Raw genomic sequence first — 119,003 nt, forward strand, 5'->3', positions numbered from 1 at the left:
ACTGAGAGAAGTAGAGAGGAGACTCCTGCAATTTTCTTTCTGATATCATGATCAGAAGGCACAGGGTAGCTGGTACAGTTCAGAGGCAAACCCAGTCCACACCTGAAGCAGCTGGAAGGATGAGCATCACACTCCTGATGGAGCTATTGTCCTCTTCCATCTGTGTTTCTGGATGCCATGTCCTGGTTTTCAGCATCTTCTATGCCATTTATTTGAGTTTAGTTAAACGTGAAGGAACGTCTCTGACCTTGGGCAGGTTTGTTTGAAACCTGGTTTGCTCTTATCCGACCAGGACTACGGAAGGGTGAATATACTGTGCACACAATCCTGTTGTTTTCCTGTGTGTGAAGAGGGGGAGGTTGAATAAAATGAATTCCGATGCAGACACGAAGTTCCAGTTGGTCAAAGTTCAGTGCAACTTCTCGGAAGAGGTGCCAAAGTTAAGAAATTGAAATCTGGATGCGATCCAACTTCAGTTGGAGCAGGAGAGGAATGGGTTTAACAGCATCCCTTTGGCCCCATCATCTCTTACCTCCTCACCCGTGTCAAGGAGAAAGCAGAGGAGTGTGAACGTGCACGGCAGGCTGACGGCAGCTAGGTGTTCCCGCCTGCCCACTTTACACCCGAGCACAACCCAAGGGTAGAAAAGGTTTTCATGCCCATTTCCAGTGCTGCTTCTAGGGTCTCTTGCCCTTTAGCCTCGCGTACCTTAATAGGAGCTGCAAATTACGTTTGCAGGTGGCTTAGCAGGTCACACAGCGAATGTGTTTGACCTTCCCGCTGGTTTGCTTTCCAGTCTTACCAAACAGACTCCAGGGAACAACCTGAACCCTCTCAAAGGAACTTGAAGATGTTTTTGCAAGGAGAGCCTTAAGCAACACTAGGCACTTCAAACCCACCTGCGCTGAGCTACGTGGGTCTTAAGGGCTGGGGTGAGGCGGGCACACGGAGAAGGAGAGTTTATTTTACACCATGGAAGAAGGGTGAAAACCGACCGGGAAGCGAGGCGCCCGGGGCGTGAAGGCGGAACGGCGCCCGGCAGCCAAGAGGGAGGCGCCGGGCCCGAGCACTGCCCGGAGAGGGGTGGGGAGAGCCGGGGGAGGGCGGGCGAGGTGCCGCCGGCCCTGAGGCAGCCCGGCCCGCGCGATGCGCGCTGAGGGCAGTGCCGGGCGCGGCGCCGCCGAGGAGCCTGTCCCCTGCCCTTCTCCTTCTCCTTCTCCCTCAGGGGCTGCTCCGCCCTCCTCCTCCTCCTCCTCCTCCTGCTGCTGCTCCCGGGGGCAGCCCCAGGTGGTGGCCGCGCCGGCGGCACCATGTGAGGCGGCGGGGCTGCCGCCGCGCCTCCCGCTGCCATGAGGGGAGGGGACGCGGGGCTGCGCCCACGCCGCCCACAGGTACGGCCCGGCCGGCAGCGGCTGCTCCTGCGGCTGCTGCTGCGCCTCCTCCTCAGCGGCGCCCTCCTCAGCGGCGCCGGGGTGGCGGCGCTCGGAGACTTCGCAGGTAACGGGGAGGGACCGCGGCGTGAGGGAGGGAGGGAGGGAGGGAGGGAGAGGCGGGAAGGCGGGGCGGGAGCGCCCAACGGTCGCCCACCGCCGGCTAACGGTCGCCCACCGCCGGTTAACGGCCCCCGACCCCCCGCTAACGGTCCCCGACCCCCCTGCTAACGGTCCCCTGAGGGGGATAAAAGGGGGCTAAGGGGTCCCCGAGGGCTCTGGCGGGAGGGTGCTCGCTGTGTGCTGTGCCCTCGCCCTTAATGAGCAGAGCAGAACTTTCCCAAAGCCAGCCGGAACAAAGTTAGTATGGGATTAATAACCCAAATGTGCTGTTACACGTGTTAACAGAGTTCACGTTCCTACAGTTCACAAGGCCGGTGATGGTCCTGCAGAAACTAGATCTATTTTCTCAGCAGTAGGAAAACACAGCCTGTGACTTTCTTACTGTGTCAAGCTACGTAAGCCTGAGCATTCCTAAGGAAGCAATCACCAAATGTAAAAACCAGAGTTACGTGCTGAGATAAACTGCGTTCTCCTCTTGGATTCCTTTCAGAAATAAAAGCCTTTTAGGTCGTTTAAATGCTTGCTTTATTTTATTTTTGCCTACCTGCTGGGTTTTAGATGTTAGTTTTGGACTTGCATGTAGTTCTCAAAACAAAAGTTCAGATTTTCCCTTCCAGATAGGCACCGAGTTAAAAAATATCCCTCTAGTTTATCTAAGAAAGTTCCTCTCACAAAAGTCCATTCACATTTAAAATGAAGTTATTCAGATAAGGTTATCCAAGATAGATTTCAGAAGTACAGCTGTATTCAGTATTTCATCGTGCGCTGGACTTTCCCAATAAGCAGAATGACCAAAGATAATTCTCCAACTCAGCCTAGACATCAGCATTAAAAATGTCATGCAGACAATTCGGTAAATAAAATGTAGAAAAGATTAGATTCCAAAACGCTTGCCAATCCCGACTGGGGACGCTTCCAGGCCTGAACAAACGCCGCTCACATTTGCTTTTTACTTTTAACAGAGATGTAATCCGGAATGACAGAAAACACAGAAACGGTGCTGGATACTTTTTTTAAAAAAAGGCATCCAGAACACAGGAGGAAGTTTTTAGCTACTTCAAAAGCAGGGAACCGCAGCAGGTGCTGCAGGCCGGGAGCTGTCAGATGTAAGATGACACCCTGCGATGCCATCCCGAGCCTGCTTAATACCTGGTAAAGGATTGCAACGAGCTCTGCAACGGCAGCTTCGGGCCAAGCCTCTGAAGTTGCTGAATTTCCTTATTTGTTCCACCCCCCTGCAGCAGGAACAGCGACTTGATTTTCATAAGCTCTGCTGAACGTGCGTGGAAACAAATCTGCCCCGTTTAAAGGGGCAGCACCTCCCTGGGGATTGTCCTGAGGGGTGGCAAGAGGGACCTAGCACCCCTGTTTTTTACCGACATCCTACACTTTCACAGTGCTGGGAGGGGGCAGCTCCAACCCCCCTGCTTTACCCTTTCTGAAGGTGAAGCTCCCAGGTGGCAGCCCGCACGTTTCCATGTCGTGTGGTGGCAAAAGCAGCAGAGATCAGGACCGTGAATGTGTTCGGCACCCTTTGATCTCTTACGGGGAAGTTAGGAGCGCACAGAGAACTGGAGGGAAAGCCACTTAAACTTTTCCTTCTCTTCACAGATTGCAGGCTTTTATACTCAGATTATCAGGTGCATACTTTCTTGGGTCATTGCCTTTTCTGCTCTGTGTGTTTCCAGCATCAGATCTCTACCTCTACAGCCCAAGCTCTGTTTCTTTCTCCTTCTCTTTCTCTTCCCCTCACTCTTTCTCCTCATTCTCTCACTCTGGCAGCTTTCTGCAATCCTTCCTAGCCTGCTGTCAGATTGCAGCAACCGTACAACAATCCTTGTTGTTCTCTTCATGTATGCATTAAATTACGCTGGCAATTCTAACCTGCCTGGAGTCCTTCTGTTAATCACAAGACCTACCTGCTGCTGGTAACAGCCCGAATGAGATGACCCCTCTTTGGATTTGTCTGGTATTTTGGAAAGCAAGAGCAGGGAGTAGTGTATGTGGATAGTGAAGGGTTATTATCAGGTTGTGTTTGGTTTTTTTTTTTCAGTATGTGACTTGTATTTATTTCCCCATTTAGTAAACTGTCAACATTTTTTATGGATCACTTCACAGAACAGAAGCAGTGAAACTTTTACAGTATTTGTCCCTCCCTTTTCATAAGAGGCAGGCTGGGAGTAGAATCTCTTCACTTGGCTGTTGCAGGTCAGTTGCCCTGATGGTCTTGTTGTTGCACTTGCTCTCCTAGGACACAGAGCTGCAGGTTCTTGTATGTTTCTCAGTCTGGCTTTTAACTATGGGAAGGTGTTGTGTTGTGTTTTGTTTTGTTTTCTTGGCAACATTTCTCCACTGTGTGGTAATGTTTTATGAATTGGGATGTGAATTGGTATTTCCTAGGGAGAAAAATGTTCTGAAACAGGACTCCAGCAGCAGAGTTCTCCATCTAACCGTGTGAGGAGGACTCTGTCAGTAAGCAAAGTTAGTTTCTCCTTGGTAACAGGAGGTATCTGAGGTAAAGCAATGTTGATAGACACGGAACTTAAAGATCCACGTAATCCATTCTTCTCCAGCAACTTGGTGGCAGCACAGGACGTATGGATATTGTATTGGTTGTTGAAAGTGAAGGTTTGCCCTCAGGTCTGCAGTTCTCTAAATGATTAATTTTTTAAAGCATGTATGCCAAGGTTTGTTACTGGTAGCTGAAGGTTTGGAGTGGGAGGAAGAGGCAGGGGGGTCAGAGAGATGGAGAAATCCCAATTCTTTCCTCATGCATACTGGTTTGAGCTGCAAAATTTTCTGCCTCTTATGACTCCTCTTCAAAGGACATCTAAAATCTTTTTTTCACCAAAATATTTAGTCATGTGGAAAAAAAAGGTGAACAGCTGTTTTACCTCCTTGCTTTCTCCTCTGCCTCCTCTCTCCCAGCGACCTTGGGCACAGGCCTTCTTGCTTGAACGGCCCTCCTTCACTCGGTTCGTCCCTCAGTCTCTCCTTCTGTACCTCAGTCCCAGCCAGGTTTTCTGGGCAGCTCTCAAGAAACGTGTCTGTAACCAAAGATCAGAAATGAAGTAACCGTGTGATTGCAGGGCTGGGCTGAAGAATGACTTTTGGGAGGTGAACAGAAAAAGTGGCGCGCTGTTTAGGTGGAACCTTTTAACCTCTGTGCACACGTGTCAACTTTTCTTTCATTTTCCAGAAAGTTCAGACAGAGCTAGGCATTACTTTAACTTCATGGGCTTGATCTTCTGACCCAATAATAGGGAACAAATGGATCTAATGAAAAAGCAAACCAGTTCACCCAAGAAATATAATCTGGTCTTGTGGCCTTTCTCCATTAAAAGTTTCCATTAAGTTCCGTGGCATTTACCCATCCCAGATTCCCCCAGGCAAAAGGAAAGCAAACAAATGCTTCGAGCAAATGCTGTGTGTGTAATAACGTGGCAGGATCAATCAAGACCAACCGCAATGATGCAGAGAGGTTCTTTGTTGGCTTTGTGCTGGTCAGATAAAGTCCTGTACAAATTTTCTGGAGCCAGTTCTGTTGACTCATTGTGGCAAGTGGAGCTTGTCTTTCCACCAGGATATTTGATGAGGTGCTAAAAGGAGTGATGTCGATGATGCATCTTCTTGATACTGGCTTGCAAATGCCAAACACAAATTTTGGTTGCTTTGCTTAAAGGGAACATTTCGTTTTAGAAACACGTTTCATTTCAGTAACGTGGGAGTTAAATCTTTAAGTCTGGTTTAAGGTTTCTCAGTGTGTAGTGGATTTGGATCTGTGAAACAGGTCTGTGTCAGAAATGAGAACCAAGGTTTTGTTCTAGGCTCATCTCTGCAGTTCTAGATGCTTTCCCGAGGAAGTGTAGCTTATGAAATCCTATTTTATATGTGGCCTAGTGTTTAGTTTTTGTTGAATTTTGTTGAATTTTTGTTGAATTTTGTTGAAAAATGTAGTTTTGATCATCCTTGTTGAAGCTTTGGCCCTATTAAATTCCTACACATTATGTGAGCGTAAGCAGCTGGGCCCTGCTGGCTTCCCCAAGAAAGGATGCTGCTCCAGAAGCTCTCTGAAAGCAAGTTAAAGCTTAGCTTGATGCTCTCCACCTCCCTCGCCACCGCTCCCAACAGACTTTGGGAAATCCAGGTATGAGACACAAACCTATAGGAAACCTGACTTCCTGAGCTCCACCGCTCAGGGATGGACATGTTGGAGTCTGTCTTTCAGATTCTTTCAGCTCTGGGGCAGGAGCTGTCTTCATTCATCACCGTGCAGACTGCTGGCACTTGACACATCATGTGTTATTTCTATTCAAAATAAACAGCAGGGTTTAGCTCCTCCTGCCTTCCTATTCTATCCGCTACCGATACCCTTCTCAGCAAGGCAGAGCTTCCAGGCACTCTCGGCTTTATTAGAGAAAGTGGTTACAGACCTATTCCAGACAAATGCTCTTATTTTGTTGGAAGTGTCCCCAGACAGAGCAGTCACTGTCTGACCACTCACCAGAAGTCTGCTGTCTTCCAGCTATAATCTGCAACTAAAACTGAAATATTTTGGTATATAACCAAACACAGAGAAAATAGTGTCTTAAAGGGAGCTGAAGAGCAGAAGGAAGTGTGGTTGTGCCTTATTTGTTCGGCATTGGTGAGTCATTTCATCTGAATTTTCTATGCATTTTAAGAGTTTTGTTTCAAAGGTCTATTGTGTGGCTTCTGGCAACAAATTAAATACCAGTGCTGTTTGGGTCTTAATTTAGAATTAATTTAAAAACATCACTCATAATATAAGACCTGACTGAAAGCCTATGGAGGTCACTGGAAGGATTCCCAAGAATTTCACTGGGCTTTGGATGAGGGTCGTAACCCACAAATATCTGTTTATTTTTCCTCATTGTATTTACTCTTGGATGGGAAGGCAAGCATTCATTTTTCAGAATCGTTGTACAGTTTGGGACATTTTTTTTAGGTTAAAACTGGGTTGGGAAAAAAGAAATGTTGCTGTAAAGAAAATCATCAAGCTCTGAGGATAGAGGGTTGTAGGGTTTTGGTTTGGGTTGTGTTTTCATTTCTGTTTTTTGCTTTTCTGGCTTGGACCTGATAAACTATAAGCTCTCCTAACACTGCAGATGCAAGCTGCCAGAGGATGGACTTAGTGATTCAACACGCAATTTCCCTGGGCTCTAATTTATCCTATTCCCTGTAATCTGATTTTTCAAGTGTCACATATCAATGGGAATGCATTAAATGGGAGTTTGACTGACTCAGGGTTCAGTTTGCAAATTGAATTTTCTTTTTATGAGGGGCTGGCAATGAACATACTCCCCCACCTCCCAAGTTTGCATGGAAATTCAAGTTCATAAATTCAAGTTTTCAAAGAAGTATTTTCCCCTAGTCCCTAGGGTACTTTTACTTTTAGTCTTTGGGAAGATCATAACTTTTCTGTCTCGTGGGCATGGTGATTGACTCATTCTGTCTCCACAATGAAGTTGCAACCTGCTGAGCCTTTCTCTTGTTACTTCTTGTTCATGGCACTAGAAGAAGCTACTCCATCTCCAATGAAAAGGAGTTTTTTTTTGTTGGTGGAGTTGGTGATTTTTTGTTTTCTTTCTTTCCTTCTGTCTTTCTTTCTGTCTTTCTGCAGAAAAGAACCTCACAGTCTTCCTTAGAAGTCTTTTATCTCTTGTCAGTATCACTGGATAGGAGGGAGAAAATCTTCCTTTTCTGCTGTGATATTTCCATATTAAAGTCACAAGACAAGTATCTGTCCCTCTGGAATAGCTGGGAGAAGTATAGTTGACTGTAGCATGCGGTTTAATACAGCCCCAAATCTTCAGAGAATGATAACAGTTTACCCCTTCCTAGCACCTACGTTGCTTGTTAAGGAACTCCTGGATGCTTTTACCCAGGCCTGCCAAGTGTTTTATGCTGCCCTTCCTATCAATTTGGTGTACAGCCACAGAAGTGTGTGTGAATGTAAGGAGAGAGAAGGAGGGAAGGAAACTAGGAAAAAAAAGAGCAAGTGAGGGGGAGAAAGGAAATGAGTAGGGATCTCTGATTTCCTCAGAGAGCCATTTGGATATAAAGAAAGTAAGCATCACTCCTCGGTGACAACACAAGGGAATATGAAATTGTCCATCTGAAGGAAACAGAGAACAGCTGTGGGAGGACATGCGAGAGAGAACAGTCAGCTGGCCTGTGAGTGCAAGAGTCATGGGTTTTCCCAGTCTGAAAAAATTTCTTACACGTAACTGCAAGTCCAAGCTGAGTGGCCTGGATGCAAAGATGTTATGGGCTACCTGCAGAAACAATGCCCGTTTGGCATAACCAGAAAAGCTGCAGGAGGTCTGCACTTCCTTCATGATATCTTTATTTGTTTATTTTATTTTCTAAAAAGAGCTCATGGCTTAGACTTTTATGTGTGCTGTTACTCACTGAATAAACCCTGTTCACATAGTTGAGTTTAAACTCAATGAGTTCTTAGGCGGAATTGCCTTCTTGTTACCTGAATCCCTTCTTTGGCCTAAGTGAAATCAAACCCTTGCTTAATTTGACCCTCAGATTTAGCAGACAGAGGGAGTTATGATCAATAAGATGGTTACGACCCATGAGTTCCGATTACGGGGGAGAAAATATAAACAAAATCATTTCCTTAGTAAAGCGCACGCATGTTTTTAAAACAGTTCATGGAGAACATGACTGAGCTCTCCATCACTAATGCCTGCTTTGATTGCCACGCTATCCCAAAAGCGTTTTCACTTTTAACTTAAGGATTTTCTTGCTGAAGTCTTAATCCCCCATCTGTCATTAAGGCCAGTGAAAACAAGTTGCCCCATTAGCAGCAGGCTGATTAGCTCTCCAGTATGTGTGCGCCGGCTCTTCAGCAGCCAGTTTGAATTGAAAGTGAGAGCTCTTCCTTTGGCCTGTTAGCTCAGGCTAATTTCATGAAACTTGTGGCAACTTTATTTCTGTGATTCCTCTACCCCCCTAGGTTTGAATCTGGCCACTGAGCTCAACAGCTGTTAAGGGAATGGCAGATGGACAGAGCAAGATCTCCTAAGTTTTATCTCCTTGAGGAATGGTTTATTGAAAACTCACGGGGTCTGATTTTAAGAAAAGTTAGAGCTTTGGAAGCTCTGAACCCAAACTAGACATTTGGAAATTGAAAGCTTTTAAATGGTCACTAGCTTATCACAGGAATGAGACTACCATGAGTTTTTCCAAGCGAGCATCTGCCCCCACATCAAAAAGGTTTCAGTAACATCAAAAATAAAATTATGGAAAAATTATTTTTCTAGCCTGGCAGACCAGTTTCTGATGTCATCACCCACAGTGCAAGCAAAAGGATGAAGATGTTGGGATAGCAGTCACTGGCAAGGAGTGTGAGTGTTGAGAAGAGTGGAAAAAGGCTCACTGAAAAAAACAAGCGAGGGAAATTGAGTCAAACAGTGACTCTGCAAGAAAGCATGTATTAAGCAAGTGTGGATTTTCATGTGTATCTCTTGAGTGAAGCTGGTAAGAACAGTAAGTAGAATAATCAATACTTCTGCCTGAGGATATTTCTAATTGATAAAAGCCTGTAAGACCACACCTTTCCGGGGTGACTCAAGCAGTATGCTTACATGGCACCTGATGTACAAGAAAGAATAAAATGCTGTGGCAAGAAACACAGTGGTTTAATTTTAGAAATAATGTATTTCATGCATAACATTTTGCATTCTGTCGTGACTGCTAGCTCTCAAGTAGAGCTACCACAGAAAGAGCTTGCATACAGCCAAGGTAAGAGACGAAAGGGAATTACAAGAAGCAGATCCCTGCCCTGCCTCTGTGAACAGAGGCAGCCAGGCACTGTCAGATCCGCACACAGAGCAGGGCTCTGAAAGCAGTGATTATGCAGTAACCCTGAACAGCACTGTCTGTGGTGTGGTTAGTTGCCTCTAAAGACCAACAGAGAATGTGGCAGAGGGGAGTGGGCATGAAACTTCGGGGGTTAATTTTCCTTCAACACTTCCTTCGCAAACCAGTGGAGAACATACTGCCGGAGAAATACTGCAGCTGGATCGTAAATACCAATAAATGTCAGACTGATGCTTCTGAGGGGGTTTGTAGTAGAGTTTATCAGCAGTTCTGTTATCGCTGCATGAAATCTCTTCCCTCAAACTCGTTAGTCTTGCTTGTGTATTTTTAATGCCTGTTGGCACAATTCTTCAGAAAGCGGCGGGAGATGATGTAGATGCACTGAATGGATTAGCCTTCTGGGACTCCCACAGCAATGTGTGTGCTATTTCAATCTATTTTGATCTGAAATGGATTTAAATGTCTTTAAAACAAGCTAGCAAATCATTGCGCTAATTAAGCTAGATAGCACTGTGCACAGCAACCAGTATTTCTGACTCTGTGTATAAAGGCCTGATTCTGAGCAGCCTTGTAGGCTGTGTGATACCCAGCTTCAGCCTCCAAAAATATTACAAAGCAAAGCTGCTCTCTTGCCAGAAGGACATTACATCAGTCAACGCTGAGCTTGTATTTAATAAATGCTAAGCAATAAGAATCAGAGCTCAAAATGTTGTTCTTCTTGATGCTTCACGTGGTGAGATTCATGCTGGCACAAGTGGGGAGGGCAGAATAAACACATTTCTACAGCCTAATGCTGAAAAAGGGCCTTAAGGCCTTGTGTGAACGACCCCCACCCTAAGGGATGAATTCCATATAACGTAGTACCCCATGCTGTCTTGTGCCATGCACTGGAGACATAGAGCGTCTCTTGGCTGGCCATTTGCAGGCTTTTTGGTACTCATAGTTCCTTCAACTGAGATTTTTTAAATTTCCATTTTTACAGTGGTCTGAAGTAGGGGAAAAAATCTTTCTGGATTTTCTTACCTTCAGGTTCATGGTAATAACTACCATGATTGTTATTATCCAAAGCAATAATAGCAAGAGCAAATGTTGGGTGTAGAACTACAGCTTTTTAAGAGCTCTGTTTTACACAAAGAGGTATCTATTTACAACGTTAACTCTCCCAGGCCAGTTAATTTTGTCTGTCGTTGTCATTACAGTTTATCAGTTCTCCTTTGCAACCAGAAGTCATCAATAAGGCTTAAAGCTTTGTTCAGCTGCTCAGTCTCAGTGTTTTGTGTGTTTTCCTGGGGCTATGTTTTTTAGTTGAAGTTCTTTGTCAACACAGTTGATGCTGTGACTAATTTGGCTAATTCTGCAAGAAAGGATTACGCTTGGATCGCGCATTGGTATTTTGAGTCTCAGTAAGAAGTTACAATGAATGAGGAGTCTGGGTTAGGCAGACGGTTGAGTGGGATGATACCTTTTGGCCTTCAAATCAATAGGACGTATGATTCAGGCTTAACTTCTGAGCCAGTCTGTAATGTCTTTGAGATGATTTTGTATGCAGAGCACCCCGTACATCGCTTATGAATGTGTCTTGGGTAAATGGGAAAGCTCCTAGCGAGGCTTTCACACAGAGGCACAGAGATGCTATTGGGACACTGCTGCATTGCCAAGTTATTCTAATTTAGCCAAATCTCACAGCCGCTGACATTTTCTCAAAAGTATCATATTGTTTTAAAGAAGTCACATTTATTATTTTTTTGAAAAACAAAACAAAAGAGGAAGTCTGTAGTCTTCCTTGCTGCAGAATGAAGCTTGAAAAAGTGATTCCAATAGCTACCTCCCATCCCCCATGCTACCCAGCGAGCAAAGAGAAAGGACCCAACATTATGCTTAAAACACAATCCTGCTGTTGGGTTTGGATGGTGACACAACTGGGAACTCCTTTCAGCCTCTGAGAGAGCATCATTTTCTCGCCCAGCCCAGTCTTCCAGGTGGGCTCAGGGCAGGCAGGGCCCAGGGTCATGGGAGAGGGCTGGCATCAGGAGAGGAAAAAGGCTGGAGACGTTCAGGGAAGAAACCAGAGGAAGCTGTGATTTGGGTCAGAGCCCCTGCCCAGCGTGGGCTGCCTGGGCTGCACTACTCTTCGCAAAGGGCTAGCTGCTCAACCTGTGTGTATAGCAATAAAAAATGCAGGTTTACACGGTCTGCCATGTGAGACAGGCAGTTCAGATACTAGTACGTCACCACTTCTCTTATCAGAGGGCAGCAGCCAATTTCCATTACTATTTTTGTCTTTTATTGTGTGCAAATACGTAAGGATTTTAGTGTCAGCTTTAAAATGCCACTCAGAAGGCCAGGGAGCACGATGTCTTATTTTCACCAGTCCATCTGACGCTACTTTTACGAGTGAGCCGTATTGCTTGTACAGAACCTGAGCAAGTTTTTTAAGATGGCTTTTTTTTTTTTTTTTTTTTTTTTTTTAAGAATTGAATAGTTGCAATTGTTGGAGAAAGGTGCTTAGGTACCGCATTAGGAATTTGCAGGATCAAAGTAGCAGTTAAGATGCCAGGGAACTCGTCCAAATCACAACATAGCTGATATTCTGTGGGGAATACCGGGCTGTTCTGTATACAGCGCTCTTGGCTCCACGTAACTTAAAACCCGCAGAATTGAAATGATTACAAATATCAGGCTAAATCTTTCAAGGTGTTGAGTGCCCACAGCTCACGTTGGGCTGAGCACTCTTTTACACTGTGGCCCTTTATGCCGTGAAAGTAATGCAAAAAGCACTCAGAGGCAGCAAATGCCACTGGAAGCCCCCTTTCAGCATCAGACCTAAGCAAAGGAGCTTGGGTGCCCATTCTCCCGGCAATAGGCAGCACCTCTCAGGAGCAGGCTGGCAGAGGAGTGGCTCTGGCAGGAAGGCTCAGTGAGTTGTGAGCTCAGTTACACAAAAAATGTAGGGGGCGGATTCTGCTTTTTTCTTTTTTTTATTTTTTTAACCTGTGAGAAGCTGCAGGGATATCTGCAGGGCTTGAGATCTGAGCTGCAAGTACAGGGTATGAAACTCTCTCCATCCTGCAGGCAGTGCCAGCGCTCAGATCGAATTCAATGAGGTGAGGAACTCCCCTACGTCCTCGCTGTGCTGGCAGATGCATCCAGTGACTCCTGTCCCCTCTTGGCCTGTACTTGGGGAATGTCAGACTCGGTAGTGGACTAGGCTTCTCCTTTCCCCAAACTTCACAACTGGTAATGAGCTGAATTTTCCTATCCAGCTGCTGCAGCTGGAAAAAATACCAGAGAACTAGATTATTTTATTTTCAAATCATTTACTTGGAATACTTAGGTTTCTATTCAAAGCATTTTTTAATTGCTCTTCTATTTTGAAGGCTTAAAAAGGGCAACGGGTGTGAAAATGAAATGACATGAACAAACTCCTATTTTCTCTGAGAGAACTAATTTTTTAGGTACAACGTAAATGTATTCTGTTCTATATCATTCTATTTATGATTCAGCCATAAAAAGGGACATTTTTTCCTACTTAATAGTAATAATATTGTCACAACAGTGGAGTTATGCCAGGCTTCTGAGGAGATGATGCTTGTGTTGCCTTTAAGTAGACCAATAACATGTTTGGAAAAGAGGCGAAGATAAGGAAGACATGATTCATGGTTTTGGAAATTAGGAAGATCCTTATGTAATCATTGTCTCAGTTTTAAAACTTGTACAAGTCTTTTTTTATAACAAATAAATCAACAGAAGCCTTTAGTTCTTTTTCAGTACTTCATAGTTTGTTGTTTGGGTGATTCCGTTGTTGGTTGGTTTGGGGTAGGCTTTTTGTTTGTTTGTTTTTTCTTTTTTTTGTTGAATCTGGGTGAACTTGGTGTTACAGAAGTTGGCTATTGATTTTAGACAGAATTATACAGAATTTAGAGAATGTATAAAATAAAGAAACCATTCGACTCTAGTTATTATCTGCATGTTAATGAAAAGTTTGGCTAATAGTGAAAGAGTTAGGTAAAAGATTTGCTTTGATTGTAGTGTATTGGGTTTGGGTCTAATTTCCATGTGTTTATGGCTGAAGGATGGGGAAGGATAATGCTTCATTTGTAGGCTGGTATTTTGTGTCCTGTCCTTTACCCACAAACATTCTCTGCTTAAAGACAGATTTCAATCAAGTGTGACTGAGTGGTAAAAATATCAAAGCTTCAAAGTATAGGTGAGGAAAGTCTTTGAATTAAATTTCCCCTAGCAGTTTCACATCACAATGGCCAATTTGTAATGGTCAAAGCTAGCAGCCTGCATGTTCCCCTGCAAGTTTTCCGTGGGAGAACAGAGAAAAGGGCAGCAGGACATGAATTTTATAAATATTTGTGGTGATAACAGAAATCTTGGCTTAAGAGGCAATACCCGATGAAATACAAATCATAAACCCAGCTTTCATTAGCTGTTTCATTAGCTGCTGATGATACTGCTTATGAGAAGATGCAAACGGATGGTACAGGTGGACAGCTGCATACAGACTCTCCCTCTCCTGTTAACACTGACAGACTCGCTAGTAAATAGAAAATTCTGCATGTGGTACTGTTGGGTCTCTGTCCAGCAGCTCCACATCTCCACATCCAGAAGGTATGGACCACCTTTCCTCTCAGTTGCCCTGACACCTGGTTCAGTAGCCCATGCAGGGTCATTTCCATTGCCACTTGTGCACGACACAGCTGCTGGGGAGCCCAGAAATGTGAAAAAGTTTAAGCCAAGATGTAAGGAAAACCTTAGCTGGCTCGAATGAAGGGTCTAGGCCACAAAACCAAGCCACAGTCCTTCCTCCTTCTGCAAACATGCCCTAAAATTGTTATTAACCACGACGGCCAAGGGCCTGAGCCCATTTCTTGTCTGTGAAGTGGCATCTCCAACACCGTGCAGCTCTGGGTCACCGCCACCCGACCTGCCGTGCCCCAGACCAGAGCGTTACTGGCACTTAAAGGCTGAACCATTCGCAGCCCCGTGTGCTGTGGCAGTGGGCCATAAATTTAACCTTGACTACAATGCCCTTTCCAGAGACTGATCGTGGTATTCTTATTATCTAATGAGTTTGTCATTTCCTGTGCTAGTTGTAACACAGCTGAATATTTTCTAGGTTACCTAACCAAACTTCTGCAAAATCATACCGCCTATGCCTGCGACGGGGAGCATTTGAGTCTGCACTGTCCTCGGCATTCGACAATAAGCATTCAGTCAGCATTTTACGGGCAAGACTACCAAATGTGTGGCACACAGCAGCCTGAAGCCAGGATGACAGAACCCATAAACTGTGTGGCACCCACCTCCCTGCAGGTATCGCATAAAGCTGTGTAGATTTCCTTCTGAGCCTTGCTTTGAAAACCCCGTTCCCAATGTTCCCTAAAATAACCAATTCCCTTCTAATCAAGGACTTGTCATGACTCAGCAGGCCAGCCTTCATCCATCACACAGGCCCTCCTTATTCCCAGCAGAGGATACAATCAGTTCACACATCGGGGTTACAAATGCACTGAATGAGATAAGCATGGAACAAGCCAAACTCCTACCACGAGGCTATCTTCACTGACTGAAAAGGCCCCATGAGTTAAGCAACAGGGCCTAAGCACTTCTGTGGCTGTCTACATTTCCATAAATACATGATTTGTATCAGGAATATCCTATAGCTTGTTTCCCGAGCCCACTTGAGTGTAGGTTAAAATTATTTAGGTTTCATAAATTATTGCTTTCTGCCATGGTGACTTTTTCAACAAGGCTTAGAAGGCCTGGCTTCCACTGCTGTCAAAGGCTTGTTTCATCACAGTGAAAATTACAGTGTTAGGCCCAATTCACTAAATCATTGGAAAATGGGTTGTCAGTGGAATCTAAATATGTTCTGTCAGTGAAGCTGTTGTAAATGCTTCACAGAAGCTTTGATGAAGCTGGCAACATTAGTGCTTGTAGCTGACACATGGCTTTTTGTCAACAGGGAACGTCTGTTTCCCCCACTAGTGAGCTGAAGAGTTTTACAGAGTGGTTTGGCAGTAATATCCTCTCTCTAGAAACAATATTAGGCCACAATTTCTGAGTGTGGCTCATCCATGCTGTATTGCAGCTTCTAAAGACATTCCAGCCATGACCTATAGGCCATGTGAAAGTACAGCCCTCCTCTAAAATCGGTAGACCAGATGCATCCTTGAGGTCATTTTACTGACTATAGTGAAGAGATACCAAGGATTATTTGGGGTCTGTGAGTCTTGAGTGCCTTTGTGAGGTCTCCTTGGGCAGTTTTTTTCCCTTGAGTATAATAAACAGCATGGAGTAACAGTTGTATAAACCATCATCATCATTCAGGCACTGTCACTGATCAAAGACACGAAAGCATTTTGACAAGACCACAAACGTGAGAGATACAAATGCTCTGCATCTCAGGGAGTTCCAGCTCTGTCAAGGAGAAGAGACACATCCTGTAAACTGATTTCTTAGAAAAGAGCACCAGTGATCTCATCCTTCCTCCCCTTCCCTCTGGAAACACATCTGCAGTCTGCATCATCAGGCATGATGCTGCCCTGCAGCCAAGAGGAAGCATAACAGGCATTTTATACAGTGACCTCCTATTAAAAGGATCACTGCAAAGTTTGATCTGTCCTGAGATATTAATAGCCCCGGGCTGTCTCATTACGATTATCATTGTTTGCTTTCGTGGTTGCGTGCTTTTGCACAGCAACATGATAGAAAGTCTGACTGCTCTTTGCATTAAGAGAAAACACAAACAGATGCACAGGAGATGATTCAGCTCAGGTACAAACAGAAGGTGACTCAGTAGGGGACATCCATCTCCCCTTACTGAAGTTGTAACTCTATTTCACTGGCCTGTTCTAGAGCATTCCCAGTTACGGATGAGTTATTTGCATGACTTGCAACTTTTTAAAAGAAGAATTGAGCAACAAAATTGTCCACTGTGCTTTTCCTTCCCTTATAAACTTTTTAGTGTGCACTTAATGCTCAAAAAGTGTTGGATGAAAGTCTCCTTCTACCCAGGGGAACAAAAAGACAAGAGTGTTATGGGATCACTGCATTGTGCTGCCAATGTGTATCATTTCTGCTTGGGAAGGATGGCTTCCAGGGATGACAGGAGAGATTCAGCCACTGCCAACTATCTGAGCCTGGAAACAAGAGTGCAGCTTGTGCTAATCACAGTGGTAAATTTGTGATCTGGCCTCTTGATATGACTCAGACCCCTTCCGATGAGAAACAAGGCAAAAATTTCCATAGATTTTCTGGGAAGTACCTAAAATGATCAGAGAATAATGTATTGCAGTTACACCTGCTAAGAGCTGTGTGACCTAGAGATGATGCCCTCCTTACTGCAATCCGCTGGGATTTTAAACATCAAGAATCATGGGTACAACAACACAGGCTGCACAAAAACAGTCTACAGACAGCCTGCTCTGAGCAAGGCTCTGAAGGTGGATAAGAATTTATTAAGTACACTGCTGAATTTAAACTGTTTTTTTTCAGATGCTTTGATGTGTGACTGGATTAAAGCTGGACAGAGTCATTTGGGGCAATGTCTTCATATTTTGTAACTATCACAATCATTGCTACAGCTCCAAAAGCACTGGTGAGGCAGGAACAATAGTGCAAGCATTAGAAGTACTCTGTCCTTTAGCTGGACTTGGAGGAGGTCCACGTGACCCTCTGTGTGTAATGCTGGTGACCTTCCTATTGTCCTTCGGCTGCTACTCCCAGTAAAGCAGAACAGTAAGAACCACGGTATATTTCTGGGAAAATAAATCTGGTGTAGATATAGCTTTAAAACAGCATTAAAAAAAAAAAAAAAAAAAAAAAAGAGAGAGAGAGAAAAAAAAACAACAGGTACCAACTAATAGGTTTAGGATAGAAAGGCGTATCTGTCCTGTCTTTCCAAATCAATTTTGAAACTGAATCAAGTGGCAAGTCAGGTAAATAGGCAACTAAGCCACTCATTAGACCTCTTTCAAATAAAGGTATTGCAGAGCATGGTCAGGTAAACTTAAGGAGATCGAGATGAAATGGTTAAAAAGGCATCTTTCTGAGTTACCGTACTTCGGTTGGACATCACATTCCCATAAATGCTATCGGGAAGATGTGCCCGAAGTGCTAGAGGCTGAGCATGCACTGAGGGCTCTGAGCAGGGTCCCAGGCACTGCTGAGGCCGTGGTGGCACGCAGTAAGGCCTGGCTGACTGGTGGGGGGCAGAGGGAAAAGCAACAAGCAACAGTGAATCAGTAACATCCTAAATTGCCACAGACATCGCTGCTATGCGTGTGTTACCAAAAACTTGGCCGTGGCTCAAAGCGGAGAGGCGGCCTAAATCCAGTGATCCAGATGTTTTATGTGTTTATGGCCCAAAAGCTGTGAAAGGATGGTTTGTCTGCTGTATAGAACAAAGTACAGCTAAGTGTTGTCGTTGCTTTGTAGCTTCATATCTTGTTTTCAAGACTATCCTTTTTGCCCGTTGTTCTAGAAAGTACTGGATGAATGCCAAAACCTGAGATCCTGCCAACTCCTTGTCAATAGTCGGGTTTTCGGACCTGATCTATGTCCAGGGACCACTAAATTCCTCCTTGTCTCCTTTAAATGCAAACCTAGTAAGTAATCCACACCAGGAAAAGGTGTTTTTGTGTGTTTCATTGTTTGTTTTGCTTAGAATGCCGCTGCACAAGGCTTTGCATAAATCCATGTTAAGTTTTACGTCTCTTAGATTAATAACAAGTTGTTTTTTCTACTTTACTTCAGCCTGCCATTGTGCTTACAACTCCACTGTGCTTGCTGCCAATGTAATGACCAGCATAATTTGTCAGAATCAGTTGTCAGACACCAGACTCGAAAGGAAAAATGTCTTGGAAAATATTTTTAAAGCCATGTCTTATTAGAAATACAGAGCTGAACAGCAAAAACAGATGTTTGGGTTAAGGATCCAAATGATGAAGCTATCGTAACAAGTAGTATTAAAAATGCTTAAAAAGTAGGACCAAAGCTTTCAAAGATCCTCGGTTTACTACCTACTGTTTATAAAATAATGACTGGAGGATACACTTGCATGGTTAATTTTATAGCAGGATTACCTGTGTCCTAAACAGGTAATTGACATTTGTATGGAAAAGGGACAAATCCTGCCTCAAACAGAATGACCTTTGCAAACACAAGAAGAGCATCAGAAAAATTAAGACAGTCACAATGAGGTTTCTTTTTTTTTTTTTTTTTTTCCAATTGTCTTTTCTTGTTGCTATTATGTATGAGAAAAAGCCCCAGCTGCCCAGGGGCTCAGCTTTTCCTGGCAGCTCATCTCCAGTCTGGCTGAAATGGGTCCCAAAGCAAATACTTGAAAGAATCTTAGAGTTCACATTTTTAATATATTACAATTACTGCATTATTCACAGTAGATTTGTATACTGTAGCTGTACCAGTTCTCATTAGAAACCTCCTTTTACTAATTGAAAGTGGACTGGGTTCCTCTTTGCTACTTTTAAAATACTTTTTTCCACTAGAAGTGAGTTAAAATGAATGCCTGATATTCTCTGTGACCCAAATATTACAAAAGCTAGTCCAAAGTGTATTTAACAGCAAGTGCTGCCTTCAGAATTGAAGCAGAGTCCAGGTCCAGTGTAAATTACATGATTTATTGGACGGGAAATTTATGTTTGTAGGTAAGATAACAACATTGTTACACTTGGCTATGGGAAGCATCCTTACTCAGGAAATCATTTGAGCATAATTTAAGCATATGTTACAATCTCCTCACCTTCAGGTGGGCACTTAAGTAATTGCCCAAATCCCTCAGTTTTTCATCTATTTAGGAATGTTGCATTTCCTGCTGTTGCTGAGGTCTCTGTTGTGTTTTTACCCTGTGCCACTCGCAGGTTTGTTCTGTAGCCTCCCCAGCAATCCCAAAGCACGGCTGAACAGAGCTTTAGGCTGTCAGCCCTTGGGTCAGAGCTGCTCTTTTCTTGGCCTGATCCCCACGGGCGTACACTATGGCAGGTGTTTCTGCAGAAGCAACAACCTGCAGCAGGTTTACTATTCTTAAAAAAAAATTCTTTTTTTGACTTCAACTTGTGAGTGACAAAGAGTTCAAATGGAATAAACTGGATTATTACCAAGAGAATTAACCCTTTTTCAAAAGTCTGTTCTGTCCTAAACAAAATAATCTTTCCTTTGCTGAATAGATAGGAGTTTTTCCCTGCCTGGTTCCCCTAGCCCTGACACCCACACTCTGCTCCAGCAACACCTCTCAGTAACAATAAGATTTCCCTTTGCTCCTGCTTAGCTCAGGAACCTCCTTTCCTGTTTTCACATTTCTGAAAGACAGCAAAATGGAGCAGAACCAACCCTTCTCCCCGGCCCCATCTGCACAAAAGGATGGTTGGCCATGACCCTACCCAGGCCAGGAAGACCTGAGCAGTGAAATGCCGCAAGCAGAGAGGTTGCTCAGGCCAACTGGGGACCCCTTTGGCCAGATGGCAGACTCCAGCCAGATCCCAAGGTGGGATCAGCTGCCCTGCCCAAAAGGCCACCTCACTGCTTCCCTACACCATGTGGGGAGAGCCACCAGCCCGCCTGTGCCTCCTGAGAAAGGGAGGGGGATGTTTTTCTCGGGCTCCTGTCCATGTGTCTTTGTCAGCCAAACTTTCAAAGCAGCCCTTGCCAGGTCGGGGAAACCCACTGACCATGGTGGAGAGGTGAAAATGCAGCCGAGGCCTGGCTTGGCACACGCAGGCCGTGCCCAGGGGCTGTGCTGTGGCACCAGGCGATGCCAGCCAGCCAGCCCCGTGACTGGTGAGCGGCCTCAGCACTCCATCAGGCATTGGGATAGGCACAGAAAGTGACGTTGACCTTCAGGGGCACGAAAGGAAGGGATGAGGTTTCTCCTACTGAACAGTAGTGGAAAGCAGGCCAGGAAATCAGGCGGGAATGGGGGTGGCTGTTCCACCGGGAGAGGAGGTTGGCAAAAGTTAGTATTTTCATTCATTGTTAAAAGGAGCTGGAGGCTCTAGATACTCATAAGGGAACAATTTAGTTGGAGGAAGCACTCTGCTTTGCTATTGGCTTTGCCTCTGGGTGTAATCGTGCCGCATATCACTGACAGCACAACTTGCAGAAAAGCTGTTTTCTGTCATGCTGCTATTTGCTACGAGCAGTCCAGCTGAGAAAGTTGCCTCACGCTACCGTATTGTTATTTGCTTCTATTTTAGCTGAATACAAAACCAAATCGGCCTGTGAAAACCAGGAACTGAAGCTCCACTGTCAGGAGTCCAAGTTCCTCATGATCTACTCTGCCATCTACGGCAGGCGGGCACACGAAGAGAGCATCTGCTCGGCCGAGGCGGAGCGCGTCCCCCCGTTCGGTATGTGACCATGCTCTGAACAGACCCTCCAAGAGGCTGCACAGGGAATTGAGGGCACAGGCGGGGAGAAAACTGCAGGCATGAGAGCATTGGCATCTTGGAAGTGCCGGTGATTGAAACGTGAGAGATTATTTCTGGAACTCAAACAAATTGCCTAGCACAAGGGAGAAATGAGTAAGAAATGTAAGCAAAGTAATAACCCTTGATGTAGTTAATCAGTTCTTAATATGATTAACATCAAAAATTATTTCTGTTGGCTCTCTTGAGCTTAAGTGACTGTATTAAACAGCAGCTGCTGGCCTCTCATCTTCCTCCAGCTTCTGATAATGATCAAGCAACCCGAGTGGCCCAACACCTTATCTCACAGCTACCTTCCACTTTGGTTTCTGCTTCCACTGTCTTTACTTTCCCTTAAATGCAGCCAGTCAGGATGAGGTCCACAGATCAGGGACCGTTGCTTTAGATGCTGTTGTTTGACCAGACTCCAAGACTGTAGTAGCATGCTAATAAATCAGATGTGTCTGGGACTTCTCTTTGGCACCAAGTCCAGCAGGCAGGAAATGTCCTGTGTATGTAGCACTGAGCTCTTATCCCCCCAAGCAGGACGAATGCATGCAGGCTGCCTCCTGGGGCTGCTCTCTGCCCAGAATTGTGATGGAGAGCTGGTGAGAGGATGCTGTTGGACAGGCCAGAAAAGTGCAGGACTCGTACATACCACCACAGAGCACTGTGTTACAGTGTCAGAAATGTTCCCTGCTGATGATGATTTGCTAGTACAAGTGCATCCCAAAGAAGAGAATATTAATGATGCTCGATTAGTAATTAATATATAGCCAATATAGCAATGTTGATAGAATTTTAATATCACTTTTGTCACGGTCTATGAACACTGTCAGACTCACACCATTCCCTTTCAAAAATGTGAAAGAACCCAAAACATCACAAGTAGTTTATGGTCTTCATCAGTAACTTGTCATCGACTTCAGTGTGTAGTCTCAGCTGGTGTATGACTGGTGACTCAATTTTTATCATTAAGTATTTATACTTTTATATAAATTTATAGTAGCACATGGTTATGAGGGTGATTGATGTTTGTATGAATGTGTTCAATGGTTGACAGCGAAAGCGTGAAGGTAAATTTGCATGCTGTAGAGAAGGCCAGCACAAGATCTGTGTGTTGTTCACATCCCTTCATACCACACAGGGAAGGACTTACATGACTGACACCAGTCCTGTCTGTGCAGAGCCTGAACTTTACTTACTTCTGAGAAACGTGCTACAAGTGAAATCTATAAGAAGCATTTCTGAACATCAAGAAGAGATCAATAATTAGTCTTAAAAGCCATTTGTCTGCAAGCCAATGTTTCAATTTAGTTTTATAGGTATTAAAAATGTATTGGCTGAAAATTGTATTCTGTTCTTTTACAAGAATTTATTTAAAATCACCAAATCTGTGTTTCATATTAGCTGTCCTGTCTGATCCTTCACTGGGGCTTTAGCTCTAGATATCTGTTCTACAAAGGAAACATTTCAGCAGGTTTCTGAAGGATCCATACATCCTCCATGATGATGGTTTTGACTCAAAGCAGAGAAGAGAGAGCTCAGTTGATGGAGAAAGGCTGCTACCGTACTTATTTCTCGCACTTCATTCACCTCTGGGAATTGCTCACTTGTCTATGGTGTCAGTCCTTACAGTTCACAGATCATACTACTACAAATCCTTTCTATATAAAGTTTCCCCATGTAAGTAGATGAAGAGTTTGCAACAATGACAAATTCTGTGCTGTCACTGCCTGCATATAAGCAACTCCTGGCTGTTGCTGTTCTTGTGCTATGCAAAGAAACCTAAAACAGAGGTAATAGGAGAGAGCATAAAAGCTGAGACAAACACAAGGTAGATCTGTAGAAGGTAGATCTTTATGTGGGTTTCCCATTACTTAATGAAAGTAGCTGGCCTCTTGCTCCATGCTGCCAGTAACCCCTTGCAGTGAGCATAATTTTCAAAAGCACTTATGTGGCTTGGGGAGATAGATTCAGTTATCACAAGGGACTGAGCACTTAGGAGCCAAATCCAATTGACTCCAGTTCTATCCATCTGGAGCTTAAATCTTATTAATGTGGTATCTGAAGCACGATACAGATGTCAGTGGGTGCATAATAAGACTTTTTAAGTGCTTGGATACCCTTCTCTCAGAGAAAGCAATAATAAACTGAGTGTCAGCATGATTTTAATGATTTGAGACAATTTAGAAAACATTTCTACTGCTCTTCATTCCAGAGTCAGAGCCCATGTACCTGTATATGTTTGCACCAAAAGCTAAGTCTGCTTCATCTCACATCCATGTTGTTTCTACACGTTTGTTCATCCTGGGCTAAAGACAGTGCTCAATCCTTTCCATTTCTTTCATGGCATTATAGGGAAGCTGTTTTGTTGTTGTTGTTGTTGTTGTTGTTGTTGTTGTTGTTTTGTTTTGTTTTAGTACTATGCAGAATAGAAGTTGTCTGTAGCTTCTCATGACATGCGTAGGAAATCTCTGCTGAGTTCAGTTTTGCATCAAGGCATACTGGATGTGGTCCTGCTAGGAGGACTGGATATCAAATTAATTAGATACGCACATGCAATATAGCTGGTAAGCAGTTACTGACAAGCAGCAGCTTTGAACTGAGACAGATGTATTCTGAATTATCACTTTTCTTTGAACAATCTATCAAACCAGCTGACAGATTTCCAGAGCTATGCTTCAAAGGCAACACAGGAAGATGTATAATGTCTTTAGCATAAAGGCATTTCTCCATGTAGTAAATAGAGTATATAAATCCATCACTGTTATTGATGACATCTGTGTAGCCTCAGAGCACTTGTGGGATTGTGAGCCTCAGCTCAGCATTCAGCATGACTGCCTCCCCCTGGGACATGTTTTCCGAGCCAGTTCAATAATCTAACTCAGGTGCCATTGCTGGTACAGAGGAGGAAGACGAGCAATGTGGCCGTGGTGCCTCCCCTGCTAGGTAAAGACCTGGCAGAAAGGTTTTCTTCTGGTCTGTTTGGGTTTTGCTTACCCTTGGTGGTGGAACAGCTTTAGCATGAGCCTATGCCAACAGAAAAGCCTACACAGGATGGGATGTGGGAGACAGACACAAGTCCCTGTTCTCCTTCAGACAAAGAGAGCACGTGAAATACTGAGTACAAAAAACTCTCTAATGTGCACTGCAGCCAATACAACGGCACCACTTCAGTCCCAGGACTGATACCTAATTATATGTGTGACTTCCACCTTTTGTTTCCAAATGTCTTCTACTTTTGTTAAAATTGTCCAGAAACAAAAAGCTGCACTTAGAATGACTCATCTTGCTCAATGCAGGTTTGGGGAGGGGAAGATTAATCAAAAAAAGATGGTATTTCCAGGTAAGATCAGTAAAAAATATTTTTCCTGTTTTTTCTCCTTCACCATCAAACCGAAGGAGGACTTTTTTACATATTTTACATGTTCTCCAACTTGGCATCAGGACCATTCATTCCTGTGAGTGGACACAGTTGCCCCCTTCAAAGGACAGCACATAAAGTCTTGTCTCCAAGTATTTTAGGGTATTTTGCCTTCAGGAAAAGTTCCTTCTGCAAAGTAAGCTCTTGCCAAAAGTAGGAGAATTCATTGAAGCTCGGGGGTTTATTTCCATTATAAGATCTCTGGATCTTTGCAGGAAAATCAAGGACTTCAGGCAGTGTCCTGCTTCTGCAGCTGTTCAGTGACTGGCACTGTTAGGACTCCACAGGATTTGGAGAAAGTAACTTCCGCGTTATGCTAAGATTATCAAAAAGCTCACAAGAAAACTGAGATTTGTTTTGGTTACAGTTCTGCTTAGCAGGATCTATTGTGCCCAGCAGGTCTCCAGCAAAGCAGGAGCCTGTAGCAGTCGGTTCCTCTTCTGATATGCTCTCTCTTTTACATTTGTGCTAACATGTGTATGAGGAAAGAGAAAACTTATTGGCCAAAGGAAGCTAAAGAGTTGTGCCAAAACAGGTTGCCATAGAGAATATGAAGAAGGTTCAGGCCAACAAACACTTCCCAAATCATAAATTACTCTTGTTAATACATGAAAGTACTTGAAAGGAGGCTTGGTAGTAGGCAACCTCTAGCTGCAACTTGCAAGCTAGAACACCAAAACGTAATTCCCAGAAATCTTACCTGGATGTGCACTGGCTGGTCAGGTACGTGCTTCCACAAGTGGTAGTGACCAGCAGAGCCCAAGAGTGCCCATCTGCACTGCTGGAAGGTAGGGTCCTTTCCAGCACAACTCTCTTTAACCTGTTTCCATTCCGGGGAGAGTGAAGGGGTGCGTGTGAGTGCGTGTGTGTGTGTGAAGAATTCAGGCACTCCCATCACGGCTGTCACCATGGCATGACTTACCCTGGGGCTGGATTTTGTCTAATCCCCTCTTCCCGCTGAAATGATATTCAGGTAATAAGAAGGGGTGTTAGGAAGGAAAGAGAGACTTCCAAAATCCTGTAGATGCCTTCCAGCCCAGCACGGTATCACAATGTCATTATCACAGAGGGAGAGAGAGAAGTTCTTGTATAACAATGTTTTGTGATATTGTGATATTTTATTTTATTTTTTGTATCAGTGTTTTGGAATTCAATGGGCCTGCATCTGTTACTCACCAACAGTGACTGAAAAGCTTGTGGCTCCTTCCCATACCAGGGGGTGTATGTTCCTCCTAGTGTGAGCCAGTCCCTCGTAAAAGTCTCTTGAGAGCAGCTGTAAGTGAAGTAAGGGTACAAACAACTGAAGTCAGATCTGGAAGCACTTACGCACTGATGGTGTGGGTGGGGTAGATGCAGAGGCACGATTCTGTAGCAACACCAGGGCTCAGGGACGTGGAGAAGCTTCACATCTTCCCTTGCAGCTTCTGCCACTGCTGCCTCATCACTTTGGGTGTGGGAGACAACAGCCAGCCGAACCTTAGGGGTGCAAAGGTGGGGACAAAATTGCTCGATTTTGCTTCCACCACAAAATGTCTTCACCCAGCTCTGTCTGCGTGCAGACATCAGACATGAGAAGATCCTTGTCCGTGTCATCCTTGATAAACTGGGAAAAGCAGGAGGTGTTTTGGCCTCAAAAGAAGCCATTCCTCCCCTTGGCCCCAGCAACAATTGTCAAGACAAAGCTTCCCTAGAAAGAAAGCAGCAGCAGGAGAAGAAGCAATTGTTGGAGTGAAATAAAAAAAGATCAGTCACCAGGTAACTTTCTGCTGAGGTGACTGGGGAAGGTCACATTTTGCTGAGCAGCTGTTTGGAGGTGCTTAAAGCATGCTCAGACACACAGCACTTCATCCACCAATGTTTCCCTTACCAGCAGTTGAGGGGTTTTCTTGCGTATAGGTTCTTCTAGCTTAGATTTTTGAGCTGTTGGGAAAAGTGTGCTTGGCATTCAAGTTCAGAGTACGATAAGGAGGTGAATTGTGCAAACCCAGTGCTGTGAGCGGTTGAGCAGTAGCAGTTTGGTCCCTGCTGCCACCCGAGGAGCAGGGAGCTCCCCTTGTGCCTTCTCCTCAGTATTGGTGCTGGCAGATAGATCCCTCGCCCCGAGCCTAGGCGGGATGGCTGTGGGGTTTTTGCACCAGATGCTCACAGGCTGAATTCCAAACTCCGAGCTACTCGTAAGGAAATCCAAGAGCCTCGCAGCAGGCACAGGAGGTACAGGTGGCAAGGAATGGCCTGTTCTGACAGTAAGTGGTGTTGTTAGCATATCGTGCCGCCTTGTTTGCTGACAGAACGTGGACCTGGGATATAAAGGTATCAGCAACGCTTTTCCTAAGTGTTTTTGCTAGAACCAGCAGTGCAAATGGCCCTTCTCTGATGCGCAGGCAGGACCCTGTACGCCATGCCCTTGCATAAATTACCATGTTATTATGGAAACTTTCTTTAGGAGCTTGCAGCCCTGCTTGCTCCGGAACTCCATGGTTTCCCCTTGTCAGTTCTTATCCCCGGAGCTGATGGTTGGGCTCCACAAAGCACAAGCCGTGCTGATGCAGTAGTGTGAAATCTTTGCTTTCAGTCGATTCTAAAAGCAAGCTCCTTATTCTTTTTGCTGGTAGGCGTAGCCCACAAAACATAAAGCCCTGCAGGCCAGCAGTTTGGGATGAAAGCAGCTGGGCCCTAGCGTCGAAGCGAAAAACTGTGGTGGGGCTCCTCCTTTGGGTGCCCCAGCCCTTCAGCAGCACGTTACTTTGCGTGTAACGTGGATCTGCGTTCGAGACACATCCCTCTTGTGCTCTGGGAGCGGTGACGTGGGAGAAGACAGCCGTCAGTGGTGTTGGGAGCGGGTGTGCCAGGCCGGGGCTGCCAGCGCTTGGCACAAAAGGGCCAGCCCTGGCTACTCCATCACCTGCAGCTCTTGTGTGGCAGGATGCAAAGAAAGGGAGGGGAAGCTCTTACGGCCTGAATGGAGAGAAGCTTTGAGCAACCAGAAGACAAATTGCTGCTCATTAAAGCCTGCGTGATTTATGGCACGTCATTTGCATGCCAAAACTTTCCTAAACAAAGCTAATTAGGGAGCTGAAAGAGCCTTTCCTCTCCAAACAAGGCTTTCTGCTCCAACTGTTAAATAGCTGCAGTCGGATCTGATAGTGTCCTACTGTGCAAAGACCCTCTCCTCGGTGCCCGTATCTCCATGCCACCCATAGAAGCATTTCAAAGGATCCTCCAGCACTGGTGGTAAGAAACAGGCAACTCCAGCGGCAAGGCATGAAGAATTGAGCGTTTTCCCAGCCGTCCATCGCTGCTTTTTCTGCCACTGCTGGTGGATGTCACCAGCCTTCTAGCGTGCTGGGAAAGTGCTTCTCAAGAGGCCGTTTGTTTTAAACAGATGGTACCAATTTAGCAGGGCCCATAAATGTACGCTGAGTTCAAACATCGCTTCGATGTTCAGGAAGAAGACAGAAGACATGTTTATGTTCGCCTCCTGATTTGTGATTTCTTCAGGACCGCTGACTGCTGATTCAGGACTGGCTGCTCACTCATGGACTCAGAATTAATTTATTAATTAAATTAAGTATGGAGTGAATCGCCTCCTCGCTCAGACGCTGCAGTAAGGTGTTTGACCAGAAGGGTCCCTAGCAGGGAGGTAGCAATGGCACAGACAAACCAGACAGAAAGAAACTGAACAATTTTTGACCGCATCACTAAAGGCCAAAATTTTCCTGAACCACAGATAGCTGTTAAATAGTGTTACAGTTGTAAATTGCTGGTTTTGTTGTTGTAGTTATGGTTCTTTCCAGTTAACGTTTGTGCTGTTCTGCAGAAGCAAGCCAGCCTTGGTCTCCATTCACACACCTGTGACACCAGCCAAGCCTTGGAAAGTTCTCCAAAACCCGGCCTGCCAAGATCCTGTGGGCACATGACGGCTGGCTCGTCTGGTGGAGGAGCCAAATCCAACACGAATATAGGTGATAAGGAGCTATTAACTCCCAGAGAAACAAGAGCAAACATCTACCAAAGGCAAAGTGAAACATGTACTCACTGTAGCACTGAATTTGTAGAAAACCATCAGCATAACAGCCGGCTGTGAGTAGCTCGAAGGGCATTATGTAGAAAACACAAGTCAGCTTGCCAGACTGCTGTTGTGCTCCCAATCCATTCAGCAGTTGGACCTGGTGATCCTGAGGCTCTTTTCCAACCTGGATGACTCTGTGATTTATGAATCATCTGATAGTTCCTCCTGATATTCTTCAGTTGTTTTCGTACTTGCCAAAATACGCTACTTAGCTGCCTAAAAATGTCCACCTGGATATATCCTTAGTTAGCTGAGATCTCCAGAGGGACTAGAGCAGCAGACTTATTTAAGCAGAGATATCCATTATTTTAAATCAGCCTTCCCCACCTGCCCAGCAGACTCCTAGGACACCCAGGCCTTAGGTTTTCAGGTCTCCAGAAAGACAAAGCTGCTCTCCCCCAAATCTGTCTTGAAAGCTAACCCCCCGGGCCCTTCACCAAACATACAAATCAGCCCAAGGAAGACTTAGAATAAGAAATACCAGCCATCCGTAGAGGCTGACCAGATGGGTGAGGTAACGCTGACTGGAAGTGGGCAGCTTCAGAAAATTATTGCCTCCCCCAAAACCTGTGCCTTCTGCACACTTTCTGTTTTGAAACAGACACAGGTATTTTTTTGCTTGATGTATTAGGGTTTAGCACATGTGGATACTGAGAATTCAGTCGCATTTAGAGACATGCCTTCTTTTCTTTAAAGCAAGTTTTTAAAAGGTTGCTCCATCCACGGCTCTCCATTGGTAGGGAGAAGCTGGGCAGCGAGGGCCCTCTGCACACACACAACGTGTCATTAGGCACGAGCACCGTGCAGTGGAGGTGCCTTTGAAGTCACTTTAGGCATGTGGACTTGGCTTGTGGTAGCAGCCCGACTGGAACAGCATGGCATTTGGTGCGGCAGGAAAAGTCAGGGGTCTGCCCAGTTAAACATCGAGCCCGGCCTGACCTCTTGGCCGTGGCGGAATGGCTCCCAGCAGCACCGGGCTGAGCAGGTTGTCAGCTACCTTCATACACCGAACATCACTGTTGTGGTGCACAAAAATTGATCTCACCTAGCTGGAATTGAAACTGGGCACCTGGTCAAACCATTGTGATAACCCAGGGAGACAGAGAGAGAGACCTACAAACAGGATTGGATCTCCTTTTATTTGCAAGCTCTTCTTAAGGTGAACCAGGTGGAGAGCTGTTTGTGGGTGCTTGGTTCTTCCAGGCCGTGATGAAGGGAACATAAATGACATCCAGCACAGCACCTCGTTTGTAGGTTGACATGGATCTTGCTGCAACCTTAGGACGCACCTGGAAGCCAGCAGGAGGCAGTTAGCTTGCTGCAAGTTCACATTTTCTTTGCGTGCTGAACTTCCTTGCATTCACAAATCCTGATGCCTAATTCTGAAATCCCATTTAGGCAAACATAGCTGTCCGAAACTGAGAGCAGATTTGTGTGTCTTGTTGTGCCCATAGCAGCTATTACTTCTGATCACACTGCTGGTGTATATTTATGGCATGTATTTTTCTTTCAGATTGTTTGTCTTACACGGCGTTGGAAGTTTTATCGAAAAGGTGTTACGGGAAACAGAGGTGCAAAATTATTGTCACTAGCCAGGATTTTGGAAGTCCGTGCCTACCTGGAGTGACAAAATACCTTAATGTCAGCTATGCATGTGGTAAGAGCACAATGGTTTTAAAGCCTTTATTTTGTTTGCAAAGCAAAGCAATGCCAAACAATGCACACATATGGAGACACAAACACACACACGGGCTTCTGAAATCTACCCTTCCTTAACACAGTAATTTTGTGACATGGCTATACCCAAAATATGTGAACAATCCCATGGGTAGAGCTGCACCCAGTGTAAACTTTGCCGTTAAGTTGTTGTGTTTTTTCTTTTTTTCCCTGTAAAAATGCATTTTATAATAAAATATTAAGTATGTATTATAATATCTCAAGAAATGCTATCAAAATAAGATTCTGTTCTGCAGAATTCACCTGCAATGGAGCTAGGAAAAATAATCTGCTGTTGCCTGCCATGGGTCCAGGTACAGCAGTGCTGTGTACAGAGCCCAGTCCTGAAACCTGAGTCACACGAGCACACCTCCAGCCTCCGGCCTTGCAGAGGGATTTCCTTTCTCATGGGCAAGGTCTCACTAAAATAAAGGTTTGAGGTTATAGTTCCCTTGCAGGACTGAAGCCTACTTCAGCTCAGACGAGAAGGAAGAGTTTTTCATTTTCTTTATTGTAGCCTGATATATTTACATCATGTGGAAGCAGAGTTCCCTATAGTTCTTCTTCTCCAAAGCAAAGGCCATGGGACAGCAAAGTGTAGTACAAATGAAAGCAAGGAAAAAAAAATGACTGCAGGACTTCAGCGCAGTGCCTTGTGTGGGTGTTGCATACTTTTAGGAATGTCTTTCTTTAACTGTGGGCTTGAACAAATATCCTCAGCCTCTGCTGGCTAGTCGTGAGGTGAGTTGTGACCCTCAGCAGTGGCTGTATATCACGCCCCTGCACCAATCAGGGGATGTGCGAAATCTTTTTCACCGAGTTACTGCTCTGCTTCTGGGACATGCTTTTGGGAACAGCAGTGTGGGGCTGATCACTGTGTACCTGAGGATCAGGGGAAACAGAGCCCAGCTGTCTCCTTGCTGGTATGAGGGAATTTCTTTTGTGGTCTCCTGATGTAGCTGTGAGGTGAGGGGCACCACAGGGACTCTCCTTGTGTTGTTGAGGAGAGCTGGGGACCTGCCTTCATGCTAACACATAACGTTGTTGTGCAGTTGTCTTCATGCCGTAGTAACTTTATGAATGAGTTAATGGGATCCTGTTTAATTAAAGATAGTTGTAACAGATTGCACTCTCTCACGCATCCATGTGCTGGAAGAGAAGTGTGTGTTTGTTTGCAGTGAGGTTACGTGTTCTGCTTTGTAGGGAAGTGGTTTTGCAATAGGATAACATGGATACCAAATACCGCTCGTGTGTGCTGCTGGCACACCTCGAAGACTTTTTCTTCTGCCAGATCCTCCTGAGCTGTGCAGTCTAAAGCATTAGGCAGTGGTTTGCAGGTCTAATTGTTCTATAGATCATCTAGGGAAGAGGCTGGCTGTAGTCCAGAGTGACATTTTACAGTTAACTCCTACTGGTAAAAGGAGAGGCTGGTCTCTCACAGTGCCGGTGCCTCAGTGACCTCCCTCAGCATCACCTCGTGACCCCCCCCAGCATCACACTCACCCAGCATCGGCCACGTGGAGGCTCAGAGAAAGAGGCTACAGCGTGGGGATGCTGCAAAGTGTAGGCAGGGGATGCCTGCACCTCATTTTCTGCCTTCCAGGTCAAACTCTACTCCTAGGAGCCAGGCCTGCGAACGCAGCGCGCAGGCTGAAAGAAGGCAAACCGACCCCGTCGGCTGACAAAAATACTCTGCTGCTGGAAAACAGTTACGAGTTACGGCGGTATACAAGCCAAAATAGAAATTAGCTCATTCGGCCCTATCGCTGTTGGCTTTCTGTTGCAAACAGGAGCAAAAAGTCCCAAAAAATTCCCTCATCGGGAAAGGAAACAGATATGACTTGGAGCCCACACACAGAAGAGTGCTGCTCAGAAAGAAGTGCTATTTTTAGTTGTTTTTGCAAATGAAAACTATGCTGAGCCCCAAGCCTCGGTCTCCTCTGTTCCATTTAACTCTCTTTAACACTGTTTATTGGCAAATCTTTGTGTATAGCATAGAGGTGAGCTTCATACTTGAAATTTCTTTCTATTTTTTTTTCTCCTGCAAATCAATCATTCTGCCTTCACACAATACAGGGAGCAGGTGCCAAGACCTGAGTACCTGAAGGGCCCATTCATCCCACACACAGTACATGAGCTCTCAACGTCTGCACGCTGTGCCTTCTTTTAGCAATTTTACTTATTTTAAGAAGTATGTGAAAACTTCTCAAGGGAAAAAAAAATAAATGCCACGAGAAATGGCATACCCAGAGCCCTGCCAGCTCATCCCGAGCACCTTCCACTCTGGGACCACTTTGCAGAGCACTTCACATGAGACTTAAAACAGGCAAAGCCTGAGGTGCCACCAACAGAAACCCAATTAATGTTCGACATAAACACTCCTTTCCTGAGCAGGTGACCGAGCCCTGGCACAGGCTGCCCAGAGAGCTGTGGGGGCTCCTCCTTGGGGGTCTTCAGAAGCCACCTGGGCATGGTCCTGGGCAGCCTGCTGTAGGAGGCCCTGCTTGGGCAGGGGTTGGACCAGGTTGGACCTCCAGAGGTCCCTGCCACTCCCAGCCATGCTGTGATTCTGCAATGGGATTAGTAGTTAACCAGAGATCTGTTTTCCAAAGCTGACAGTGCACCGTTTGCCTTTCTTTCCAGTTCCTAAATTCATCCTCACAGCTGTCAACCCCCTGGTCAACGACAACAAGTCTTCCGTGAAGCTGAACGACGGTGAGCATGGTAATTAAAAAGCTAATAATCGTTTACTCCTCTCCTTTGTCTTTGGCTGCAGTAGGACAGCAGAGGTGGGTGTGAGGGAGGGGACAGGAGGAGCGCTGCTGGGACAGCATCTGCCCTCCTGGCTGGGACAGGATGGGGCCAGCACGGCCACGGCTTGGCTGCCACAGCAATAGAGGGAAGGTTCTGCTGTCCTCTGTATGTTCCTTACACTATTTCTGCTGCCCACTGTATGTTCCTTACACCATTTCCAAGGAACTGTGAAGCTTTGCTTCAGTCAGCCTATGTGTCATGCCAAGCAGGGGCTGAGACATGCTGAACTTTGACTGACAGGGATGTGGATACCCGGCAGTCCATAAACAGTGCACTGCTTTCTAACTTTGACTGAAAGATGGGAAGAGTAAAAGTGCAAGTGCAGTTGGTTCGTGGTGAAGGGTCTTTTAAAAATTACACCAACACCTGCTCCTCCTATATGAAAATAGAATGAACGATGTGGCTAGTTCGTTATGAATGTTGCACATTCACTACCATCACTAACTGCAGTGCCCTGCAGCAACTGGGCTAAAAAGTCCACTGGACAGGTGTGAAACTTAATGAAGTAAATTATTTCAGAAAGCCTAATGGGAACAGGCAAGGGGTTTCACTTGATAGTAGATCCTTTTTTAAAATAATTTTGCTATTTTCTATATACTCAATATTTTCAATACCTTAATTATTTGCTGTTTATATTTGATTTCAATATTTGTTTTATTAAATCGTCAACCATCATGTGGTCTAACGTTCTGCAAGGTTCCTATGGCACAGCGCTGTCCTGCCTGTGTTTTAGTCAGACTCATTGGTACAAATGTCATAAGAAGAATGTCACTTTAGTGGCTTCGTCATCTACAACGTGACTGAGTTTGCTTTACCTCCTCTTGTTGCAGGTATTGACATTGATCCAAAGGAATCCAGGCTTCCAAAGAAAGATGGCACTATTGTTAGCAACTCCTTGGCTACATTTGCATACATTAGAGGTAGGAAAAAGAGACAGATTGGTTCATTATTAGATTGTGGCATTTTGGAAGGAGTAAGGAAGGGGAGGATCACCTCAGAAGGTCGCAGCTGGAAATCCCGTATTTATAGTAACAGTATTGTTGCAATATACTCGCAGTCTTGTGGATGGGACAATCACAGCACAATTGACATTTGTGGAATATTTTCCATCTCGAAGGATCCAAACTCTTTTTGGGACTGCAGCCAAGATTTTTTTTTAATGAACGTTTTCAATGGGGGCTGTTGGTTGTTCAGTATTTTTGAAAACCTGGTCCCCGATCTGGGACCAGCGCTGGAGACATCCATTTTTGGAAATGTTGGTTTACATGCATGGAAGGATCATCGAGGAGCAACAAATAAATAAAAAAATCGTCCCAGCCATCGCCACTATGAGCCGTGGCAGGTTTGTGACTTCGCAACACTAAGGCAAATTGTGCTGAGGCCAGATCTGTGAGCACCAGATCTCTAACACCACAGGAAAAGTCCCATGAATTTTGGAAGTGAGCAAGGGGCTGGCATTAAGAAGCAACTTTAAGGCTTCAGCTAAGGTTTTGGCTCTTCTAGAAAAACAGCAGGAGCCATGCAGCGGTCGAGTTGCTGCCTCCCTTGCTGCTATACTGGGACGTGATCTCAGCCTGTACCGGGAATCACAATGCTCCCTACCAGTCCGGGCTGAAGATGCTGCTGTGGTTCCTCGGAGCAGGGAGTTGCTCTTCCCATGCCCTCTGTTAGTGAGAGTAAGACCCATTTTGGCAGGGCAGCTGGAAAAAAATGGTATGCTTCTGGTAGGTGGTTAAGAATGCTAACAAAGTGGTGGGATAATGTTGTTATTTTGTGATGTTTTCAAGAGTCCAGGATTTTTGCACAGTAATCTGAAGAAGCAGAGACAGCACCATTCAGTTCCCCAGTGCAGGGCGTTTTGGGTGCAGGGCACAGCAAGCTCTCCCCACATCCCCTGCCCACAAACACCCACATAATGCAGGACTCTGGAAATGACAGCTGGCTTTTTTGTAGATAGACTTTGGCAGAGTGTGTGAAGTGTTTAAGCACTGGATTTCTAATTTCAGATCACCCAGAAAGAGCTGCTCTACTGTTTGTGTCCAGCGTTTGTGTGGGATTAATCCTCACGCTCTGTGCCTTGGTGATCCGCGTGTCCTGCTCTAAAGACTTCAAGAAATTGCAAGGAAAGAGAGAGCACCTGGTGCCAGAAAGTGACGGAGCAGACGAGAACAGTGAGAACGAGGAGGAGGACGACTCCTCTGAGTCGGAGCTTCAGGATGAACTGGCAGAACTTTACAGACCTCCTTACTCAGGTTATAACTCAGCAGAAGCAGCGGATCTGGCTGAACGGATCGAGCGCAGGGAACAGATCATGCAGGAAATTTGGATGAACAGTGGTTTGGATATGACACCACCTAGAAATATGAATACATTTTATATTAATGAACAATAAATGGCTTATTTTGGATGACACCCTAGCCTTTTTTTTTTTTTTTTTTTTTGAAAAAGAAATGTACCTTCTGTGAAGGAACATTTGTATCAGTACATATAATTATTTGTAAAGTAAGAAGAAATATATGCAATAAAAACAGAGCTTCAAACCCTTGACTGTCTATAAATCATTCTGTGGAAAAACACTTTTATAAAGTCTCATAGTTTTGGATTATATTATAGATTGCTTTTCACTGTATTTTTGGGCTCAATTGCCATATGCGGGTTATGAAATATTTAAAAAGGAGAACAATATTTGAGAAGCGTAACGTGGAGAAAAGCCTTCTGCTTTAAGACATAGCACTTGTAACCAGTTAGTGTCTTGCAGCCCATAAATTAAATGAGAATGTGTTCAGCTGATGAGAAATGTATTATTAACAGAGGCAGCAGGACAGAGCAAAATTAAACACAGGTGCTTGAAGCTTGAACCTGCAGATTCATTATAACACATGGGGGGTGTGAAAAAACAAGCATACCTCCCCCCAACATCTGTTCAACCACCCGAATGATCTCCCACACCCAACACATTTTCTTCTCAAATAAAATTTTGGTGAACCCAAAACCGTACCACGAAATGCTGCAAGTGTAGTAGGTACATGTGCTTGAATGAACATCCACTGAAATTTTTTTATATTAAGGACCTACTTTGTAAGTGGAGCACTGTGTTAATAGTGCTAATACCACAGCATATTTTATAACCTTGATTTAAGATTATACTCACAGGATTTTTTTAAAGATCACTTGCAAGTCATCCAGACTGAAGAGGTTTGGCTTAGTGCAGTCAGACAGAAAATTAAACCCGAAATTTATCTAAGTTGAAAACATAACCTTCCTGCCTTTAAATAAAATGTCTCCAATATTTTAACTGCACTCCATAGGGAATTTCATGAACAATAGGAGGAAAAATGTCACTTCCTATTGGTAATACTTCATGAGTTCATTGTGCTTTCCCGCTCAGACACTGTGCTTCTGGGTAGCGCGAGGTAGCATGAAACGCTTGGAAAGAAAGAAGGGACAGGGCTCGTCATTTCCTACTGATACCAAGTCACATCTGAGCATGGGAAAACTTAAAAAGGAGGAAGGGACCTACTCGGATGACTAAGGCACAGTTGCGTGCTCAACTGGAAAAAATCTCAACAGTGACTGGCATCCTATTAGCGGAAGGAAGAGGGATTGAAGGGAGACACGAGGAGCTGAGCTCATCTGCGGGGCTGGGACACTTCCCCTCGTGCTTTTGGGGCTGCACAAAAGGCAGCGCTCCCGCAGGGGCTTGGCTCTCCCCCTGACGGGTAGATAGAGAGGTGTTGCCGTCCATGTCTCTGCGCAATGGTCCCAGATAGGTTTGGGTCTGAAAAGAATTGGCTTTTGTCCTATGGGTGGAGGAACCGGGGTTTTACTTCTGGTCGGCCCCGTGAGGAGGTGTGGGACAGCTCCGCCAGGAGGTGACGCCATCCTCCCGACCCATGAGGCAGGTTGGTTGCCGGTTTAGGTTGGTTATTAGGCAAATTTCTTCATTGAAGCAGTTGTGAGGCATTGGGGCAGGCTGCCCAGGGGAGTGGCTGAGTCACCATCCCTGGAGGTCTTCAAAAGACGCGTGGATGTGGTGCTTAGGGACGTGGCCTAGTGGTGGGCTTGGCAGTGCCAGGTTACTGGTTGGTCCCCGCTGTCCCATCCACCTCACCCAGCACATCCTCCCAGTGACGGTGCTGCTCTGGGGGGCCCTGGCTGAAAGCAGGGGCGACCTTTCCTGGTGATGGAGCAGCTCAGCTGGCAGCAGGTGGGTAGAAGCCAGCCTCTCGCTTACAGCCTGGTCCTTCATTTGGGGCAAAGCTGCCAAATGCCTTGCTTTTCCAAGCTCCCCGCTCTCTGACCTCCTTTCACAACCCTGGAGGAAATAGGTTCTTTATATTAAACTAGGATAAGTCACTTCTCCATGCAAGACCACGACTCAGATGCCTAGTGTGGTTAGCTGGCTCCTCTTGAAGTGCCATGGGGCAGCAAGCTGGGGCTGGGGCTGACCCCTGCTCCCCACTGTGGAAATAAGGAAAAGAGCCAGGGAAAAGCCTGCTTCCCAGCATAGAGCCCATCACAGCTGCTGGAGATGTGTGGGGAGGATAAAATGTGCTTAGCAATGTGTGCCTGCTTAGATGTATTCCTGTCGTACTGCATCTTCAAGCCTGGTGACAAAGTCCTGTCATGGGCGAGCACCGGGAGCATCTCGGCGGGGCTGGGGCTGTTGCTCCAGCGCAGCAGGGTGAGATTCACTCAGGGTTCGTTCCCTTGACTAAATTGTTTATGCTCTGAGCCCGGGTTGCTGTTTCATTCTTTCTGTGGAAAACTTTCCAAGTCTAATTGGGGAAAGCTATCAATTAGTGCTTCGTCTCGTTCCCAAATGTTCGCTGCTCACAGCGGTATGGAAGTCAGAGTGAAAACAAACATGAACAAAACTCAGGAACAGGCACCAAATTATTTCAATCTCTCTGAAATGACACCTTCTGCAGAAAAAAAAACATCCAGCATGGAAAACAGAGAACTAATGGGCAACATATTTACCTGACCTGACCATGCAAATTGTATTCTATGGGAAGGCACAGGGTATGCCAATTAAAGACAAGCAGTGCGTATGGTGATCTACGTTGTTGTCGGTGCTGGGTCTGTTTTACTGCAGTGGCATCAGTGGTAAGAAGCAATCGGATTTTGCCAGCTATTAGTGGGATATACAAATGAGAAGGAAAAAATAAAATAAAATAAAATAAAATAAAATAAAATAAAATAAAATAAAATAAAATAAAATTAAAATAAAATAAAATAAAATAAAATAAAATAAAATAAAATAAAATAAAATATAAAATAAAAAACACCACACAGCAGAAATACCACAGCCAGCATCTATTTCATTGCCAGGCTAAGGGCAGACGTATACCTGAATGAGGTACCACAGGTCAGCAGCAACACCCTAGGGAGGGCATTTCACGGCTAGCAAGATAACCTCTCAGCTGCAAAATCCTAGCGAGTGCCCAGAAAAGCAGCCTGGGGATATTACAGGGGAGATTTCGCAGGCTGTGTGGCTGGCTCGGCATGCAAGTAGCTATTAGGCTTCAGCTACAGACGTGGCTGTGGGAATGACGTGCCTTTGAAAGTTATATGAGCCAGCATCAGCACTGAATAACCCAGGCAAGGGATCTCACATCGCTTCTGAAATCATGCTCGTGAGCACCCAGGAGCAATTCCTCAGCGGGATCACCCACACTCCTGGAAGGGGAGCCCTGCCCCAGCCTCACAGAGGTCCCCATCCGTTTCTGCACCCGGCATTTCCCCATGTTAAGGGGCAGCACCCCTAAGGAAGGGGCCCCAAGGATGCGAGGGTGACACCCGGCTGCTCTCTCCCTGTGGGAGCGGGCGGTCAGGAAGGCCTCAGCCGGAGCTCAGGCCTTCGCTATGCAGACAGGTCAATCCGCCGTGAGAGCCTTTGCTAGGCTCAGAGACAGCAGAGCCGCCTGGTTTGGGTTTGTTTTTTTAATTTTTGAGACATCTGGACACAGCAACACGGCCGGGTTTTGGAGCTGGGTCCTGTCCGGAGCTGGGCCCTTCTCCAGGTCTACGGTGGGACCAGGCGGCCTCAGGAGCTCCTCGCAGCCTACCCCAATCTGTGACCCGCTGACCAGCTCCAACCCCAATATTTGGGGTCATGGTGACAGCAATGCCAGGTCTTTTGGTTGTCTGGCTTGTCCACTACTGCTCCTGTCCACCTTAGGCAAAAATTTAAAATGGAATAGCTAAAAATATCCCTCGTCAGGAAAGAGGCAGCATGTCCTTTTCTGAACGAGCCCGCAGGGTGCTGTTGAGGGAGAGGCAGGAAGAAGCAGAGCTCCGAAACTGCGACCAGCCTCTGCACTGTGGAAAATTATGGGCTGGATCCTAAAACTGCACAAATTGCTGCTCTGGCATGAAAAGAAGAGGTGGTGGCATGAGGCAGCACACCATGTGCACAGCCGTGCCCGCAGCCCCGAGTGGCGATGTGAGTCGCAGCTGTGCTGGTTCCTGGAAAAAATCTCCCTGCACAACAGCTTTTAACCACAGCATTATAAATATTTAATCTTGCCTGGCTGCATTACTCAGCCTTTATTAAGAGCCGCTCTCACAGCCATAAACTTTGGAATAAAATAATAATCACTTTTTTTTTTTTTTTTTCATTTTTCTTTCTCTTCCTTAAGGAAGTGCCAAATTTCCTATTTTTGCTATAAACTTCCTCGTTCAGAAGGCAGCCCCGCCACGGCCGCTGCTCGGGACGCGCTCCTGGAGGCACGACGTGGGACGGGCGCCGTCCTTGAGGCTGTGGGCAGGTGGCTTTGGCATGGGGCCTGCTGTCCTGACGGGGCTGTCCCCGTCACCCGGAGCAGTGTGAGGGGGGGCAAGGACAGAGGACGGGTTGTACGGAGGGGGAATATGGAGGGAAAAGTGTCAGATTGGTTTTAAAATGCACTGTGTGCGTGAGGCTCACCCTGCTCTGAGGCTTCCCAGTGCAGCACCCAACCCCCAGCCCCCTGGTGATTTTGGTCCGTGACCCTCCTGCAGTAAAACGAAGCAAGGGAAATGTGCTTGCAGGGGTCCCAGCCACCCACTAGAGGGGTGAGAAATGGGTGACTGCGAGGACCTGCCCTGTCCTCCGAGGCAGAGCGGGCTCTGCAGAGCAGCACCCACACCACGCACAGGGGCTGAGCTCGCGTGGGGAAGCCGTGGAAGAGGAATGCCCCTGCCCTGAAGCAGATAAATGCTTTCACAAACCTGCAAACCTAACTGCAATGCTCACGTCTCATAATTCACAAATTCCTTGGAGCAGACATTTAAATATCTATAGCCCCGTGCTTTGTTCTAGCAGGCTTTCAACTTTTTCTGGTAACTTCATTTGATTTCAGTGGTAATGAACGAGTCCAGCAGCTCTGTGGATGCTACCACGAGCTCTCAGAAGAGCATTGATCCTAGGGACTTTTTTCTCAGCTGAAGCAGGAAGCAGTGCCAACTACAAGAGCCTTGTGCAAGAGCACTAACAAGGGAGAGCAGTCATCAAAAGTATTTAGCATATAATGCAGTTTCTTCCACGTTAATTATTTCCTGTGCCTACTTTTTCCTCTCCTAGGAAGGAAATGACAATATTGTAAGCAGCATAATCAAAGGTCCTGTTCAAATGTCACCCCTCAGAGATCAGATCCTCCATCTAATGGCAGCTGAAAAGGGTCTTTATCACTGAAACAATGACTTGCAACAAGCCTTGGAAATATAACAAAAGTCCTCAGGCTCCTTTGGTACGTGTGCCAGTGGCACGGAGAGCTCTGCCGGGAGGAGGGCGCTGGCAATGTCGGGTGGTTTTGCCATGGACAGCCACTTCCTTGCAGTTGTGGATGTGCACCGGGGTTTAACGAGTGAAACCCAGGGAATTTACTTAACTGTGCTTCTTTCATGTTGCCTCCCCTGCTATTGAACACTTTCCTGGTATCAAGGGCATTGAAATGCCCTTGGTGGCCAACAGCCAGCAGTGACTTCAGTTATTTACAGGCCGGGGAGCGCGCAGAACAAACTCCTCAGAATAACACTAATCTAAGATGAAAGCTCTGCTTGCAAGAGGGATTCGGGTGGGTATTTTCAACTGATTATAACTGATCCAAAACATCTGGGAAGCTTCCTGCCAAGGACACTAATCTCAGCGCAGTTATGATGAAGTAACTAAAAAAAGCTGTTTTCGAAGGAGGAGGAGCAGGAAAGTAAGGAGTGCTGGGGCGCATAAACACCCATAAATAATTGCCACCAGGTACGGTCATGCCGCAAGCCCAGATCCCAGGCAGCGATCTGTCCGTCTTACGGAGATCTCAGCACCCTGCAGCAAGGCCTTGGCACGGCACCGCTGGCTCTGCTCAGCCTGCTCATTAAGCAGCAAAGATCCGATTTTGGGGAAGTGTTGTCAGAAGCAGCTCAAGAAACAAAGTGATCCTGGGAGGAATGAAAGCTGGGAGCCTCCAGACTGTAACTCCACTGGATGCAACGTGTGCCAGGCCACTGACCAATTTGCTGTAAAAAGTTATAAAAAGGGCTACTTTTTATATTTGCAACAACTGCCAGTTATAAATAGCCATTTGATTATTTCAAGCACAAACTGCCCAAACAAAATAATCACTTTCAAGGCAAAACCTGCTTTCCTTGGACAGCATTCATACACCTCTGTGTGAAACCCACGACGGAGAGCATCGCAGGACAGAGGGGAGAAGAGGGAGAGGGTTTGCGTCTGTGTAAGCTCCCTTAGAAGTCGCAGCGGCCCCATCAGCAACCAGCACCTCTAGCGACCAGTAGGAGTGATCAGGAGCTGGAGCTAGGTGCCTAGCAGCTTTTACCATAAATTTCACTGAATGCTGCCAATCCTAGTTATGGATCAAGATTGCTCATTGTACCACTGTGGGTTGCACTGACTACAATATTAATAAATGAAGTACTTTCAGGTTTTCTTCACTCCACCCTTTGATAATAGCAAAGGAGCACATTAGGAAGAAAGCCTTGAGCTGTGTGAGTACTTAAAAGCCCTCAAAGAATTGCCCAGGGCTCTGATTTTCATCAGAGGAAGCGGTAGAAACAGGGATTCTTTTAAAACCTGCTCTATTTCCTTGCCACATGGGAATAAATTCCAAGCAGCTTTAAAATACAAAGATAAAATATTGACAAACTGACTTTTTTCTTGAAAAGATGTTATTGTAAAACCGGTACTCAAGAAAAAACATCAGAAAGTAACTTTCTTAAAATGATCAGTGATTGATGAACAAAAATCAATAGTTTATTAAATGACATTATTTCTGTTTTCTGTATTCAATCTTCCAGCTACAAGTTCAACCAAGCACTTCAATTCAATTTGATCCATGTCTCTTCAACCATACTAATACATAATGAAAATTACGATTGCTTTGCAGTAATGGAAAAACATTTAGCAACGCACCTTCTCTCTGTTGTTCTACAATGAGTCAAAACAAGCAGAGACTGCAGCCAGCAGCGCTGAGATTTGGAAGGCTGGAGAGCCACATGCAGGTATTTTTATTGGACAGCCAGCGACCACAGAATTTATTTCCATCTTGTTGCCCTGGCAGATTTGGCACGGCTGGAAGTTTCTAGTTAACATCTCAAACATTTGTGTTTTCCAGTGTATCTATGACTAAAACCTTGTGACAAGAGGATTAGGGCATGAATAAGACTTACAAAAAATAAAAAAATTACCAGTGAAAAATGTCAAACACAGGTGTAAGTTCAGACAGCAAACATAATCAGACTGTTAGAGCTGCTGAGTCACCCTAGCACCACAATCCCAAAATGTGGCACCTGCATAAAATGTTTCACATAAAAATTTGACATAAGTTATTCGCTGATGAGCAACTGCCTGTTCTTGACACTGAGACAGTTTGTGAACATGATCTAGTTTGGCGGAGGTGGAGAGTGATGTGCAGGGGCAACTCGTTACCTGGACCGTGCTGCAAACTACACTACCGACCGGCTTCTTTCGCTTGCCTTTCTGCACTGCAGACTGGAAAAGAACTGCTTTGGGGTGTGAATGAAGGCATCGTTATAGTTGCTGGCTGTGAGTGACCACAAAAAGTATGAGTTCACCTGCCTTTAAAACACCCAGTTGATCCTCATGCAGAATTTTCTGAGCAGCCTGGCTCTGCACTGCGCAACTACTGACAAGGAGACATACGCACCTCTGTAGAAAAGCATCTCCTCTGAGCACACAGAAGCCTACACACAAAACTTGAGCAATGTTTTCTTAAAGACTTCTTATTCACCTAGGTAATTCTAGAGACTTAATTATCCATTAGTAGCCTAGAATCCTAAATCAAAATCCTCCCTTCAAAACAAACCCAACATTCAAGTCTACTGCATTTTCTTTGTTAGTCCTGAACCCAGAACTGAGACACTCACCAATAAATTTCATTTTTCATTTTAAAATGTTGATGTTATAAATAAAAATACTTCTAAAGTCATAATCTTAAGAGTTATTTCTATGGTAAAGATCTTACCCTATCGAGCTTGTTTTTATTGTATCCAATCCATTTGCACGTGATGCTTATTTCTGTAAACAGATTTCTGTCAGTCTCTGAAAGCATGACAGCTAACAGCTTGTTAAACTGAGCGAGCTCAGAGGAGTGCCTTCCAATGCCAAAGAAAAATAAAAGATGAAAATCTTTCTAGAATGCTTCATTTTCAATGTTACTGGAGTTTATACAAAAAAAAAATATTTTCCTTAAATAATTAAGAGGTCAATTCCTTTAAAAATAAGGTTAAGATCAGGTATGTCAAAATGCAAACAGGCACATAGAGATCACTGAACTTTTACTGGATTAGCCTGGGAAATTTTATTTATTTTTATAAAAAAATAACTTGTACAGACTGTACTAGCTAAAAGAAGTGCAAGAACCAACAATTAAAGACCACTCAAAACAATATCCAATATCCTAGCGCACATTTATTAGATATATTCTCTCTGAAATAGGTTAATATTTCAATACTCAAATTACAAGTTTCTAATAGAACAATCAACATGAACAGGACTGATTCCAATCTTTGCAGACACAAGTGCTGCTACCGTTGTATAGAAATGTAAACATTTACTGAAAACCTAAGGCTGAAAGAGGCATCTGCTATGGAAGAGACAACTTCAGCTTTTCTCAGAAGAATCTAACACACAACGCCCCTCTTAGCAAACAAGTGTATCAACCAAACAGCAGAAGAGGCAAAAAGGTGTTTGTAGAGCTTCATCTCGGCCCCCACTTGATGTCTTTTACGCCGTGAAATTGTCTTTTCAAAGCATGGCTGTCTGCCCACTCAGCGTTTAGAAAAGAGTCGTCATCATCCTCTTCTAGTTTCTGCGAAGAGAAGGGACAGGTGAAGGCAGCAGCAGTGAATTAAACCCGCGCTCGGTGTCTGCTGCAGCGTAGCTCACACAGAGCTAAAAGTCACCGCTACCTTAAGCTCCTCCTGCTTTTTGTAGTAGTACAGCATCATCTGTTTTTGCTCTTCATGACTAATCAGAGGTTCACGCCCTGGAGCTCCTTGTCCTTTCTGAAAGGGAAACCATAAATTTTGTTCACAATGGCATTTGTGATACAAAAAAGAACAGGAGAAACTGCTACGCAAAGATAGCAGAATCTTTCTTCAGACAGCAAGGTATCTCATGTTCGACAAGGTCCTCAGGGCAGGAAAATAAACATTAAGAAACTCCTGCTGCGTTCAGGTGAGACTTATTCTTTCATCCTGGCATCTTAATCATGCTGTCAATTTTATGAACATCAATGGAAGCTAGAAACAAGATTACTGAGTCTGTTTTACTAAAACTTCCGCTCTAAAAAACATTAGAAGCCTCTCAGCTTTCAGGCCATTCCACATGTCTCAGGAGGGGCCCATCCACCCTCAGTTTCCCTGCTAACACAGACTCAAAATGGCTATGGCTTGGTAAAGCAGGGAAGGAAGATAGTTACAAAACACTACAATTAAAATAAATTTTACTTGTTACTACAAATATTTTTTTCCAGGCAACTGTCCTCATGGAAGAAGTGATGCATGCAGCAGAAAATAGCTGATGACAGCTATTGTCAACAACAGCAAACAGAACAGTTTAAAGGGAGATGGCGAACCCCTTCAGGAACAAAAAGGGTCTGGCATGGTTTAAATTAGCTCTCCAACCCAAGAATGCGGGCGTCCAGTGTCAGATAAGAAAACCACCGTACTACTTCGCATTCTCTGAAGAGGTCCAGCAACTAATTAAGCAGTGAGACAACTTTCCCAGGAGCCTGTCCTTCAATGGCTGTTGAGTTGTCGCACCATTTTTCAGCCACCCTGACAGAAAAGAGAAAGCAGTTCTGGGCTTCTAAATGGCAAACGTGTAAGTCACTCGGCTTGGCTTCAACGAGTTCAATTACAGGCACTCGCAGACAGTAAGATCTGCTGTAGCCATTTTACTTTTCAAGGCAGAGAACCGAAATGCAGCACCAGAGTAACTCTGACCTACGGATAAGTAGGATGCTCTGAGGCATCCGACATCCACAAATGCATCCTTTGAATGTGGTGCTACATACACACGAACGGGCTAAGCAAGCTCCAAAAAAGTTCTGAAAGTGCACTGAAAACACAAATGTTCTCCCCTCAAATATGGCCTGAGGTGAACAGAACTGCAGTTAGTTTGTCGCTCTGTCCAGAAAATAATGACCAGGTTTATAAACTGAGGAGCAGCAGAATCTTTGCCTCTTTTTTGCTCACTGCTCCACAGCAGAGCTATGTTCACAAGCCTCATGTGCTTCACCACACCTGACTGAAAAGTCTGATTTCTTTTAAGAAGCTCAACCACGAGCTTTTGGTGAGCTGCAGCTGACAGCACAGCTGGGTGGTGCATGTGCAACAGCTTGATTTTCCTTCTAGCACTCAGCAGGTTCTCATTGAAGACTTCAGGAGAGCTCAAATTTGGGCTCTTTCACAACATGTGTCCGCAGAGAAGACACAAGCCCACATTCCCAAGGCAACCGAGGCAGTTTGAAGACCTGCCATCAAGCAACTGAGGACCCCACAGTCAGAAAGTTACTGAGTTGCAGAAACCTTCTTTGAAAAAAGGCAATAAGGGGTATCCACACCACATATAACTGTGCGTGCTGAATGAGTGGGTCTGTCCAGTGCTCCACACGGAGATGGAACTGAGAGACAGTTTGTTTGCCTTTTTTTGTGTGCGTTTCTGTGGTTTTAAGCTTTTCAGGTTGTGTTTAATCTAGTTTTAAGTAGCTCTTTGGTGTATTCTTATAAAGCAGGTAATAGCAACTACAGTAATTCCTTTGCCTATCAGCTAAATACTAAGAAGTACTTCGGATAAAATAAACTAAAAGCTCAAAATAGATTGAGTACAGCTTTGAGACACTTAAACTGGACCTAATCTAATCCATTTTAGACACCTACTACCAATTCTCTTCCACAAAGAATCAGACTGCCGTAAACAACACATAAAAAACCTTCCCGTGATACTTACTTTCTGTATCTTTACAATGATGGTTGTTTTCTCATTTTTGCCTACATAGTCAGAAAGCAACTTGGTTTCTTTCAACTCTTTTCCTGCCCACCATAATTGTGCTTCAGATTCTTTTATAACTTCAAGTCCGGCCTGTGACAAATAAACAAACAAGGTGAAGTTTGGGGGAGAATTTACTGGGGTTCTGGTTTTAACTTTTTGCCTTTTTTTGTCAAAAACTTTTTTTTTTTTCCCCTGGAAAATCTTTTTGGAATTAAGTGCAATTCAGCTGATTTTACACTATACACCTGTTTCACTTCTCTCTTCATGTTAATGTGCAGCATCTTGGTTTATATTCCATTCAATTTTGACCTAACAGCAACACTTTGGGCATTAAATTCTCAATATTGACCACAAGCTTAAATTGGGTCTCACACTTACCTGAACTCAGCTTTGTAAGTAACATTTCAAAGATACTTCACTCACCTTATTTCTAGTTAAGCTATTGGTGTGCTTTTATGTACACTGTCTGACAAAAATGTTAAACAAAATATTTCATGTACATGAAAACAAGCAGCCTTCACTGATAAAGTGGGAAACACCACAAATTTAGCCCAGACACTACATATAATACAAAAACACTACTGCATACGTGAGTCCCCGCCAAATCTTCTTTATCTTCCAGCTCCATCCTCACTGGGTCATGTGGAGGCAATCCCATTGGGTACACAATCATCACAGCCCCTCGCAGCTGGTCCAGTGCATCTTTCACCATCTCCATAGTAACACACACGTTGGCCTGAACTTGTTTCTGAAATGCAGGCAAGGATCATTCATATTTTACAGTCTGTAGAGAACTGTAAAATATCTACATATCTACATATATATATACATATATATGGAGATTTTACATGTACATATGTGTGTCTGCATGAAGACTTCGTTTAGTAGTCACTTTAAAGGTTCATTGCTGGGATATTTGAGCAAAGCTAACCATCTGCGCAAAAATAAGAGGAGTGCAAATTTTCTCATTTGAGTATTGATTTCCATACGTATCATTAGCACCCTCTCTGCTTACCTTGCTTACAGTGGCAAAAAATGAGAGATCTTGAACATCCACCAACTTGTGCAAGAGGCATTTAGTAACAAACATCTGTGGATATAGGCTTTCTGATAAGAATACATATCACTGCAGAAATTGGATGTGATTCATAAACAAGATTAAAACAGTAGAATTAACGTAGGGCTAGAGAAAGGGTCTAAAAACTGAGGGTTGAGTTAAAAATAGAGCACGTGAGCAAAGGAGTAAAGCTTGGCATGGTTCAGGCAGAGATCTGTAAGATCAAATACCTGAGATCATTCCAAACCCAACTGCAACAGACAGAAGGAAGATCGAACAAACAAAAAGCGAAACAAGATGCATGTGGAAGAGAAAAATTGACACTTTTGCTTAAGGATTTAACTGTTCCAATACTGAAAATAACAAGGTTTATTAAAAAAAAAAGTAAGAGAATGCTGCCTCCTTGTGGCTATTATTAAACCAGTTAACTGGCACGTACAATTGGTTTCTCAGCCTCAGATGATAAACTTTTTCTCCTTTTTTTGCTTTTTAAATATACAAACATATTTATTTTCATCACCATGCAGTGACGAACCTGCCAAAATACTTCACAAACTATCTTTTAACTTAATTCACCAATAAACAATAGTAATTCCTGGAGTAAGAAAGCATTCAGTGCAGTAATTTTGCAATTTCTTATTGTAAATGACGATAAGGTAGATAGTTGAGATAGCTGTAAGTTCCACCCAGGAAGAACTGCAGAGTGGAGACGAGATCTGCAGGTTTTCTTTTTCCTCTCAAGATGTAAAGCCAAATATTAATAGTTTCCTAGACATTTAAAAATAGAGTTGATCAGTTGTAATCCAAGAGTCCAAAGTGTCCACCCAGAGGAAATCTTTAAAGTAAAGCAAAGGCTTTAACTTCTCTCATTTCATCTCATTTAACATGTCTCATTTTGTATGGATTTTGTTATGACTCGAAACAGTTTGGCTGAAATCCTCCCTAAATTCAGGACAGGTTTGCTGCAACTCAGCACACCTGAGGCGCTGTCACACAACACAGTAGCTCCTCTGCTTGCCTCCAACAGATCCATGAAGCTGCTGGTAACGCTGAGCTGCTCACTCCAGGTAACTGATATGACACAGTTATCAGCAGTGGAACCGTCAAGAAGGCCAATTTCAGTGCACAGGCAATGTTAAAAAAATTGTTAACTTTATCTGTATGTTTAACTAGTATAAAGCTGTTTTCAAGTTCCACACCTGCTAATTCCCAGATTATAGAGGTGGGGAAAAGTAAACAGCTTGCAAACATCCACCAAAAAAAAAACCAATCTGATAATAAATATGATTTAATTAGTGTTTCAAAGTCATATGAAAGCTCAGACACTATACAGAGTATCTCAATATTTGGTAAAATGAAGATGAATAACTGAGTCTGTAGTTCCATCAGGGCATACCCTCTGACTTATGTTTACACACACGAACTCATGGAGACCAAGCTTGCCTCCAAGTACTTGTAAAACCAAGGCCTAATCTAAGAGATCAAAACATATTTTTCAATTAATTATATGTAGAGCCAAATGACTACGCTAATGAGCAAAAGGTACTTTATTGCAGAAGCATCACAGAATGAAGTTAATTTTTCACCAGAAAACACGACAGGCATCCGCCTCAAGAATGCATCAATAGCAAATTAAGAGCATGTGGATAAAATTAAATGCAATTTAATCATTCATGTGGTCTAGGCTGCCAGCATTCACTTGGTGTTTAATATCGGATTCCTTAACTTGTTGAACCAGCTTGCCAAAAGCCATTAAGAAAATCATTAACAGAAATGTCCGTTTCTGTTAGATTGTTCACATCACCGCAGGATATTATTCAAAAATCATTACCCCTTACACTGAAAAAGGCCCATATTTAATTAAGCCGTGCAACAACACAGCACCTATTAGGACAGTTCATGCTACTTTGGAAAACTTACCTTAGAGATTAAGGCCTTGGCTTCCTCTATTGTCTTTTTTATTACTTGCTGCATTTTTTCATTTGGAGCTAAAAATAAGAGATGCACACTTAATAATTTGTATTTACCATAAAACCAAACTAAACAAAAGCAAAACAAAAAACACAACCAACCACCACCAACCCAAAACAAGCAAAGGACCTGCCCTAGTTATTCTCTACTGTAAGCAAATGAAACATTGTTAAAGCACAAAGCAAGAGATACATAGGCTACTACATTGTAGTCTATTTACCACTTGCATAGTGCATTGTCACACTTCTTACTAACTCGAGAAACAAACCAGCATGTGTCACGGGAGAGTCAAACTTACATTTGCATTAAGCCAATTGACTGGTACTGAAAACTTCACTTGAGACAAAAATACTGAGTAAAAAGCAACAGCCATAATCTCACGCTCACCACAACCTAAAGCATGACGCTTTCCCTTGCTGTAACTGTTGTGGGCTCTACAGGCAGATGTGCTTTAATCAGGAACACCAGCTTGGAGTTTTCTGACTTTTTTTCTAATTAAAATCTCATCCTAATAGTAAATGCAGTTTTGCAACTACAATGCACATTTCATATCATAGTTACATATTTAAACTGTTATAAAAAACCTTCCTCTCAAAGAAAAACACAGTTAAACCATGCTCGTTTCCAGCTGAGTATTTAAATGCATCATTTAGTTGTATCTAATTTGGCCCACATTTGTGCTCTGTTCAGTATTACCGCTTTGTTGATATTAAAAAGCTGTCTACCCACTAACACATAAATGCCCAACTATGACTACGAGTAAGAGTGGTACTACCCTTCTGCTAAATTTACTTAAAATTTTTTACTATAAGGCCTGACACTGCTCACAACCATGCCAAACTCTGAAGCAAAATGCCTGCCCCAAGGTGTGCAAGAGACTCGACCACTTGTGGGAACACAAGCAGGAGGGAAAACATTTAGGTATATTGTAAGCTCTTACTGAAACTCAGCAAGAGCTTAAGCTTGATTGAATGATGCGTTGCACTAGAAGAATTATTTTCCCCAAAACAACATTTGGAATAAGCTGCTTGTGTATGCCAAGTTAAAGCTAAATTATTCAAAGCTTCCTCTGTAATTGAACTGCCTGCAACCAGCATCTAAAGGGCTGCTGGCCTGGCAGGGGCTGTTGTGGTGTCGGGGTAACAATAAAGCAGCCAGCACGAAGATGGTCACAGCCAGCCCTCGTGCCCCTGGCACTGAGGTGGCAGGGGAGCAGTGCTCGATGCTCGTACCAGGTGCTAAGGCAGGAGCAGAATTTGCAGAAAGAAAAAGAGATGAATGAGTCCAGGAAGCCTGAGTCACAGTGAATACAAGAACTGAGAGACACTAGAAGAACCTGTTAACTCAAAACACCTTAAAACTCTGGAGAGAAACAGTACACAAGTATGCACTTACAAACAGGGAGGATAAATTGAAGCAAAATAGTCACTCTCCATACTAGCAACTGCTTGCTTATTTTTGGAGTTTACTTCCAAGCAGTTACAGTTGCAAAGTTAAATAGCAGGTGTGCCAAAGAGATATAACACCATTTAGGCTTTTAAATCAGCATTACGCTAGGTCCTAACCCAGGATTTATGTATGTAACTGAACATTTAGCTGATTTATTGTGGAAAAAAAGGCTCTTAAATAGCTTCTGACATAACAAATCTACAACTGCCTTTAACATGGTGTGTTTATAGGATGATCACTGTAGTTGGCAAAGAAACATTAGCTGGCTATCAGGCTGGCCTGTTATCGAATGTATACTAAGTATTGACTTGGTTTTCTCTTCTTCCAGGACAGTGAGGTGAAAATGAAGTTCAGAATTATGGTTTTCACGTTCCTCATGATATCACAGATTATTTATGCTTACAGAGAAAGAAGCAAACCTCTTGGCTCTATTTACCATGTCCATTTCTTCGTCCAATTTCATCCTTCTTGAAGACACTCCCGCCACTGGGTACACACTTTTCTGCCCACTCATCCTTTAACTTCAGTTCTTCAATTTGCTCTTCCGTCAGCCCTTGCATGTTAAGTGGCAAGTAAACACCATGCTCTGCCAGCTCCTGCATCTCTTTAAAGCGTTTGGAGAACAAGGTTAGAGACCTGTGTTACTGAGAACACAGCGCTGAGAAACGCCCTTCTGGATTATGCACATGCAGAAAACCTTACTGCTGGGCTTCAGTTTTTAAAGATATACGTATATGAAAATAATAATATATATATATATAAATGCTTTGTATATATATAAATATGTTGTATATATATGTGTTAAATATAGATATATGTTATAGATATGTATATACACACAGTAATTACGTTAAAATTCACACTTTTTCACATGTGCATGAAACAGTGTAACAAATGGAACAAGCCTACATGATACCAGCTGATCTTGAAGGTCTTTTCCACCTTTAATGATTCTGTGATTCTCTACGTGCTGGCCATGAACTTTTCCTTACTTTTAGTCAGCTGTAGCTGACAGCACGTTCCTTTTTCCAAACCCTTTCGGGAAGGCAGCTTCTTTCAGGAGGGGAGCACGTTTTACCGCTGCACAGCAGCGAATCTCTCCACACCTGGGATAAACGGGCAGCCTCTGCCTTTAGTGCTGGATCAGAGCCGTGGGGTCAGCCCGTCTCCCGGTGCGACCCAAGGGACAAACGCAACTCCCTGCGACCATTTCTGCCCGACCGAGGGCAGGCCGAGGTGTTTACCCAAGGGGTAGCCCCTGGTTACTACCGCCGGCTCCTCGCTGCCGCTGCCTCCCCCTCCGCCCTGCCCTGGGGCCCCGCCGCTCCCCTCACGCCGGCCGGGAGGCGGATGGCGGCCGGTACCTGCGCACAGCCGCTGCACCTTCAGCCTCCCGTTGTAGATGCGGGCGACGAGGGGCGCCAGCTCGGCCAGGCGGGCTCCGCAGGCCGCCTCCAGCAGGAACTGGCTCTCGTCGCCGCGCTTCACGTGCAGCCGCACCATGGCGGCGCCTCACGGCCCCTCACAGCCCCTCACGGCTCCGCTCTGGGCATGGCGGCCGCCCTCGGCTGCGTTCGTTATGGCGGGCGGGGCGGGGGGACACAAAATGGCGCCGCCCCCTCAGCCGCGCCTCCCCTCAGCCGCGCCTCCGCCGCCCGCCGCAGGGCAGGGGCTGCTGCTGCGTGAGCGGCTCCGGTACAAAGAGAGAGAAGGGTGAGTTGGTAAGGGCAGGTATGTTTATTTCGTTAATGCAACACCGCCTTCCACAGGGTATATAACGGCATGGTGCACGCCACTGAGTTTCAATACTGCGGTTCTGGAAAGTATACAGCCATAAATACCGTGTGTCACAAGCAAGAGAAAACGGGTACATTTTTACCACAATTTACCACAGGGAACACAGGAGTCATGAGAAGGTGTTGAGCGTTTCTATGCTGAATCCTTAGCCGTCTCTGATCTGCTGCTAGTAATTTGTTTCGTTAATACACGTCACGGTGGTTAGCGATATTTACACACACTCTAGGTTTGGAGCAGTTCTTGTGATCTCCGCAGTACGTTGCTGTCAGCCTCCGTAATCCTGTCTAGTGCAGAGGTGCTGTATACCAGGTAGGTTTTAGTTTTTAATCACTGTAATTAAATATTCAACGAAGAACATATTTATCACGTAACTCCCACTAGGAAAAAGTTTCCCCCCAAAGTTGTTTTGCTAATGTAAGAATATACCAAAACACCGATCACACAGATGTTTATAGCCAACAATGTAAAACAAGGTAATCCACATACTGAAGCACAAAGATTAGAGTACCACTGCTGTTTAAAATGTGCAAGTACTGTTTAATGAGCCGAACAGAAAAAAGCACAATATAAAACTCACGATAGTCACTTCTCTACCCAGCTGCAGCTCATGGCCAACCAGACAGTGTTAAAGGAAGAGTGGATTATTTTATAAATAATGTTTTGATAGCATTTGAGGATTTTAAAAAAGTACTGTCGTTCTGTATTTTACTACTGTAATGCTAGTATGTTGAGTTTCAGTCATTAATTCTGCAGAACCAGTACAGTTTGTTTGCAAGTAAGCCCATGAGTGTAGGCAGGCAGTTGCAGTCCCCCAAGAGATGACAACATCGTGACACGTTCAGCTTGTGGTGAAAGCACACATCTGCACATGGAAGTTATGTCCCAAGACACTGCAAATTGTAGGGAAATCAGTTATTTTGAATTTGCTCATGATAATAAAATACTACATTTTATGTAATTTAATGTGAGCTTTAGAAAACATAAAAGCACAGAGTTGTATTTTTATAGAATAATATGTAAAACTGAAACTTAGCCTTTGCTAGCCTCAAAGCAGCACCACACACAGGATGGTCACCGTCTCTGGGGAACAAAGGGTCACGTATTTAGTATAACTGCAAAAGCGACTAAACGATAACATTCACCTCAGAGAACTGCAGTTCTCTTTTCTTTGAAGGCGACATTTTTGACAAATGCAGCAGTAAGTATAGTAGACAGGAAGGATGGTGGGAGGACAGCCCAAACATGTAAGGTGACTTTTTCCTCTGATGTTTTACAATGACCGCTGATTCTTTCATGCAGGGCCTTCTATAGGACAAGAGAGCCCTTCCAACATGTGAAAGAGGGTGGGACAAGCTAACGGTAATATGTTGTCTGTAACTGGTAAAAGACTGCTTTATATATATCAAGATTCAAGGGGATTTGTTTCCAGAGGTTGAGGGAAACCTTATGTCAATTGTTTCCAATTTGTGTGTGGGGAGAAAAAGTATCTTTAAAATAGTAATGAATAAGTGGATGATATGGAACAATTACTCTGAACTACTGCTAGTCAATATATGTGACAATAATATTTTAACACCTGAAATGTACTGACACAGAAAATCGAAGTCAAGTAGTGAATATATTAATACACAAAGCATTGTTTGTATTTTGAAATTAAACTATTTCTGTTGTGCCTCACATTCAAATATAAGCCTTACAAATCTCCATAGCCTCTGTTATAAATTAAACAACTTCTAAACAATACTTGTCGACATTCAAATCTCAATAAACTTTGGCAGCTCTTTGGTAAATACTTATAAATATCAATTGACAAAACAGTAAAAAGGGAGTCGGAAGGCTACCAGCAGGGAGCCTCTTTTGAAATTCCACAAAGGGAAACAGAAATGAGAGAGCTCCCTAAGCAAAAACTATTTCCCAGGTTGGTATATTTTATTGAGATTAGTAGCTCATCCTTCTTTTTCTGTCTATTCAAATACTATTACATTGGGATTTTCATAAGTTTCAGACATTTTTTTTTGTGCTCTACCATATATACATATTCAAAATTTATACACAAATAATAGTGGCTGCTTATGAGTAAAGTTTCAGTGCATTTGACAATTAATTATTGCACACAGAATAATCTCAAATGCCCAATTATTCTACTGGATAAATCTAGCAACAAATATATCCTCTTATATTTTTGAACACCTATCTTTCTGTAAAATCTTGTGTTGGTGACACCTTAGGTGCCGAAGAAGTGGTGAAAGGATCTGCAGGGGATCTGTTGCTGGTTATTCTTGATGGTATAGGAGGTGCGGGTGGTCTTCTTGCTGGCATTGTATAGAAGCAATCAGTAGAACTTTTATTCCAGTCAGTATCAAAGTTAAAGTCTGAACCAAGAAAAGTATTTTGTTCAGTGCCCAGCAAATCTGGAGATCCAGCTGTCTTCCTGGAACCGATTCGCTTAAAATCTGGAACACTTTTAGATGGCTTTAGCTTTACACTGAAATTCTCCTCCTCATCAAACGTTACCCATCCTTTTGGCTGTACATTTTTTACCATGAGAGAGTTACTTCGCAAGCAAAAACTGTTTTCAGATGCATCAACAGAAAATACAGGCTTGCTCGTATTACGACTGGGGGGATTTAGGGAAGGGAAAGGATTGCAAGCAGCACGTCCTTCCAGTAAATGTGAAGTTAATTCAGATCCTTGGGTTTCTGTTCTAAATGGGTTTCCAGCATTAACAGTTCTTTCAGTGAATGGGTTTGTGCAGTTCAGTCCAGTAACAAATGGATTTGGAGAGCTGCGCGTATGTTCCTGGGATGCGTTAAAGGTTGGAGTAGGAGGCATTGCTGGCATGCAATTTACAGTATTCAAAGTATCATAATTTCTTTGTGTTGCAGAAGGTAACTGCATCAACTCCTTTTGGTTTAAGGTTGGAACAGCTGATGTTCGAACAGATGTCTGCATCTTTGACACAAGCAGCTTAAATGACAGGTCTTCAAAAGGGTCACTGTTCAACTGTGTTTCGAGTTGAGTGCCGTAGGCTCCATTTGTTTTAATCTGGAAAGAAAACAAAGTGCTTAGTAAGTCAGGGGGCTGTCTCCTTTTAAGATCATTACTAACTCCCCATTTCTCAGTTCTATAAGAACAAAACAAGCTCTTGGTCTTAAATGAAAACTGTAACCAAACTGTACTGAAGTTCTTTTACAACAAGTGCATCATGCAAGTTGCTTCTTTTCTGGAAGACAATAACCCTCGGCCCCTTCTCTGAAGTAAAGCTCACTGGCTGTTAAACACAAGTCCCCTCTCGTCCCCCCCTCACCCATGCCATCGGTTCATGCAACTCATAATCCTGGCCAAAAGCACTAAAACACAAAAGGCACAAATGGTATCAGAAAATCTTTGAAGAGCTTGGGCAGATAGGCTATATTCTGAACAAGTGATAACCCAACACAGACGTGAAATGAAAAGCTCTAGGTCTCACTGTCGGAAAGGTTCTAATGCTGATGTTACAAGCAATATTTAAGCATCACAATGAAAGGGAAAATTAGTGTTATTAGTATATGCACATTAGGCACTTCTGTGTAGACATATCTGTAGGCTTCTCTGCTGTTTCTTGATGTGTGAAGCTAAAATCAACAGCTTTGTAGGGAAGAGGAAGGACTTTCTTTTAAAATACATTATTATTTTAGAAAGGCAAGTTATCATCGTTTAGAATAAGACTAAATGGAAAAGCCAGTTTTGTCCATGCAACTTCTTAAAACCAAAATATTCCTGGTTTTATAAATTTCTTCAAACAACAATGTAACTTTTATACTTTGTTACAACTGTCCAGAAAAGGTAGAATGTTATCTACAGTTTGTTCAAGTCATGACACTGACAGAACAAAGTTTGGAGCTCCACCTTATTAAGCGAAAGCAAAGCAATTAAGCTTAAGTTGAAACAGCTTCTGAGAATTCCAATTTCACAAATGACTGTCATTTTAACACATTGTTTTAAAATACCCAAACATTTATACCTTTAGCATGAAAATTGCTAACTAATGTTTTGTTGGAGTAGGAAGCTAGCTAAAATTATCAACTAAAATACAATGTTATAATGGCCTAACCTCAGTCTCGTTGTTTTTATTGCATTTATTGTCCATAGTCTGAAGCATGTCTCCACACATCCACTTACCAAGGAGCTATGCAAAAATAACATACTCTAGAGACTCTCAGGACTAATAAAAATATTGGAAGGTTGTTTGTTTTTTTTTTCCAGTATATCCACTGCAGCATTTTTATTTTATTGTTTAAATTGCATCTTTAATTGGTTGACAGGAGAAACAAAGCACTCTGGCGACATTGCATTTGCTCTGGTGTTTTTTTATCAGAACAATGCACCCTGATACGCCTAAGTCAGGGTTTCTAAAACAGATGAAGCCTAACGTTACCAAACCATACATAGAATAGTTCGCCTTCTAAGTCTACAGTAGTGTAGAAACACTATTAAAACAAAGATATCAAGGATCTGAGGGGAGAAATGTAAATCTTTGAACTATAAAATGAACGTAAATCAAATGCAGCTTGGCACAAGTTGATTACATTCTATGCTTATTAACCAAGTAATCAAAAAGTACAAAATACCAAAAGAAACTATGCATCCCAATTGCTCTTTATTGTAAGCAAAATTTGGTCTGAATAATTCTGGAAACAAGTGCTTTTAAATTGTCCAAAACATGATGACTTTTTAATTTTAACAAACAGCATATTTTACTATGGGTAATAGTTAAGTTCTCTGCTCTTTGACAAATGTAAAATGTGTTTTATTTTGAGAAAAACACCAAGACTGCAATTGTGTCAGGGTTCATTTGCGTTAAAGAGAAATGCTAAGTCCAACACCTACTTGTTTTTTCCAAACAGACTGAGACCAGCAGATTCAGTGGTGACTAAACAACATAAATAAGGTTTCTAATTGTTCCATAAACGATGGTAAAGCAAAATATTTGCTATGGCACTAGTAAATACAGTTAACACTATCAATTTTTATTGCATTATAAAAGGGAAAAGCAAACTATGGTATGACAATCAATCCATTAACATGGGCAGGTGATTTTAATGTGGATGAGACTCTAGATGTATGAAAACAAGATTCATACATCTTTTCTGCTTGAATAGATGGAGACCACATACAAGATTGGTAAATAGATACCTGTTACCCTGACGGTTGCTCCTGCTTGTGAAAGAGAGACATCAAAGGAAAGAAAATTAGGAAGAAAATCCAAGTAACAAGCCAACCTCACATTAAAAATACTTATTTTTTAACAAAGAAAAACATTTTAGGAGATACAAAAATATTTATTACACAACACTATAATAAGTTTTAAATTCCTGTTGTGATTTTGTTGTAAAATTCATAAGCTTTACCTTTAAGAGTCAGAAAAACAGCTCAAGCCAGTTCTGATGTTATTTCTATACTGACATGCATTGTGCATCTGACTTGTGCTTGTTTGTGAAAACTGTTTAGAAGTCTTTGCCTATGGGTGGTCTTATTCTAACTATCCATTATTATGAAAAGCACCAGTCTCCGTTCTGGGAACTGTATTGATATAATCTCACCCATCTATAATAATAGTTTAAGCTGAAAAACTATAAAGACTTTCAATTCTATTAAAAGCCAAACATTCTTTAATTTGCAATAAATAAATTCTATTTATAACAACTACTTTGCTTTTTTAATATGTTGCATGGTAATCTATGAAGTTCCAAATATTCACTCTGTATACAAGCAATTACTTTTATAAAGAGAAACTTCTGTTCTTAACTATCACAGTCAAGCTTTTAGTCAAAGGATGGGATTGGAATCCCACCACCTCTCAAAAGCCTTTGTGATTAAAATAATTTTCTCAGAAAATTTCATATTTACAAATGGTAATCAAGAAATAAAAGAAACATCATTTAACCAAACTCTTAAAAAATGGGAAAAGGAACATTTCAAAAAATAAGCTAGAGACAATAAATTAAACTCAAGGTGGGCCAATGTTAATCAAAGAAATGTGATTGCAGAGAAAATTACAGCTACTTGAACTGGTCTTAAACTATCTGCTTTCACTGTAACAAAACAGTATAGCCACAGCATTAGCCAGCTCAAAGACCTGTTTATAGTGTTTCTGAGCATACTTTTGATTGCTGTGTATACACACAGATAAATGTAATTTTCATAATAATTTTGAAAGAATGGGTTGCTTCCACAAAACCATCAGTGGGAGAACTACATTTAGAAGGTGTGAGGGCTTTCAAAAGCAAAAAAAAATGCAATCCATTTCTATTCAGAAAATTGGTACGTTCTTAAGTACCTTCTGCCTATATATATATTTTCTACTGGCAAAACTTTATACTTTCTAACAAACTCTAAAGTCTTGATATTCTACCTGTATATTCAACAATATTCTCCTCTTTTTTTTGGCTGAAGTTTCCAAAATGGAAAAAAAAAACAGCAGTTAACAAGCAAAGAGAGAACTTTAGAATTCAAAATCAGCAACTCATTGAGGCTGCTTCACTGTTGTACAAAATAGATATTACCTACCAGCTTTTTGAAAGGGGACTTCAGATATAGAGATAAAGTAAAATCTAAGATACTGCTGTAATTAAAGCTTACATAGTCATCAATGTCCACAGCTGAGTGCATTAAAAACCAAACAACACACCACCAGAGAAAACAACAAATTCACTGTTGGAATTAAGAAGGCACAAATCTACCTACTTCAAGGAACATGCATCTTTATTCACATAATGAATAATATGGGCTAGCACCTGGTACTGTAGAGATTAACACCACTGGCCTTTAATGAATAAGTTTAGCCTTATGCATGTATAATCAGCACTGGAAAACCCACTTCTGCATTTTTTTCTTTATTATTTTAAAGTGGTAAGAAATTGACTTTTCTTAGAAAAAGGTTTTGTTTTTTGAAAGTAACACTCTCAGTGGTCCTACAGAACACAATACCAAAGTTACCAGACTGAATTTTCAAATTATTTTGGTATTTTAATTGAGAATGGGGAACGGGGGAGATAAGTGTTTTTCTGTTACCTATCAATATCATCATCCTGCAATCAATTATCAGACATAAAGCACTATATCATGACATCTATAAAGCTTACTCTTTATTAAACAGGAAACAGCATTATGCATGTGTCCTTATAAACTTACATTTTAGATTGTGTATTTTTCCATATAAAACTGTTAAATGACAACATAATTGTAAGAACAAGTTGTTCATATGTCTGTCATAAGAAATCTTAAGTTAAATGTTTAGTATGCAAGACATTAGTTATTCACAGACGATACAAAATCAGTTAAGTATATCCAACCAGAACTTCAGAACTAATCTTTTGACCTTCGTATTTGTTTGTTTGCTTTAGGAGTTTCTCACAGTTCTACAGCATGCAGTACAAGCTGTGTTAATTTACATAACAAAAGACATATATATGAAGTTGTTGGGTTTTTTTGGGTTTTGTTTTGTTTGAAACTTACTTGCTGCTGTGCAGGAGCAGAATCAGAAGGCAAAGTGTGAGATGATCGGCTACGAGGCGGCGGTTGTGGGGGTGGTTCCAGACTTGGTGGGGCACTTGTCTGAGGCGGGTGTGATGCCACTGGTATCAGCGGCTCCTGCATCCTTAGTACAGGCGGTGGCTGAGGGACAGGCTGGGCAGGAGCAGCCTGAGGCTTGAGTGGTTCCGGAAGCAACGGTGAGCCTGCAAGTAGATTTGCAGCACTGTTCACTGTTAAGAAGTGTTTTTAGAAATCTTAAGAATGGCATGAATGAGAATGCACAGATGTGGAAGCATGAGAGAGAAATGCAGAAGGGCTGCAAGAGCAAGTGTTCATAGCAAGTAGACTGGAAGTCATCAACAGCCCACCATATCTCCAGTAAAAAAATATTACTCTAGATAGAAAACAGAGCCAGAAACCACACCATTCTTAAACATACTTCAGGTGAATTTAAATATACTTTTGGATACCACCATTATAAAATTCATACTTTGATGAATACATAGGGGGAAAAAAAACTTTATATTTCAATTTAGGAAGTGGCTTTTTAGAGTCAAATATAAATCCTATTCCAAATAAGATGATTATGGAGCAATCACTGCAGAGAACGATCCAGAGGTCAACACATCTAATGGGAGAGACTGATAAGCCTAGACACAGCAATCTGATAAGAGTTTTTCTTAATGGAATGAAATCTGGGCCTACATTTCCCCTGACTGCTGCCTATTATCTGGTAAGGGTTTACAGTAGTGGTTGATCATCAGCACTAACTGAAGCTGTCAGATGTTATTATATCTGAGAATCTTCATTTGTAGTGAAAAATGAAGACATCTGCTGTTAATAGCAATGCATTTGAACCAGAGACAGTACCACAATAGTGACATTTAGATTTAGCTTTTTAAATATATATGTGTGTGCGTGTGTGTGTGTGTATATATATACACATACACACAAATGTATATATAAGTATATACATATACTTATATATAATATATATATATATGCTTATAAATATATATAAGCATACTACAGAAGAAATAAAACTTACCCCTTGGTGGTTCAGCTGGTTTGGTTTGAGGTTCAGGTGCTGGTCTTCCACCAGAGGGACGGACATGGCTTTGTGGTACGCTAATAACTCCAGCTCGAGGTGGAACAGTCTGCCATGATAATGGGTAGAAAGAAAGTATTTCAAATTCTATTTCAGATTTGTAGTCATCTACTGCTAATTGACTTGGGATCATTATGACTCTGTGAAAAGTAACTTCTGTGATAACAGTTGTAGAGCAAATTTTTTATGCATTTATACAAGCAGAGAATATATTCTCAAAATACTATGAGTGCTCAAGTCAAAGCCAAGGATTTTTACAACAATCTTCCTCTTTATACATTTACCAGTGCGACAACATTTACAATATTTATTATTTTGCCAGAATTTGTAACTCAACTTTATTTAAGTCTCTAAAATGTTTTAAGCAACAAAACCAAAAGTATTTTATTTTGGGACCTAATAAGTATATACTGATAACCCACTGTCAACACAGACCGTAGATACTGTCTACTTTTTAGGCTGTAACTGGCCTCCTGCCAATGGCAAACAGAAGCTACAGCCAACTTTATATACTGAAAGTATATAAATGTGCACAAGAGACTATGGTTAGCTCTTTAATCTGAAACTTATGTTTGCTAATTGTAAAGAAGGTACTTCTGCTCCCCAGCAAACAGGATTTAGTGAAACATACATTCTGCATCAACTGAAGGCTAGAGTCTTCCCAAACTTTTTGGAATATGAGCTTATATGCTGGGAATTGAATTGCTCTCTTAAAAACAAACAAACAAAAAAAGACCTATATCAGTATTTAAAGAGAAATCAGAAACCAATGCAGATTGCAATTAATGCTGAATGAATTATAAACACTTGAAAACCAAATGTAAAGTGTTACAGTAAAACCCACTAGATTTCAGAAAAAATCATGAGACAAATAGTTTTTGTTTCCTCTGGAATTGTGTGCATGGTATATTCCCACAAAAAGCGGATAACAATGCATCTTCTTGAAATGTTTTTCAGAGCAAATCCCATCAGGCAAATATGCAAATATGATTTTAAAATATGCAAATAAACTTCACCTCTTAAAAACAAGAATCATCCTTGTTGTTACTTTTACTGGATGTAGGTACAGTACTTAGAAGGCTGTGTGTGATATCTGATTCATTATGCTTGGCTGAGTCCATTTAACAACGATCTCATGTTTTAAACCACATAACCTCTGAAATATCTGACTTCCCTTTCATTGCCAAGACGTATGTCACTGGGCTCTCTCTATATATTTAGAAAGTAGGCAGAAGGACTGTTGGATTAAATTCTAAAATGCAAGCTAAAAATTATACATCAAAAAACCAAACCAATCAACAGAAACAAAGCCTACAATACTCCCCAGGACCACTCTGGGGGAAGCAGAGCACATGTGGTTACTATCCCTGGTCCTGAAAGCTTTGGAAGGAAATGTTGCCCAAAAAACAACCTGAGAGAAAGAAATGGTATCGTGTCAGCTTGAAAATCCAAAAGAGTGTCGAGCTAAGGCTTGAAAGCATATCTTGTGAGATTTTCCTCTGACCTTACATCTGTTATAACTTAAAAAAACATACCAGTGCAATAAACTGTAGAAATTTAGAAGGAAAATTATTTTAAGATAGAATGCCTACCGGTCGAGTAGCAGCATATCCAGCAGCTCCTGCACTTGAAAATCCAGTTGAAGGTGGAGGCTGGCTACGAACTGAAATAGATATTAGAGATTGCTTACTTAGAAAATGTTTCAAAATCAACTTATTTCTATATTATAATTAGTACAAAGCATGTGTCTGTATTACCTAAGTTATCTTTTCTTTGTGTTCCAGGACTTTTTTGTGCTTTGAAGCATGGAAAAAAAATAGATTATCTTTGTTAGATAAGTTATAAACAGGTATTATACAGTAACGGTACATTATCACTAATGGAAATGGGAGCAAGAGACATTAGTGTTGTTTTTTTTTTTTTCTATTTTTCAAGTTGTTACAGATTAGAGTCTATTCATCAGCTAAACTGTGACACTAGTACTCTTACCCCATGGCACATGAAAAGTAATTCGACCCTTCTAATTACAATTAAAGTTAATCACCTCCTGTTTGTTGCAAACTAAAGATACCCAGTTGCACAGGTACCCTGTGTTCTGAACCTTGCTAGAGAAAGTTGCTTCTTTCGTCATATATTCTGCAGATGTTTTTAACAGCAGTCTTTAAAACAAAGGGAACTTATGCAACATGCTGATTCAACAAATCATGCGATCAGAAGAGGACATCCATAATTATACATGACTCAGCAATCTACAGCTTCTACACCAAGTTCCTGAACTTACTCTTTATGGGATAAATATATTACAGCACCAACCTCAACATTTACATGCTGATGCTCATGACAACTTTGTATGCGACATTCAAGTTGTGAAGTGCAAGATATGAAAAAGTTACCTTTACCTCAGGCAAATGCACAATTTCTAACAGGCAAAGAGGTTTAGGATTCTGGCTTGTGTTTCTGTTGCCTATTTCCCAGGAAGGTAAAATCACCATGTCAGTTACAGTAACTGGAAGGGATACTCTGTGGTACATAAGACACTTAGTTTATCAAATCAGCTTCCAGTTGGGAGACAACCCTGCTTTCTTAGAACGGGCTTCCGGGTCCAGTTCTCAGTAGATGCAACTTGTACCCAGAAGAACCTGGCTCTAGCTTACCCTACTTTGAGCAGGCGATTGGACTAGATGACCACTAGAGGTCCCCTCCAACCTGAACTATGCTACACATGCAGAGATTTTGCCAACACAGCAAAAGGAACCAGCAGCATAGCCAAAATGAACTATAGCATACAGGAGACTACTTTAGGACTTTCATTGCCATACCTATTTTTGCCGCAAAGGGAAGAAAAACAAAACTCTCCTGGGAAAGCTAAAACAGGACCCATTCGGAACCATACATACATAGTCCAACTAGAATAATGCAAGAAAGATGCTTCCCATAAATGCATATCACATACATTTAGGCACTAGAATCAAAATACATACTCTATGCTCTTTAAAAAGAGTTAAAATATTAAATTATAGGGTAAATTATTTGAATAGAAATTTCTCCCCTCAGAACATATGAGTATGTGTAGCTCCTTATGAAAAATTAGGCTATCTAGATTCCTGATTTAGCTACAGGCATAGTATGTACTCTAGCAGTCAGTCAGTTACATGTTCTGAGAGTCAGCCTTGAAAGTATTCTTCTTGATTACTGCAGTCTATGTCTCCACATTGTTTTTTGTAAATGAAGACTGCCTTCTATAATAATTCACACCATCAGAAAGCACCTTGCCTGTCTGAAAACTATGTTAAATAATAATAATAAAAAAAGATCCTATACAATAAATTCCTTAATGAAACTGTCTTCAGTGTCACAAGGATAATATCACTTGGGTATTAACACAGAAATCAATTTCTAGAATACAAAAATTGTTATGTTACCTTCTACTTCTCTCTTAGCTACCCCAGGACTGGGAGGAGCTCCAAGACCTTTTCAGAGAAAGAAGAGAAGCTGTACATTGCATAAGAAAAGCAGCAGACTGAGAAAGCAAAAACAGAAAGGATACTGCCACAAGACAGCTCTACGTAAGTTAAAAATGGCCTAGCTAGATTGTAGGTACTTGTAGGAGATACCTGTTTGGAGCAGCATGGGGAACACAGACTGACAGGAGTTATAGATCAAGAAGATCATGATTAGACACATTTTGCATTACAGCTGAAAGGTTCTTAAGTATACATTCTCCACAAACTTTTGTAAATTCAGAATGGTATCAGTCTTTAAACTCTTCTAAGTCAGAGCACGTACCTATACTCCAGCACTTGAAAATATACGTACATCATTTATACCCTGCAACATTAGGGCTGCTTCCAGTAACTCAGGAGAATACTATATAGTACATTTCTGACAAGAGTATATTTGAATAACCAAGTTTATGGAATAAATAAGTTTCTAATTTTGCACAACGCATTGTATCCTACAGAATTGTATCATGTTATCCGCAAGCAGCACTCTACTTGAGAAACCTGTACCAACTGGTGCAGAGAATATCTGCAGTAGATGTTCCAGTTCAGACTGAGAGAAAGAAGATTTTCAATCATGCATAATCATGCTGAATTATTTTGATTCTGTAATATGATCAAGCGTATATAGGGTCCATAAACTCGTATGGTAACAACATGGCAGGACGTACATGTAGATAACACCAGATGGTGTGCAAGGAGGAATCCTTAAGGCATGTGGATAGGAGTTAAATAACATCTGCCAACTCTGGAATGGCTTTAGTGTAGGTGACACGAAGGAGCTACTGTTCAAGAAGCCTGCCTTAAAAGCAACTTTTGCCTTAGCGATGACACAGCCTCATGCTTTCTCATCATGTGCCAATGTGTGGTATCTGCTCAGGAGCTCTCTATGATCTGGAAAGAGCGCTGCGAGTTTTGGCAGTTATGGGTGGAGGTGTTAGTGGGAAGAGTAGAGGCTGGTACGTGACATGTCAGATCTCTGGTTTTGCTGAACATCTGGTTTCAAGATGTTCGACACTGGTGTATGTTATGTATTCTGGGTGAGTTCCAGGCTCTGCCAGTTAACCTTACGTTTCCACTGACAGTGATGTTCTGAGAGAAACAGCACTGGGGAGGGATAAACACAGAACACAAGCAGGGGGCACAGAAGGAGAGCACTGCCAGAACATGTCATTTTCAGGTATTAGCTCTGCTCTTCTCCTGTGCAACCCAGAGGAGCACTGGGGAAGAAGATACAGCAGTAACCCACAGGCTGTTAGAAGCCCACCTGCTAACTGGAGAAATAAAAAGGAGGTAGAGAGCATTCTCACAGGACACCCTTCTGAACCTAGCTGTCCATCTCATTACATGGAAATGGACACAAGAAAACCTCTCTAGGAGTGGGAACTAGCCTGTTCATTTCACAGACCTTCTGCACTTTCCCCTCCCAAGGCTCACCTCAGCTCATACTTTGAATAGGTATTTTCATTTATTTATTTATTTTTTTTTTTAAGCAAATCCTGTTTTCTGAAAGATTATTAATCAACTCCTTTCAAGGAAAGGAATGGAGAGAGTATCTTTGACCATAAGCACATAGACGCATTCTCATGTTGATGTACCATACAAAAGAAGACTTCTGTGCACGAGGATTTTAAAAGGGTTAGCAAAATTTAAAAATATTCATTAAATGGGTGAGAAAGGGAATATAAATCAAATACCCCAAATTTCACTCACTAATAATGCTCTTCAGTGGTGACAAAGTGAAGTTATGTTGTGATAATGCTATCACAACTGGCACTGTAAGAACCTTTTCATCTTAAGGACAGGAAAAAAGGTACACCTCAACCTGGAACAAATTTTTGGATGTGATTTGTAACTGTTACCACAGTCTGCATATAGCTTAAAATTTCTAACTGCAGTTTGAAACAGAGTTGTGCAGGCACAGACACCACATGCTTGTTTTACAATAGTGTTTTAAGGAAAGGGGTTGGATTTATATGGAAACAAATCTGTAACTTATGCCCTGACATCTTTTAGACAGAACTGCATGCTTTGCAAAGGTTACATTTACACATTAGCTTAATGGAAACTGAACTCCAACCTCTCTTAAATTCAAGTGTCTGTGTGTGTGCGTGCATCCACTGAAAAGCTGTGGATGCCCCATCCCTGGAGGTGCTCAAGGCCAGGCTGGATGGGGCTTTGGGCAACCTGGTCTGGTGGGAGGTGTCCCTGCCCATGGCAGGCGGTTGGGACTGGATGGGCTCTAAGGTCTCTTCCAACCGAAACCACTCTATGATTATAAATACATACACACACACACATACATATATATAGGAGAGAAACCTAGGCCATTTACTAATGTTTGAACAATGCATTAACTGTTTTAGGATTAAGGCCTTTCGTTTCCTCCGTTACTGAATATTCATTCTTCAGCACAAGAGGAACAATTGTGTCACCATATTTTTCTTTTTAAACAATAAAAATTAGCTTTTTCAGAATGACTGTCACGTTCTAATGTACTCAACTTTAATTCTGATCTGAATTTCAACTTAACTATCAATGTACACTAAGAAATACTTGCTGCTTGGGTGCATTTGTTTTTGTAGCTTGGCAACCTTGCATTTCTTTTAATATCAATTTTACTACTGCATTTTCCAGGTTTAAGATATTTATCTAGAGGATAATCACCGTGAAAATTAACACTTTACCCAAATTGTTGCATATACTGAAAATACTGTGCATTCTCTCAGTCTTAACCTCATTTTCACAATTTAAACCAATGATAAAGACAACTATCAGCCCTTCCTACATGAATCAGGAAAATTTTGAGTATTATTGTTAAAGGAAAAAAACAAAACGTGATTTAAAAAAAAAAACAAACAAAAAACTTCAGTTAATTGACAATAGCCTTTATCATTTCTAACCACTAGAGTTAGCACATAGTCTTGTTTCCATTATTCCTTGAATTCTGAATTGATTTTATGTATGACCAACCTCTAAAAAAACACTTAGATGCCCACGTCTTACTCACTTATTGAAATAATATTGACCCATGAGAAGGAACACTATGGGTACCGAAGGGAGTGAAGCCCTCAAAATAAAACGTTAGAACACATGGTTGGGGAAGGTGGAATAACATTTAAAATGTACTACGTTTCCAAGATATGATCATAATCATTTTGCTTGTACTACAGAAGTCTAAAACAAATGTTTCATACGCATGCACAGTACACAGGGTTATTTTTCATAGTACTTTCATAGTACAAGAGCTGGTATTCTAGATAAGAGAATCAATGTAATTTACCCAAACATTATGACATTTACACTGCTTCCAGTCTTGTGCTAATTTGCTCAGAGCTGAGCTCAGGTACTGCTGAAAAGCAAAGCATTATGCTTTATAAGCATACTCCATAAGTGGAAAATGAAGCAAAAGCAAACAAAGTAGGATGAGCTTCAGGTCAGAATTATGACAAAACATACTACACTTCAAAAATTGCATAAAAACAAGTTTTATGCAAAGCTATGTTGGGAAAGAGCAAAAAAAGAAAGGCTAATGTTTATACAATTGAGACTGAAACTACGCAAATTGCGTCTATGTGCAGAAAACCATCCAGAAAACCATACATGTACACGTGACTATCCTGTATAGTCACATGTCATGCATTATGTATACACCGACTATATTCTCAAGCTTAAGCATTTTAACTAATTTGAAGTATCACACATTTGGCATAATGACTTCCTCCCCTCAACTGTACCTAAGAGCTATGCACATCTCTGGCCCCACATCAGAATAAGCTATATTTACATACTCTGTAAAATAGATTATGTATTTTCTGGGATTGCTGAAAAGTTTAGAATTGTTCTCTCAAATAAATGTTTCCACCAACTGAGTGCCAATGTCTGATGAGCCATTAAGAAAGTATTCCAGAGACTCACTTTATCTCATTTATTAATGAGCTGATATTTAATGAGCTGATATAAGTCCAAGCAGGACAGCTCAGCTATGAATCGCATGACAAAAAGGGACAAAATTAGTTTCAAGAAGCACTTCGGAGAACAGGTGAATTGTTATAACGTGCAAAACCAGGTCAAGACAGAAAAAAAAAAAACGCTAGCCCAGAGAGTTTATAATGCCCTCAGCATTATCAAAAAAAAAAAAAAAAAAAAAAAAAAAAAAAGAATTAGGGGAGGATTATTTCAGCATTTTGTTACTTTGTAAAGCCTTGTAGTTCTCAAGTGCCTTTAGAGTAACTGCATAAATTCCTTTACTACATTTGTGTTGCTAAATTACAATCTAGTTCCAAGAACTATAAAGCATATTTCATGTCTCTAGAAAGGGCTTCGGAGCACATTTCAGAGACTTGGAAATAGAAAATAAACTATCTAGATGTCAGTGTACAGCTCAGTGATTTGCAGCTCTTCGCTAACTGGTAATCATCCAAGGGAAATTTAATTTCAGCAGTAGTTTCAACCTGAGCAATAAATGGATAATCACTCCAAGTAGCTACAATCACAGTCCATTTCACAGTGCTCCAGATCATGGACAGCGAAGAAAAAAGCCTATACTTTTCACAACTGGAAACAAGATAGCTTTCACAGAATAGTTAGTTACAATATAGGGTATGTTATGACCAGGACAAAGTAATAAAAACCTGTAACAATCTTAATGTGTAGTGTATCGACTTCTGGCAATATATTTATTCATAAATATCAACATCATTTCTGCCTTTGGACATCATTATATTAAATAAATATCATCACAAGAGACCACCACAGAATTTTTGCTACATAGTCATATCCAAAAACAATTAAAATCATTACCTCCAAATTCTTTTCTAGCAGGTGCAGGGCTCCTACCGCCTTACAGTATTTAAGAAATGAATGCAGCAATAATGAAAAATATCAGTACAGTAAGAGGGAAGAAAAAGAATGAGAAAGTTAAAAATGACAAGGGTCAGTTTGTTAGTTGCTATGCTGCCCATATGTTTCTGAACATCCACTTTCTCTTAACACTCAATTGTTTATATTTTCAGATGATCCAGATGGACTCTACGTTAAAAACTCAGACATGATAACATGCGTGTATACTGATGTCAAAACTAAAGGAATAGAAATCATTGAATGCACAAGATTATTTATCTTTTATATAAAAAATGAAGATGCTATACAAAAGCAGAAGTGTTGATAAACACTGCTGTGGGAAGCCCACATTTTTGAGCTGTGAAAATAAGTTTATAAACATTATAAAACTTATTCATTAGGCAAAGAAAATGATATTTAAATGGTGCTGAAAAATGATGTTATTTCAACATCATACTTTTGCTACTAAATGGTATGAACAAAACATTTCAGTGAAAAACTGGTAGGTTGCATTGCACTCTAAATCAACAATAAGCAGTTTGGGTCTGGGACTTCAAAGCTCATCTCACAGAGCTGAAACAAAATGTTCCTGCCCTCCTGATACGTGTCACTACATTACCTGATGGTGGAGGTGGCCTTTGTGGTGGAGCGGGACGTGCGGGAGGAGCAACAGGGCGAGGTGGTGGAGGACGCTTAGGCTCCAAGGTCTGAGCAGACTCTTTCTGCTGGGTACCAAGCTGACTTTCACCTGGAGAACATGACAAAAAACAAATTAATCACTTGCACAGTCTAATCACAGTAAAGCTTTTCTAATAGAAAATTATTTTCAATATGATGATACAGAAGTAGAATCGGGGTTTTAAGAGAAGAAGAATGAGGAATAAACCAATGATGAAAACAAGCTGATTTTCTAAACCAGGATTTTTGTCTCATATGCTTAAAAAGCATATGCTGATGGAAGAATGAGAGTTGATTTACCCAAGGCTGCCTTTGTAAAGTTCTGCGTAGAATGCATAATGACAAAATTATTCATTCCTTCTTTTATTAATCTAAAAGCACTATTAAAAATACTCTATAAACTAGTATTTTGCCAGTGGGCCATTCCACTGCCAGGCCATACAGTAATAGAGCAAGTTGAGCAATGTAATACCCACTGTGTGTGGAAATGGGTGGTCCCAGAGTTTTTGTAGGTGCTCGGCTCGGTCTCACTGGGAGCGCTGGTCCATCTGACAGCGTAGGCGACTGACAGGGACTGGAACGCGGTGAAGAGCTTGGGGAGGTTCCTAGACCAGAGCTTGACGTTGGCTGGAGATGCTGGGGAAGGATTTCTTCTACTTCAGCACTATAGTCATCGATGTCACCTAGATAACAACCACCCCAAAAAAGAAAAAGCATGTAAAATAAAGGGAGCTATAGTTATTTTAAAAAGTGGGAAGATTATGAACTGATTCTAGGTAGGGGATTTTCTGCAAAAAACCCTTGAAGGCAAGGAATTTTCCCAGTGATCTAAGTATGATTCTTAATCTAAGTATGATTCTTACATCATAAAGTCACACACAAGGAATGTAGATATATTCAAATCAGTTGAAACACTCCAAATGCACAAGATTTCAGGGTCTTGTAGTATTTGAGGTCACATTTTAAAGGAACCATACAGTTTCCCATGGGATAATTAGTAAAAATTTAACCAATAATACAGGCCTCTGAACCTTCAAAGTTCTGCTTTCTACAGGAATTGGAAAGAGATGAAGTGCCACGTGACAACAAAAAGCAAATGTAACCTTTCATATAGGTTTCCCATACCTGTACCCTTATCAAAACATACCTTCCTTTATGAAATACCTGTACAAAAAAAAACCCTTTGTCTACTCTTTCCAGTATATCCTAGAAAAAAGAAGAGCTGCCACCTCCTTTCTTTAAGCTTTTGCAGTATGTTTGCTACTAAAAAGCTTGGATAGAAAACCAGAGCAAATGAGCTATTCAGTCCTAAGACAACAACAGAAATCAACGTGGACATAATGACTACATCCAGCAAGTATATCTGTTCAAAAAAATAATAACAGAAGAAAAACCCAGCACCCTATAAAATACAAAAGAAAATGGAATACACATAAGAAGTGTCACGGGTTAAGGTGTAGAAGATTTGTTGTTGTTTTGGTTTATATTTGTTTTTAAGATACTGCTGGAAAAAATAGATGTTTTACTTGCTAAGGATGTAAGAAGAATACGCTGTAACATAGCAAATAAAATGAATCAGACCTCCCAGAGAAATTTATTTTCTGAACACAGAGGCCAAAGCACAGGGCTTGAGCAATACTTACAATGATTAAAAAAAAGCTACCAAAAAAAAAAAAAACCAACAAAACATAAAAAGACAACAAAAATATATGCACAACTTAAGCTTTGCAGGTCTGCCTACAAACCTTCCTGCTTTCTTCCCCCAGATATTCTTGAAGTGAGACACTAATGAACAAATAAAACAAAGCTGCATATAAATCCAATTCCATTACTCAAAATTCACATTCAACTGCTGTGATAAAACACATAGGCTTACTCCCACACAGTGATTTGAAAATGCTTTGATAAACTACAGTCAGTACAATACATCAGGAGATGATGTTATTGATTCATGATATTCAGATTATTCAGACATCATGATTCAGATCTCATGAAGGCATAACACTATCTAGAAACCTTGCACACATTTAAAAATCTCCCTTGACCTTGTGTTTAGAACAGTATCTCAGTCTATCAGGGTTTTTGAAAACACTCTCTTTAGTAGACTTTTAGCCATAGCAAATCATTTCTTGAACTCCAAGTGTGGTATCCAGCCACATGATGAATGTCCAGAGAGGCTGTTCTATCAGAAAAAAGACATTGCTCTATTTTTTCCTTAATTATTCTACTCAATTAAAAAAAAAAAAAAAAAAAGAAAAATTATACTCCCAAGATGTTTGCAGATCCCTGTGATAACAAATAATTACATATCAAGGAAATAAATTCATTTTAGGACTACCTTTAGAGGCTTAGCATTTTCTTTATCTTCACTCAAGTCGAAAACTGTCTTTACTACACAACTTGATCCACTTTTCAAAACATCTGACAAGAAGCTTAAGGGCCTTCTAAGAATTAGAATTGTGTTTTCAATTGTGTTTACCGATTGTATTTTCAATAGATACTGGGAGTCTGCTTTCATTAAATAGCTCTTATTTCTATCATCTAGAACTACCTTTGAGCAATATTGAACAAAGTCCCTCAACCTAGGAGGTTGACTTTCTGTGATCAAGGGCCTAGTTTTGATGTAGCACAGCTGTGTGCCCTTGGCATACATTTACTGCAAGAACTGTGACAAAGTACATAGATTAGAAACATGAAGAAAAGCAGAGGTGCACTTGCTGCAACGGTGACACTCAGCAGCTCAAGGAATCCATTAAAAAAGTAGTGACAAAAATGACAAAACAGGAAACTGGAAAACAGCCATTGAATGCTCAAGATCACCCTGTTGCAAGGAGCTATAGAGGATGAAGGCTTCCTCATCCAACTGATATTTTCTTGCCTGTCAAAGGTTGATCGTGGTTTTTTGGGGATAGGACTAATAAGCTTCCATGGTATTAGCCAAAAAAGTAACTGTTTTGTACTCTGAAGCCATGTATATAGAATCACAGAATGGTTCGGGTTGGACAGGACCTTAAGACCATCCAATTCCAACCCCCTGCCATGGGCAGGGACACCTCCCACCAGACCAGGTTGCCCAAAGCCCCATCCAGCCTGGCCTTGAACACCTCCAGGGATGGGGCATCCACAGCTTCTCTGGGCAGCCTGTGCCAGTGCATCACCACTGTCTGAGTGAAGAATTTCCTCTTAATATCTATTCTAAGTCTACCCTTTTTTTTTTTAGTTTAAAACCATTACTCCTCAGTTTTTCACTACGCTCCCTGACACAGTCCCTCCCCAGATTTCCTGCAGTCCCCCTCTAGGCACTGGAAGGCCACTATAAGGCCTCCCCAGTCTCCTCTTCTCCAGGCTGAACAGTCCCAGCTCCCTCAGCCTGGCTTTGTAGGAGAGGTGCTCCAGCCCTTTGATCATCCCCATGGCCCTCCTATGGACTCATTCTAACAGGTCCATGTCCTTCTTGTGCTGGGGGTCCCAGAGCTGAACACAGTGCTTCAGGTGGGGTCTCATAAGAGCAGAGTAGGGAGGGAGAATCACCTCCCTCGATGCTTCTTTTGATGCAGCCCAGGATACTGTTGGCTTTCTGGACTGCAAATATCCTGCTTATAGTGTCTCTATAAACAGTAAAAGCTACCTGAACAAAGCAACCTTTGAGACATCACAGAATGAGATGAAAATGATGAGCAAATTAGTAAAGCCTATGCATACAGCAACAACGAAGCTGACACTGCTCAACAAGTTGTCAAGATATTGTTGCAAATAACCAGATTTACCGTTTACCTGTTTCAGCAAGGTATATGCTTTTTAAATTGTAGTATCAGTATATATATTAACCAGATTAATTAGAACTATAAGCATTTCAAAAATATCACTAACATTTTTTTCAACAAACCTTCCATATCATAGTCTGCAGTAACCTCAGCATCTTCACAAAGCAAAGTAGAGCTTGTTGATGAAGGCAGCCCAACATTCATCTTCTCTAGATTCATTTCGTCTTCCAAACTTCTGATCCAGTCTGGATTTTTCAAGCTTATGTTTATAATCCTTCCTAGTAGCTGAATTGTCAAAAAGGGATGCACAAAACAAATTGTTAAAAATAGCAATATTGTAATTCAGCATTCTAGATTAATGAGGCAAAAAAATAAATACTGAAAATATCACAAGTAAGGGTATTAGAATTTATGGAACCAAACAATGACAGTGACATGTCACAGAAAATAATTATGGTCACTTCATTTTGGTAATTAGGTACACTTATGTAGTTTAAACCATTAATTGCAACTACTTAATAACTTTCTAAAGAAAAACAGACAACGTATCTAACAAGATTTTTCTTTCCAGTTAATACGAAAGTTTCTGGTTTATTTATTCTGACACAGACACTACACTTTGTAAAGGAAAACAGACTTGCCAGTAAACTACATTAATAAGTCATTAGACACTAATAAAACAGCAGGCCTTCATTCTGCAGGCTGACACGACACTGAGCCCCTATCATGCATGCACCTTCAGTGAAACTCTCAACAGGTACGGGGATCCATCTGCAAGTATCACCTTATAGAATCTAAGTCTTAACAGGACTATAGCTCAGTAAAAAGCTGAGTATGAGAACTGAAATTTTTACAAAGATGAAATACCGGCCCTACAGAAGTCAATGACAGAGCTGCACTCACTTAGCAATGTGAAAATTTCAATACAGGAATGATGAACTCTTAATAATACCAGGCTATAAAAGTGATGAAGTAGTTCATACTACAAACTCAAGTTAAAAACTACACTTTTTAAGTAATTAAAGAAAAAATAATTTTAAAATCTTTTATTTGATGAAGATCCCCTTCAACTTGGAATCTTAATTTCTCTAACGGTCCTTATCCTAAAAATAAATTTATTTTGATACTTTCTTCGGCTGGTTTTTGAAAGAAAACATAAATGCTATGAGGCTATCAGAAGTATAAAAAAAGACTAAATGCAACAGTCTACTATGAAACACAAAAACCTTGTAAAAATCAAAATGAAGTACTGCTTAAAAATTTGGATCTTCTGTTGCTATTCAGAAGTTCAGTAATTTTTACATTACCTCAGTACCATTCAAATTCAGGACATTCAAAGCAGAGCTTCCTTCCAAAAAGGTTACCCACATCTTGTCTGCCACGAACCTGTAAAGTCCATTGGTAAGTGATTTGTAAATGATCATTAAAATACTTCATCCTACCTACTGTCCTCTGAAGCCTCTCACCATAAAGATTTTTAATGATTCCCTTGATGGAAAATATTTTATTTCTTTTTAAGTTCGTATATATATATTAGCTAATAAGCTTTAACTGAATGTATGCTTGCAAAATAAAGGCAAAAGAACTAGGCAAACATCACACAGAAATCACTGTCCTCTCAAAAATTATGCAGCTACATTTACACATTCAATATTCATCGAGTGGCTACAGGTCAGATATCAGTATTAGGTGTTCCACATTAGCTGGAACTATGTGCTCGGGACTATGCTCTCAGCTTTATGAAAACAACAGCAAAAAACACACAACACTTTTTGCTCCATTAACAGCTTTGTGAAAACACAACATTCACAGGGATCCTCTTGACTTCAGATCATTAAAACTGCTGAACTAATTTTTGAATACAAATCTGTACAAAAGTCATACAAATAACAGATTTAAGTCTGATTTCTGACAAAGCATAATAATCTCTCAAAAATAAAGAAAACGTGGGAAAAGTCTGAAAACTAAAACACATGTAGGTACATAAAACACATCTTCAACTGTAATTGTTCAACATTAAAATAAGACTTGAAAGCAATATTAAAAATGAAGCAGAGCAGAATGGAAACACCCACTAAGAAAGTCACTTCAATTAAGAAATAGATGGGAACAGTGAAGAGGAATAGAGATTAATAATGAAAAGTCTTTTTTAACCTTATAAGTATAACTTCACCGTAGCTTGCAAATTTTTGAAGAAGATCATCGATCAAGTTATCATCAAAATAGCTTTCTTCTCCTGAAGAACTTCTGATGGAGACCATTACGGTGCCATCAGGTGGCCCTTGCATTGCGATCACCGCCTTATAAACTTTCTGTCTCTCTTCTGCTTCAATTTCAAATATGTCAATGTCAATCAATGCCACCACAGGCCTTGAAAAACAAATGAAGAAAAACCCATAAGCAAGAACATCTGAAGGAACAAAATATAAAAAGCATTGATATTAAATCCTCAACGATGAGGACTGTATAAGAAAAACTGAAACCTATGATCAGACGTTTTCAGCTCCGCTCTTCCATAGTGCAATAAGGTACCAGGATTCCACGTGTAAGGGACTTTACTGTCATCGTGAAAACTAGCATTCAGAAGATCCAGGTCTTCAGCTACATTCAGCATCAGAGAAAACAAAATGGGAAAAACATAATGATTATAGGAACATGCTAAAAAATAAATCATTTGTTTTGAAAAGGGAAAAAATGAAAGCCAAAACCAAGCATTTTACAGAAAAACAAACAAACAAACAAAAAAAAACCAAACAAACAGAAATTCCTTTTGAACTAGTGAAACGTCAGTAACTGCTGTCTGATTCTTGAACCTCCTGTTCAGTGTTGCTTCTATTTATCAAAGACTGTTAGAAGCTTTCTGTCTGGGATAGAAGCTCAGAATCACCGGCACTGTGAATGTCACTAAATAGATCCCATAAGCCGGTTAAAAGAATCTTTAAAACAGTTTAAGGAAGCACTCAAACCTGATCGGTCAAAAGGCCATTTCCTTCTTCTCCAAAGAATACGATCTGTCCATGCTGGTGTGCGACATTTCTCACTGGTGTCATAGTCATCCGAAAACAGATCATATTTGTACGTAGGAGCAAAATTAATTTTCCCCTCTAAAAATCCCCTAAAAATCTGTAAGAAATAAAGCAATTATATGTCATGCCAGAAGACAGAAACAGATGGGAAACAGCTTGAAACTAATCAGAACTCTCTCTTTTAACTGTGAAAATTGTATACACATCTCCAAAAAAGAGTCATTTGATAGTATGAATCCTTTTCCAAATTTTATCTGCTGGAAGCATTCTACATTTGCCACTATGACTAAATAGCAACCCAGACAGATCATCATTAAATAGAAATATGTCAACATTTATGTCTTTAAACCCAGACTCCTGAGCAACCTATTGTTCTTCCAACGCTATGCAGAACTTGAGGCCACCAGGAAGACAGATGCTGTCCACAACACTTTAATTAGTTGATTAGTTGCTCATTTATCAGCAAAAGTTGGGAACTGAGGTTTATATTTTATGTACCTGTCTGAACATAGGTAACATTCCCAGAAAGGCAAGGTGTCCCACAAGAAAATTAATAGGAGTTAAGAGGAAGAAAAATTTTTAAAAAGACCTTAAAGTCAATACATTTGATATGATCTGAAAGATTAAAGAAATATTATCACTCATTCTTCTCAAGAGGAAAGGAAAACAGAATAAAAAATGTATGTGAAATTATCTGTCAAGAGTGCACAGGGAATTTAGAGAAGCAGAATCAATTGCAAGTAATCAAAAACCCTGAAGCCCTGTTTGGTATTTCCCAGTGTAACAGATACAGCCAGCTGACAATGCCCTAGAAGGCCAGGAGATTTGCTCGCTCCTGACGTGTTTAAATTAAACATAAGCTAAAATCCTTTAGCTAGCTGAATCAGCTCCAATCTATAGCTTAATCTTGCACAGGCAGTTTTACCTGGTCAGAAATCTGGAAAGTACCAATCTAACTTAGATCTTATAGCCAAGTCCATATCAAACACCAGGTTAGAGTGCTTTTCCAGTTGAAAATATAAATCGAAATCCAGTCAATTTAAACATCACCGTCAGATCATCCACAACTGCTGAGACAATTTATGAATTTCTTTGCCTTCGGTAATTATTTCACTACCTACAGTTATTAAAAAAGGTGCTGTGTATATGCTTTTCTTGAACGACAGATAGATGCTGGGGTGGGGACATGGGTCTGTAGGGGTGTTAAGAGTCACAGGCAGCAGAGCTCCTCTTGCCAGACAGCTGCATTGCCCTGCTGCCCAGCCAGACATCTCCCAGTAATGGGGTATCAGCCTGAGTGTGCACTAACGCCTCTCCTTGTTTTCCCCAACCAGGGGGTGATCTTGAGTCTTTTTCATATTCTGTTATTTTCCATAGATCTTTCCAGCTTTGTATCTGTCTTAAGTGTCCCTGCAACCTCTCCCACTTGGATCAAATGAACAGGCAATCATGCTGTCTGAACCTACATCATTTTTCTCTAGGAACTAGGCTATAAAAACAATTTTGTCAATGTTTTCCTTCCTCTTCTGTTGCACAGGACATGAACGTAAATCGAAGAGAATTCTACTTCAGAACAACACTGCTTATGATCAAAGCACTGGCAAGCAGACAAAACAAACACAGGACTGCCTCTAATTTTACCATCTACAGCATTCCCACATAAAGCTGGAAAAATAGATTATACACTTTCGCACAAAATTTGACTCATTACAAATATTCCTTTAACTGCTACATACTGCCTCCCCAAGAAACCCTAAAAATCTAAATCTGAAGCTTTCTTCAGACTTCATTGTTCCACACTCTTTTTCTTTGGAAGTAAAAAGCTATCATTTGGACTATATGTTGTAGTCAATCTGCTAATTATTGTTCCTACAACTAGTCATTGTATTGGTATCACTACCTCTTCAGGGCAGTTACAAGCCCGTTACTAAATGTTGCTGTGACCCACACACCCTTCCACACTACTGCCCTGACAGAAGTGATAAAACGTTCTGGGGATCATAGATTTACAGAAGCACCACTGAAACTTGTTTCTTGAAAGCCAAAAATAAAAACCAAGTATTCTTAAATGCAGTAGCGTTTTTAAGATACCTGTCCAGAATTTTTCTGATTGATAAGCTGGTCTCCTGCTATAAGGGAATCCCAGTTTTGTTGTCGTATTAGTTCTTTAACCTCTTCATTAGGAATGTCTATTCGATAATTAAAGTCACCACACCAAAAGATATAGTCATGGGAAAACAGCATCCTTCCCTGTAAAAGACAAGCACACACTGAAGTTAAAAACAATCAAGTGACAGAAATTTACTAGTTACAGGTGCAGTTCTTTTTTTTTTTTGTGTTTGTTTTTGTCTTGTATTTTAATTATAAAATATGCGTCATTTCTAGCTGATGAGGACAACTGAAGTATGTGTTAGTATTTAGCATGCACATGGTTAGAACCACATAGCCAAGGGTGTGGTATTCACACATCCATGATATGAAGGAAGAAATAACATTTATGTTGTTTGCATTTCTGAAGAAACATGAATCATCTGAATTGGATTCCAAAAATTCCTCTTCCTTCTGCACCAGTTTTAGAAGTTTGCTCCAAGATGACGACTGCTACCTGTATCACAAATAAGTTACAAAGGAGAACAACAAAACACTATCCTGCATTTCTCTAGTACAATACCCTGACAAACTGCAAATTGAAGCCTTTATTATTCAAATTAAATTGAAGACTACAGCTACACAAATTTTTCAGTTCATTCAGTTACATAAAATTTTCAAGGCTGGGAAGAGACGGAAAGGCTCTTTTAGTTTGAAGAAAACCTAGGGTTTAAAGTGAGAACTTTTACTTTGTTTTGATTTTTCCATTGTCCTTAAGTAGATCTGCCCAGAGCAGATACACTGACAGATTAAAACAACAGCACTTAGGAAACAGTTTCTGGAAACCCTAAAAATAAAACACTTTCAAGAAAAGCTGAAACAGAACCATGGTGAAAAATTTAGAAAAAAGAAACCTTGTAAAATCAGGTTTCAGATATCCTGTACAGCGCCACAGGGCTAACAAAGGACATTTTGACTGTGCAATTTAAGACAGCTTCAAGGCTCAAGCAAGCATTTTGTTGCAGTGTTAAGATCACCAAATATTTGTTTCTGATAACCCCTTATGAGAATAAACTACAGAACTATATGATCTAATTTGACAAAAATGAATTAATGAGAACTTAAAATGAGTTAACAAAAAAAAATCATTCTTATGTGAAAATAGTGCAGAAAACAGTGCTGTTTCCTATGGTTATTTTTTCCCCCTCATATTTGATTAGCTTCAGTATCTACAGAAGTTCTACCATTTATCAGGAACCTAGAAAGCCTCTTTCCTATGCTAAATCATGTGAATAAATGCAAGTGAATTTATGCTTCATCTCTCCTATCAGTCACTGCAGTGGAAAGGTCAGTTCTTTTTCCAGTCATCTACTTTAATAAAAATTATGGGAACTTAATTATCTCTGAGACCTCTAATCCAAGGAAATTTAATTTCTGCAGGCATCTGAAGAGGGGAGAAAAATAAATAAATCTTTTGGATGACACTGCTGGAGCTCAAGGGATTTAATCTCTCATTTTTGAAGGAATTTGAACACTTGCTTACCATTGGAAAACTGAGCTTGCGAGCTATTTCTGCAAAGTCTTCATTTCTCTCTTTAACTTGTGATTGTCCTGCAGCAAAATGGCTGCAGACAAAGCAAAGACTGGATGTATGGAACAACATCCGAATTGCTACTGCACCTTTGTTACCCGTGGCTCCTCCCATGCCAGTCTTTACAGTATCAACAGCGACGTCCCTAAAAGAGTTAAACAACTGTTAAACCTTTAAACACAACGGCACAGAAGTCAACAGCTTTAAGTCTGCCTGAGAAGTGCTGTATCACTGGGTGCTTTGCAAAGCAACCAAAGGATAACAGCATGGCATTATCTTGGGGATATGACATTTTCACATTGTTCTTTCAGCAGGAAGGCCACCGAACCGTTTTAAAAAGATGCTAACAGTTATCGAGCAAGCAATGATATAACACCTCAGCTTTTCAAGCCTTCTAGGCAACTGATACAGCATTTAAAAACTACAATACAAGAATTTAAGCAACTAGTTCCCCAGAAGACAGAACAGCTCTTTTGGAGCCCAACCTCCTTCTTAGCACTCTTGGCTATTATTTTGCAATACCCAGTAACCTGCAGGTGACCCAGCCTGGGCACAGCTGTGCGTTCACTGACCTGATAAAGGGAGCGTGCTGGGGTCTGATGAACACAAACAGGCAGACGCCCACTAACTGCTCGGAAGCCAGCAGCACATACTTGTAATCCCTTGATATAGTCTTCTGCAGTTCAGCAGCCCAGAGCTTCTGATTCGTTGTGCTAGCCGTGGGATTAAAAATGCCAGTTTTAAAACATAAGAAATTAAGCAGGTATCAAAAGTGTTGATCTAGTTGAATGATGTTCATACAATAACCTTAACCAAACACTGGGGATGTAAGTCAAAGCCACGCTACGAATGATGTACTTCTGAGGCTAAAATAGAGAAGCAAAACCAAAAGAATTTTTCTCAGGAGTCACCTCCTGGCCTAGAGCTCAGTTAATTTTGGAAAACAGAGATGTCTGTGGTCTTAGATCAAGAAGAAACTTCCTTGAAGACATAAAAGTATGGTTTTCAGAGCTAGCATTGGATGTACATGAAAAATAACAGATCTGGAAGCAGTGCTAACTAGACAGTGTGAAATTAGGGGATGACACAAACTGCCACTCTATCCTCAGGACAAAAACCTGTGCAAAGGCTAAAAGTACAATAGGCTTTAGATGCTTTTTCCAATGAATTAAAGCTTGACAAATGCCACAAAACTTGCAGAACAGGCAGACAAAACAACCAACAAAGTGAATACAATCCCAGGATTACACACAGACTTCATCATTAGTATTACCCAGCACTGGTAAAAGTGCATTTGCATACCCCACAGAGGGGAAAAAATATATATATTACCACTCCATGGTAATACCTATATGTAATGTATGGAATAACAGAGCTAAATACAAACTAGAAACAGATCAAATTATGATCAAATTTTACTTCTGCTCTTAATAACAGTGAAAACTGATAGTATGGAAGGATATACTTGTTTTACAAAGATCAGAATCTGATGGAAGACATTACATAAAGGCACACTGACAATACATGCTTTTGGAAGGAAAAAAAGCATGAGGGCTCGCTGTTCTCAGCGGTAGGAAGGCACAGAGACTGCAGAACGCTACCATCAGAGAGAAATTCCTTCAAAGCGTGAAGTGAGGGGAAAAGTTAAGCTACTGAAGGTGCAATCCAAAACATAGCCAAGTACTGACTGTTTGGATCCTGGAGATTACATTCTAAGTAACGTAAGTGGTCACAGCTTTGCAATGGAAAGCTGAGAAAACGTCTGCTGTCCTGGCATAGAAACCAGCAGAGAGAACCGGAATACAGTCAAAAAATAATATAGAATAACCCCAACAATTACAATTAAAGAGAGAATAAATAAATAACATTTTACTCAAAAAATGTGGTTATGTAGAGATTTTATCACCTACCTTGCATTCACAATGTTTCCTGCATTTAACTCCACCATTTCTTCAAATCCAATAGCAAATATGTCTACAGGCTTGCTTCTTCGATCTGCATTTAAACATTGAAAAAGCTATTTGTTGTTTACAATTAACTTCAGAACCAAGGCCTCAAATATATATTAATGTTCATGACCTAATTAAGAAAATCAGAGTTTTCAAGGAAAAATGACAGAATACAAATCCTACCTTGGAATTCATGAATACCAGCTATGTTTGGTGCGTCTAGAAGCCAGTCAGTGAGGGTCTGATTTTTAAAGGCAATACTTCGAAACTGCTTCCCCCCATTGACATTCCATGTCCCAACGCAGACTCTAACTTTTTTCGGTTTTGCATACTTATAAAAGTTTTCACACATGCTCTTTAGCACTTTTACAGATGCTGCAAAAACATTTGAAGATATGTTATTTTTTTATAGTTTTTTTTTTTTTTTTTTACCCAGAAAATTTGGCAATGACATCTTCCCTTAAAAAAAAAAAAGAGGCAATAAATCCATGCATAGACATACAGAAAGTTAAACTGTGAAAGCAAGATGGATACAGCATTTTGCCAGGGAAAGTACGTTTGCAGATGTATTATTTGCCTAAGTAGGATACTGACTGAATTAAAGATGGTAGTAATTTGTTCAAAATAGATATGTATTTACATATAGTAATATAAATATAGTAATATATATTTAATATATAGTAAGATATATATACACATCAAATTAAAACAGTTTCTCTTCTATAAATATCTACCATTCTCTCACCTATCTGTGACTCTCTATGGAGACTGTTATTTTTAATACTTGCCTGCACAGATTTCTGTCTCATTTTCATGGATGGCATTTATGAAATTCAATCTCCATTAAAAAAAACACAACAATTTACAGATATTTTAATTTTTAGAAATGTAAAAAAGACTGATGTAAATACATTTACTAAAATAGATAAGTTAAATTACCATATCAGAGTATGTTCTTTTTAAGCCACAAATCTGAATTATATATATATTTTTAGCTCAGTTGAATTCCTGAAGCTCTACTTTAATGAAGGAAGCAAGCTAGGATTCAAACCAATTAAACTAATTTCTGTGCCTTGTTTTTATCTGCCAGATGGGAAAAAGAATAATGACCTATTTGTAAATATCTGGGCATTGTGAGAAGGAGGAAAAAAAAGATTATTCAATGCTCAGACACTGGAATTACAAAAATTTTTGAAGACCCTTCATAGATTAGCTGCATAATATATGGATATAGATATTTCCTCAAGCAAAGAGATCTGATTTTTTTTTTTTTTTAATTATGCTTTTTTCTTTCATCTGAATGGGAAAAAAAAAAAAAAGCATCAAGTGTAAACACTATCATTTGCATTGTCCTTACCCAAGTAATAGCAGTTTACCTACTTTTAAGTCTCCCATGGTTATAATTCTATTAGAATCAGGGAAACTCTATTAGGTGTAATTCTTCCCTCCACTGCATGGTGCCTTGCAAATGATTGCAAAATGATTTTCATTCAAATCCCCAAATAGGATAACGATGAACCTGGGTTTCTGTCATCTTTTTAGTTATTCTTTTTATATTTACCACCTTTAAATTTGCTCCAGAATCTTGGCTATCCAATTAAAACAAAAATCAGGTATTCTCTAGCCATAATGGTTTTAAAACAAACTGGAACCAATAGAAGAAAATACAGTGTATTTGTTGTTTGTGAACAATTTCTCTGGTGAACTGATCATATACCTGTATACTTATATATGGGGCAATTGCATACAAAAGCCAATGAATTAAGTGGTGTCTTCTTGGGGGTACTGCAAGCAGATCATGCTTGGATCACTCCATTTATTTCCTGATCATAATCCAGGCAAATGAAGTCAACAAAACACTGAGGATCCAACAGAACACCTTATGCCCGAAGAGGAGAGCCACGCACTGAATCTACAACTGGATGAATCTACACGCTGAGCAGCAGTCAAGTCAACAAGGCCATAAAATGCTAGAAAAACCTCTGAGAGTCAAAACACAGAAACCACCCCAGCACCTGACCACTGAAGAGAAACCAATCCAAGAAATGTAGCCAGGATGCATGCAGGTACCCAAATCAGCCAAAAGATGAGCTTTAGAATCCAAAATAATATCACTGGCAATTTTTGAATACCTGCACAGATTGCTTTTATCTTAATGAGAGTACTGCAAAGACCAGAGTTTTGGACTTCTATTCTGTTCACTTCAGCCCCTCTTCCTTTTGGTAGTAACCTTCAGCTTAAATAGTTGATCCAAATAATTCATACCTCCTTCCAAGAAGGAATGAATTATTGCTTACCTAACTGCTGGCCCTGTAACAAGCCCCTAATGTGAAAAATCTTACCAGAATAGAATCTAACTTTATAAGTGACTGGAAAACATGCTAGTTACAAACATTAAATTGACACCTTGAAAGCAGAAAGATTTTCCAAAAACACTGATTTTCCAAAATATTGATTGAATCAATAGTTTTTAAGAGCTCCTTAACTTCCCACATACATTATTTAACTACACACTTCTAGCTATTTATCTATTTGACAAAAAATTGTCTCACCCTACAACATTACAACCCCAATCAATTGAATTTCATGTTATTTTGAAACAAATATATTTTAACCTGTGTTCATACTGGGCAGGCATATATTTGAAAATCATTTCTACAAGAGGAATAATAATTTAAAATCCTTGGTGGGATATTCTATACAACTGACCTTGACTGAACTCTGGCTACAGCATCCAAAATACTGTAGGTAATTTTCAGCACATACAGTCTGTATCTGGATGAAGCCCAAAGTGAAATGTTACCTCAGTAAGTTAAAAAAATAAATAAATAAAATTGACATTTGTGACTTAATGAGTTATAAACTAGGTTGATATAGTCTAGATAGTAACACCAAAAATGACAATGTCTCTGTGTATTTCAATGATCAGCAAATATGGACAAAACACAAATGAATCAATTAATTTCAGGTGTGTTACCAGTGCCTCTGATTTCATTATTTAACTACTCAATAAAAGTAGGTATTAAAAAAAAAAAAAAAAGAGAAAGAGCAAAGCTGCGATAAACGTAAAGGGAATAAACATTTAATGTTCAAAAATACAGATTACAGCTGAGCTGGTTCTAGAAGAAATAAAGCTTCAAACACTTCAGATGTATCTGAGCAAAAAATCTAGTCAACAACAAATCTTAAGAGTTTTTTCCAAGGATCCTCCCCAATTAATGTGCAGTACCTGAGCATGCCAGTACATGGGATACTGTGCAGAACCCCACAATTCCCTTAAAATGGGAGAACAGTCTGAACAGCTATTAGTAGCTTCCTATTTTCTTTCTCTCCTCCTCTCCCTTTATGCTCCCATATATTAAGTATGTAGTTTTTCTCCTCATCTCGAAACTAAGCATCTGATCTAGTTTCACTACTTTTGAAAAGTAGTAAAAATGAACCCTATTAAGACAATAGCCCAGAAACCTGTTTAAATTTTCTTGGCACATAGTAAAATCTGAACATACAAGCATCAGGAATATTTCATTTTAACTAATAGTTTATGGAGCAAGGAGATTAACGTGTTGAACAGGTGACAAGTAAACACAGTCTTCCCTAAAAACATGTAGTATGTATAAATCTCCTCAAATGGAGCAACTTCATGTAAACAGCTTAAGTTGCAACAAAAAGGAGAACTTCTGTTAAGGATCAGAAACTTTTGACATCAAAGTTCAGAAGCACAACAAGAACTAGGAGTCTTCAAAAGCTTCTTAAAACGCACAGATCTTTCACGTCATTTTCCTCTATCTAGTTCATCTCAGTGCATTCTTATCATCATCACTTCTTCATGGTTATGGTATTGCTGAATACCAACATCTCATTTTAAGCCCAACGTCTTAAGCCCATCAAACAGAGCTCAAGGTATCACTGTCATGTCTCAAAGCAGAAGATTATTCTTCCCTTCTCCAGGCCTTCTATTCGCTGAGAATTTCACCTAAATGCTCTAAGACTTTCGTGTTGCATGCAGAGGTAACCATATCTCAGTAGCTTTGACTGTACTTTTGCTCCACAAGAAAACAAATGTCAGCATATTATTTTAGATCATTCCTGTAAAACATTAGCCTTTGCTGGGACATTATTACAAAATCAGCCAGTCTCATGCAAGAACAAACGTAAGGCCTTCTAATGGCCAAATCAATGAAGTTACAGATTGTACTACAGAAATTTCACCCAATATCCTAAATTAAACATTCTGACGGAACAAAAATACAGAAGCTCCCAAACCTAATTTAAAAAGCAAATTCCTCTACAGCGAGAATAAAGCATTTGCAAAAATAAGAACAAAAACTACAAGGAAAAAAACAACACAAAGTATTGGCTGTCTCTTTTCATACTTTACAGCCAAGCATAATTGCAATCTTTTTTATTTCTTGTATTTTCACTTCTCTTGTATTAAAGAACCTGTCTCGGATTAAGGAATTTTGTGGCAGATGAATGCCAGGCCCAAACAGTACCAGGAAAATGTGAGCCCGCAACCAAATATTATGCAAATAGGCATAAGATAAAAGAGAAGAAGAGCTGCTCAGATATTTACAGCTTAATTTTCTATACTATACCTGATTGTAATGATTGCTCTGAAACTACGGATGCAGTAAGAAGGAAACAAGAAAAAGATTAGTCAAATACACAATTAAAATAAAGAGAGAGAACATGCTACAATATATGATTTACTACATGTAACTGTTCAGATCAGTTAAAATACATCATCTATGTTGCAAAATCTAGAGTTTCACAACAGTTTTAACAAAGTCCCCTTTCCTGCTCTGCTAGTAGTATATTTAAGTATATTGAAGCATCTCTCTAGCTAATTCCCACCTAGTAGGCAACACAAAGACACTACATTCAGTGAAGAGAAACTCATGGTCCTCAGCTGACAGGAGCTGCAAACATTGAAAGGATAGTTTGCGTTCACAGAGAAAGTGAGAATTCAACAAGAAAGACTTCCAACTAGTTTTGAGGCAAGGTGGATTTAGCAGGTTTCAGATACAGGAAAAGTTACAATAACACGAAACCTTGTGGAAAAGTGAGAGGAAAACAGCCTGATTCCATGTAGTAATGAATCCATTCCCGCAAGATGAATACTACAATTGGGCAAGGTTGTGTTTTGGTTTTTTTATGCCACAGATTCGCACTGAAGCTCTAACACATTTTTCCCATTCTGTGTTAGAAATTGTCTATGAGAAAGGTTAAAAAAAAATGGAAAAGTCAAGAATGTTATTCGTCCCTAAAAATTATAATAACCCAGCACTTAGGATATTCTTACCTGGGATGCTGGGAAGAAGATTCAAGCTTAAGCTTCTTCCTTGCCCAAGAACTAGCTCCTTTCCCTCTTACATCCCAGGGGAGTATTCTGAACACAGCCTTATACCAGGACTACTTGCTGCTTTCCTGCCTGTCACAGCTCCAGAAGGATGGGACACAACTAGGCACTCTTGGGGACTGTGCAGGCTATGCCTGTTTGGAAATGCAGGTTTCTGTGGCTCACTGCCCCGTTCCGATCAGGTGAGCTAGATCGAGGTAGTCAGACCCTCCAAATCCCACATGACCGTGCCTAAGCAGAAGTCCGTATCGAAATCTCTCTCTGATTTAGATGCAGAATTTCACCACAGCCTGACAAACTTTGGTGGTACACACATTCCTGGGAAAAGCTTCTTACACAAAAAATAATTTTGTGACAGAAACTCATTCACCAGGAATTTTCTCATAGCTCCTGTTATCTGAAATTTTCTTCTATTAGCTCCTTGGTAGAAGAAACCAGAATGATGACAAACACTAGCCCTCTTGAGCTTATGAAAAGAATAAATGCTTTGCATCTTGTTTAACACCACAATGAGAAGTTCTTCATTGACATAACGGATCAAATTAAGGAAAACCTTTATCAAAAAAAGAGACATTTTTAAAAGAAACTAGGATATTTTTTCCCCCAAGATTCAGCAAGTAAATGTCATGGTTAACACTTGCTATAAATGGATTTGAAGAACTGAACACACCATAGCTCACATGCATCTACTGTACAGTTCAGACAAGTACGCTCCACAAATATTTACCTATAGCACCACCAGGTACGAACATAATACAACCAGTAAAGAAATGACTGCAGCATGTTAGTTTGGTAGTATTAGTAAAGCAGAAGTATCTTTTTATCTTTTAATAAGCCAACAGAATATAAAATAGCATTTACACTTCCCAATACTGCTTTGAAAACAGACTCCATACAGCTTTCTTATATTAAATAGTTATGAGACAGATTAAAATCCTGAAAGACACATACCGCGTAAACTGCTGGTGGTTAAGAGAGCCCGTGCTTTATCTGCTAAATCACTATTTAGGGTATTTCCCAATAACAAAACATCAATGGCCTCCTGCTTGGAGCTATCAAAAAAGTTATTTTGAATCGTTCTGGTCACAGAACGAGCACCATCCTTCAGCTTTCCAGCCTGTTAGGGAGGAATACGTATAAAATATTTTATGTTGGACATTGCTCATAAAAAACATTGGCAATATTCATTAACATTTTTGTAAACTGCAATAATGATTTTAATATCTAAGGCAATTTCCTTCCTTTGGTGTTAAATAAAAGTCTCCTGAGCTTACTGTACTACATCTGTTTTTTTTCCTCAAATGCTAAACAACATGCTAATACCTTCAAGACATATCTAAGAACCAGATTGTTCCAGTTTAAATTATTTAAGCTAAGCAAAATACTGCAGGAAAGGGAATAACAGTTTTTCCTAAACCCTTAGTCTTCAAAAATTAAATTGATATAATGCCATGTTTAGACCATGATACGGGATTTTGGGCGTTTCCCCAAATAGTGAGATGAAGAAGCACTTGAGTCCAAATGTCATGATACATGAACATGTATGCATATATGCACATACGAGCATATTAGTTCAGAATTCACGTTCTGAAATATCCGTGTTACTAAAGGGATAGCTTCCATTTATTAAGACTCCTTAACTTTTTAAAATAACATGCAAGCCTCATGCAGTATCCCAGAAGGAACATATTTTGAGGGAAAGGGAAAAGTGTTATATGGAGCCGCTAGAAGTGAATATTCACTAATCTATAGCTACATTTGTACCAAGGCACTGTCGTTGCACACACTGCATGCCAGTGGCACAACAGAACAGTGCTCTGAAAGAGCAGTGTCTTAAAACAGCTCAGCAAGAATCTCCAAGAGGTACTGGTACTACAGTGGGTCAGACATCTAGAGGATAACGTAATCAACATGCCATGCAGTCTCCTACTTGATTCAAAAACCAGCAGCGTTAACCTGTGTACAGAGTACTGACAATGACTTCCCAGGCACAAAGACATTTTCTTGATTACATGGCTTAGAGTGTCTTATGCACACGGGTGTATTTTGCCTGCAAAGCATACATAAACACATGCTATTGCATGTGCATGAAATGCAGACCATAATCCATCCGGGATGCTGCATGGTATTATATTATTATAAAAAACGCTCTAAGTTTACAGCTTGCATCGTTCATGATGGTCTCTTAAATGCACATAGGAAAAAAGACAAAAGCTTAAAAAAAGCTACAAACCCAACCCATAATTTAGTTCAATTAACTGTACTATATAACAAGAAGAGAAACTACTCTTTTGTCAAGGATAAGTAGTAGCAAAATCGCAGCATGGTTTCGTAAGATAATGTGAATGAAGTGTTGGGGAGCATACTATTGTGATAGAATTTTAATAGGATGCTGCTCGCTTTCTGTCAGACAATGCGTAACTGAAGACATGATCCAAAAACACACTCACCATTCACATATCAGGCAATTAATTGAAAGGAACCCAGAGAAAGCAAAAGAAAGAGTAGGTAAGGAGTTAGATGTAATTAGTATTAGAATTCTTAAAGGTTTGTTTTTCAGCATAGAAATGTACATTAACACATTTAAGGTTAAGATATTTTTTCTCCTCTCCTAAATTTCCGTATTTTTACTTCTAACTACTCTTGGACTTTGAAGAATCAAACTGGCAAGCAAGAAATGGAAGAACTCCAAACACGTAACTTTGCATTTAAGAAATAACAACTTAAAAACTCCTTTTTAAATATATTAGCAGAATGCTCTTGAAGATATGAACTAGTGATCTGGTCAAGTTGCACTGGAATAACAGAAGAACTGTATGGCTTTGCAAGTATTAAAGATCCTTTTTGGACACACAGACTTTTATCAGGGACACTGTGTTTTAATTATGACACTTGGTACTCATTAACAGCTGTACCAGGACAGGGATCCCTAGCACAGCAATTGTCTGTTCTGTACTATTCCAAAAACAGCAGAGGAAATATACTCTGCATTTTACACATTAAAAATTTAAGTGTAAATACAATAAATGCATTTTACAAAGTAACAATTTAAAGTAGTCCAATGAATGTCAGGAACATACTAATTCAAGAGAAGAAACAACTGAGATTGAATGAGAAAGGAGAAGAGGAAACACCCAAAAAAATACTTACTGTAGTTTTCTCGAGGGTCTGGGTGACATTTTTGTAAGAAAATAAAACTGAACACTTTAAACTAAATTCCACTCTATACTAAAATAGAAGCAATTACCAAGTGAGAAGGTCTTGTATGCACCAAGTAAGGGCAGAATCAGAAAAAAAAGCTTATTTACTTATTTTCTTTTTAATGGAGCTTACTGTGATGCCTTGTACTTGGGCAGAGAAGGACCCCGATATGGTTTGAATGAACAAGTGATGGGAAAAAAAAAAAAGTCAACTATGAGTACACAGTGTATATATAAAAATGAAGCAAACAGAGATCATGGAATGAGAAGCATTGTATTCTAGAATACAAAGAACTGTATGAAAAAAAATTCTTGAAGGAACTAAGGGCAAAAATTACTATGGCTCAACACTTGTTTGTCTTGACAGGTATCACCTGATAAGAGAGAGAGTTATGGAAACAAGAAAAGTGACGTTGTTAAAAAGGAAAGTAAGAGGCAGCATCAGGAAATCTGAACCACTCAAGCATCAACATAGACAAAACAAATCGATGAGAAACAGAGCAGTACATTTGCAGTATAGTACAGAATTGTTATTGTAACATTGAGAAGGAAGGTAGAAACAGAATTTGGTTGTTGTTTTTCTTCAGCAATTGCAGAACTAAAAAGAAATAGCTGAATGAGCGAGCATGCAAAGGAAAACCACCCAGCTATAAGCTGTTAAGTTTTAGCACTATTAGTAAACACTTGAAGCATGATCAACAACATCCAGGGGTACACATTTTAAAAGAAAGGAGATCTACTGAATGAAACCAAAACAACAGAAGGCAGAAAAATGAAACTTTTCAAAGAAACTAAAGCTGATCTGAATATACTTCAGATATCTATCTATCTATATATCTCTATATATAGAGATATATATCTATATATCACTGATATATATATATATATATATATCAGTGATCTAAAGAAATAAAAGCTTTGAGCCTCATCATTTCCTACAGAATAGTATTATCTGGGAAGTACTCGTCTGACTAAGAAAGGATGTACTGAAACAAGATCTAGTTATCAACATAATCAAACTTTTCTCATTAAATATTTGGTGGTTTTTTTTTCCCCATTAGTTTGTTTTTTTATTACAACAAAAGCACACACAAAAAAGAAAACCTCATCATTCTTATATTCATGACAGAATTAAAAAATAACACACTGAATATTGCTCAAGTTTTAAAACAAAATGTACTCTACCTTAGCTTTTCCTTCGAGGGCTCCAGTTCCAGCATAAATTTTACTGACAGAATCCCCATTGACAGACCACATGGATCGGAAAACTTCCTGAAAGCGAGTAACCAGTTGAGGCTTCTCTGCTAATCCTAATACCTCCAGCTGTTTTGTTAGCATCTGCAACAATTGAAGGCAACATTTGCAAGAAGATCTTTGAAATCTTTAAATACTTATTCAAAGGTATAACGTATCTTTTCAGCATATATACACCCCCCAAAAAATCTTCGTTTTTATAAACATAATTCTGAACAAACTGATACCTTGTCATGTTTATAAAGCTGCGCCGTACCTCTAACCTTAGCTTCAGCATTTCATTTTTCTTTTAAAGATAAGTAGCTGTATAGGAAAAGAATTACGTAGTTGACTTGTAAATATTTTTCTTCTAAAAATTCACTAGTTATAAAATGAACTAGTTTTGGTTCTCAAGTCTTTCGACTTAAATTATTTAGAATTAGAACATTCTTTGTTCTCCCCTACAAAAAAAGAGTAATAGAGGTCAATGTGTTTGTTACTAACAAAACGCAACAGGAATGGAGCTCAGTGATGAGTGAAATCATAACGGCTGCTGTCATTCACTTTGTTTTCATGCATAAGTTTTTCTCACAAAGCGCAGTATTCACACTTGCGGTCAATATGCCTAAATTAGTTTTCCCACTATCTGTTCTACATTAAATTCATTTATATATACAAACACATTATTTAAGTTGTATTATTTAAATACAGTATTACATTCGGGGATGCAGAAATGGGATATTGTACCTTTCTTGAAATCCTGGTTTATGGAATCAAGTTTACTTACAAAAAAAATAATCAGGTCAGTCTCTATTGTTTATGGCTACCAACGTTAATACTGAAAATAAATACCAAAGATTAAAGCTAATAAAAGAACCTATTTTCAAGAGCTTTTAAAGATCTTTAAAACCGTGAGGTATTTAATGACAAGGAAAAGGAGTCTAAAATGATGAAGGATAAGATTTTGTAGAGATAGTTTTCTGAAGGTTGGGCAGAAATTAACAGAAGTTACAAAAGGAAACTTGCAGAGGAACTTAAGTAGAAATAAATGAGAAAAACTTCAGAAATTGCATACTTCATCTTGTAATTCTAGCTAGTCATCCACAGCTCAGTACTTTATACATGAAGAGAATATTGTTTAAAAAACAGCATTTAGGGTAGTCGACTTCTAAAATTAAGCAAGAAGCTGGTAAGGACTTACAATTTTACTTCTTATGAGTTTTTACAACTTTAGCTCTCATATTTTAGCTGAAATTATAATTTAGCTCTAACAAAGGAAAAGTTTGACATATCTGGTCCAAACAGAAAAATCTATCTCAATCCTCAAAAGGCATGAGAAACAAAATTCAGAGCTGTGTATCTATGTTTGCCGCACAAGCATTATACTATACTTTCTGTTATGCCATAAAAACTACTGTAATATCATTAAAATACAAGAAGCAATGTTTCACAATGTTTCAAGAGCAAGCCAACTTGCTGAAACACAGCCCTGCAAGAGGACTGAGTCCCACAGTTAATGCCCAACTCCACGTTGACCTGTGTGTGGCCAAAGCCTCCACCACAGCACTCTCCCAAGAAGAATTCATGGCACAGTGCTGTGAAAACAAGATGACACAGCACTGGCAGATGCTACCCAGAATCTTATATGCTGAAGAACTTCACCTAACAGAGTAATTGGGAGTGTTTTTGTGTACAACACTACCACCAATTCTGGAATTGCATGCCTAAACCTTAACAGCCAAACTGATAACTTAAAAAAAAAAAAAAAAAAAAAGAGCGAAACATTTTTGATAATGCTGCATTCTACAGCTTCTGCAAACTACTGAGAGCTGGCTGCCCACAGAATAAGAAGAGTATCAGGCTCTAAACTGAACGGCAACCTATGACACATTTTAGTTCAGCTATCATACAGAACACACAGCTACTTTTACAATCTGATTCCTACAGAAGCACCAGGAGCAACTCTATCTCAAAATCCATGTTATTTTTTCCTACCTCTAAGCCAAAGAAAGCCTGCACGCTGTTTGTTCTATCCAGACAGTCCAAGCAGTTTGTTCTGACAGTACCACTTTGAGATCTGTGCCAAGGACAACGAGAGACAGAGAGAAAACAACTGAAATAACTCATTTAACACACATATCATCAGCAAAAGACAGGGACATCAAGATCTGAACCAGAATAGTAAATCAGGGTACTGTTACTGCATTGTTACTGTCATCTCAAGTACATTTATAAATGCATCAGCAATAGAGGGTTAGCTACAATAACAACAGGGAATTTTGCAACGGTGTTCATTATGCAAAAGTAATTTATTTTCTGCAAATAACATAAGACTGACTTTATTTTTTCTGCCTTTCTCCTTGCTTTCTTGGTTAAGGTATTACGCAAGACAGAAGTTTTATTTTCAAAAGAATCCAACTAATATGTTTCACAAGAATTTCAGAGGAAAAAGATAACAAATATGAAAACAAAACTAAGAACATATTAGGACAATTGTTTGATTTCCTTAATTAAACTGAAAGTAACAGGAATTTTTTTTATAACTAAAGTCAATTTCAACCTCTCTTTGCTTTCTCTTTCCTCCCCAAATAAAAATGATAAATAAACCTCTTCCCTTTAGCTCAACAGATGCTTGAGGTCCTCAGGGTCCCTGAAGTACTGTCTTTCTTTGGAAGAAGCTCATCAATCCATGCTAAAAATCTCTCAGAAGGATCACGATAGGCAATGTCCATGTTCTTCTCAGCTGGCTATGAGGATTAACTTCTGATGGTTCTCCCAGTGATTCACACTTTGTGTCTTTCAACATTCCTACTACACACTTTGTCCAAATAAGTGAGTAAAGCTTCATCACACTTACTTTACTTGGACATCTACTTTGTTTTTTACTCTACTTGAAGATCTAATCAGAAAAGTGTTGAAAATTTTAAAAAACCTTCTCCAAGATTATTTCATTTCATTACTATCTCTGTGTTTGATTTGAAATAGAAATCATTTTAAGACCAGTATTAGAAGAAAAACTTATATTCTCCAAAGGAGATGGTCCATGAACTCCATGCAGTTCTTAAAGTTATCACAAGCCACAGCCTATTTTGCTTTCATTTTGTTATCAGATCATATCAGTTGACTCTCCAGCAAGACCAAGTAGGTCTCCACAAAGGGATGGGAGCATACCATTTTTATGGTATAAAAAAAAAAAAAAAAAAAAAGAAAAAGCTTTTAATGCTTCTGGAGAAGCGTTTTGAGGTGTCTGTGGGCCCTAACTGCCCTCCCACTAAATCTGATCTCATACAGGTCTACTAAACCCTGCCCCTGGGGTATTTAATCCCACAGCCAGGTCAGAACAGAGTGGCACTGTAACCCTCTTCTCCTCTTCCACTGCACTACAAGATGGAAGCCAGGACATTGCAGCATCCCCTTGCTCAACAATTCTCCTCTCACGGAAAACCCCACACAGCAACTCTGCTCTGGTATTAATTAAAAGGAGGAAGGGTGTGAAGGGCAGAAGAACAGGAATGTTGCCTACTTCTAACCCTACCTCTCTGTTCCTGCTGAGATAAGCACAGCCTTTGCTCTAGGAAAAGGGACAGGGAAATTAGGACAGAAGTACATGTTAGCAGGACTGGGCAGAGCAAAGCAGGGGATAAAAAGTGCATCCCTGCTACCATAGAGGTACAGACCCCCAGAGTTCTGCTAACAACTATAATTACAGTTACTGCCATGGTAACAGTTTACTGCCCATTGCAAACCTCAACACTTCCACAAGTACTCGAAAGAATTTCTCTCTTTACTAGAAGTTAGAGCTAAAAAGAATTTGGTAAAATTGGAAATGCGTGACTTAAAGCAAACATCAGCTGCTAAAATGTCTCTCCTGGTACCTTTGTCTCCTGTTCCTCAACTAGCTGTACTAGAATAAGTTGTTACTTTGATGTATTTTTATATGAACTGCATAAAGCACAGACTGCTGATCAAAATGAAGTAATACATCTTGTCTTCAAGGTTACTGAACAGCTGCTTGTCCATTTCTACACAAGGACATTTCAATGTATATTTTTGCATGCACCTTGATGTGATGCTTTTGTAATTAGGATTCTCCCAAGTGGCAAAAACTTTCTTTTAAAGCCTCTGGAAATCATCTGTGTTGGATAAAGGTCTTACACTAAGAAGGTATTATGACTCATTACATTTTAAACTTCTACAGCTACTGTGTGTTACTCATTTTGTGGAGAATTAAATCTGTCAATAGGGAAAATCCAGACAAACAAATTTCGAGGAAGATTGTATTGAACATCAACATTCGCAACAAACAGAAAGTGGTATGCTCTATTGCTGAAGGAAATATGAATAACGTTATAGAGGGAAAAACATTCATTCTTTAATCCTTTGTGGGTATACCCATGAAAAAGGACAATTCCCCATTCTCACCAAAATGATGAAAATTAAGTCATACACCAATGTCTCATTTTCCATCAAGACTTTCAGAGCATATTCAGAACAAGACAAAATTTTAATAAAATAAGCAACTCATACTTTAGTTGTTGAACATCCATCTTGTATACAATTAAAAATATAACAACATAAATAACTAAAAATATTTTTCCTCTTATTTTCTTGCTACAGGTTGACAAGCACCCTAAAAACATAATTTAATTTGAGTAAAGTTACAGAAAACACAAACCTCTTAACTTCTTTTCCATCAAAATAAAAAAATCCGCACTCTAAGAATTTCTGGACTTGAGGTTTAAGCACACTGTGTAGTTTTTCTGCTTTTCCACCTTTAACCATTTGATGATAGTCAAAGTTCACCATTTTGATATCAGCTGAATGTTCAGATGCTTTCAAGTGGCTCTGATATTTTAAACAGAAGAAAAACATAAATATACCAATAAATGAACATAGAACAGCTTAAGCCAAATAAGAGGTTAACTAATAGAACTGCTTTAAAAATATTTATCTATCGCATGCTTTCTGTAATGAAAAGAAGAAAACATTTTTATCATTATAGTTCAGTAAGTCACTCAGAACTGATTAATATTTTGCCTGTGTTTTTCCTTTTTTTTTCCTTGCCACAATCAAAGTCAGTTTTTTTGCTTACAATACTAGGGGTCACCAAGACAGTATGCATATGAAAGCTGCTGCTTCTGCTAAAACGCTTCAGCTGGCAAAGAGCTGTTTCAGTGGAAGCCCTTTTAGGCATGGCTGCCAGCAATGAGGACTGACTAAATACTCCATAACTACAGGGAAAGAAAAAAAAAAAAAAAAAAAAACTTAGATTGCTGTGGAGGGTGGTTTGAGCAAAACTTCCCCAATCGTTCCCTGAAAAATCTTGAAAGTGCCCACAAAATCTTTGTTGGTAGAGCTATAAGCAGTTTTAGGCACTGATACACAGATGGGAGCAATAATGTCTCCTGCCAGGATAGCTTGGATACATAAAAGGTGCCAGTAAATTGCCTAAAATATTCAACCATTGCATTACAAAGGGAAAGGGAAAAAGGGGAAGGGAAACAATACATAGCTGCTGACATGTTCTCTGGCTTCAAACAGAGCTTCTCAAATTGTCAGCATTTGTGGACTACAGCGTGACAGTTATTTTTAACCTACCTAGCAGGAATTCATAGAAGTAGCCAGTTACAGCCAATACCTTCTGAACAAATACTCCTATTTAATCAAAAAGCAGCTTTTAGGTTTAAATTGCAAAACTAATTTGTGATATTTTTAAAGTAATATACACAGAAATTCCAAGATTTTAAAAATAAATGCTACGGTATGAAATGCCATGAAGTATCAATTGCCAGCATTACTGTGCTGGCAATTTCCTTTATAAATAGGAAACTTATAAGCATAAAATATGAAAATAACTGAACATCTTTCAATGTTGTCTGTGTTTGTTACAATTTTTCAGTAACAAATCTGAAGAGAATAAAAAATAACTGTACATCTAGCTTTTTTTTTTTTTTTTTTTTTTTTTTTAAATCATTTCATGTTACTTATCTTAAGTGGTATTTTTATGATAAATCCAATTTTAACTCCAAGCAGTAGATGCTGTAGGGGACAGTGCACTTATTTCATTTTTCAATGGTTATGTAAAAGCTTCATAACAAGCATGCAAATTTCAAGGATACGCACGGTGGGAGGATGGTAGTACTTACCTGAAAAGCTTTGCTGAGCATGTGCTCCCCTTCTTTTGCCCCAAGTAAATTTACAATAATTTGCTTGCCATATAAATTTTTAAGAGTTCGGAAATGCCTGTTAATAGAAGAAGAATTCCACATATTTTCTGGCATGCTAAAAATTAACACGAACAGATGGAACCCTGGCTGAGACACTACACAAATGTACTGGCTACTCTAGTAATTCCTGCAAGCCTTTTATTACATCATGGCCAAACAAGCCAGAATCACTGGATGACAGCATCTATCAATTGACTGCTGTTTATTTAGGATAACAGTACCAAAAATGTCGTTTAACAAAATACATTTAGTTAAAGCCATAAGGTTATGAAACTGAATTATCATCACAGGAATAAAATTGAAATACAGATTTCACTTTTATAAAGTAGCTGACAAATATAAATTATTCAATGTAAACCTATTACATTTTTTTTTCTGAATTTAATAAAGTATTCACATTCTTAAATTTTCTTGAAACTTTTCAACAAAGCACTCAAAGGGGCAAACAAACCTTTAGCAACCTGAAAAAGCTGCCCAGGCAGTTCACTGCTTTGCTGAATCATATTATATAGGCAAAGCCTCCTGTTTGAAATAACATATCCATCACACTGATGAATCACTTATTAGTAGCTTGTAAAGCATTAATAAAAAGCCAAGACATCACTTTACCTGTCAAAAGCTGGTGCATTCGCCTCAAAACCCCTTGACATTCTGACACGATGGGATCCCACCTATGACACGAAGATTACATTAAATTATTTGTCTTTACAAATTTGACTAACTCTTCAAAGACCTCCCAATTCTAACTGTGACCTAAAAATTCATTTCATTACCTAAATTAAATCCCCCAAATTTATTCTACTTGCTACACCGTGCATTCTTTTTATTGATTTTTCTTAAGTTCCTCTTATTTTTCTAAAAATAACTTTCTTGATTTAATATATTTAGTCACATCATCTAACTACTTGTTGTTCTGAATAAGGTATGTAAATATTTGAGTGGCTCTACTGCAATGTTCTTATATGTCTAACTTAAGGAACCAACAGTAACTATGAAGAATGAACTTTTTAGAATTTTCCATATAAAAAAAATGTACCACAACAGTAGTTGCTGATACAATCCCTCTTTCAATAAAACTGGGATATAATTATATTGCAGTTACTCTTGATCCATATGACTTCTTGAAAAGGCTCATACTCCAGAACAATTCAAAATAAATGAATCTCTTTGTATGCCCTTAGATAACCTATTTTGAAACGGCAATTTAAATTAAAACTCAATTTCAAAACCAAAACATCTCAAAGTAACAGATGTTACATCCAATGGATGCAAAACAGCATTCAGAGACTCGAGAGTAGCAGGCTCGGTGTATTAAACAACAGCACCTACTTACTCCCAAAGGACAACCTCATCCTAATTGGTAATCGTGCAGAAGAGCCTAAACTCTACTCTAAGATGCCTAAAAAGACATGAATAATAATTAGAGCCATCTCCTGCTTACCTGCAGGCCTGGCTGTTCCCAAAATAATGGAACAGATCCTCGAATCTGTATGAAAGATGACACAGAATCATCTAAAAATATCACCTGTTGAGGAAAAACAAAGCAAAACAAAACATAGTATCAATAGGCATTAGGGAATGTAAAAAAGTTTTAGTTTTCTTAGCCTTAGCTAAACACACAGAAAATATATTTACACATTGCCTATTCCACGACGTAAGCTGAAATACCAGTTGTCTTCCCCACACTTTTTCCTCTCCCCACTCTAAACAATTCATATAGGAAGTTCTGGAACTTCTGTCCTTCCTGCCAAATCCTGATTCAGAAGGGCTAAGCAAATACGTCAACATTTTATTAATATCACCTGAATGACTTTTGTACTATGACTTTTAAAAACTTGGTAAGAATTTCCTGTATGTTTTCTGCTTCTTACATCACGAGACCCAGAACAGTTGAAATGTAAATCTGTGCATAGAAAATAACAATGCAGCCTGCTCAGAACACCTGCACAGACCTTGTGCATTAGAATCCGAAATACAGTGGTGTGTTGTGCGTAAAGCAAAGAAAACTAAGTAGGATGATATCCCACAGTCATCTAGTGGCATTATCTGCCAGGAAACTTGGACAGAGAAACTGTAATGACAGCGTTCTGACTAAGCTCCTAAAATTGGATGAGTATGGACAGCCCTATCTAGATAAAATCCTGCTGAAGTCACCTAGGCTTTGCAGGAGTCAGTCAAAGATACCTACTCATATGAATACAGTTGCAGGAACAACACCTTGATAACTAGGTTATCACAAGAAATAAGCAAAGAAAGTCCAGCAAAAAATGATTCAATAGCTTTGTGCATTTCTCTATAATAAAGGCAATCAAATGCAGTGGAATTAGAGTAGCTTTAAAGACTACCTTTAGCTAAGCCATATTAAGTAACCATAGGAATGCTTTTATCTTTGACCAACCACCAGATAACGTGTATTTGCCAAAATCTCTTCTGCTGCTGTTTACAATTAGCTCAAGCTAAAAGTAGTACACGCTCGCTCACAGCTCAGATTAAGAGCAAGTATGGCCACCTACAGCAGTTCAGCTGATGGGTAGCAACTTCTTAGGCTACTAAAACTCAGATCCATGCATGCCTTGACCTCAAGCTACACTGAAAACCAAGATCATTGAATTATGTAAGCTACTTAGTTTCCTTATTCAGCAGCAAAGGAGCTGTTCCTGTATCTTTGGTTATAGACAACTCACAATCTGTTGAGTTAGGGCAAAAAAATATCCACACACTTGCTTATATTGAGCTCCTCAGACAAGTGAAGGTGCACTGTAACTAACATACCTGCTCTGTTTCAACAAAATTTGCAACGTGACCGTCATCATTAGTTCCCCGAACATTAAACCTGGTCCCAGCTCGTTCACAGCTTAGTCGTGAAATGAGACAAGCCTTTGCCTGCTTGTGAGCTGCATAAATTGTCCTTATCTCCACTCCTCCACACATGAGCCGTAACAACCAGTCATCACAATTCACACCATAGTGCTTCAGATGTAGATGCAGTGATTGGTTCCTATCAGGAAAAAAAAAAAAAAAAAGGGAAGGAAATAAAGCACAGTTCAATTTGTTAAGCCAGCTGCTAACTTCTTAGATCTTATGCCGACTACTACAGATAAGTGAAGAAGAATGTATGACAGTTTCATGATATAATTATTATTTAAATATACTTGAAATAGCAAAGGTCTCAAGAGAATTGCTTTGATCACGGCACAATAAGAGTATGGGGTGTAGCCACGAATTGTAATGATCTCAAAAAAAAAAAAAAAAAACAACAAAAAAACAACACTTACAGCCTCTGCTCTTCACCTCGCAAAAAAAAAAAACAAACAACAGTTTAAGTTTGTTTGTTTGTTTTATATTCCCAAGAATACATTCATAACCAATAGATTTTCAAATTTCTGAAAATACCAGTTTCAGGGTTAAGTGCTGGTACATTATGTACCCAACTCTAATACCAATTACTGCTCAAATGAAAGAAAGATCCACGCAATGGGTATACCTGCACATTACATAGTACCCGTTACCACTGAAGAAATTAAATAAGACTCAAGGTTAGGTTTTGTGAGGGTTTTTGTTTGTTTGTTTTACCTCACTCTACTGGGACTTGGCTCTTGATCTTCTTCAATTGTATAAAAAGGAAGTAAAGTTTTCTGTATAGCTAAGAAAAGCAAACTCTAGAAAGGGAATTGTTTCATCACTGCCCAGAAAATTCGATCATAATTTCAAATAACGTTTGGCTTAATAGTGGAAGCTATTTACTGTAATTTTAGCCTTTTCATTCTAAGTTTCTAATTAAAAAAAATACACCTGCAATTCATCAAACACCTTGGCTGCTTTAAAAACTCATTAATGAAGATCCAAATCAGATGAATGCATTCATTTCACAGAACAGTACACAAACGCATTACAATAGAAGACTGAGAAAGTAAACAATATTCTTGCCTGGAAAATCTGAGACTGGAACTTTTAAACAGAAGAATCCCAAGAGAGCTTACTGAAATGAGTAAGCAGAAAACTGTCTATTATTCACTTTTAGTGTTTACATTTCTAGATCTTGAAATCTGGGACACTAAGTCTTCCTCCTGTTGAGACCGATTCTTACAGAAAAAAAAGCCAGGTAACTTAGGAAGTTTTGCAACAGGGGACAAAATGCAAGGCCAATCTGATTTGGATAGGATCAGCAGGTATCATCACCTCAAGCCTTGAAATACTGACCTATCAAGATGGAGCTCAGTCTTCTTCCAGACATAAATAACCGGGTTCCCACAATTCCTGTACATCTACGTTAAGATATAAGGCTCTGAAAAGTACAGATTATTTTCTGTCCTAATACACATATTTGGTCTCACATACTAATTGGATCATACTCCTCTATCTGACCAAAACAGTGGCAATGATATGTCAGAAGTGTTCTGGTGTCTTACATGATGAACAGAAGAGGGGGAAGAGGTAGCTTTTCACTTGTTCAAACAACTTACTGCTGAACCTTCACGACCTTTCCAATGGTTATGGAAACATACTCCATTTTTAACAAAGGCTGAAAATAAGGGATTAGAATTGGTTCACCTCCCCTAAATGTCAGAACACATCCCTGGTGTTATTTAAGATACTTATTGGCAGAAACAGGAGTATTCTTTTCCTCAAGAATTCTGTGTCAAAAACTTGGCTTTACTGAAAGCTACTCTGTAAAAAAGATAGTAAGTTCAGCAGCCAAGCAATGTGCACTGTAGTGTAACGTACCTACTCTGTTTCAACAAAATCAGTGACAATGCTATTATCCATACAATGAAATTTTTAAACCCCTTCAATTTGTGGAAACACATTTGGAAACTACATATAAATACCACTTGGAAACTACATATAAACTGCACACCATTTTAGAAGCCAGAATGCTCAAAAGATGAAAATTTTCTTTAGGGTTCCATGCCCACACTCATTTAAAGAAACTGACACATCTGATGAAGAATTAAGAGACACCGAAGCTGAAACATACCATCACGACCAACTGTTCAGATCAAAGTATAGTATCAGAAGCAGTAAAAAGTCTGTCTCTTCCAATTAAGAAATTCTAGGTGGCCATGGAAACATTGCATCATTAAGATAAAAGTTATGTCCTTACAATTAGAATAATGTTATTCTAGCTCATCAACATTTGTGAGACAAGGGCATACATTTAAGAGCTGATAAAGACAAGGTTAAAAAACTTGGCACAGGTTAGTCTGCACGGGCATGTGCTGTTCTGCATAATGTCTGATAAAACACACTATGAACTCACCAGAAAAACCGGTTGTCAGTGGTGTGCTCTTGCATGCTGCGGTGAGCATTAAGACTAAGATCTAAACTGACACCAGTTGCAGACCATGCAAAATAAAAGTTTCCTGAATTCAGAACTTTGCGCACTTCGGAAATACGATCTTCATCTGATGAATCAATTCGTAACGATACAAATTCGGTGGAAGTAACTCGAAAGACTTCAGAGTCTTGAATCTTTCCCACAGACATGCATCCTGTTACTAGAACCAAGTAATGTAGCAACGTGTCTCCTGTGAAACCAGAAAAGGCAAAGGTAAGAGAACGAATCTTAGTAGACTGTGATGCTGACGTATTTATATTCTTAAATGTGCATAATCTTAGCCCGATTTGGCTGAAAAAAATGAAAACATAATCAACATCAAGAAGCCATTCTCAAGTTCAACAGAATAGAAGGAAACACAAACAGGAGAAACTATGCTGAAAATAACAGGGATTGCAAAAACGGAAGTTATTTTTGTATACTCCCTCATTTCTGGGAATGCTCCAAACTTGCAAGCTACTCTATAAAGTCAAAAAATAAAAAAAGAGCACAGTTCCTGTTCTGGAGATGCCGTGCTGTGCAGTTTTACAGAAGCAGCACAATTTTCTTTCCCAAATGAAAATTTAAGGTTTTAGATAGTTTACTCACCCAGGTTTAATCTTAAAACGCCTAGAAGCCCATATGCATCCATTACTTTGGAGTAGGTATTCTTGATTGTATCTTTTTCTGCAGATGCTGAGGAGAGAAAACACAAGATGTTATGATGGTAGAGACTACATACGATGGTAGGGAGAATGAGTCCACTCTAAACTGAAAATGCAGGAGTACAGCTACAGTGCTTACATGAACTTGCCAGAGAGAAATCAGAATGTATAAGCATATGGCTTCTTACAATGGAAAATGAGTATTTGATTTTATTACAGCGTATGGTCATGCTATGTTTTTAGGCAACAAAAAAGGGAAAATCTTGCAAAGTCTCCAAGTGATAGTAAAGGGGAATGCTTGCATTTTTAATATCACCTCCTAATATAAAAATTATTTTAGAAGAAATTAAAGTATATCTACCACTGTTTACCAGGGAGTTAATTTTAGTGTACACTTCAGAACTCAGATTTGCTCTTGAAAAACCAGGGAAACAAGCTTGATGGCAGATCCAGGTGACAGCAATGCCACAGAGCAGAAACAGGATCCAGCCAGCCCTGAGCTTCTGCTCTGGACTGAGATTGCACCTGAAGCACGGGGACCAACAATTCCAGCTGTGCCACTGGTCCATGAGCACAGAGATTTCTGGGTCAACAACGACTAGTGCTTTCTCCCTCCTCAAAAACAGATAATTTTCACTTTGATGCTGGACTAAGTTTGACATAAATTGTAAATCAAAACGCCTACTGCTCTGTCACTCTGCAGCATTCTGCATCACAGTAGCTGTATTTCCTTCAGAATGGCTAGTGTAAATCTTTCCAGTGAGAATTCCCTAAGCTTAGCACAGTCCTGCCCGTGTACAAGTCTATCCCTTATGTTCAAATATCTGCCAGTTCTATTCTTAAAGTGGATCGGAGTCTCCAATACAGATGAAACAATTATTTAACCCCAGCCTGAAATCTAAGCTCATTCAAGATGTTATTAGATGCACTTAAAAAACAAACAAACAAAAAACTATTTATCTGATATACTGTATTCCTGTAACCTAGAACCTAAGAAAGAGAGAATTATAACAGCGTGATTCTTCCCAAAGTCTTCATTCACAACAAGTGTTAAAACTCCCAGCTAATCTGAATACGTTGTTTACATATAGTCATTTTGTCAGCATCACCGAACCATATTTTGCTTAGCTAGATCACCAACGGGCTGGAAAGAACACCTTCTAAACTTCAAAGTGTGGTTCTTCCAATCCATTTTTCCAATACACATTTAATGATATTAATACACTCATCTAAACTCAACTTCTGGTGAGCAGAAAATTGCCGTGTTGTTCTTCCACATTTCAAATTATTAATGAAAGATGAGGTTTTGTTTCCATCTAAGAGCTTTTTGCAGGGTTTTTCTTGAGGGTGCCTGGCAACATTTAATGACATCTTAGAACAACAGCCTTTCTGTCTTCTGCGGATTTGTTCTGCATACAACGCCTTTATCCTTCCTAAGCCTTAGTAAATAAATGCCTGAAGTGAATTAAGTAATGTGGGCTTTGCAAATTCAGATCTCACAAAAAAAAAAAAAAAAAAAAAAAAAAAAAAAAAAAGGCCACTAATAAAGCAGAAAAACATGGCAAAACCAAACAGAAATAGAAAATCTTACTGTAGCCAGTAAATTACTCTTTCAACCAAGCTCCCAAGCACCAAACAAAAGCACCTAGGTTTCATGTCAAGGTTTGCAGAGACACTACGTATAACAGTGTGAACCCTCCCACAGTCTGAGCACCCGTGAAATATGAAATAATTTCCAATTGGGGATGACTGATACTAGTCAACAGAGCAAACCAACAAACGGTTTTTAAGTAGGTCTCCTTTCCTGAAGAAATTGAGCTAAAAAGAAGGCAGCCCCAAGAAGTACTGACAGCAGAAAAGGGAACAATTACCACTCGTCCAGGGTAAGCTCCACAGCACTGCATCACTTCCCCACCACAGAAGCTCCTGGTGGGACAGGCCACGATGTCAAGCTGTGGCCAGGAGTCAGGACCAGACCTGGTGAGAGCAACCATGCTCAGACACAGCCCCGGGAGGTCCAGGGCCATGGGGACAGGGATTTGGCAAGGCTGAGCTGGGACATCAGCTTGTCTTGGTGGGCCCAGGGCCAGGCAGATCCAGACAGGAATTATTACTGACTGCCACTGCATGTGGCATTTCCCATTTCTGATCCATACCAAAGAAATTTGTGGATTTTCATATCAATCAACACCAACAGGGTAAGGAACAACCTAAGTGCTCTGGGACCATTCAGATTCTCCCCATGCCTACTGTATTTAATTGATCCTTCCCTGCCAGAGCAGGAAGCTTCATCAAGACCTGCCACCTCTCACGTCAGTCAGGATGCACACAACTTCTTCAGATAAAAGGTGGGTATGCAAAAGCAGCTGAAAATACAAAAATACGCAGCTAACACCTCATCTCTGTAATACCTTTATAGAGTACACACAAAGCCAACTTTCGGTTTCCTCCGTGAACAGCTGAAATTACCAGCTGGGTGAACTGCAGCTTAGAAGTTAAACCACAGCAAGGCTAAGGTAATCCTGGCAGGAGGAGAGGGCATTTCCAAGAACATTTCCTCATTTCCCCTGCAACATTCTTAACGAATGTGAACATCTCTTCATGCAATGGTGGGCTGGCCTGCAGCCAGGAGAGCCCTTTGGATTTTTGATTTACAGGCTCTATACCTTGAAAAAAAGCACAGCTACTATAAATATCCATTCAAAAAAGCATAAACTCCTGCAAATTAATGGACCTACTTCTCTTTCAAAATTTGACTTCTCTATTTATTTATTTTTAAATAATTGGAGGCAAGCAAACACAATTGAGGCTATTTGGAAAAAAAAAAAAAAAAAGCTAAACATTTGCTATAAAGTAAAGTTAAAACGCGCAACTTCTAAAGACAGAAATTAGCAACTAGAATGTTTTGGATGAAAGTTAACAGATTTAAATTGCAACGCATGGGGCACTAAACAGTAGACTTAATGCAAGCATGCACGTGTCTATGTATAAAGATGGACAGGAAATATTACGAGGCCATAATCCTCCATTACTTTGCGTGAGCTCAGACAGGAGGCAGAAATTAAAAGCACCTTCAACTTAATCCATTACATTAATAAGAATCAGGTTGATTCATTTCTAAAACAAAGATAACGATTTGCTATTTGGCAGCCCAGAAATAAATAAATAAATAAATAAATAAACCACCAACACATTTTTAATGCGGTTTTCAGGTCAAGCTGTAATGCATTCCGGTTGAAAGCCAGCAAGCCTCGTTTGCGGTGTCCAGAGAAAAAGAATAAAATAATTTTAAGTCAACGTTGATTAAAAATTAATAGGCCATAGTATTTTTAAATAGTAATGTCTCACTTGTTCCAAGTTAAATCACAAGCGTGTATCTGTAATATCACACCTTATCAGTCACCGACTCGCTTAAGAAACGTGACTGATTAAATTATTTTAGAGGGATTATGTCAGCCCTCTTACTGTTATACAAAGGGAACCCCATTAAAAATCCTGTCTCACAACAGCTTGGTTCAAAACCTAATCTGTTTAATTCCCAGCTAAAAATGAGTGTTACAATTTCTGCAAGAATTATAAAGCTATAATCACATTAAAAGTTATCATTTTGGCTTTCTACAGTTGTTCCCTTCTTGGTGGGTTCACCAGGTGGTATCATGGCTCAGTATGAGCTGGTAGCAATTCCCAGATAGAACATGGGACACATCCCAAAATTATGTATAGCACCTTCAGAGAAAAGGCTACTCTCATCTAAGTTTGAAGAGAGAAAAGATCATGCTACTGCCACTTCCAAATGTTTAAAATCTGAAAAGGTTTTTTTGTTTTGTTTTACAATTTGTTGAGCTTTTAAGATTGGGGTTTTGAAGCTTTTTCTTAAATTAGGACAGTTATGAATTCGGTATTTAAATGAAAACTAACACTTTAATATCACCACATAGGAGAGACATTAAAGTCAGAGCAGAGTAATCACTTTCATTTATAAGACAACCAACTGAAGAAACTTTTTTTTTTTTTTTAAAAAGTTTTGCATCTCTTTTATGTCAACAAAGTATCAAAGATAACTGCAAGACTGCTGATATGCAAAGCTGCCATAATTTCTGCAATTATTGTTTGGAATTAGTAGGATGGTTGTTTTTTCTATTTTATTGGCTAGTTCAAGTTATTAAGTATATTTATTCACCTCAAACATGTTTAAATGTTACTGTAATCTACAGATACCTTAAGACTGAGGGGAGGAACCACCAAATAACAATTCACCTCTACTCAGCAATAAGAAAAAAAAAAAAAAAAAAAAAGACATTTCTAGATGTTAGCAACCATATTTTAAGTATAACACACCAAATTAAATGCTGTTTGGAACAAAATAGCAAAGTAAAAGATGAGCAGGTGAAATGAATGGTTGCTTTAAAAGTCTGTCTCAACACTGCAAACATACTATTGGTTACTTCAGAAAACGTATCTTTTTAACTAACAATACTGATGAGGGGAAAAAAACAAAAATAAATTAAAGCTGCCCTACGTAACAGCCTACAAGCACTTTTTTCATTGCTTTCTGACCCAAGCACAAGTTTTTCACTGAAAACAAAAATCTATACTATTAATAATATACAAAGCTTTTTCCCCCTAATACTGATTTAATTATTTTACCACATGAATGAGTACTGACTTTTTGCATGTACAAGTCAGTTCTATGCAGATTAATTTGTAATATAATTTACAATCACAACATTTTCAATTTAAATACATGCTAGCATACAGCAAGGCTACCAAATTATCTCAAATGTAGAGATGTTAATTAGTTTTTCTAAATGACGTCTGAGTAATTCCAGTATGCAAACTAACCTTCTTAACAGACATTTAATTAGCAAGAGCTATGATTCAACGGATGCCTAGTAGGGAAAAAGCCAAGCCTTTTACTATCACTCCTGTGCTAACACAGAAGTCTACTGAGCTGAGAAAGGAATATTCAGGCAGATAGTTATTTGTTCCCAGTAAAATCCCGTCTTAAAATCATGCACAGGGCTGTGGTACAGCTACAGAATGGCCTTCAAAAGTGCTGTGAAGCTAGCCTACGTGAAAAGCAAAGAGCTTTCAGGCTCCCTTGTAAGCAACCTTCTTCCTAATATTTCCAGAGCTGTAGACCAAATTTTCATAGCTCCGTTATGCCACTCAAACAGGTCATAGTCCTCTCGGGCAAAGGTTACTACCTCCAAAAATCTCCCAGGAAGATTTTTACAGTAAGGGTTTCTTGAACTTATCACACAGTGTGCTAGGCTAACACATGTTGTCTTTGTCAAATGACGTGATTTTGTTGGAAAAGCCTGGAAAGCAATGAGCTGAGCACCTTCCCAGCAGATTTGAAAGGACAGTAAATTCAGGAGGAATTCCGCAAATGGCAGCTGATGACAGGAGGACAGATGACAACCTCCTCCACCAGCGCAGCTACACTCAGCATCCACCATAGCTGGTGCTTCCCTGAGGCTTCCAAAATGTCTTGAGATACTGTTTAACGGGTAGGTGTAGCCCAGAAGATGACAGTCAAAATAGTAGTGAGCACGGTGGGGTGAATTTGCTATTTGCTCCATCCATCCCAGCCCCTTCACGTTGGTATAAAAGACTGGCTTCAGATGAATAAAATATTGTATCACAGTGCATTCAAAAATTGTTCCTACCACAGCCTGTATTTAACCTGTTTCTGTAACACAGACACTCCTTCCAGAGGATAAATTACTGCTTGAAAAGTTGTAAGTCTTATTATTACTATATATATACATAAACACATTTATGTGTGCACAAATATAAATCAGGGAAATATCTGTATTTTGCTTATTTCGTAGGATCCCATTACAAAAAACAGCATGTAGAAATTTCTTTTGATATATTCTCCTTCCCTAATTAAGGGGATGCGAGTCCACTCAAAATGCGGCATAAACATTATTTTTGGAAATAAATAAAAGAGGAGAAAAACATCACAGTAGCAGGTTGTGAGTATGCAGAGCGTTACCCTCCTTCAAGATTACATACATATATGTGGTGCTCATATGCTTGTTTTCTGGGTGTCTAAGTTTGCTAAAGCACCGTATCAGCTCCAAGCCTCCTGCGAAATGATTATATGCTATATCTGTCCGCAGGAGCAGATGGGGTATCTGTTATTTCCTCCGCCCCAGCGATGCAGCATCAGAATTTTCTTTTTAGAAGAATGTATTTACTTCGAAATGGAGCGTGAATGAGTGATGGCGTTGCTAAACAGGACTCTGAATACCGGGATGTCTGCTGCACACGTAGGTTATTACAGCTCTTAATTTAACCAGCTCTACAGAAAGCTCAGGGTGGGCACGGTGCCTCTTCCTGTTCACACCTGCTCTCTTGTCAGCTTTTGCAGAAGACTGAAGTCCAAGGACGCGCACGAAGCTCCAGCTCTGTCTCCACTCCGGGGCGCAGTATTTTCCCAAACGACAGAACATTCTCCTTTACTCATCACAGGCGACAGGAGTAAAAACAGCTTCCCACTCATTTCGTTATGACTCACCAGAGAGGCACAGGGAGAGAGAACATCTTCCTGCTCGGTCAATGAAATCTTTGAAGGGAAGGTATCTCATTAAAGGCCCCCTATTTCAGAGAATAAATATACCGCCTGTTTTATATGTCAAATAATAATAATAATAAAAGATCCGTGACATCCTCCAACTAAACTCTACACAAAGAAGCAGTCAAGCTGCTGACATTTAAAACCAAATGTCTCACGAGGCCTTGAGAAGCAAGTTGGCAGCATCCCTTCAGACTTCAACACCCTGGGCTAACCCAATACTAGGAACTAGGAGCTGAAAAAAGAAGTATTTCATGTTTGTATGTAAGGCAAGTGAAGCATTTCTCAGATGTGTTGGTCACCGTAACGCTAACTAATCCGTGTCACAAGCAGCGCACAGAACGCTTCCAGCAGAGGCATGGCTTGGACTGCTTCCACGTTAAGACTGAATGATTATGCAACGATAACCCTCTGCAAACTGCCCTTTCCACACTCTTCTTTCTTCCATCCCACTTTGCTGACTTGAACAACACATTCAGCACAAATACAACACGCACTGCAAAAAACACACAACATAGGAATTGTACAGCATGTCATACAGGGGCCTAATGAAACCCTCTGAATTATCCTGCAGTGCTTCACCGAATGTAGAGAGGATGAAGGTTAATACCATTATCCTTCCCTCAGCAAAATGCCAGATGGACTTCCTTTAAGATGACATTTAAAGGATCAGGAAGCTTTTGTTCCTTTCTCTCAGTCCAGTTCAAACAGATCTCTCTGTGCGCACACTGCACAAGGCGTGGTTCACCAAGGCTCTCAGAGCCAAGCCACACGATTCACCTCCACTACTGATGCATTTCACTAGGTTGCACCTATGTCACATATTCTACATGCAGACAGCAACTATGATCAGGCATAAGACAACTTATCTTTAATATTTATTAAAATCTTTGGAAAAATGTCTAACAGCTTAAGATTGGTCTCGTTAGTTTTTAGACCCTGAGAACTTACCCCCCCCCCAACAAAAAGGTTTTTACCAGTTTGCAGCGATGCTGCTCTGCATTTATACACACCTGATCTGACCATTTTTCCATCTACTTATGCAGAATGCAAAAAAGATCTTGGGGAACTTCCCAAAGGACCAGTCTTCCATTAACTTTGGCTTTGAATTTAGGTTTCACAGAATCATTAGAAACATTAAGGTTGGGAAAGACCTTGAAGATCATCTGGCCAACCATCCCCCTACCACCACGTTTGTACCAACACCCAGAAGTTTGTGGGGCTACAGACTAGGTTCTTCTGACTAGATTCTGTGGCACGACTAAAGCAATGGAGTAGTACTTTACAAACCACAACCAAGCACCAATAACTGTACTCCTTTAAATATGCACTAAAAAGAATAGGTACCATAAGCAAACAGCAAGCAAAATAAAAGGGAAAAAAAAAATCTGAAAAAGGGAACTCTAGCTCCTGTCTGCTATCTAGCATACAATTATGACCTTTCAACCATTAAAAAAATCATTATTCAGTAAAGAGTTTAAGTGAGAAAAAAAAAAAAGGAACTAAAACTACCACAGTATTGGAAAAATAAGCCCATTGACCAGATAGAAAGAGTAAGCAGTTTCCAAGCTAAGGTTACTGAAAACAGTATTCAGAGCAACTACTTATAGCTAGGCACAAACATTTACCATGTTGCAACCTACCAATCAAAATACCAAGGACAAACCAGAACCCAAGAGGAGAGAGGCTTTTGAAATTCCTTTGGGTTTTAATTTCTCCATCCGATAACGATGCAAGGCACAGGAGGGGGCAGGAACTTCAGTAGGGATTTAGATTTTGAAATTTTAGAGAGGAAAGTCTACTGATCATACCTGCACTGTATCACAGCACAATAAATTATTAACTCTGTATTTTTTGAGCATAACTTTCATGAATAAACTTTTACTACATTCCTCCTTAGGTAGCTTAAACATGCGCAGTAATTACTAAATATGTGCTAAAATAAATGTTTTCCACAAATCTTCAAAAACATTTTGCCCTTGTTTTACTGACTTCTCTAAACCTGTTCGGACACTTATTTCCAACCTGATCTGCACAATGCCATTCAAACACTGCTGGCAAAGCCAACTTCAATACTAAGAAGGAACTGCATCAGATAAAAACAGTTCTCAAAAGATGGGAGAAAAGCACGTATTGTTTCTCACCTAGATAATCACAGAATTTCTAGGCTGGAAGAGACCTCAAGACCATCGAGTCCAACCTCTGACCTAACACTAACAAGTCCTCCACTAAACCATATCACTAAGCTCTACATCTAAACATCTTTTAAAGACCTCCAGGGATGGTGACTCCACCACTTCCCTGGGCAGCCTGTTCCAATGCCTCACAACCCTTTTGGTAAAGGTCTTCCGAACATCCGACCTAAAACTCCCCTGGCGCAAATCATACAAGTTCATTTCAGCTGTAATGTCAACCACCCTAGCATGTCCCATTGCTAGGGCTCTAGCAGTTAATAGCAGCTTGTTCAAATCACACAGTAACTAAGATGCTGATGAAGACATATGCCTGAAAGCAACTATCGTGGTTCCGCTCGAGTGGGCAGCCGAGCTCCACCACAGCCGCTCTCTCACTCCCCCTCCTCAAAGAGGAATGGGGAGAAAATATGTGAAAAGGGCTCAAGGATTGAGATAAGGACGAGAAAATCACGCAATAATTATTGTAACGGGCAAAACAGACTCGGCATAAGGAGATAGTAAGATTTATTGCCTACAACTAACAAGCGAGAGAAGTGAGAAAACAAAGGAAAAAAAAAAACCAAAAGCACCTTCCCCCCCCATCCACCCTTTTCCACCTCCTCCCCCCGAGCGGCGCAGGGGAACGGGGAATGGGGTTATGGTCAGTCTACAGCACTTCTTCTCTGCCGCTCCTTCTCGGTCACTCTCGTCCCCTGTGCTGTGGGGTCCCACCCACGGGATGCAGTCCTTGATGAACTGATCCGGCGTGGGCTTCCCACAGGCAGCAGCTCTTCCAGAACTGCTCCAGATATGGGTCCGTACCACGGGGTCCATCCCTCAGGAGAAAACTGCTCCAACCTGGCTCCCCTACGGGCAGCAGCTCCTGCCAGGTCACCTGCTCCTGCGTGGGCTCCTCTCCACGGGCTACAGGTCCGGCCCGGAATCTGCTCCGGCAGGGGCCTTCCACAGGCGGCAGCCTCCGTCGGTGCAGGGCCACCTGCTCCACCGTGGTCTCCTCCACGGGCTGCAGCGTGGAACCCTGCTCCACCGTGGTACTCCATGGGCTGCAGGGGGACATCCTGCTTCACCATGGTCCTCACCACAGGCCGCAGGGGACTTCTGCTCCGGCGCCTGGAGCACCTCTCCCCCTCCTTCTACACTGACCTTGGTGCAAGGCTGTTCTCCCACTCCCTTGACTCTCCCGGCTGCTGTGTGGCGCAGCGTTTTTTCCCTGTCTTAAATATGCTCTCACAGAGGCGCAAAACAACATCCCTTATTGGCTCGGATCTGGAAAACAATGGGGCCCTTCCCAAACATGGGGCAGCTTCTAGATCTTTCTCACAGAAACCACCCCTATGGCTCCCTGCTACCAAAACCTTGCCACGTAAACCCACTACAGCAACTTGCTCATGAGGCCTGTCCAGCAGAGATGACTGGCCCAACTTCTAAGCACCTAACAGGACACAGGGACAGTCAGGTGCCTCAGAGTGAGACAATGCCACAGACAAGGAGCACACCCAGTTACAGGAGAACCAATTGCAAAAACCAAAGAAAGGAAACACATCTCAAACCCCACTCATCTTTGGGGCTCTCACTTCTAGCCTTGAGTCTTGTTGCAGTAGGGAACGTGCCCCTCTCAGCCCACTCCGTCCTCTCAGAGCCAGAGCACCCTCCTGAGCAGCACCGCTCTTTGAGCCCTCTCATGCTGCAGGCAATGAATCAAGGCTCCCATTTTCTGAGCAGCTGCTCAGAATAGCTAGACTACAAAACCATAAGCAGGCACCAGGATTAACTCATCAAAAACTTATCTATCTTCAAAAGAAGTACATCCACAGTATGCAAGCTTTCTGTAAAGATCTAAAACAAGCCTAGAAACCCTCTGCAACCAGGTGCTCAGGTTTATGTGCTGAAGAATACAAACTGAACTACGTTTTTAAGCCATATCTGTAGACTTCAAGGATCTTTCCTGCACTTCTCGTTTTAGTGTCCTTGCTCAACTATGACTTTAAAACAAAAATGATTTAATATAAGCATTCTATATATCACTAAAAATATGTAAAAATGACTTTGCAAGACACCTTGCTCCAAATACTTACTTATTTTATTACTAGATGAACTAACACACACACAGTATGGCTATAGATTAAAAACACAAGGACTAAATAAAGCTAAAAATCAAAAAGCCATCAAAAAGTCAGGATACAAACTGAGATAAACAAATTAAGACGATGTATCACTTAAAAACATAGAACTTTTTATTACAAAATATGACATATAGATTTAGCTTCTTAATGAGTCATCATGTATTCAAAAGCAGAAGACAGCTCAGAACCAAAGATAAGCAGATGTTGTTGAATGTTATTAGAAGAAAATTTAGAATACGTGAGAGTGCATATTCACAATGAAACCTTTTTAAATGTGTAAAATTCCCTCCCAGCAGTTAAAGATATGAAGCATTTTTCATCTAAATCAGAAGATCCTCCATCAGCAAATAAAAACAGAGTAACTGTTTCTTCTCTATATTTCATAAATAAAAGCAAAGAGCTTACACAACGTCACGCCTGCCAACTTTTTACATGGTAGTTAGCAAAACATATCGACTTACAGAGGACAGCCACAGCTCCGGATTCAAACATGAGACATTCTTCTCTGTTCCTGGCTTCCACTATCACGCTGAATGGAAGGGGATCCAGCTTGTGATAGACACGATATCCTTTACTGAAAGCCATCTTGCCGTTATCGGTGGCGGTCCTGTCCAACACAAGATGATGTTAGTGAGAGCTTCTCGTGCTTCCAGACACCTTCTGCAAAGCAGGTCTGACTTCCATGCTTTCCTAAGGCTTCCACAGGTTTAACAAAAGGAGGGGGGAGAGAGAGAAAAAAAAGACATGCTCACTCCTTCTGTGTCATGAGACTTATTTCATCTCATGTTTCAAAACAAATATAGGGACTATTTAAGGATAATATGCGGATGCTTCAAAAATGTAATTACCAAGGGCAGCACAAAGGATTTATTCAAGACCATGACAACCAGAATTTGTTTCGCAGCACCTAAATAAATGAGATTTCTCCTTAGGAAAACTGAAAATAAGGCTCACCTTTAGCCACCACAAACACGTTAGAGCGGCAGCTGCCTTAATCAGAAACTAATGCCAAACGCAGAGGACGAGAAGCCTGGGCCGGCTTCAGTTTATGGCTGTATTTTAGCCATTTTCATGTTATACAGAAGGATAACAAGGACGTTTTAAACGGCAGAAGCGTTAAGAGGCTTTAACGTGCCATAGGAAAGCGTTAACCCGCTGGGGGAGAGGGCTGTTTTTACAGACCAAAGCAGGGTTTTTGCCTGCACTGAAACCCTCCCCTGCAGCAGCCGGCACCCGAAACCTTGCAGCCCCATCCCCGCAAACCCACAGGGGTGAGCTCCTCGCTCCGAGCAACGCGAAAAGCAGCGCCGGGAGACCCCCACCACCCGCGGCGCCCACGGCGCCTCCATCTTGTGCCGCCCGCCGCCCTCAGCAGCCCCCCCCCACCACCCCCCGCCGGGCGCGGGCTCCCCGCTGCCCGCCCGGCCCCGAGCCGCCGCCGGCACCCCCCTCACCGGCCCCGCCGCCTCCGGCCGCCTCCGGCCGCCCTTCCCGGCTGGGCTCAGGCTCCCCGGCAGCCGCCGGGACCTCCCTTCCGCCACGGCCCCGCCGTCCCTTCCGCACTGCGCCGCCCGCCGCCGGAAACCGGCGTGTGTGTGTGTGAGTGTGTGAGTGTGTCAGTGTGTGTGTCAATGTGAGTGAGTGTGTCAGTGTGAGTGTGTCAGTGTGAGTGTGTCAATGTGTCAGTGTGTGTGTGTGTGTAAAAAGCGAGGCTGCCCACTCCTCGCGGGTCGCCAAAGTTGTAGCCGCAGAGCCCCAGGCGCCTCCGTGGAAATTTCCACGCGGGCTGCTGAGCGGAGGAGGAGCGGCGCTGCTGCTACATGGCGGGCTGCAGATAACATCGAGAGAGAGTCCTGTCTGCCCGGCTTGATTTCCTTTTACAACAAGGTCACCCATCGCGCTGGCCGAGGGAAGCCAGTAGATGTGGTCTCTCTGGGTTTCAGCAAAGCTTTACTACATGTACTCCTCACACCCAGTACCTCAGTGCTACTCCTCGCAGTATCCTCCTGGACAAAATGTCCAGCCTGCAGCTAGATAAATACCTAACACAGCAGGCGAGTCCTTGGCAGGCTGTCTGAGCTCACAGTGTTATATTAAATGGGGTTCAGGCTGGTGGCCAGTCACTAGCGAGGTTCCCCAGGGCTCCGTTTTAGGGCCGGTTCTCTTCCGTGTTTTCATAAACGACCTGGATGTGCACAGGTCACCTTGAAGGTGCACTGAGTAAGCCTGCAGCTGACACTAAATTGGGAGGAGCTGTTGACTCCCTCGAGGGCAGAGTCCTTGCAGAGACATCCTGACAAATCAGGGGCTCTCTGGACGATGGCAACTGGAGCATGAGTCAGCAGCGAGCCCTGGCAGCCAGGAGGGCCACCTACCCGGGGGTGCATCGGGCGAGGGAAGGGACTGTGCTGTGCTGTGCTGGTGCGGCCTCACCTCCAGCACTGTGTGCAGGTTGGGGCACCACAGCGTACATAAAACAACTAGAGAGTGTCCAAAGGAGGGCTACAAAGACGAAGGGCAAGATGTCTGAGGAGCACCTGAAGTCCCTTGGTTTGTTCAGCCCCAAGCAGAGCAGGCTGAGGGAGGCCTCATGGCAGCCTGCAGCTCCCTCACGAGGGGAGCGGAGGGGCAGGCGCTGAGCTCTGCTCTCTGGGGACAGCGACAGGACCCGAGGAACGGCATGGACCTGGGACAGGGCAGGGTCAGGCTGGGGGTTAGGGAAAGGGTCTGCACCCAGAGGGTGCTGGGGCACTGGGACGGGCTCCCCAGTGCGGTGGTCATGGCACCGAGCCTGCTGGAGTTCAACAAACATTTGGACAACGCGCTCAGACACATGGTCTGATTTTGGGGTGGTCCTATGTGGAGCCAGGAGCTGGACTCAGTGATCCTTGTGGGTCCCTTACAAGTTAGGATATTCTATGGTTACATCTTTTACAAGAGATAAAAGAAATTCAAATTAAGTATTTCCCCCCCCCCCCTTTTTTTTTTTCTTTTTTTTTTTTTTCTTATGGACACTTGTTTTGCTTCAGGGTAATATATATATATATATATATATATATATTATTTTTTTTTCTGATAGCTGAACAGTAAGGCACTGTTGAAAATGTAATACTCCACTATTTGCTGAAAGACTTTTCAAAACGTCAAAGAGCATCAGTTGAAAATGCACTCCAGCTGAGAACGTGAAAAAAAAAATTATTATCCACTAGTGGGAGTTTTGATAAAGCTATCAATTTCCAAAACTACTACTTATGAATTTATGGAAAATGAGAAGGAATATTTGATTCTAATTGCCAATATCACAGAATCACAGAATCATCTAGGTTGGAAGAGACCTCCCAAGATCACCAAGCCCAACCTCTGACCTAACACTAACAATTACAAAGTT

At 40.8% G+C, this 119,003-nt stretch overlaps 3 protein-coding genes across 12 annotated transcripts; 1 reads left to right on the forward strand and 2 right to left on the reverse strand.

The window, feature by feature from the left end:
• Positions 1–1,109: 1,109 nt before the first annotated feature.
• Positions 1,110–35,409, forward strand: EVA1C (eva-1 homolog C). Of its 3 annotated transcripts, none has more exons than XM_082754795.1 (8): positions 1,117–1,497; positions 14,533–14,729; positions 17,902–18,025; positions 20,630–20,782; positions 29,849–29,992; positions 32,695–32,775; positions 33,696–33,785; positions 34,872–35,409. In XM_082754795.1, the coding sequence occupies exons 1-8, from the start codon at positions 1,350–1,352 to the stop codon at positions 35,255–35,257; spliced, it is 1,323 nt and encodes a 440-aa protein (XP_082610921.1). In that variant the 5' UTR covers positions 1,117–1,349; the 3' UTR covers positions 35,258–35,409. The 3 variants fall into 3 exon arrangements, with proteins under 3 accessions (XP_082610923.1, XP_082610921.1, XP_082610922.1); XM_082754796.1 differs by lacking the exon at positions 1,117–1,497 and adding an exon at positions 2,530–2,705; XM_082754797.1 differs by lacking the exons at positions 14,533–14,729; positions 17,902–18,025 and having other exon boundaries at positions 1,110–1,497.
• An 8,246-nt stretch (positions 35,410–43,655) lies between these two features.
• On the reverse strand, positions 43,656–52,436 carry LOC309873843 (cilia- and flagella-associated protein 298-like). The gene is made up of 7 exons (XM_082751595.1): positions 52,217–52,436; positions 51,289–51,456; positions 49,353–49,420; positions 46,965–47,123; positions 46,334–46,465; positions 44,290–44,385; positions 43,656–44,189 (listed from the first exon to the last, which is right to left on the reverse strand). The coding sequence occupies exons 1-7, from the start codon at positions 52,353–52,355 to the stop codon at positions 44,079–44,081; spliced, it is 873 nt and encodes a 290-aa protein (XP_082607721.1). The 5' UTR covers positions 52,356–52,436; the 3' UTR covers positions 43,656–44,078.
• Positions 52,437–52,576: 140 nt separating this feature from the next.
• On the reverse strand, positions 52,577–117,779 carry SYNJ1 (synaptojanin 1). 8 transcript variants are annotated; one of them, XM_082784844.1, is made up of 31 exons: positions 117,658–117,779; positions 116,077–116,222; positions 104,656–104,742; positions 103,990–104,257; positions 101,502–101,727; positions 100,171–100,254; positions 99,339–99,400; positions 98,649–98,745; positions 97,178–97,347; positions 94,498–94,579; positions 92,455–92,607; positions 89,021–89,186; positions 87,306–87,329; positions 82,894–83,085; positions 82,672–82,756; positions 81,334–81,474; positions 80,714–80,906; positions 79,174–79,332; positions 77,023–77,179; positions 76,540–76,657; positions 76,211–76,426; positions 75,364–75,442; positions 74,179–74,341; positions 70,769–70,975; positions 70,234–70,362; positions 64,695–64,742; positions 63,030–63,068; positions 62,865–62,935; positions 61,213–61,321; positions 60,147–60,367; positions 52,577–55,694 (listed from the first exon to the last, which is right to left on the reverse strand). In XM_082784844.1, the coding sequence occupies exons 2-31, from the start codon at positions 116,198–116,200 to the stop codon at positions 54,840–54,842; spliced, it is 4,725 nt and encodes a 1,574-aa protein (XP_082640970.1). In that variant the 5' UTR covers positions 116,201–116,222; positions 117,658–117,779; the 3' UTR covers positions 52,577–54,839. The 8 variants fall into 8 exon arrangements, with proteins under 8 accessions (XP_082640970.1, XP_082640967.1, XP_082640968.1 ...); XM_082784841.1 differs by lacking the exon at positions 117,658–117,779 and adding an exon at positions 117,070–117,243; XM_082784842.1 differs by lacking the exon at positions 117,658–117,779 and adding an exon at positions 117,070–117,243 and having other exon boundaries at positions 116,077–116,311.
• Positions 117,780–119,003: the final 1,224 nt, after the last annotated feature.

The sequence above is a fragment of the Aythya marila genome (assembly GCF_965140915.1).
Source record: "Aythya marila genome assembly, chromosome: 1".
Lineage (NCBI taxonomy): Eukaryota > Metazoa > Chordata > Aves > Anseriformes > Anatidae > Aythya > Aythya marila.

Bases quoted from the DNA above. Each gene is read 5' to 3' on its own strand.
- LOC309873843 (XM_082751595.1), bottom strand. From the start codon at position 52,355: ATGGTGCGGCTGCACGTGAAGCGCGGCGACGAGAGCCAGTTCCTGCTG. The intron at 51,457-52,216 runs GTACCGGCCGCC...AACGCTTTAAAG, and splicing joins GGTGCAGCGGCTGTGCGCAG to AGATGCAGGAGCTGGCAGAG. The intron at 49,421-51,288 runs GTAAATAGAGCC...TCTTATTTTTAG, and splicing joins TGGACGAAGAAATGGACATG to CTCCAAATGAAAAAATGCAG.
- SYNJ1 (XM_082784844.1), bottom strand. From the start codon at position 116,200: ATGGCTTTCAGTAAAGGATATCGTGTCTATCACAAGCTGGATCCCCTT. The intron at 94,580-97,177 runs GTTTGTGTTTTC...TCCTTGGCACAG, and splicing joins GATGGAAAAGAAGTTAAGAG to ATCTCAAAGTGGTACTGTCA. The intron at 70,976-74,178 runs GTTTGTTGAAAA...GTTGTTATCTAG, and splicing joins TGCAGACTATGATATGGAAG to GTGACATCGATGACTATAGT.
- EVA1C (XM_082754795.1), top strand. From the start codon at position 1,350: ATGAGGGGAGGGGACGCGGGGCTGCGCCCACGCCGCCCACAGGTACGG. The intron at 20,783-29,848 runs GTATGTGACCAT...TTTTTCTTTCAG, and splicing joins GGAGCGCGTCCCCCCGTTCG to ATTGTTTGTCTTACACGGCG. The intron at 29,993-32,694 runs GTAAGAGCACAA...CTTTCTTTCCAG, and splicing joins TAATGTCAGCTATGCATGTG to TTCCTAAATTCATCCTCACA.